The sequence below is a fragment of the Hippoglossus stenolepis genome, chromosome 11, assembly GCF_022539355.2.
Source record: "Hippoglossus stenolepis isolate QCI-W04-F060 chromosome 11, HSTE1.2, whole genome shotgun sequence".
NCBI lineage: Eukaryota > Metazoa > Chordata > Actinopteri > Pleuronectiformes > Pleuronectidae > Hippoglossus > Hippoglossus stenolepis.
In genome coordinates this window covers 17,122,625-17,249,058 of record NC_061493.1, presented here as the reverse complement: position 1 = coordinate 17,249,058, position 126,434 = coordinate 17,122,625, and the positions used below count along the sequence as shown (strand labels likewise).

At 42.2% G+C, this 126,434-nt stretch overlaps 4 protein-coding genes across 5 annotated transcripts; 2 read left to right on the top strand and 2 right to left on the bottom strand.

Moving 5' to 3' along the window:
* Positions 1 to 14,049: 14,049 nt before the first annotated feature.
* mmp16b (matrix metallopeptidase 16b (membrane-inserted)) lies at positions 14,050 to 30,483 on the bottom strand. 2 transcript variants are annotated; one of them, XM_035169254.2, is made up of 11 exons: positions 29,901 to 30,483; positions 28,079 to 28,227; positions 27,707 to 27,721; positions 27,363 to 27,479; positions 25,860 to 26,164; positions 22,126 to 22,287; positions 21,416 to 21,633; positions 21,188 to 21,326; positions 20,001 to 20,151; positions 18,687 to 18,808; positions 14,050 to 18,211 (listed from the first exon to the last, which is right to left on the bottom strand). In XM_035169254.2, the coding sequence occupies exons 1-11, from the start codon at positions 30,027 to 30,029 to the stop codon at positions 17,850 to 17,852; spliced, it is 1,869 nt and encodes a 622-aa protein (XP_035025145.1). In that variant the 5' UTR covers positions 30,030 to 30,483; the 3' UTR covers positions 14,050 to 17,849. The 2 variants fall into 2 exon arrangements, with proteins under 2 accessions (XP_035025145.1, XP_035025146.1); XM_035169255.2 differs by having other exon boundaries at positions 18,693 to 18,808.
* A 6,710-nt stretch (positions 30,484 to 37,193) lies between these two features.
* Positions 37,194 to 79,366, top strand: egfra (epidermal growth factor receptor a (erythroblastic leukemia viral (v-erb-b) oncogene homolog, avian)). The gene is made up of 28 exons (XM_035169272.2): positions 37,194 to 37,466; positions 58,268 to 58,419; positions 59,330 to 59,516; positions 59,628 to 59,759; positions 59,875 to 59,943; positions 60,438 to 60,556; positions 60,949 to 61,090; positions 61,939 to 62,055; positions 62,672 to 62,798; positions 62,892 to 62,965; positions 63,052 to 63,139; positions 63,260 to 63,459; positions 63,628 to 63,760; positions 64,218 to 64,308; positions 65,175 to 65,332; positions 66,371 to 66,409; positions 66,526 to 66,670; positions 66,892 to 67,014; positions 67,927 to 68,025; positions 69,430 to 69,615; positions 70,069 to 70,224; positions 71,300 to 71,375; positions 72,158 to 72,304; positions 72,977 to 73,074; positions 73,164 to 73,331; positions 75,791 to 75,838; positions 75,942 to 76,035; positions 76,900 to 79,366. The coding sequence occupies exons 1-28, from the start codon at positions 37,388 to 37,390 to the stop codon at positions 77,241 to 77,243; spliced, it is 3,591 nt and encodes a 1,196-aa protein (XP_035025163.2). The 5' UTR covers positions 37,194 to 37,387; the 3' UTR covers positions 77,244 to 79,366.
* Positions 79,367 to 81,112: 1,746 nt separating this feature from the next.
* Positions 81,113 to 93,422, top strand: npc1 (Niemann-Pick disease, type C1). The gene is made up of 25 exons (XM_035169271.2): positions 81,113 to 81,257; positions 83,367 to 83,495; positions 83,614 to 83,720; positions 84,066 to 84,211; positions 84,467 to 84,634; positions 84,744 to 84,993; positions 85,140 to 85,222; positions 85,324 to 85,694; positions 85,867 to 86,093; positions 86,457 to 86,557; positions 86,902 to 87,004; positions 87,091 to 87,280; positions 87,484 to 87,666; positions 87,941 to 88,055; positions 88,272 to 88,399; positions 88,615 to 88,749; positions 88,910 to 88,999; positions 89,261 to 89,451; positions 89,635 to 89,750; positions 90,042 to 90,171; positions 90,324 to 90,509; positions 91,072 to 91,303; positions 91,707 to 91,820; positions 92,285 to 92,447; positions 92,544 to 93,422. The coding sequence occupies exons 1-25, from the start codon at positions 81,180 to 81,182 to the stop codon at positions 92,624 to 92,626; spliced, it is 3,819 nt and encodes a 1,272-aa protein (XP_035025162.2). The 5' UTR covers positions 81,113 to 81,179; the 3' UTR covers positions 92,627 to 93,422.
* Positions 93,423 to 98,389: 4,967 nt separating this feature from the next.
* On the bottom strand, positions 98,390 to 119,415 carry cables1 (Cdk5 and Abl enzyme substrate 1). Its single transcript, XM_047342039.1, is given in 11 exon segments — positions 98,390 to 100,188; positions 101,143 to 101,350; positions 101,463 to 101,569; positions 104,835 to 104,938; positions 105,095 to 105,251; positions 105,920 to 106,025; positions 109,511 to 109,588; positions 110,882 to 110,974; positions 111,126 to 111,197; positions 118,616 to 118,986; positions 118,989 to 119,415. Coding segments are annotated over 11 exon segments (1,689 nt in total). The 5' UTR covers positions 119,241 to 119,415; the 3' UTR covers positions 98,390 to 100,047.
* Positions 119,416 to 126,434: the final 7,019 nt, after the last annotated feature.

The window sequence follows — 126,434 nt, the reverse complement described above, 5'->3', positions numbered from 1 at the left end:
TATTGTATTACATAAAGCCCTTTCTCATTGCACATTTTGTACTATATATGACTGTATATATTGTAAGTTGTATTATACAACACCTAATATGTTGCAGATATTGTATTGTATAAGACTGTATGTATTTTATATTGTATTATGTAAGACCTTATATGTTGTATGTATAGTATTGTATAAGACATTATATATTGTATCATGTAAGACTGTACATATTGTGGACATTGTATCGTATAAGACCTTAGACAGTGTAGATATTGTACTATGTAAGACTATATATATGGTGTATATATAATATTGCATACGACCTTATATATTGTATTTATTGTATCATATAAGACCTTATCTTATGATACATCCATGGCTACACTTTATTGTGATGATCTGCCATAGTTAAGTGTTTTTTCTTTCAAAATAAAAGTTTCATTCACACACTCTCATCAAACCACACCCATGACCACACCCACCACCTGGTTGTGTTCAGCCAATCAGATTGTGTCCTGAGAGTAAAAGTCACGATGGCGCCTCCCTGTGGAGAGGAGTGTGTCCCACAGCAGCAGCTGCACCTGACAGACCCTGGATCATGAAGAACTGAGGCCTGGAGCTGAGTCCAACACTTCCTCATCACAGAGCTTCTATGGAGGGAGGATGGTTCACACGTGGAGGAAAAGCTGAACTGAACAGAGCTGAAACATTAGCAGAGATCCTCTGTGGTTTTGTTTTGGAAAGATCTTGAGACACTGTTGTTGATGAATATCATTCAGACTCTTTCTTCTCTCAGTTAATTCAACATTAGATAAACATTCTAGAGCCGTCACAGTTTACATGTTGAGAAAAGAACCACAGAATCCATGAGTCATGTTTTTACATTGAAACATCATTTAATAAATATTGTGTGAGAAGGCCGACAGCCTACTTTCCCTCCTAAATATTTAAAACCCAGTGGAGATTAGAACAACCCGTGTTTGAGAGGGGGTATCTCATGTATCTCACTGTGATGCATTCAGCTTCTCTGGATTTACACTATAAAGATCTAGATTTATATGAAATGAGGAAGTAACGTTTGGAGGGAAACCAGAGGAGGAGAGTCGGGCCTCAAGGCCTCAGCGTTCACACAGTACCAACAATCAGATATAAGATGTATAGACATAAAGTGCCATAGTCAGCAGATTGCACTGTCCACAGTAACTGAGTATTATTTGTTTATTTCTGTTTATTGATTCAGAGTGTGAACATCTTTCTCTACAGTATTTTGTGACGGTTTGCAGCGTTAAAGCAGAGACACGTGTTTCCTGATGTTACCCAGACTGGAAAATGTGATCAACATGATGCTTTAATCCAAGTTTTATTCGGTCAGAGGGTCCGAGACTTCCTAATAGCTACTGGAACTTCTGCCTGATGCTTCTCCCTTAACAGATTTCAGGGGACTTAAAAAAGTGGGTCTATAACAAAATAAAATAAAAATAAAAATTATACAGCAAAAGAAACTAGAGAGAAGTAACAGTTGAAAACAAAGCTTTGTTCCCTTTCACCCACGAGAGCATGGGTGAGTTGAGCCTGATGTTGTGCGATAAGGTCTGTGTTACGGCTCACCCCGAAAGTATTAGATTTGGTTCAGGTCATGGGTCCGTGCACGCCAGTAGTTACTATATATACCTCAGGTCGTTGTGTACCCATTGAAATTAAAACAAGTTATCCAATTATTATGATTTCAGAACAATGACTCATCAAAAAAAATTGTTCCTTTGGCACAACTTGCCCCCAGGTGGCGGTAAAATGATCCTATTGATGGGGTCAATTGATCCATCGATGGGTAAATGGTCCCACCATTAAAAACTGATGTGAAAATGACACAAAATTAAAACAATTTTGAGGTAATTTTCAGCTTTAATGGCATCAATCTAACAAAGACAAACCATTAAAGCAAAACTATATATTTGTTTTTTGTTGTTCAACATGTTCCTCGATTTTAGGGAAGGATTAAACTCTGATATTTGTGTGTTAGCTACAGAACGAATGAATGTGTACTAGTACTTTTGTGTTTACGTACAGCATGTTTGTGGGTATGGCTAAAAGTACTTGGTTAAATATTGTATTTGTGCATTATGTATGTATGTATGTGGATATAAAATGGTAAGTATAAGAACTATTGGACAGAATAGAGTGACAATAGTAATTCATTGTTTGTTATAATTTATATCCTAATATAAATATGTGGTCTATACAGATGAGAGGTTTGAAGAAATAAAGTTTCAGTAAACAAATGGAAAAACAAAACTCGGTCCCAGACGCCTCCGCTGAACCGAAGCGGAATCTGACCCTGTCGGGGTGAGAGACGCTGTGAAATTCCGTGAGCGTCAAGCAAATCCCTTTTCCACGGGTCCACATGACAAACCAGTGGTTTTCAAGCTCTTCCTGTTTGCGCAGAGGTTTGTTTAAAAGCCAACAGCAGCAGCGTCCACTCAGTCCTGTGAGAACTTCCACCTCTGGAGGAAGAGACCAACTTTAATCATGGCCGTGAGGACTCTGCTGGTGGCCTGCGCGCTCTTTTTGGGACTGTGCATCATCACGAGCAGCAAACCAATGGACACAACACACGCCTTCTGCAAGATTGTGTGGTGAGTAGAGAGTTTTCTATCCATGCATGGAGGGAAATATAAGAGATAAGAGATGGATGACATATTTGCTCTTTCTGTTCCTGTAGGCTGCTTGGGCTGCCCTGTGGTGACGTTCACATGGCTGTTGTGACTCAGATTAAAGTCATGGACTCTTACAAGGTGAGAAAGTTGTTCAAATTAATTTTTATATTATTAAATCACTATTGCAGATATTTTTTTTTGGTGCCTGGAATCACTGGTAATGATTTCTGTCTGTTTTTATTCCAGCTCGGCTTCGTGACCCCGACCGTAATCCACGCCAACCACACGTCAGGGGTCGGTCAGGTCGAGCACATTAACTTCACCATGATCCCCACAGCTATGGACCAGGGCTGCCATGTAGAAGTAAGTCCTGTCTAAATCATCGTAATCATCACGGGTCAAAGTTGATTGAATTAAGAGAACATACAAATAAATAATGTAAATGATACTCTTTATGTAAATGAACTTGTTTTTGTTTGGTCGCTGTTCAGGGTTCATCCACATCTGAGTTCTGGTACAGCCTGTTTGACAACGGCACCAATTACTGTAACCTACACAGTGTGATGCAAGGTACGTCTTCACACACTGACCAGATACTATTTTGAAATTAATTAACCTTCATTTTAAGCAAACGTGGCGATATCCCTCCATTTGAAGCCAGAATTCGCTCATAAAAATGTAAATATGTCTGCATGCTCTTTATTCTTACCTCTCGGGTTCCTGTCTACACAGGAAGTGGACTGACCAACGCTCCAGGCTTCGTGGAGTTCACCAACGAATGGCTCTGCCTTGGATTCGGACTTTCAACTTGCAAATGATTGTGAAATCTGTAAATGTGCTTTTTTGTAATATCAAAAATTTCTGTCCTGTGATGAACTGAATTAATTTGCTGGATAAAAGCAGTGTTGGTGTCTATTGGGAGACATAATTCAATTTGATAAGGCCCTTCTAAGGACAGACATTGGGAATTAGCACCTGCTACAAATGCTGTGTATGTATTGCATTTTTTATTTTGGATTATTAGCGTGCAATGCTTTTATCGCCATAAAATATTTAATAGTTAATTGCAGGATATCTGTTGGTTAACAAAAAAAATACCATTGACAGGTTTCATCGTCAAACTAACCTGAACATCGAACCTGTTTAATTATTAAATGTGCTGCAGCTAAAAAAAGACAAACCATAAGAATTTGGCACCAATGACTTTGCTCCTCGAATAAGTGACTCACAGAGACCGTCGTGATTTAAGTTCAAAACATGTTGACGATTAAACTATAAAACTTGCAGACAGGAACAGTTACTGTTTGACTGAATTTTGGACTTTGAACACGACACTCCTCACGCAGACGTCTCTGACGCAGCTTCAACCTCTGAAACTGTCGGGACATTAACACAGAACGGTGCAGCGAGGAGCAGGAAGTGGGATCAGAGCACAAACTGGGCATCAGTGGTCAGGTTGGACTGTTAGAGACCCCTGAGGAAAAACAAAGGGGGGCACCATTTAAATTCTGACACATGAACCTCACTACAAGACACATTTTAAAGACATGTAATGGTAACCTTTCAATGCCACCTTTCAATGCCACCTAATTAACAGTTATTAGCAGTAAATAAACCTTTAATAAATAGTTAACACGCTTCTTATATCTTCTGATATGAAAACTAATATTTATATATATTGGTTTCTTTGTGGATCAGAGTGTTGAACAGGGTTAGGTAATGCCTATTACAAAAGCAGGATGTGTGACCAACTGACCACAAGTTACACTAAATCAATTATCTATGCTGCATTTCCATTGTTGTCCTTCTCCTGCTTCAGCTCCAGAGTCGGCAGGAAGTTGATCAATCTCACGCGTGTATTTCAAAAGCAATCGGTTATAATAAAAGGTAAATAATGACTATTGTGCTCGATATGAATGCATTCAGATCTTTATTTGCTCGTTTTGAAATATCAATCCTGATTTATAGTAACATTTTACATTATGTCAAATCCTTGATAACGGAGGTTGTAATGACGAACCATCACCATTAGTCCTTCCTCTAAGTTTGGAAATCGTTTTTTTCAAACGATTCCCCCCCCCCCCCGCCTCATTCTTCGAGAGCGATTCGAGAGCGATTTACCAATTGTTGTTAATAATCGATAATGACAGAAATGGCATGTGCAATGTCAGTAGACCTGTTTCTAGTCTTTATTTAGTTCAATACACTTCAAATAGCGTTTATCAGCAGTTGTGTATTACATGAACAAAGTCTGAGCATGAATGAGAATATTAAACTACAGGCAGAGACTTCAGCAAACACCAGAAAAGCAATTAAAACAGCAAATTGTACAGTGAACTTTTCACAGACATTCACAGGACTGAAGGCTCGAGTCTGTTGCACCAGTTTGTTGCCAACATCAGCACAAGGCACCGGAAACGCCTGAAGGAAGAGAGCAACTATCACTGCAGGGAGACGACAGAAATCAGCAACAACTGACTTTCTAATAGCGTCTTAAATGAGCTGTTCTGTCTGACCGAGTATCTTTCTGAGCTCCAATTTAAAGACACAAAGAATGATGGACACACCAGTGAGTCTGACCAGAGAGAAATCCTGGGGAACGGATTCAGGCAGCTAATGATCCAATCGGTCCTGTCGAGGAGAAGCGAGGCCGGCAGCAGTGAAGCTGGAGGTGAGAGTGAGCTGGTTACTGGCTCTCGAGGTATTTCTGTATAAGATCTGAACTACTGAGTCAGTAGATACATTTCAAAGGGGAAATCACATCTTCAGGACTTGTCACAAGGGCCAGTGTATAAGGCCGAATAAAAGTGATCAGGTCAAGGATGTGTCTGTCCTCGTGCCGTCAGCCTCGGACGTTAGAGATCGTTCTAAGTTGGCCTCCAGGAGCCACGTGCTGAGTAGCAGGATGTAAACAGAACTACACAGTAACACATGGTGAAATTGCAAGGTTTTATTGATAGTCATTGCAGTGTCTATACGGTATACAGTGTGTATGAGTCTCCTCAAAGTGTTGCTCTCGTGTCTCCCCTCAGGAGCCAAAACACAATCTCCATTTTGCCCCAATAACACCAGTCAAACTAGTAATAACACGAGTCCCCCCCCCATAACCACAGGTCCATCTTACTATAATCATATTGAAATAAGATTTTTAAAGCTTGTTATTCATTACAGGTGACGACTCCGTATCCCAGGCAGGCCCATTCATTGGTCATCTTGATGAAGCCGGGTGCTATGCTGAGTCCACTCGCTAGAATCAAAACACAGATGAAAATTAGGTCCTTCAACAGTCACGTGTAATTTACACAACACAGAGCAGAGTGTATGGAGAGATAAATAGAGCTGCTGGCTCGTGGACTCACCTGACAGGATGTTGTAGAGGTTGCAGTGGTTGGGTCTGTCATCGAGACGGCTGGTGAATCCCAGAGAAGTGGACTGGGCCTGGTAAATAAGCAAGAAGGTCGATAAGTAATTTGGCTTAGTTGAATTATACAAGGGGTGTTATTGACTGCTACTGATGAATTTACTTGCAATTTCCATCATATTTGCTCCTTTACAATTCAGTAAATATGTTTCTGTCAGCTGGACAAGCGTCCCTGTGTGAAGTGTGTATCACTCTAGCGTGCGGCTAGTTTTATTTTCATGTGCTCATCCGATTAAACACAAATGAACTGAGGAACCTGCAGCACATCAGCACCAGACTGAAATAATGAAGGTCATTTTGACTCAGGGGCCCTCGTCCAGATGGTCTCTGGATTAAGGAATGAAGCAGCGTGTGGGTCCTGCTTTATTATATCAACCTGTCAATTGATATTGGGCTTTAATTATTAGCTCATTAGCTCAGACTGGGACATGCAGCGAGACTCGTGTCGCCCTGGAGCTCGGAGGCATTCAAATTTGGCGTTGTGTGTAAATACAAAGACATGATGTTGTGAGTCCACACTGAGTGAAAGCATTAACATATTAGTACCTCATGTTGTTATTGAGTATGTCGTTCTACTACTACTACTACTACTACTACTATTAGTACTTCTACTACATGAATACCTTGCACACTGTCTGCACAATCTTTAATATACAGCACGTATTTTCATATTGTACATATCCTTGTACATTTATATCTTATACATAACTTGTAGTTTTATATATTTAATGTTGTTGTATAGCTTTTCACTCATTGCTCTTGTACTGTAGGTTCCTGTGTTTATCTTTGTCCTTGAACTACAGTACATGCTTCTACTTTTGCTTTGTCTTTCACACTATTTTCACCAAAGCAAATTCCTTGGCAATAAAATCTGATTCTGATTCTACCTATTTTTTTGCAACAAGAGAACTTATCATCTATTTGTAATTATTAATATTCACAACATAATACTTAATTAGGTTTAGTTGCATATCATCTATTGTAAACTCCAGTTTGCTGGCTGGTGGCTGCTGGCTGGTGGCTGGTGGCTGCTGGCTGCTGGCTGGTGGCTGGTGGCTGGTGGCTGGTGGCTGGTGACTGGTGACTGGTGACTGGTGGCTGCTGGCTGCTGGCTGCTGGCTGCTGGCTGCTGGCTGGTGACTGGTGGCTGCTGGCTGCTGGCTGCTGGCTGCTGGCTGCTGGCTGGTGACTGGTGACTGGTGACTGGTGACTGCTGGCTGCTGGCTGCTGGCTGCTGGCTGGTGGTGCTGGCTGGTGACTGGTGACTGGTGACTGGTGACTGCTGGCTGGTGGCTGGTGGCTGGTGGCTGGTGGCTGCTGGCTGGTGGCTGGTGACTGGTGACTGCTGGCTGGTGGCTGGTGGCTGGTGGCTGCTGGCTGGTGGCTGCTGGCTGGTGGCTGGTGGCTGGTGGCTGCTGGCTGCTGGCTGCTGGCTGGTGACTGGTGACTGGTGGCTGGTGGCTGCTGGCTGGTGGCTGGTGGCTGGTGGCTGGTGGCTGCTGGCTGGTGACTGGTGACTGGTGACTGCTGGCTGCTGGCTGCTGGCTGCTGGCTGCTGGCTGGTGGCTGCTGGCTGGTGGCTGGTGGCTGGTGGCTGCTGGCTGGTGGCTGCTGGCTGGTGGCTGCTGGCTGGTGGCTGCTGGCTGGTGACTGGTGACTGGTGGCTGGTGGCTGCTGGCTGGTGGCTGGTGGCTGGTGGCTGGTGGCTGCTGGCTGCTGGCTGGTGGCTGGTGGCTGGTGGCTGCTGGCTGGTGGCTGCTGGCTGGTGGCTGCTGGCTGGTGGCTGGTGACTGGTGGAGGTTTGGTTGAGCGAATGAGTCTCTCACACCCTAATTTATACAAAACAGCCGGGTCGTCATGAGGCCCCACAATGATGCTTGAAATTGATTTGATAAAATCTGTGACTTGTTGGTCTTGTGATGATCATTGTGTGACTCGGCCTCTTGCTGCAGCAGCACTTGGAGGATGATTGTGGCCATTTATTCATATAATGTAAACCTCATTAAAGGGATAGTTCACTCAAAAATGAAAATTCACTCATTATCATATTTACTTTGTGATGCCTAAAGTCAATTTTTGTCCTATTCAAGGCTGAAGTTAGTTTTAAGATTGGATTGTTTCACATCATTAAATTAGTGTCACATAAATAGTAATACAACCTAAATTAATGATTAAATGTACAATAAAAAAAAGCTTTAATAATTATGTACCTCATTTTACATATCAGTTTGTGAATTTGTTTCTCTGCATTTCGTTCCATTTTCAAATACATTTTTAAACTGTACAATTAATTTTCAATTATCTACTTAGCCAAGAAAGACACCATTACTTTTTGCCATGGATCCAGACAAAGGGACAGGTCCAGGAACATTTAGGGCTATTTAAGAACTCACAAACGGGACATGTGTTTCTTTCTTCCTGGACTGATCCACATATCAAAGAGCTCAACAGTCACATGTTTTGTGAATGACTGTCGGGCAGACTCCCATGTTAATGAAGAATTAAGTGATTTCACGGACGTCATTTGTAATTGATATGCTGAGTTTATGCACAAGAGGTGGAGGCCACAGGGCCAAAGGAAACAAAGGAGCTGTGGGTTTGAAAAGAATTGCATTAGTTTGTTGATGTAGTTCTTTGTTTTATTAATTCCCTGTGGTTATCAGCAGCCTCCTCTTTTTCTTTACTTTTAAAGAAGTCATTCATACTTGGTTTTTATCTTTATGAATTAAACAGTATGAAAGAAAGCATGAAAACTGGGAGAAAATCTGAACAAGAAGAGTATATTTAAATGAATATATTCATTTATTATGTAATATATATTTTTTAATCTACCTAATGAATACTGTCCATTTTTAAATGTAAAGATAAATATATGATATATTTTCATTGTAGCCACACATGATCCTTTTGTGTGATGTGGTTCAGCACAAAGTAGTAATAGCAGTAGTCTTTATATATATTTATATAACTTTGAGGTTGAGTAAATTCTACTTTTTAAGATGAAAACACAGTGTGTTGAGGAATTTTTGACTTATATCTGTACAGGAGAATAGTGCCTGTCTAAATTCCACAGATACTCCCTCCTCTCTCTAAGCAGTACCCAAGGTCAGGTTATAGATAAAGGTCCAACCAACAGTACATTGTTGTGTCTATGCTGAGGGACTTTCATATCTAACTCAGATGTGCCAGACAGAGAAACTTCAACTCTCACCAACTTCAACTCTTGTGTGTATTTCATTAGTGGCAAGAAGTTAGGACCCAATGTGATTTAGGAAAGCATACTTTAGACTTAACTATCCAATAGGATGCGAACACCTACATGTAACATAGAGAGTGACAGCAACTCTAGCCATTCATGGATGTGCTCTTAGAATGGGTGATGCAAGTAGAGGGAGATCTACTGGGATGCTGTGGGATCGTTGGTATATTGTTTCACCTACTGGTCTCCTTGATGCATCAAGTCTACATTAAACTCTTCTACATAAGACACCAGCTGCTGCCTGAATTCTCCTTTCACCAGCTTCCAGAAAAGTTCCATAACACAGTGGACACATTTGTGATCAATTATAATCATAACACATTGGCAACATGGTTATTCATGCAGAACTTTGAATGCACACATTTGTATATATATATATGCATACATGTGTACATACACATACTATACATGATTTTGAGTATGTGTGGATATTCATATATTTGTACATAAATGTATATACCTCTTTACAATGTAATATTTTTCACACTATTAGCTTCAGAAAAAGTTTATTTCAAAGATTGTATATAAAGATGGACGACATGACGGCTCCTCATAAGTGACACCAAAACATCTTGATCGCCACCTGGTGGCTGGATGAGACTAACTCAGGATTGGTCTAGCAAGTGTATGGGCGGGACCTCACTACCGCGGCTCCACCCCCATGATCACTACTGTGCAGACTCTGGCTTCAGATGCGCAAAATGAAAAGTTTTCATATCCGTAATATTTTGGTTTCATTTCTGGAAAGTGGGAGGAGGTGGAGATACTTTTAAATACAGTCGATGGTTTATTCACAGGTTTTATTCCATTTTAAGTTCAACATTAATGTAAAACAGATTTGAAATTATTACTTTACTGTTTCATATGATGTAGTATTTTTATCTTCTCGGTAATAACTGAGCTGTGTGAAGAATTTATGTGAGCACACTCCCATAGAACACTTACTGTGCCCTCTACATAACCCTGTGTTATTATTGTATATCAGGAAAGGACACTCGTGCAGTGACAATCTTGTTGAGAATTAGCTTCCTTCACTAGAGGGTTTATTTCCTCACTCAGTTGCAGGATGAGCACACAAGCACACAGACACGTCATCATAGACTTGCAAAGATTTTTATTTGTACTCATGTAGGAAATGGTTTCTACAATATTATTCAATTAGTCCACCATATATATCACTATTTCAACTATCAGAGATAGTCTGACATAAAGGGGAAATCTATGTTTTTAAATCAAATTCATCACAACCAGGCTTTTCTCATGTCATTTCAACATGGACGCTTTTTAGGCCCTGCAGGTGGCGAGTCCGTAGCTCAGGCAGGCCCATTCATTGGTCATCTCCATGAAGCCTGGTGATGAGCTGAGTCCACTCGCTAGAATCCAAACACAGACGGAAATCAGGTCATTCCACATTCATTCTCCCACTCTCTTCATATTAACACTGACTTTTAGAATTTAAGTTAATAAACAGGAAAAATAATATAACAGTGAATATTTGGAATCGTCTTAAAGTTTCTTTTTGCTCACCTGACAGCACGTTGTAGAGGTTGCAGTAGTTGAGGCCGTCATCCAGAAGGCTGCTGAATCCAAGAGAAGTGGACTGGGCCTGGGAAGGAGGTTAAATAAAAAAAATAAATGCACATATACGTACAAACAAGCATTCCACAGTTACGTACCTCTTCATTTGCTCTACATAAAATCATTTAAAACATAGAGAGTTAAGATGTCTTTTAAGAAATATATCATTTTTATCAACGTATATCTTGCCATGTGTGTCAGTCAACTGTTTCTACTGTTTGTCCTCATTTAATAGAAGTCAGTTAAAAGTGGAATGCAGCTGTTACTCACAGTGACACGGCAGCCGCCAGTCATTACAGTGGGAGTGAAGTAGAAGGTTATGCTCTCAGCCTGAAACCCGTCGATGGAGGTGTGGTTGGCTTTGATGGCATGAGGGCTGACGGACACAAGCTAGACAAGAAATGTACAAGTTGCTGGTATATATATATATATATATATATATATATATATACAGTATTTGTTTTTATATTCACATTGGGCATCCGTTGGACAGAGTTAGGAAGATGTGCAGCAAAGGGCCGGGGTCGGACCTGAACCCGTGGCTGCTGCAGGACGACTCAAGCCCCTCTACACGAGCCCCGTAAACTGATATAATCCATTGAAATTCAATCCATCTGAAACCCCATGTAGTCAACAGATCAATATTCAATTACCTCATACTGACAAACGTCGCAGCCGGGCAGAGGGCTCAAAGCTTGAATCTGCTGCACGATCTTGGTGCTGATTTTGGCACAAGGTGACCCAAAGAGCCTGTAGGGGAAGAGAAACGACACAGTTCAGACCCATTCAAGCTTTAAACATGAATTAGAAACATTCAAATCCTCCCGATTCAGAAATCCTCCACTCACCACAATGTTCTGCAGAAGGCGTGGTACACAGAGGGAGCCGGAGAGGCAGGGGCCGCAGCCAAGGAGCCAAACAGTCCTGCAAAGAGAGCAGAGGCCAGCAGCAGAGTCTTCATGGTCATGACTGGAGCAGGTTTCCTTCAGCGGTGCAGAGAGTGGTCTGAGTGGTCTGACTGGTCTGAGTGTTGAGTCCCCCCATGAGCCCATTTATACAAGACACCAGACTCGTCATGAGGGCCAGCGATGAAATTGATTTGGTCAGGGTTATAACTTGGTGGTCTTGTGGTGATTGTCTGACAGCGATGTTATAGAATTGGACAGATATTCACTAAAATCACAATTTGGGTTATTTGCTTTTATATGTGTGTCCAGGAAGGACTCAACATTCCCAGAATAAGAAAGTATAATGAGTGATAACATTTTGTGGAAGTGAAATCTCTTGTCTTTTGTAATAAGTGGCTTTTTTATATTAAAAAGTCAGTTCACCGATAGTAGAGAACTGCAGGGATTCAAGGAGACAGGTTGGAGAGAGGAGATGCAAACATCTCATGAAGGGCAAATTATTACAAATTACAAAAAGAAACAAACAAACAAACAAAGGGAAATATATTGAAAACCTCAATATTTTTCATCACAGTATCTTCTCGTTTTGTTTCCATGTTCATTTCAGTTATTTGTCTTTTTAAAAATGTGGGTGAACAAGCCCTTTAACAGACGTTTGCTCCTCTTCTCTTGAATCTATCACTTTGAACTCAACAAAAGAACAATTAGTCAACTGACTCGTGCATGACCATGAAGAATTACATGCTTTCATGCTCATCCTGTCTTTACCATGTGGTCCCTGTGACCAACAGGCATCATCAGTATCTGCTTACAGATACAGACAAACATGCACATGATGGTACAGAGTATACAGAATGTACATGTTAGAAATATCTTGTGATCCGGAGCAGTCAGTGTGACCACTGCTTCTTCTGTAGAAAAGAAGTACAACTAAACTTTTAAATTTCAATGTTGTGTAGAAGTTAGGGACCGGACCTATGGACTGGCAGATATAGGGATGGTAGTTTGTATTTAAAACAAAAAGCATATCAAGAATATAATATATTTATATATAGTATACATATATATGATGTCATTTTATATGGTATACAGAGAATCACACTGCTCAGCCTCCCTGGGAGTGTGGAATCTAATGGCGTAAGGATGAGAGACGCTATATATTAACTCATGAGCTCAGTAAAAAGCAACTGAGATCCCAGGTTTCTGTTTAAAGTGTGTTTTCTGCTATGAGGTCTGACTGAACAGTGGAGGTGGATCAGATGAGCGGTTGTGGAGACAGACACAGATTTTTTGGACTTATTTATAGGATAAATGAGTCCTACCTGAAATTAAACACGCATCATTTAGAACAGGGAAAATTCCTTCATTTTGACTGCTAATTATGACGCACAACAAATTACATAAATGGACCTTAAACATGCAGTGAAGACTATTTACACTTTGTCTCTGAATGCCTCTACAATCTAACGGAGGATTTCTTTTTCATAGCAGTGTTCCTGAAAAAAGTACGTAAATAATCAGAAAAAACTAATAAAAACTTGTGTGTTGTATATAGAACTTCTCGGTTATGTCTTCATCTAAAGGTATTTTCCTTCTATAGCACTTCTAGATATTTACCATGACCTGCAGGACTGATCCAGTACATAAAGATGCATCACATGTCTCCACTTCCTCCCATTGTTCAAAAAGGAATCTGAAGACAGAGGTGTTCGTTGTTTCAGGCTCAGTCTTATAGGACATAAGGATTTATCTCTAGTTTCCTCAGATAAACATGTGACATTTCTTGTCTTTCTAAACACAACATATTGACCTCAAAGCTTTGCTGTGTAAAATGTAGGTAAAAAGTATCTATTGGCAGAAATTTAACACAAAATAATCCTAGTGATGTTTTCACTAGTGTGTTTCATCTAAATTGTACAAATTGTTGTTTTCTTTACCCTCGAATTGGCGCTTTATATTTAAATACTTTATGCTGCCATGTTTTTTTACAGTAGCCCGGACTGGACAAACACCTTTTGAGTTTATTTTTCATGTTTGGAAGGGGAGGGGGAGGTGAGGGGTATTCAGCTGCAACATGCAACTTCACCACTAGATGTCACTAAATTCTACACACTGAACCTTACATTTTGGGGGTCTTTGTTATTGTGACCCTGCTCGAGGAAATTTGCCTTCCCTCATTCTTTGCTCTATCTCATGCAAACCGAGTGTTTTCAGGGAACATGTGTGTGAGAACATGATACAGGACACTTTCATTATGCACTTGTTTTATTTACAACACACAGCATTTTCTTTATCCATGGATCATGATGGATTAAAAACAAAACTCTCCCAAGCAGACAGTATTACACTCTGTGTTTATGTACATCTCATGTTCACTTCTCAGACACGATGCCTCGCAGTGCACGCGCCACGTGTCCGTGTATAAGATCTCAACTGCAAAATCACTCCTCATTCTTCTGCACCCTTGCCTCTCATGGTGTATCGACCGCGGTCTAATCAGCCCCATCTACTTCCTTTAACGACACTCCAGATTAGCCCTAATGCTTAGCAGCATGAATCAAGGCAAACACAGAAAGCACTGAAGAGTCTGGAGATGAAGGGAGGACGGGGGTCGGAGCATCGAGACATCACACTTACACTTAAGTCCACATTTAAAACGCCGCAAGTGGATTTAAGTATCAAAAGGACCAATGTAAATGTGATTTACCTCTCAGTGATGGAAATAAACATTCACACCAGATGAACTGTTTGTTGAGGCGGTAACAGAAGGAGGAGGATTACTCTGTAGCAGTGAGGGGAAAGAAATCGTTGCATTTCAAACAAACTTTATTGACGGCTTCTTGAGATCTGAAGTGCTGAGCACGGAGGAATAAATACAGCAATAAATACAGTACGGACTCGCCTCGCTGGCCGTCTCTAACTCACACTCGATGGAGCCATGAGACCCCTGGACCATAAACACACAAACCTACATAAGACGTCACACATGACACTGAGCCAAAGGTTTTGTGTTTCCACCGTAGATTACAGCGCTCATGGGTCCGACTGATATGCACAGCATTTCAGCACCTTCCTTTTTAAATGTTTACTTCCCTTTGAGAAACGCCTGAAGATCGAATGGGGGGGGGCAGACGGGAAGCTAGTAATATGTCATGGTTGGTAAAAGATGACAGGCTGGGATCTGTCAGAGCGTCCAGCAGGAACGCTGTCACTTTATTTAACCACAGGGAGAAAGACTGAATAGTACAATAACATCCCAATGATCCGTCAGTGTGACATCTTAGTTTAACAATGACATGCATTGCCTTTTTTTTTTTTTACTTTTTAGCTTTCTTCACCTAATAAATGATGATGAGAGAAAACAACATTGATGACTTCAAACCACTGATTCGGGTTTAGTCCCTTTTTTTTTGATAAAGTAAACATTTAAAAACTCAGATTTCTTCTCTGATATGTTATACGATGGCATCGCCTTAAAGCAACACCATGTAACTTTTTAGTTTTACCTTAAATAGCTGCTTCAAAATGACGTTTGACCTCCTCACAATAGGTAACTTGAGTGGGCAGGTATGATCTCTTGTGAGATTTGTGACTGAGAGTCGCAGCTTAAATTGCCAGAATCGGACCCTGACATTTTAAGAATAATTCCGAACTGTAGATCCGTTAAAAAGACTTAGAATTAATTAAAAACCAGCATTTATCTCCAATAATCAGCAAGGATTTTTTTTTTTAAATATCAAGTAATCTAAACAGAGTTTGGTGTATTTGTTACGGCGGCAGCTCCTCAGGTTCGGCATCATGGGTAATATCCACCATTAACTGGACTTCGCACTTTGTTTTTTCTCTACATGAAAACCACTTACTCACTCCCAACATAAGTTATCACCACATATGGCTGTAGAGGGCGCTGTTGCTCAGTCAAAAGTTACTTAGCGTTGCTTTAATCTCAACGGAAGCTTGCGTCAGATGTCCTGCCGCTGATGTCCGGTGACCATTTTCAAGTAAAAGAGAAACCAAAAAAAACATGGAGCACAGATATAAAACAAATCAAGTCATGAACTCTCACAGACACGTTATCTGGGGGGAAAGAAAACTCTCGTTAAATGTACCGTAGGCAACCAAAGGCAATAACCACACAATAAGTTTCATGGCGATCCAGGCTGTGCGCTGCGTTTATCATAGATTACATGGGGAGGAAAAACAGCTTCTGCTCAGTTTAGCTCCATCTCACCTCAGATATAAAATCTACCATGTTGTCTTTCATTCTTACCTGATAAATTGCTGCGTTAACATATACTGTATGTATGATATATATGCGTAACGTCATATAACATGATATATATGGGTGAAATCAAAAAAAGATTTTGCTAGTTTTGTCTAATATCAGCAATGTTAGAGTAGTTCTATAGATATTTATTAGTAATTCATTAATGTAACATAAGTGTAGTTTTAGTATGGTGGTTATTTGCAATTACAGTGCATAAAATACCCTGGTCCAATTATTGATCATGCCACCAAAACCAGTTTTAGGTTTTTCTTTACACCCAGAATTAATTTTTTTATTAATACTGATTAATTCATCTTATTGTACAGACTTTTTTTCTTTTTTGTCTTTTTTACAATAATTATTTTTGCTTTATAGTTCCTCAAAAACTATAGATATTTGTTCAAACTCGGTGAAAAGATGGAGCAACTGAGCAAAAGCACTGGCTGCTGTTGACTAGATATGCAGAGAGGATTTTCTTCTATTATTCAAAAACAGGAAAAAACATGGGCACGCGTCGTTTTTTTTCTCTCTCTCCTTTTCCTTTCCTCCTCTTCCTCCCTTTGTCCTGTGCGGTGTGAAGAATCATGTAAATTTACAAAACCTTTTGCACGGAAATGGAAAACCAAACAAAATATGGATCGGTGAAGCTGCTTAAGATGCACGGACTGAAACATTGTTTGGAGTATTAGCGTCCAAACGTGGCAGGAAAACAAGGGAAGCAGGATGTTGGCTGTTCAATAACTGACACCAGAGTACAGTACATATATAATGTGGGTAATTAATCTCCCTTTCTAACCTTCGCCGTCTCTCTCACACAGTATTTAACACGGCTTTCAAAAGCAATGGAGCAATCGTGGATCAAAGTGTCCTTAACCACTGGTTGTGAAGTTGCATTACGGACACTGATCAACGCCTTCATTCGCTGATTGCATTCCTGCTGCGTCGCTCGGCTCCCCCGCCACCAGAGAACCGGAGAGAGAAAGAGAAGGGGAGTTTAAGCAATCTGTGATTAAGGCAGTCTCATTAATATTGCAGAGAGGTTTTTGGCCCCTGTTTTGGAGACAGACCGCCACAACAGTCTTGAGTTCCCAGCTCTTACTAACGGCTGCTTCCCATCCCCACAGATTACAGAGCAGACGGGCGGATATGAATAGAAATGGCGAAAAAAGAAAATCGGAGCATGATGCCACAACGTTCGTTCCGTGGAGGAAAAAATATCCCATCAAAAAAACAACATCGAGCAGTAATCCTCTTTGGAAGAAAAGGTCATATTTGGTTTGTGTATCAGTCCTCCACACAATAAATAATCTTTTTACGGGGACCCTAAATTAAAAAAAAAAAAAAGCACAGCTCAGGGCGATTTAATTAAGAAATGGTAAAGTAGAAGCCGATATCTAATTTGTCCACTGAAGTTGGTGCTAGGGGCTTTTTAAGCGACGTGCAGAAACGAGGATAGACAAAGGTCCCACTTACAGGAGCTTTACTCTGTCTCACTTAATTGAGTTCATTCCAAGATACAGAAAAAAGCAGATACATACATATTAGCTGGACATAGGGGATGTGGCTCCCTCACTGTGTTCAGTTGAGTTCTGCTGATCGTTTTGCCTCCTTGCAGCCTGCAGGTTTTTTTTCCATACAAGCAATTTTTAAAATCTGCCAACATGGCAATCCTCACGTACTGCACCCTTTACAGTGCCTCCAATTACAGTACTTAGGGCTTTGAGCAATAACTTGACCTTTATCAGAGCTTCACATCCCTCCCTATGCAACAGTCGGATCCTCAGACCCACTCCTGCATGGAGCGCTTGCAGTACAGTATGTGGCGCTGCGTGCTCTTCCTCCTGAACTGGAAAACGGTGTAGAGGAGGACCATCATGCACAGTGCCAGGACGCAGGGGATGGCGATGGCCACTGCTTTCTCCGTGCCCCCCACGCTGTCCAGTTTGATGACGACGTCCACGTCGCCGCTGTCGTAGTGGCGCTCTTCTGCCGCCGGGGGGCTCCAGTCCCAGTCGGGCTCTGCGGGGAGGCCGTCGCAGCCCATGAAGTCCCTCAGGATGGACCTTGGGTAGGTGGGCTCCACGCGAAGCATCTGGTTGTTGAACTTCCAATACTCCTTCCCCTTGTAAAAGTAGGTGTACCCTGGAGAGAGGGATTATGGGATATGTTTACTTATACACATCTCACAAACAAAGACAGGAAGTGTTTGTTGATGTTTTAACCTCTGATGACTGATACGAACAAAGATTTTTTTATTGTCTTAAACATTTAATCTGGAAAACCAGAGAAATCAACCGGGCAATTACAATAGCAATTGTCAACTTCAAATTTTCCGAGTTAGCCTACATCTTCAAAGCCACATTCGAATTCAACTCGAAACAGCATCATTTATATCACGTTTTCAGCCTAAATGTCCACTGTTGTCCTCCAACTAGTTACTGCTGAAGTTCTTTTTGGGTGAACTATCTATATATAGTTTCACATGCCAAACACAACCTCTGAACTATAAGTATTTGGCAAAGAGCTTTACAAAAGATTGATCTTTTGTAAGTCACGTAATGATATTAACACAATCTCCAGTCTCACTAACTAGTTTTTAAATAAGTCCAGTGCGCACATATACCGTTGGCTTTGTCGACAAAAGCCCCCTGTGGAGAGTCAGGGATGCCCTTCCAGATGGTGATGGGTTTGGGATAACCTAGGTCCATGGTCCTCATATCCTCATTGTACCTCCAGTATCTACAATAGGAGAGACAGGGACAACGCAGCTGTCAAAACAGAGGTTCACATGTTCAACGACCCCTATCAGACAGTTAATGACAGTCAAACATTGGTGCCCTCAAAAATAGAGCCTGGCCGATGTGGAGTTTTGAGGGGACGATGCCGATACCAGTACTAGGGAGTAAACAAATTCTGATACCAATAAAAAACAAATGGCAACGATTCCTAAAATGTTGTTATCAAACCCTTATAAGAAATGTGATTTTATACTTTTTACAATATTTTTAATATTAATGTGATGCAGCAGGAAATGAATATTAAAGCTGCATATCGTCATATTATAGGAGGCAAAATGTCACACTTCGCCTCACACACATACATCTTTGCATAAAACGTCATTTCTTTATGTGAGACAAAAATCCCCTTATTCCACAAAGAGAAATCATCGTGTCCCGCTGGTCGTGATGTGCAGCAGCAGGTTGAGGGATGACAGTATCATGACCTGGCATTTTGTCAGCTTTACCCACAGGGTCCCCTGACCTCTCTGGATATGATTCATCATGACAGCTGAACAAACACGTGAGTCACACTGGCACTCCGTCAAACGTCAGGACTCAAAGACAAACAACAGATTCTCTGATGTGGCTGTTTTGGAACGACTTCGCTTCCAACTGCAGGTGAATGACTGCAACCATGAATAATTCAATACATTCACACACATTCATACAAATACTTGACAGAAAAGGACTTAAAACTCTGAAGTAACATAATCTTCACAACCACTGATTACTAGCATGTAAAGTAATAATCCAAATTAAAATGATGAGCCTGAATATGAATATAATATGTCTCCTTTAAAGAGGTAATCATTGGTTTCAAAGCAACTTGTTTTACGGATCTGCGAGGACGCCAAATTATCCAAGCCGAAATTAAAGTCTAATTATTTTGCATTACAACAGCCCACGAATCACGAAATTGTCCACTACAAACATTGCATCAGTAAACAGGGAAAGAAGGGGAAGGCACCGACAAATATACAATATTATCATATTTACCAAACCAGATTAAAATGTGCAGTGAAATGTCATTTTCTAACCCACATTCAGTTTACTGTGATAAACAAAAGACTTGAATGGTGCTCAAAGTGCTGATTACAGCTCTGCCCCAGTGCTTCACTTCATGACAGCACTAATAATCATTCCACACAGACCTGTCTCCTTTGAAGAAGTAGGTTTTGGCGACGTCCTCCCACCAGACAGCTGTCTCGATGCTCTGAGTGGGCATGCCGCTCCCGAACAGCGAGATGTCCTGAGGGTACGAAGGCTGGAGAGTTGTGTCCTTGAAGACCCAGAAACGGTTTCCTAAAATACACACAGGCAGCGTCAGGAGTCTCTGGGACAAAGACATTATCATAAAGATGACCTCAAAAATGTTTTTTTTTGCAAATGCACTGCCGGCTCCCAGCTCAGTCCAACCTTCTGTGTGGGTTTTTTTTGAATATATTCACATGATTTCAAAGGTCAGATGTATCACCGTGTTTACAAAATACCTTTGCAGCAGGAAATCTATGCCGTGTTATCTATAATACAATAAACAGCCGGATGATGCTCTGAAGGCATCTCCGCCGAGACTTGTTGTTTTTCATTGAAGCTATTGTTGCCTTTAATTCAGTTTGATCACAAGTGCCTGAGGCAGAGTGAGGAGAGCTGCTGTGGTGGTGTCCTCCCAGTAAGTAGCTAGACACACACACACACACACACGTGCACATGCACATGCACGCGCACATGCACGCACAACACACAGTAAAGTCCCCCTGAGTGAATAAATAAAGCATGAGGCACTCTGATCCCACTGGGTGACAGATGTCATGTTAATCTGCCTGATGGACGGATGTCTGTACCAGACGTGTACCCGCTCTGTTATCGTAGGGAAGGAAAAAACAACCTCACAGTCACACAGTCTTTATATCGTTTTGTGAGAAAATATTACTATACGATTAAAGAGCTCACACTTTCTAATGCATTAATATTGTGGTTACACAATAAAGGATTGAATTCTATTTTTTGTGGGTGATTTGGCAGTTAGTATTCTTTGTCATTAAGGATAAGGGGTGAAAGGGTAAAAGTACTTTTTCAATTTTATTTGTAAATTTAATCTGGGAAGATGTTTATATTCAGTGTTTCGTACCAAAATGCATTGTGAGTCGGTTAAATGTGTTAAATGCATTTCATTCCACATATTACAGCCGCGTTTACTTGTTAAAGACTTGTTTGTACTTTCTTGGTGCATTGCTGTGTTTCTTGGTGCTGGCTATGGAACAACGGGATGCTGTAAAACCATTAGCACTACTCGTGGTTAAAAACTCAACATGCAAATAATTTATCTTCTTTTTATTACCTTTAAAAAATACGAATTTCCCTTCACTATTTTCATAGACGGCATCAATTTTGGGAGGCAAGCCTTTCCAGAAGGAGTTGATCTGCATGGGGTAACCAGGGACCACCGAGTTATCGCGAACCCTCCAGAACCATTGGTCCTATTCAAAAGAGGATAAGGAATCATCATCATCATTATCATCATCATCAGCAGCATTATCATCGTCTTATTCTGATAATCTCCTCTTACTTTGAACACAAAAAGCTCCTGTCGCAGGATGGCCAGGGTGTTGAAGCCTCCATCGCAGATGTTGGGTTTGGAGTTGGGGTTGGAGGGCTTGGCCCCTTGTGGGGGGCGGTGGGGTCTGGTGTGGCGGTCATGCTTGCGGGGGTCCGAGGGAGGGTGGAAGCGAGGCGGCGGGGCCGTGGGTGGGGGCCTGGTGGGCTGCGGTGCTCTGTCTGGTGGACCTAAAGAGACAACAACATAACATGTTTCATCCTCCTTCCATTAACTTCGTTCTGTCAGTTCCCGTGGAGATATTAAACCAGTTTACAGTTTTAAATAATGAACATTGTATTCATTTTATTCACTCGCTGTGCTTTTATTTTAATTAATGTGTGAAGTATTAGTATTGGTGTTTGCAGTGTGATAATAAACTTGTAACTTGGGCTCGAAACTTATTTATCACAGATGACTCTTCTGAGCTCTGTTAGCTGACTCATCGTGTTTGGAGAATGAGTATTGGCTGGCCTATTTAACAGATGACAAACGCTTCTTCAATTCAGCCTAATGTCACTGACGCAGCAGCATTTGTAATTGTGATTAAGTTGCTTCAAGGCTTCGGAATATTGGAGCAAGATAATACAGACGTGTTGTTACTGCAGAAAAGAGTTACTTCCACATAATGTCTGATGTACAGACTAAAGACAGATAGTATAAAGTATAGAGTGGACAGTTACCATAGATCTTCTGGATGCCCTGCAGGTCATCTTGAGGTAGTTTGAAGTTCTCTGTGTCCATGTACTGGTAGAAAGGAGCCATGATAGCGGTGGGGTCGTTGGAGTGCTCCAGACCGAGGGCGTGGCCCAGCTCGTGAACCGCAACCAGGAACAGGTCGTTACCTGGAGAGTGGAAGAGGACAAACATGAACAAACATGAGGCGAAGGAGAAGACTATATGTATGATGGAAACAGACGCCTGAATCCCACAATAAGGTACAGAAAATTGCACATTTCTCCAAATTTCTTTTACATTTTCCTGTGGTGCCTCATACTCCATTGAGCTCATGGCTCAATGTGCTGCAGGAATCAGAGCAAGACATGTTAATATAAAACACATGTGGAAGGAGATATGCAGGAAATCAACCTTCTCCCAGGTCTCAAGTGATCACTTGATTAGGCTATGATCCGAAATAAATCAGCAACAATTTCATAATCATTTAGCCATCAAGCAGAACATTCCAAACATGCTCTTACACATGAGAATGAATATCTTTTCTCTGGTTTAAGTCATTGTAAACTGAATAGCTAGTGGTTTGGGACTGTACTTCTTTATTTACTTTATGTGATGCCATCTTTTCAAAGTAAAACCATTAAATATGCTGCTGTCATGTAACTGGTTGATTAATCAACAAAGAAATAAATCATTTCTTGCAGCCCCGTGGTCAGGAGATAATCTGCATTGAGCTGATATGGTGCACTGTAGTATAAGTAAAGATTAGTGAAGGTATTGCCGAGCGTGAGTACTTTTTTTCTCTTTTGCTTTATAAGAGAAGATAAGCCACAGGAGCTGCAGCTCACAGAGATCAGAGGGACAAACCCTCACGTTGCCGCCCACGGCAAACAAACACACAACCATATGACCACATACGTACAGAACACGTACAAATGTTAACCCAGCACAAGCACACACACACAGTGGGTATAGTTCATCTCACATTCAAACACACACACAAATGAAAAAGAGAAAAATGTCATGGGCAGTGTCTGTGGTCAGCACTCAGCTCACAGTGTCAGCCTGATTTAGAGAGAAGTACAGCATTTACATACAGCTTCTGACTGAAGCTGTCCCGAGGAGATTGTTGCCCTTTAAAACATGATATCCACTCCCGCCAGCGGTGCTGCGCCGACCAACCACCGACCATCAGCCAGCAGCCGAAAGGTTGCACCTCCCCCTCCCCCATGTATCTGACACGACCAGCATCTTTCACCTCGCCCAAAGTGTCCCGTAAGGACTCCCAGGAGAGAGGCCGGAGCTGCCATTAACACACATGTCAACATGCAACATTTACAGTTGCACTGCTGTGAAAGTCCATTAAAGGTTGCACCGCCACATAGACGGAGGCAGGAGCTCTTCAGAATCTGCCCCAGCTCTCCACATGGATAAGCATGGGACACTGTGCGAGGAATTTAACTTGTGAGTCTGAGACAAATGACACAGGAGTGTGAGGAGAGAGGAGAGAGGAAGGGGAGCTGATGGGTGGTCAGCATGGTTACCCACAGCAAACTCTCATGGGAGAATAGAATGTAAGTGTATGGCACACACACACACACACACACACACACACACACACACACGCACACAAGCACACACACACAGACACACTGTACAATCGGCAATAAGATGCTCTGTTCTATAGATTCTACACTATGGCTACACACACATCGTATGGCTTATTTCTTCAAAAATTGGCTGCAGTGACAATGATTTTCCTGTGAGCTACATGACACATAACATAACATACAGCCGGATTGTATGTTATGTATCCATAATAACATAATACAATATAACACATAATGCAGGTAACACCACTGACGTAATATCACTATGCATATAATTCATAATAATCTAATCTGACATAACCTACTCTACCCTAATATACCTTCATTTAATACATTCATCTTAACACCACATAATTAAATGACATTATACGAGACATAACAGGATCCATAATAAGCTAACCTAATTAAACATATGACACCAATGATAACATAATATAACACAACATGACATAAACCAACATAACCCCTTATATAATAACATTACATTACATTAGACAACGGTAAACAACATAGCACAATATAATATAACACAGCATAAAATAACACAATAAAACAATATAGCATAACAGAAAACACAGTATAACATAACAGAATACAACACAATATAACATAATATAACACAACATAGGGTGAATTCTGGTCATCCGGGACATCTAAGCTTCAGTCTGTTTATTTCCTGTTCCAACTAAATCTAGTCAACAGGACCTTTACTATAGGTTAGCATGGATATCATGTGACTGACATCACATGACCTCAGGGGCGTAATGTCAATGGGATTGCACGACAAGGTCAGTGACAGGATTCTGACCAGATTAATGTTAAAGGATACAAATCCGTCATAAATAAGACAATGTTTTTTTCAGACATTTCTTAGTTGTCCCACTTTATCAAACCTGATTGATAATGTGGGACAGCCTGCGTTGGGTAATCTGGGTCAGACATTTAAATTCTCTAAATGGGGGAAATATGGATTTTGGGACTTCCTGAGGTAAAAACTAAGAAGAGACCTTTGATAGAATGTTTTACATGAATTTAAAAGTTTCTGTGTTTAGGCTATATGAATAATATAAAAAAAAATGTCATTCATTTTACTGGTCGTTTTTTCAAAATGCCTTTTAAAAATGGGTAATATTGAGCTTGACGTGCATAAACCATGTCTCCTCTGAGTATGATATTTCCATTCTTTCTTCTGGTGTGGATAGATAAGGATTAATCAAAGGCACAACATGTTGATCAAATGTATAAAACAGTTATCGCAATAAGACACAAAATCAAAATTGCTAAAAATTTCCCAGATTACCTGAATTCAACCGAAAGAAAACAACATACCGTAATAACACATATAACAGAAAACAGCATAACATAACAAAACACAACATGCCGCAACATAACATTACACAACACAACAGTAAACAACATAATATGACATAACACAACATAAAAGGAAACAACAAAACATTTCTAGTTCCTGTATCTTCTTTGTTGAATGACGGTGTTTATCTGCTCGATTCATGCAGGCCTCTTTTGAAGCGCAGCACTGAGCTACATCAAATTCACCAAAAACAGAATGGCCACAATCATGTGCCAGCAACCAGTGTCTTAAAATAGCCGGGCTTTCTATCCTGTCATCTGAAGAGCTTATTACACAGAGAGAGAGAAAAAACATTCAAATCCTGACAGATGGGCTGATGCGTCTTTACAGAACATCAAAGACATCTCTGCATTTTTGAGTTTTTTTGCTGAAACACGCTCCTACACTGCACCGTGACACCCTCCTCGTCCCTTTGCCCTCCTGCCCGGCCATCTGTTGGTTTTTATTACATGGTTAACGTCAGTCCATGTCTTGGTTTCTCGATGACGGATCAGATTTTCTGTTTCTTTATTCTTTCCGCACTCTGTCCAAACCCCCGGACTGTTTTAGTTCACTGTCAACATTCAGCATTTAATTATTTTTCTTCTTCCTCGTCTTTTTTTCCTAATCTTTATCTCCTCCTTTACATCTGTGGTTTCCGTCCCTGTTTCCTCGCTCTTTGTCACTTACTTTACACCACCACCATGTTCTCTCTCTCCCGATTCAGGGTTGAAACCAAAGCCTGTATACAACGAGGTCTGCACCCGTTTCTTCCACTTACCATCATGGTTGGGGTTCCCCAGGGTCCAGGGCTCGTCTGAGTCAAAGTGTGTGTCCCCTCCGATGCCTGGGCCGGGGAAATAGGCGTGTGCGAGGAATCCCCCCTCCCCATCGAAGGGCGAGCTGTCACCGTGAAAACCCGAAGCGAAGATGATGGTGATGTCCACGTCACGCCTGCCAGCCTCCAGGGCACTGTATGGAACGGCCTCAAAGCGTAAGGGAGTCACACCCTGCCACACGTCAAACGCCCGCCGTATGGCATCGTGAGTCTCCCGGGCGCCCACCTTTGGCGTGACATTTTTTATGCTGCAGAAAGAAAAAACTGTTAAAAACACTCAAAAATAAAAACGCCTTGCAAGCTGTAGTTTACATAATGTCCTGTAAATGGTGCGGAACATTCAAGTGAGGAGGAAGTAAAATACATACTGCGTCCACCGTGCACTTTGAGATCCCATTAATTTCAAGTGAACATTTTCTAAAATGAGGAGAACAAGTTGCACTTGACACAACTATTTCAAGCCCGGCAGCTTCCGCTGAACTTTCTAACACGGCAGTCGTTATCAGTCGCTGGCAGGCAGAGAGGAATGGGAAATCTTCTCCCTCCCTCTGCACTCATTTTCATGAATAAAGTGCAGTCAGCAGCAGCCCCGGCTCAGCACTGATTGACATTCCATTAGGAAAGGTGGCTCGTCAATTCAAATTCAGGGAGGAAGGAAGGATTTGAATAAATTGACAGTGTTATCGTCTGTTTCTGCTGTAACCTGTCAATTTGCAGCTGTGCCACAGACCCGTTTATCGGTTCTCCTCAGAACCCATTAAAAGCCGCAGCTTAATCAGGCGAGATAAGACGAGAGTTTGAATATTTCTGCTGAGATTACGGACAATTTACACTACACGATTTTCAAGCAATTTCACATTAGTTGGGAGAAAAGCCTTCAATCTTCATGCTGCACAGCTGAAATTGTTTGTTTTGTTCTATGAAAAAAGAAGAATGAATTCAAGGGGCTTGAGAAAAAAGGTTTCATTTTGCCAGCGAGCTATTTATACACCGGAGAATAAACATAGTCACAGCACACATCGGCAGAATTATGTGTTAATCTATGTGTTTCTGGATGTGTGATTGTAACTTTATTTTTGTGTGTGTGTGCCCCCACATATGTGACGTATCTGCGCAGTCTCTATGACAACACAAGGCATGGGATCCCAGGTGTTTAAAGAGGAGAGAGAGGGATACGAGAGAGAGAGAGAGAGAGAGAGAGAGAGAGAGAGAGAGAGAGAGAGAGAGAGAGAGAGAGACAGAGAGAGAGAGAGAGAGAGAGAGAGAGAGAGAGAGAGAGAGAGAGAGAGAGAGAGAGAGAGAGACAGAGAGAGAGAGAGACAGAGAGAGAGAGAGAGAGAGAGAGAGAGCCGAGCTGAGAAAATGAACACTGGCACATCTAAACCCAACAATAAGCGCAGCCAAACTCAATGGTTGCCGTGACAACTGCCTCCACTGTCTTCTCACCTGTAGGTGATGTGTGTACGCTGCCACTTCTGTCCGGTCAGCGCATACCGCCGCGACCGCGACCTCGAAGCACTTTTGAATTTGTCCGGAACTCCACAGCGAGGCTTTTGCATCCAACTTAGGGAAGACGGGAAGAGAAGAGAACTGATGTTTGCTGTGTAAAAGTTGGAGGGTAAACATCATCACGAGACAACAAACAGCACTGAGAGATACTGAGTAGTTCTCTGCCTGACAGGTACCAGATAATCACAGGTGTTGTGCAAAATACTGCTAAACTACCAAGTAGCATCTCATTCATTCCACATCAGACACGCACAGTACAGAGGAGAAACGTGAATTCTCACCTCAGCGTGATATCACTGCATCATCATGAAAAATGAGAAAGAGAATAAGAAGGAGAAGTGTTAGAAACCTTCACCCGAGGTTGTTTCAGGCGAGGTGATGGGGGGTGAAATGAACATCTCTGTTTCTGCTCGTCACTAATTCACTGAAATATTGATGGATATTGCTTCTGCATTTTAGATGAACGAGTGGAGCATTTGCATTAATGTAACATCAGCGGCCTGGTGGAAGTGCATGTGCATCTCAGCTTGTGTTTTGTACATGCACGACCATGGCACGTGTGTGTGTGTGTGTGTGTGTGTGTGTGTGTGTGTGTGTGTGTGTGTGTGTGTGTGTGTGTGTGTGTGTGTGTGTGTGTGTGTGTGTGTACTCACTCCTTGGTTTTCTCATCCAGTGTCCCTGTGACATTGAGACCATAGACACGCTGCATGGCAGCGATGGCTGAGTGCAAGGTTTGTGCCGAGCGCAGGACAGACATTCCCGGTTCTGTGCGGGAAAGGTAGCCATACCTCTGTAGCCATCCCTAGTGGAGGGAAGAAGGGAAAGGATTAGGGCCTTTATACTGTGGCTATTTTAAGACTTTAAAAGGATATAAAAGAAAATCTTCACCTTCTTATTATTAGCTGCAGATATGATCTTGAATCTCCATCATTTTGTGTTTTCATAAGCTTTGGTCCCACATGTAACCATTTCAGTAGATTCTAATAACCGTGCTTAGTGCTGGGTGGCAAACACACACCACAGATCTTCCTCCTCCACAGGGGTACCTTGCTCAAGGGCACCACAACCATAGCTGTGTAATGAGGACAAAGTATTGTTTGTTACTTTGCCTCCCTTCTCCAATAAGTGGTGAATCCAGGGTGGCTGGCAAGATTCCAGCCACAAACCTGCTTCTTTAACCTCTAGTCCTCTGCCAATCCCAGAATGAAAATCAATATGAGTATATGGCAATGCATAATTCATACTGCAGCTCACAAGAGGCTGTGAGGTGTCAAACCATCGCTACAATACTTTTTCATTATTACAAGAACCGAGACAGAGATTCTCTTTGTAGAAATTGCATGTGAATAGTCTGTTGTTTGCTGGAATCATCTATCCTGCAGCGCTCCAGGTTTAAATTAGATTTGCATTTGAATCCCTCCGAGTGACCTTAGTCAGAGTTTGTGTCTTGCGGCTGCCGGTCAGTGGACATGTGCAGGACTCAGGGCCCTGCCTCCTCGTGCCCTCCAAAGCCAGAGTGCAGCTTGGTGCTGAGGCGAGGGGGTGAGACGGAGTGCCGTCCGTGGGTCACTGCCAGCACTCGATCCTGATGCTGAGGGGCCACAAGGTGCCAACGCTTCCGCGCAGCTGTGCACATGCCAAGCAGCTGCCTCCCCATCACACTACTATGAGAGATGCTCCAGCTAATCTGACTAGCTGTCTCCTCTGTCCATCCCTCCCCCCTTCTGCCTCTTCCTCTCTTTCTGCTGAGCTAAACGCCTTGTTTACTCCGTCCTTTTTTCCTCTCTATCGTGTGGGTGTGTGTTTCCTGTTTCTTGTTCAAAGAGAGAGGTAGATTTCTGCGAGCCGGAAAATTAAATAATGATGCATATGTGTGTGTGTGTGTGTGTGTGTCTATGTGTGTTTGGGATTGTCGGCCTCAGCATTTAATTTCGTCAAACTGGTGGGAGGGGAGCCTGTGAGGGTGGATTCAACTAATAAGGTGCACAAAAACAGAAAATCCTATTATGCAACTTGTCTGTGTCAATGCTTAATCTCCTCCAACACTATGATGCTGCCACAGCATGTCAGACTTGATGCTGGCCTGTCACTAAACTATGTCGAGCCACGGCTGCACAATGTTGTATTATACACACCGAGGGTCTATTTTATCCCAAATGTGCAGCTGGATCTCAGCTCAGCTCCTGCACCGCAGTGTAATAACCTCAGATGAGCATCCTTCTGTTCCATCGCACCCTACATATGAGGAATGCTCGTTATTTTCTCGGTGAGCTCGTCCTGATGGGCTCACCGTGTCTCCATGTTGTGCTTTAGGGCGATTGTGCCCACGGATTAGACGTGGAGAGGCCGTGTGTCTGTGTCTGTGTGTGTGCGTGTGTGTGTGTGTTTTTCTCGCTCGGGCAGATGATGTGCAGGAGATGGAGCTCGGTCATTTGTGATGGAGCATGGGAGGGAAGGGAAGGCCATTTATCTTACCTCAACGCTGAAGTGATGATCCTCCTCTCCGGACACGGCGCACGAAATCCAAAGCGAGGAAAGCAAGCAGAATGCTGCCGCGTAAAAGCAATCCGATGGTTTTCTTTTACTGGAGGATACTAAGGTCATAATGACCCGTTTTTCCCGAGTGTTTATGAGGAGAAGCCGCCCGTCTGCTCTTGGCTCTTGTGTCAAACGGAAACCATCGGGCGAGCTGTCAAGGCAGATTCAGACGGAATAAAAAGAGAAGCACCGCGCGTTTTGTTTTTCGCTCCAAAGAAATAAATCCCGACGGCGGCGAGGAAATGTTCCGATGTCAAGCAGAGATAACGCGGCACGTTAGACGCGCTGGCCTCGCCATCCTTATTTACATCAGGGGCTACATCCATCCAGCGGCATCAATGGCCATGTACAGTACCCAGTCTGCGCAACATAGAGGCTCCCTCCCGACTCCACCACGCCTGCGCTTTGATTCCTCTCACAGCGCAGCATCCCGAGCGCCGCCGTGCACCGTGCGCGAGAGATGGAGCAGCGTCGTCCTCCAGAGCTGCTGCCTGTGCACGTTTGACTTTTGCTCTGCAAAGCCCGCGGCTCTGTGGAAATGTGAAGCCGCACATGCACGGTCAGATAGAATGACCTGAAATTCCCAGAATAGTAAACAAAGGCCCGATGGGGCCCCAGATAATGGCCGGATGCAGCCTGCAGTCATGTGCTGATGGAGATATGAGATAATATATGAGAAATAAATGATTAGGTGCAATAAATAAATATAACGTGCACAACAATCACAATCAGGAAACATAGGGATGTGGGACACTTCAGGCAATGATGCTGCACTTTTTGCCTTTTTGTGGCCCACTTGTAAAATAACTCGGAAAAATGTGGCCCAAATATCCCAAAACAAATGTGGGCCTATTGTGGCAAACATGCAGTGCTCTATAGGCAAGGTGTAGCCCACCTTTGGCACCTTTGGCTGACATGTGGTTGTCCTATGGCTTACCTGTGGCCCAGCTCTGGCCAACAGGAGCAGAAGGCCCAAGTACCATCATTCTATTCGGTGTGTGTGGGGCGGATTACTGTGTTTTGATGTTGGTCCAAATCTGGGCCCAAACAATTCTGTTTCTGCACAATCACTAATATCATGATGTGGCATTGTCGCTGTTTGTGTCTCCTGATCTTTTGGTTTTAGGTTAATTAGTGATCTGTTTATTTATTCTATATTTTAAGGTGTCCTTGGACATGTAGAGAGGTGACGTAAAATAAAATGTATTATTCTTATAATTACATCGGTGCATAAGAATGGGATTCATCTAATCATGTCTATGTTGTCCTGTAATATTTCTGTGGCCAACACACACGGCCTGACACCTTCCCAAGACATTTGGAGCTCTCTCATCTCCTCATAGTCCCAGATTCAGGCTGCTGACAACAACATGCCTGGAGGAAACTAAGCCACAAGATGGCGCTGTTTCACTGAGGAGAAGTGGCCGCCAGCTATTTGCTCGCAAGCCCCTGAGGACACAGCAGATCCACCCCACATGCACTAATGAGCTGAGGAATTGATCCGAGTTGGATTTAGTGTGACAGGCAGAAAGGAGCATATGGAGAGAGGTGAAGGTGACGCTCGGCACAGCATCCATAACACACCTCCTCTTTTAATGTTTACATATGGTCGTGGATTCAGGGCAGAGAGGATTGGGTGATTTGTCCTCCGGCGTGTGTCCTCAGGGTGCAGCTGGGTGAAATACATCAGGAATAGATGGTATAGATAAGCGATAAATAACAAAGGGACATTCTCCATCCATCCTTCCATTTTTAAACCATTTATCCGTTCACTGTGAGGAGGCATAAAGGAAACTGTGTGAGGGGTAGTCTCGGTGAGATTTGACTTGTCCAGTGGGTCCTGGGTCCATCCTGTGGTTCTCTGTCAGTGGACAAGCAGCCATCTCTAATGTCTCCTCCAGGGGCAGTGACTCATGAGTCTGAAGCTTAAATCCAAGGCCCCCTGCAGAGAATTCTACATTGTAGCTGATTACATCCATGATTTCATTCAATCAGCCGCTTGTAGGAGAGACATCTGGAATAAATATCATCGGCTAAACTGACAGATTAGTGGTTTTGTAGTTTCTCCTTCTCATCACTGATTTGAATGAAAGCGGGCCCCCCCTTTTAAAGGAAGAGAACAATGGCTCAAGCTTTGGGAATGCAGACTTTCGACCTGGCTGTAGCACAGTCATCACCAAACCACCAGAGGGGAACACCAGTAATCGAAACAACCAAATGACTGCATTGATGAGCCGAAACTTTGCTCTGACAACATCAAGCTGAAGTCTCCTGGTGAAGGATTGAACATAAGAAAAGGTGCGCACTTAAATCTTTGTCCACAGACCAAATAGCTACACCTACTGGACCGACAAAACAGAATCAATAATGTTTCTTTAAAAACCCAGAAACAGTCAAGGAGAGTCAATAGTTCAAAGTAAAAAGAGAACATTTTGAGGCACTTGATTTTCTACTATTTCATATTTCTACTCCACTACAATCCCGATGCTACCTGGCTGATTTGAACCAAGAACCTTCTTGCAGTGAGGTGACAGTGATATCAACACTGTGCTGCTGTTTTTTATTACATTTGATTAAAATGTTCACTCTTTCATTGATGTTTTCTCTTATTAGTTTATTTTGGCTCTTATAAAGAACTCCCTCCCCTTGATGTGCCCAACATAATTGAACATAATTGTTATTGAATGAATGGCAGCAACCTTATACCTTGGAAATGTGAACACACAGAAATCACCCACATTACTCATAACTGTGAGCAAGGTGTTTTTATGTTTTGAAACAGGATGCGACTGGTTGAGGAGTTGAGACAGGGATTCCTATTCAAACAGGTTCATTCATTTACTTTCGAGGTGTTTACTGTGTAACTCATCGGGGCTTCCATGGAGACCACATGCTCCGGCAAGTGAACGTGGATCGGAGCCAAAGACCGAAGGCCTCATCAGGAAACGGCAAAACAGAGAAGTGTGAGACACATGCACACATTTAATCGCTCTCCCAGGGAAGAGAAAACAAAGTGTGCATGTGAAGAATTACAAAACAACAACCAGCTCCTGCATTCAAATATTTGCCGTTATTATTTCAGTTGAGCTTTAGGAAATTTTCCTTTCGTGGGGCAGATGGTGAGATACAGTATAATCTCACTGGCTTCTCTAATTAAACCTAATTAATTGGTACTTGACAGTTTGTTCTGAATGCCTGAGGCTTTTCAACTATACCACTGAAAACAGGATTTACAAAGCTATTAATAAAGCTCTCATGGATTCAGTCACATCTAATCTAGGTCTGATATTATATGCCAGCGACATGGCGGCTCTGACAGCCTAAAATAGTGCAGAGATTCACAGGGAGCAGTGGTGGAACAAAACTGAAGTTAAATACAGAATTTAACTCTATTTAAATTGAACAGAATGTTCAAATACACTTTAGAGTTCAACTACTTAAAATAGTTTCAGCTAGAGGCTTCGTTCGAGCTTTAGCCAATACTCATATCTTTATCTTGATTTTGATTCATCGATGTTTAAGTTGTAGCATTATTTTTTCATTATTATTATTATTATGTTTGTAATGTTTTTATATAACATATAAATATAATAGAAATATACTTTATTTCTATTACATGTTTTTGTCAAAAAACATTGAATCCTCATGTTTGAGAAGCTGCTATATTCGGCCTGTTTTCTTAAATAATTACAATATTTGTAAGTGTATACAAGTGTTTCAGCTCCACTAAACACCTTCACTGGTGTTGTTTTTGGCAAATTCATTCTCGGGGAAAAACCCAACTGGTGTGATGTCTGTTTGGGTGGAAGCAGCAGATGCTGTGCCTTCCAGTCACCGGTTATCCAATATGATCCCATCCCGTTTCCTCTCTGCTATATGGACGCTCCATATGCAGTGCATGACGGGGAGATAATAATGACAGGGCTGATGGTGGGGGTGGGGGTCGGTGCGTGCCGGTGTTGCTCGGTCCATCTGGGCTCTGTCATGCAGATCAGACTTCAGCCCTTCAGGATAACAACTCATCTCCCCTCACGTTCACACAACCTTTACGCCTCACTGAGCCACCTAATAAGACTCCTCGTGCGTCCACTGGTTCATCAAGCGGTCTTAGAAGTTGTGTCTTATATTGCTTGGCTTTACTCGACAGAATGTATACGTCTCAAATATGTGCTGCATTTATGGCAACATACTAATTGGATCCATAATTATTACAGGCAACTGTGGCTCAGGACGTAGAGACAAAAGGTCGGCGGTTCGATCCCAGCCTCCTCCATTCCGTGTGTTGAAGTGTCCTTGGGGAAGACAAGTGAGCATTATATAAATACAGACCATTTACCATCATCTCTGAAGATGAAACGTGTGAGAATGGATGCGTTGTGTATTTTCTTTGCCAGCCAGCAGCTGTCATCTCTCCTCTCGCTCCTTCACACACTTTCTTCCTCCCTCTCTCTCTGCTTCTTTCTTTTCCTTTTCTTATCCTCTCTCTTTTGAATTCCCAGTGGCCCGGCCATTATTCTGTGTTTGTTTAGCGTTTGTGCTTGGCTGACAGACAGCGGCGGTGTAAGGCTCTCTCTGCTAAACGCTCAGAGTCTCAGGACAGCAACGGGTGGTGTTATGAAACCCTGAGGCAACCGGGACATGTCTCTGTTTCACTGTGGAACATTTCATAATGCAGACGTTGGCCAGTGGTGTAGAAATCGGTCGCTGGTGAGAAGCCAGAGCGACTTCTTTCTGTTTCAGCCTTTAATGAGCCTCCATGTGGTTCAGAGTGCGGTAAACTTAGGTTTCAACACATTTCAAACCAACCCCTGAGTGGAATTCAAACACATGACCCTGAGGTGAAGCTGAAATCGGCTTTCCACTGAAATTAAAGCTGCGTCATTTGACCACTCGTGATTCTCTTTATGAGAATTGGACGATTTGAAAGTGGGGAACCTCGCGTCGGAAATAACGTTCTTACTTAATGGGGCTGCATCACTTAACCCCCCTGACGCACTTAAAGGGATAGTACACCCAAAAATAAAAATTAACTCATTATCTACTCCCACTATGCCTTTTGGAGTTTCATGGTTAAACAGCGTTGCAGCCAAATCCAATACAATTGAAGTAACTTGCCACCACAACAGGATTTGGCTGCAGCGCTGTTTACCCCTGAAACTCCAAAAGTGTTTTGTGGACCCAGACACTTCACCCACCACCTCCATCGGCATAGCGGTGAGTAGATAATGAGTGAATTTTCATTTTTGGGTGAACTATCCCTTTAAATAACAGAGGGCGAGTTCCCCAGTGACAGTTGCATCACATCCACAGCACACTGGAACTATCGTGCTGATGTGCTTTCTCATGTGAAATGTTAGCCCCACATTAGGCAATTTCTCCTCAAAGAGAACGCTCATAATTTCGCCCCAACACAATATCCCCTTCCTCCGACAGAACAACCGAAGACGATTTGCTGAGCCATTAAGCCGCGGTAATGAAATAAACACCAGTGTGAAAAATGATTTCTATCACTCCTGTCCCCATAGAGTCTGATCTGTGCACAACAACAAACACATTTAAGCAGCTTGACATCCAATTAGACTCGGCTGAGATCAGAGGCACACTCCGTCAACGGTCTAGACGTATTGTCCATTCAACCCCTGTATGACACTGATACCAGGGTTGTCTTCCATATGCACCCACATCAACATTTAACCAACAGAGAAGACACTAGGTTGTCTCTGCTTTTATTGGGACAAATTCAATGAAACCCTTAAAAAGTTATTTCCACATCTACAAGAGCTCTCATCATTCTCCTCTAGCTCACGGGACACTTACATCAGATTGAGGGTAAAAGAAAGATAATGCTCAAGATTGCTAGGTTTGATCAAATTTGATCTCAGATCATTTGTGATGATTCCGCCCCCAAATTAAACCTTTCAGGGCAGTTTATTCAGGCTGTGGCCAAAGTGACAACTCATCACCAAGCAGAAATGTCATTATTAATAACAATAGTATTGACTTTGTTCCATTTAAGTTTGTCAGGTCCCGGGGTTCTGGGATTGTGCACGTTCACGTATTTGAGTGGCTCACGGGGAGAGCTAAATAGAATGGAGCCATTAAGTTTAAAATGCAGCCAACTTTTCTTGGCAAAAACTATTTTTTAAAGGCAAAAAGAGAAGCATCTGTTAAACCGATTTGATCAAACTTTCTGATTACAGGAAAGGTGTCTTCTTACTCACAAAAATCTGCCTAAAGAATCCAGTATAGATCCAGTAAGTCAGCAGCCAACTTAGAAATACAGTATATCAGTAGTAGAAGTAAACAAAGGAAGTTTAACACATTAGAATCTACCTCCGATTTGTAAAATGTTTGTCATTCTCTGCCTTTAAAGAGGAGAGTAAAGGAGTAAGAATAAAAAATCTTCACATGACATTAATCGTGATAATAATCTGTATTGACTGATATATCTTGCATGTCTTGGTTATTAGGTGTTTCTGCTTTTTTAAACTTCTGTTCCTGTACCTGATGTGTGTCACACAATATCACGCATCTCAGCACGAACAATTAATAAACTTAGTTCTGCATTTCTCTGCAAAACTGAGAGCAACTGGTTTGGGAAACTTTCTAAACTTTACTGTCCAGTTGGCCTAATGCAGGCATTAATAGAAAGTATATGTTTTGTTGGTGTATGACACATTAGAGAATACAGTACAGTATAAGAAGAAACTACATTAACTGTAATAAAATTTGCGAAAGAATACAAAGTACTGTATAGAGACAGGAATTTGAATTGCATAAAAGTTGATGTGTGTGTGGCAATTAAAAGCTTGATATTAAATTCTTAATATAAAGTTTAGGGTGCCTGCTCGGCTCATTGAGTCCCTAATACAAACTTTATTAATTATAACAGTTTCCTGAAAAACATACATTTATACAACAGTGTATATTATGATTTTCCTCCTTTGTTGCTATTGAGCTTCATTATTATTATTATTATTATTAGTAGTAGTAGTACTAGTAGTAATAGTATTAGCAGTAGTAGACTTGGTAATATCTTGTTAATTGTCCAATTTAATACAAACGTGTCTCCTTTGTTGCTATTGAGCTGCAAAATAATAATAATAATTGATATTTTGATTGTTATTATTAATTGTATTATTATTAATACCTATACTATGGTGTTTTGTTCTCCCTCTACCTGTGCGCTGTCCTCCCTCCTGCTGACGTCAGAGCAGCAGCAGTGGGAGCCGGAGCAGCAGCAGATCTCCGAGGAGGAGGAGCAGTCAAAGTTTGACTTTCCCACAGCAGGAGAAAGACTCTTTCACTCAGGAACCGAACGGCACTTGGCGACTGTGAAGTTGTGACAAAGCGGAATATCTCGTGTGGTGGACATGGAGTGACACCGTCTCCGCGGGAGCTCAGAGTACAAGACGAGCCTCACGATGGAAAGCTGTTTGGTGAAGTGGATCCGTCTCACCTCTGTGCTGTGGCTGGGCTGCTGCGCACTGGCGGAAAAGAAAGGTATGTCAGCGAGACATTACAACATGTACGTGGCTGTGGGTCGTAGTTGGGGGAGAAGGCTTTCGCTTTCCTCTTCGAACGCTCACTTTACTTTACAATCACACAAATCTCAGACTGTCTCTCCAATAAAAAAGAAGAAAAAACGCGCAGGGAAACTTGATCCCGGCGCTGGAGGAAAAGTTTCTCACAGTCTCGCTGTGACCTGGTAAAAATGCCACAGAGGCTCCAGCGAAGTTTTACGCACATGACTCACCAGCCATCCACACACAGACGCGGGTTTGAGGGGGTGGGAAATGTTGAATTAGCTAATTGGTGGAATGCGCAAAGACGCATCTGTGCCACATGATGACTCAAGTACGCAACTTTGCACCACGTTGATGATGATGGTGGTGGTGACGATGAAGATGATGCAGGGAGGGAGTGTAGATTGTGCAATTTCTCTCTTCTTTCTCGTGTGTGCGTTTTTATTTCACCCCTCATATCCGTATTTTCGTGCTCTGACCTGTTTGGAGGCAAAAATAGAAGTAAAACTGGGCCAGGCTGTCACCTTCAAACACACTGAAAGTACACGAGTAACTTTTTTCTCATCCTCACAGCCTCACACCACTCACATTAGAGATTAGGTCTTGCAGCTCTTCCCACTGATGTGTTTATTTTTGCCCTGCACTCTGAGCATCCTCTGACATGATGAGATGCTGCACGGTGCATCTGTGCAGCTCTTGCATCTGGTCCTCAGAGGAAATTAGATGAAAATGTGAGGACAGGCCCTTCATTCTTCAGCTTGCACAGATGATAGAGAGCAGAGCGTCTGCAGTGAAAGTATGAAAACAAGCTGCTGAGGACGGTGGAACAGGGAACTTGGATTCTCTGGCTTTTTGCTCGGCCCTGACGTTAAGGTCAAACATCTCTTATTTTAATGTCACAGCGGTGTTTTGACTGTTACTTAAATTTCTCTCTCAGCAGCTGAGATTTCAGGGTCTCTAACTGGACACCTCACTATACAGCCACATTAATATTTGACTATACCCGCAAGGAACACCCTTGCATCCCAGTGGTTAGATTAAGTGTTGTTGTAAGATTAAAAGCTGAAAACCACTTCAACTGTCTCCACATGTACGCTGGAGGGAGTCACACTTCATTCAGGCCAGATGTCGGCAGAGAAAGTGACCACATCTCTTCAGTCCCTAATGAATTTCAACTTCCTCTTCTCATGAATCATTACTGTCAACTCTTGCTCCTCCATATAAGCAGATATGCACAGTGTGTGTGTGTGTGTGTGTGTGTGTTTGTCGCAAGCAGCGCACGAGCAAGTTGCATCTTTCCTGTCCGCTCCGACAAGCCACCGCCAGTGCTGGTTTTCACAGGACCATAACAAATCAAGAGTGTTTGTGAGCCAAAAAAGACAAGAGTCCCTAAATATTTCTGGGCGTCTAAACAAACCAGACGGAGCACAGCAGCGGCAGGTCTCCCACAGTAAATAAGGATTATGGGAATTTTTCTAAGTCCAGAGAATTTTGGAAATGAGCAGCTGTAACGAGAGTTACGGTACGCAGCGCAGTTGTGTTTAATCACTTCATTTTTTGAGGCTGATTCAATTTCCAGCTAAATGCAAGGTTTCGGCCATCTGGTCCGACAGGTTTAGTTGTTGTTGTTGTTCTTTTGTTTTTGGCCAGAGGCTGAGACAGATGTTTCGGTGTGGCACAACGTGTTTTTTAGCTCATATGTGTCCACAAGATGTCAAACTCCAGTAACTTCCCATAATCACAAAACCTCCAATCTTTAAAAAGCCCAAAAAGATTAAATACTAAAGATAAAGACAATCAAAGATAAAATATTTAACCACTGTTTGGTACAATGTCTAAAAATGACTTGAATTGTGTATCTACATTATCCAAAATCCAGAGAAATACCCTATTTAATTCAAGGTAACAAGACAAAAAAACAATACTTGTAAGTGCATCTGCTTTAATTTGGAGAATCAGAGGTGTTATTTTCCTGTCTGGCAGGATAATAAAAGATTACAGACGTGTGCTGTTGCAGGTGCATTTAAATATAGATGTAAGAATAGATTTCTTTTTAAAGGTGTCATCAAAGGAGCGCGTCAGGAGCCGTAATCCAGCGTCTCTTTCCAGTAAAAACAAGATGTCAAAACAAGACAAAATACAGTCTTGTTCTAAACTTGGTGGTAAAGCATTTCTGAGATAATCCAAAGGGGTTTCAAAGGGTTTGATGAGCCTTAAAATGAAGGATAATTTCCTCAGCCCACAAAGGAGCATGTAATCCTTCGACCTATTTTAGAATCTCCAATCCGGGAGATGTGTGGTTTATCAGGGGCGGCCGACTGTTCGATCTAATTCAGCCAAGTCTGTTTGACCTGAAAGTGTTTGTGTTGCTAGGAGCCAAGTGAGAACATCTGCTCAGCTGTTTACACGTGGAAGTGGCAAAAGATTGTCAAGTAGAGAAAACCTCGAAATAGACGGAGACCAGGGATGGAAAAAGATAAATCTTTGTTCCATGTTACAAGAATTTCAACAAAAACGGATCAATGAGCTGGGAAGGATAGAGAGAGAGAGCCTCAGTCACCTTAACAGTCATGCTCACTCTATCACAGACATAACAGATTTCTTATTTTCTATTCAATCACCAATTAACTCCTCACCTCAATAGTGATTTGCCCGATCAGAGCATAACAATTTATAGCCACAGTAGAACAGGAGGTTATGTTTTAACCACCGTCTGTTTGTTTGTATAAGTGAGATAACCTAAAAACTACCTAAGCCATTACCAGGAAACTTGGCAGGAGCACGTGGTGTTGGTCCGGGAAGAACACAGTAAGTTTCGGTGTGGATCCGGATTAGGAGGCAGATCCAGGAATTTTTTTATCACTTTCTTTAACATTGCGAGATACCGGGTGTTTTTTGACTTTTTCCCAGATTTCCCAGGGAATGATTCATGGATCTAGATGAAAAAAATCAGGCATGTTAAGGAAACTGATATCTATGAGTGTGTGAAATTTGGTGCAGCTTTGATTGGATTTAAGGGCCCATCGGAAATCAAAAACATGAGCAAAGGGGGAGAAGTGTAAGCTATTGCATGTCTGGTGAACTATTTCACAGACCTTTTGAGACAGCTATAGAACGGCACTGAGTAGAGCACATATGTCCACCACAGGCCTATCTCATAGTGCTAAAGAAAGTGATAAAACATTTCCTGGATCTGCACCAAAATGTATCACCAGGCAGCGGCTGAAAGAAGTTGGATCCGCACCAAATCGCACACACTCATAAATATCAGTCCCCTAAAAATGCCTGATTTGTTTGAATCATTCCCTGGGAAATTGGTTAAAAGGACAATTGTTAAGAAAATGGATCTGTCCCTGTGTCGGGATCTGCCCCAAACTTTTATTGGTTCTCTCCTGGCCTATTTCCCATTGCTGACAAACCAACACACAATCAAGCAAATGGACAAGGGCGTCAACAGAACCTCTTTGTCGGAGGTAATAGTTGCATATTGGAAATAAACAAGCAGGTGGTCATTACGCCCCGTCAATCAGCCGCCCTCCAGTTGCATTCCTGTCATGGTGACGACATTTGGAAATGAATTTGAGTTTTGATAAGTGCAGCCTCTCCCGCAGGAAGCCCACCTGTCAGTCCTCCGCTCAGCGGCAGCCTGGGAAGGTGCGATGGCTCCTGCGGGAGGCCGACAGGGCTCGCTGAATAATAGAAAAGCTCTTTGTCCTGTCTGCTGGCATGCTCATTTTATTAGCTGTCATCATGTGTGGAGGGATTGTAAATAATGCCCGCCGCTTCGCCCAGCAGCCAACCACAAGCAATAACTGCGCTGATTTATTTCCCAGATGGAAATGCTAAATGGTATCTGAATCAATTGGAATCTGTCTGTGTGACTGGAGTCGTACCAGCGAAGTGATGTTTAAAGTTTTTATTGTATCCTAAAATATTTCTAAACTTTTGCATCTTTAAACATGCAGATCTGAGGTGGACCTGCCTCTTTAACTGGTCCATGAGTTAACCTGTGAAAGATCAAACTAATCTCAGGGACATGTCGACGGCTTAATCCTTAATCCCCAGTGCGACGCTACCCAGCTCACACTGGGCACAGGATAACCCGCTTATATCAATATGCTTTTTTTCAGACTTAATGGTAATCTAAGTTCTGGACAGAATGAGATTAGAAGATAATATAAAGGTGAAGTCCGATTCTATCCTCTCTCAGTTTAAATGTGCTTGCACACCTGCAAAGCCTGAGCTGAATCATGATAACATTTCACTCCTGCAGTGCATTTTCTGTGTTCTGAGTAAGTGCTTTTCCCTCTGTGTTGCGTTGGGATCTAACAAGTCAGCTTCCCTCATCATTCATCTTTTTTTCCCATCACTTTCTGAAAAAAGCCGTGTCTTTTCTTTTCATTAAAGCCCACTCTCCGAGCTCGGATGGACGTCGGTAGTGAAATATTGGTTGTGATCCTGTGTAATCCTAGAATCTCCAGTCTGCGTTTTAGGGTCCTGAGTGGCCCTGGTTCTACCGCTGCTGGTGTCGAGGCTCGCTGGTGCTCTGACGACCTTCCCAGACTTTCATCTGCTGCAGCCATTGTTGCAAATATGGTTTTTCGGGTTTTAGGCCGTGGGAGCCGGAGGATCATTTCTCACCACCCTCCCTCCCAGCTTTGATAAACTGCACCGCGTCTGAGTGGTAGAGAATTTTTTACGGAGCTGCTAGCAAGGTGGAGGATTTTGGTTTCACTCTGGGACAATGGTGCCTCTGTAGCGAGCGAGTTATCTGGCTGCCCTGATACATCTGTAGAGCAACCGAGATCTGTGCCGCGCAGCAGACGCACCCGAGGCTAGACGCGTGTCATCCAGGGAGAAACACAGCAGCGCAGCAGCTTTTGTTCTTCGTCTCACTTTTATGACTCGGAAAACAGCAAATCTATTGTGTGGCCTTAAAAATCAAAAAGCACCGCAGCTCCGTTAGCGTTAATTATGTGTCTGGTTATTCTGCTGAGTCTAAACAAACCATAAACAATCAAATTTGTAGTAGTGTTTTCATGTCTGACATTAATATTTGATGGGTTAAGAAGCGCTGACTGTTGCATGACTGATATTAATTATTAAAAGTCCTTGTTTTGGCCTCCCGCTCAAAGTGAACCAGCGTTTATTGTGTTGCAACTGAAGCAACTCAAATCAGTTGTGTAAGTTTGTATACATCCAGTGAGAACGCAGCATGGAATAAGTGAGTGCATGTGGTTACTCATTGAACTGTGTTGGGTCCTTTTTGTTTGCGCATGGTGACAAAGTCATCCGCTGCGTTTATGGCCTTTCCATGATCCACCGCTCGCGTGTGGAGTCTCCAGTGGAAAGAGACCCAGGAATTCAGTTTGGAAAAAAAGGCCCTCTGATATCTTCCCATCTCATCAGGTGCAGTGTCATGTTCGAGGGGAAAATAGGCCACAGCTCCAGTTGAGTAATTGAGCCTGTGAAAGTATGTCTATCTCTTAAAACTGATCTGACCTGAGGGGGCGTCGGTGTCATAATTTCGTCAGATTTTTGTTGTTTCGCCTTTAGCATAACGTTTTTTTGGGAAAAACATGACCTTGACTGTTAATTCCCACGTTCTCATGGATGCAGAAGATATTGATGGATCATTAGCAGTGTTTATTAGTGCCTTTTATAATGGAGCTATCAACTTGGCCACAGTAAAACAACAAAATGCTTTTTTAAGTTACAAAGAGAGCTACTCAGTTTTTCAGACACTTAATCCACAAGTATTTTAATAAGCAGTTAATTGTCATTTTTAAAAGCAGATTGACACCTTTCATTCATTTAAAAAAAAAAAAAAACACAACAGCAATAACTTTTTCCGATCTCAAGTTTCTCAGATGTAAAGATTTACATCAGTTAAATAAAAACTTTGGGTTCTACGCTGTTATCCTCTGTAAATATATTTTTTATGAGGTATTTAATATAGTGAGCTTAAGAAAAAATCTGGATAAAGTTTATGAAAGTAACTTTGAGGAAACATATTTATGCATCCTCATATTTCATTTGCCAGTGTGTACTTCATTTTTACAGTTTTTGTAGAGAAGTTCAAACTGGACACAGCAGAAATCCAGTGATGGAACAAATGCATGAACTTAGCTTGATTTGTGGGTTCCTCTTTTCATTGGCTGGTGTGCTATTTTTTCCTTTACATTCATGCCAGTTGTAGAAAGTGAAACATTTCTTGCCAGTTAAAATCCCTTCTGAAGAAACCTCATGTTTTTCATTTGTTTGACGAAGCAGTTTTCAAACGTGTCTTGTCAGACTGGAACTGCTGAAACAGTAAGTCGGCTCTAGTAGCGAAGGTAAAGATGGAAAGTGGGCACTGAACATGTCTCGATCCTGGAGGCTTTCAGCTTGCATGAAAACCCTGAATCTAAGACACTGTGAACCCAGCTCGAGAGCATTCAGTCTGAGGCCTTTTTTCCCTTAGACACAAATAGCCGGTTCATTTGTATTCAGGGCTGAGCTGTACGGATCGTCGTGTCATGATGCAAATGTAAAAGATGTCAATGAGATGGACCGAGGTGGTGCACTGATCTAAGGAAAGGGTAGAGAAACAGGAGAGTTAAGGATGGACAAACAAACATCAGAGGGACGGAGTGAGATCTCTGACTTCGGAATCCGTGCCCTCGCTCATTTGTTCATCAAAGAGGCTTCAAGCTGCTTCACGTTAGCGTCCAAGAGTCAGACAAGACAAAAGCCTGTCCGCAGCATCCTGAAGACCTTGTGTAGGCGTGGCATCTTCTCCAATGACCCCCAGGTCATTCTGAGTAGCAGCGCTTCAAACGGGAGGAATCCCCTGCAGGGAGAAGAACAATAGCTTCATCAACAAACGTCCCATCTCAGAATATTTGAGAAGAGGGCGCCGGTCGAAGGGGTGGCGGCTGATCTCTGAAGCTTGCTTCCCTCAGCCTCTTCCTGTGTGGTCCATTGGCCCAGTAAACTCTGTGCCGTGAGTCATTGTTAGTGGTTTGGACCTTGTGGCACATGCAAGTTCATTTGTCCAATTTTTGCAATTGAATTCCTGCATTTGTCAAGAGCTATTGTGATGGAGATCCACAATGTTTAATTTGTAATTCCCCTCTGCAAGGTAAAGAGAGGAGGAAGGAGGGGGCTTCCTGCCTCACATCCTGATTAAAAGGATGTTGGAGTTCTTTAACCTGAAGCTTGAAGCTGTTTGGATTGGCTCCGCTCTCGACTATTGCTTAAAGGTTTGACTTTTTCCAAATGCCAACAATGGAGTGTGTAAGAGGCATTGACATAAAATTGTTCAGCTTGACTTGATATGGATTTACTGCAACTGAGTTTTTGGGTGAATATGATTAAACTGTATTTGTTTTATAATTATTTAGGCCGTTTGAGATAAGCCAGATCAGACTTGTCTTACAGTTTTCATCGCTCGGCTACCTATGAAAAAGTGTTTTCTTTGCCAGTGTTATTATGGCATTACATGCTTCATTCCACGGGTGTGGCAGAGTGGCAGCCAAGGCGGTACATAACTTTCCATTAGGGTATTTATTTAAAAGGCAAGTAGGAAAACAATTGCATAGATTTTGTAATATATGTTAAATGAGTTTTTTTTCCCCAGAGCACTTCAGAAGAATTGAAAAATATGACTTGTTATGACAACAAACTCTTGAGACCATCAGGGGAATGAATGAACTATTGAAATTCAACTTCCCAGCATGCATTGTTTGAGGATGACTCTCCTTTCTGAGGAACGCAGATAAGGACATACTGTCCAAACATGAAAATGCTATCATGACTAATGTGTGACAGTTTTTGATCTGATGTAATGTCATGTAATCCTTTCACTCAAATGTTTCAGTTGAAATAACAACTTGTATTTCTTGGTAAAACGTCCTTTTACAGAGCAGAGTTTCTCACGAGCAATGTAAACATATGCAGCCATGCAGAATCACTTGTTAACTGATACCTGTATGGCCTCCAGGTTATAGTCTAGACCCCCTGTCACATCCTTGCATGAGCCTGGTAGTGACAAGTTGCAGAGTGCAAAGCCTGAAGTTTCTTGGCATACACTGTGCCTGTTGTGGTTCGGTTCCCTGTGCTCCCTAACAGGAGTGTCTGCAACAGAAAAACGTTAATAAGGCTAGAAGTTAGGTAATGTACATGGGGAAAGGGGCAGGGTGCCAAATAAGATAATGGGACAACATACACGACTGAGAAATAAGAAAAAGAGGAAATGCATGAGACAAATGTGTAGACCACACTTGAATGAATGTCTCCTTCCCTGCAGAAACCCCTAAGTCTTTGGACAAAAGGTTCTTTATTTGGGGCTTTGTCGTCTTCTCTGACACAGGCTTATCTGTCCACCCTGACCTGAACGTGCCTTGTAGACATGACTTTACAGCCCTGTGTCAACAGTGGGGAGAAAGGATCCCTGTTCGCTGGAAGTTATAAAGGCTGAGGGGGAACTGAATCTATTAAGTTGTCTTTGAGCTTGATGTTGACTCAGGACAACTGATCCTACATACAAATATCAGAAAAATACCACCATGCATTGAAGTAGTAAAAAGAAACGGTGTAATGAAGTCTGGAGTTTGGTTTGGACTTTGATTTTTGAGCCACAGTTGGGTTTATAGCTTACCAAATAAATCAATGTATGGGAAACCGGTAAAATATTTTCAGTTCTTATGAAACTGTTCCAATCTAATTCCTGCATTAGTTTTTCAGGTTCGGCCACAAATCATGGACCCTGGTTGCTTTATATGAAGTTTTAAGGATCCACAAAGTTATTACATTTCATACTGAAAGGGATGTATCAAATTTTATCTCTTTGTCTATCCAACAACTGTGGAGTCATTTCATTCAAAATACCAACTGTTATCACTAATCACTAATGTTGTGATTCAACATCTGGAACCATGAACCTCTGTAACTTTTGATGTGTTGAGCTGCCAGCAGTACAGAATTATTAGGGGATTACCGAATTCATTAGAATTCATCCTCTGGGCATCATGAATACCTGTTAAACATTCCGATGCTTTCTATCCTAGTAGTTGAGGTATTGTACTGTCATTACCATCCATAGAGCCATGTTGCCAGTGAAGCTAAAATAATCACAAAGGCTTAATCAGTACAATGTACGTTATTGAATTAAATTAACAATGGTGTCAATGATTACCAAGATGCCATTATCAAATCCTTATGACAAAGAAATGTAAGTGAGGCTTGATATTTTTACAATTTAACCATAAACTTTATAAAAAAGAAAACATATACAGTACAACCAAACATGCAGAGCTTTAAAATAATATAGACATTCTTACATGAATCTAAACATGAATGCATATCGTTTCTACATGGTTGATTCAATACAAATATAATGTATCATATCTGCATGTATCTGCAAACAGATATATGAAAGGTTTATATCAGGGAATATTTCAATAAATCCTTCTGGCTCTTGTGGGAGGTGTGTTCCAGCATCAGAAAGCCAACATCACCTATCAGGGAAGAGATGATTGTTCATGATATCGTCATGGCAGCTTGGCTCAGCTACAGAGTTGATCTGTAACTCCCCCAGCACTAAAACACAACACTCAACAAAACGGCCCTCGTGCACTATACCTGCTCTAATTACCTAATAAGTTTCAACAACACCAACGCTTCGTTGAGCTCAGATTTAATTTCCTGGTGGGACTTTGAGCGTAACATCTTCATTACCACATGTTTTCATAATTGAAGCCAGAGGCCTGTAAAAAAAGGGATTCTGTTTGCAATGTTTCCGTCAATAAAAAAAGGCGGAACTGCTTCTCCACTTCTTTCCACTAAACCATTAAGGGAGGCCATCTATTGTGAGCACAGGCCCTATCACAGCCCCATGACACTTAAAGCATCACGGATAAACGATCGATATTTGCTGCTCTCTCCTTTCATTTTCATAACAAACCACTTCAGCTTCATATCCGTGTAGCTCGCAGGAGAAAGGGTTCCCTGGTAGAAATACCCTGGAGTGCATAGTTGAACTAGTGCCAGGCAGTAAGGATTAGCCCTGTGGACCAGCAGTATATCCACTGCGTCAACAACCTCCTCCTGAGCTGATTAAACAGGCAGAGATTATTTTTTAATATGAATCCACTTGTTTCTTTTTTATCCAAGTATTATTGCAATAATCAGGCACCCACACGATTTCCAAGAGATTAAAAATGCTCAAAACCTAATTGTGTTATGAGGTCAAAAGGACATAAAAACAAGCGACTAAATTCGATTTTTTTTTAAAAACCAGTCTAGCAGGAGGTATCTTAAATATTCATGTTGAACTGGCCGCAGAAATTTGTATGTGCTAATACCTCCAAGAAATGAAGCGATCTGAACTGTGCAAGACCTCTGCTGGGTTATAAATGCTTGGCACCTGTTAGTCGATTGAAAAACATCCGAAATGAGATCCAGGATTTGGAGCTGGAAACATCATTCTGCTTTTCATGGTTGTAATGGACAAAACTATCTCACCACAAGGTCCGTTTCAGAGTTTGGGTTGGAGCTTTTGATCGTATCACACAATTTTTCATGGAAGATTTGCTCAGTTGTCATGGAATCATAAATCTTCAAATTTTGTCTGAGCACTTCGAGGCCCCTCATGTCAACGATTGCTCGAAAGGTCAGACTGAAACTTTATTCTCGACCGTGGAAATAGCGGTTGACAAAACAATGATCTATTTAGTAGCTGTTCTGGAGCTTTGAATCATATCACAGAACAGAGTTTTCCCAAATGCCCTTTGAGCACTCGAAGGATTTCTTATCCATTTTGGCTTAAAAGTTGAGACAGAAAGTTTACTTTGGAGGATGTAGTTGGCAAAACATTAGTGGAAGCAGAGGGAGACAGTGTGATGTGATCGTGAGCTCCAGAGCCGCTACAGAAAGGACCCATTGGTGAGACCGTTTCATCCAATGTTGTTTCTAGAATGAACTTTCAATCTGAAAATATTCATTTGGCAATTTGTAATGTGTAATATGAGGCAACTAGAATTTCACTCAGTAGAGTGGAAACCAACACCAAGGCCCAACAGTCCCCTTAAATTACAACAAGTCCTGGTTCCACAGAACGTTTCCCAGGGTTCCAGACCTATTTGTTGCCATATTGGCAAAAGCTACATCTCAATGAAACCACATTTAGATCCACTTGAAACAGATGTGGATCCTCACAAAACGGTACACTTATCGATACCAACACCCTTAACATGTCTGCATTCTTTCATTAAGACTCACGTAATTCTCTTGAGTAATAAATGAAAATGTGGAAAACGCCCTATCCCTCAATGTTTAAGGAAAAACATTTAAATAATTCCTGGATCCATCCCCTGATTCGGGCCCAAACCCAAATTTAATGGTTTCTTCCCTGAGCCATCCCGCCATCCTTCAACCAATTTTCTTCCAGTAGTTTTTAAATAATTAAAATAACAGAAAAACAAACACAGATGAAAGTTAAAGTTGACTCTATTTTCCGTGTTGTGAGACACACACACACTGATTCTGAGCCAGGGTCCTCGTGTTCAGCAGTGCAGCTGATAGCAAGATAAGGCTCTTGTCTGCCAAGTCTGATGCGTTTGATGACTGACGCAAACCAGCAAGGCCCTAGGTCGTGCAAAAGCCCCTCTGTGTCTCCGCAGTGAGGGGGCGGCCTTGAAACAACCACCCTCCGCAGTCATAATGGTCTAAAACAAGCTAACGCATTGTTTTGGCGCTTTGTTAACCATATGTGATGTGCTGTTTTTGTCAGGAACCGGAAAACGCCCCGCACGTTAACAATGGGAGAAATCTGAGCCTCGGGCTTGTGGGAGAGGTGTCTGATGAAAAACTGTCAGTTCTCGCTGTTCACACTACTATGGCGTAGATAGAGTTGTTCTGAAAATACTCTCAAGTTTATAACCGAACACTCTGCGGGGCCTCAAACACTTGGCAGTGGCCCCCTTGATGCATTTCAGGCATTTCAGTTTGATGTGTCATCAGGAAGACGTTGCTGAAGTTTTCTCAGCTTTCCTGTGCAAATTAAATCGGTCATGCTTTTGGCAAGTACAACGCAACATGTAACAAAATACCCCTCCTGAGTGCCGAATATTACAAGAGCTCCTCTGCTGTACAAACTAATTCCCCCCGAGCTGCATTTGTCCCTGACTTTGGGCCTCTGCCAGCGTGGATGAGGAAGAAACTACTCATCAGTGGATTTCAGAGCCTGCTGATTCTGAACGCAGAGGTTGAAATGGTGAGTAAGGGCTGAGCAACAGAGCTTACTAACGCGAACCCTGGGGCTTTTGTAGAATATTCCTTTTATGGGATCCCTCTCTCCGAAGACTTCAGAGTCACTTCAGACCCGACGAAGGCAGGAACAGAGTCGTTGGCAGGCAACGCTGCGAAACAGCGGTCAGACCTTCACAGAAATGAGCCTGTCAGCAATCGGGCTAAAATAAGAAACCCTTAAGCAGAAAGGCGACCTCAAAGAGCATCTATCTCCTTTGTTTGGACGAAGTGAGGAGTGCAGTGACTGAGACTTATCTGTCCTCTCTCTGCTGGGCCCTAACCTGCTGCTCTGTGCTGGGAATGCTTAAACCAACAGGGTGATTCCTGAATCCCAGCTGCTCTCTCCTGCTGGAATGATGTGTCAAATGTGTGAGATTCTTTGCTGGTGGTTGTTGTTTTTCTTGTCTTTTTGCCTCCCTTCTTCCTCTGCTCTTCTTTTCCATGCACGGCTCAGTGGCGATTGTTGGAAAGAGGAGGAGGAGGAGGGGAGGGGTGGGGTGGTGGGGCATTGAACGAGCGAGTTAGCAGCAGTGTGCTCGCCGCCCACTCCCTCTCCCGTCTTCCTCTCAGGCTTCCTGTGGGATTGAAGAGGAGTATGGTTTTAACAGGGAAGGAGATGGAGGAAAGGTGGAGGAGGGGGGTTGTCTTGGCGAGTACGGTCCTCAATGGGGAGAATGTGTGGACGTGAGGAAGTGGGTTGAATGTTGCACGTCATTAGGAATTTAAATGGGTCTCGGGGTAACGGGGGTTGTGTGAGTTTGGGGGTAACACGAGTGGGATTAGTTGAAGCGCTAATGGACTTTCCAACAGGGCGTGTGGGAGAATTGTCTGACTAATGATGAGTGTAGCGTGATGATGTGGGCCATCATGTGAAGCCCCATGTATGTTGGTCACAGCTGGAGAGGAGTGGGAGCGCAGTTTGAAATAACTCCACTGAATCAAAATTGATTTACATCGATCCAATGTGAGGAGCAACACGTAAACGTTAAGGCGTCTTCTGTCGTTTGTGATATTTACATCTCAACAGTGGGTTCAGGAATACATTGACTATTGAGATAAATGATCAGTTTGTTGATGATTCACCGCAGAAGTTAAAACAACAACCAGTGTGACTGCAAATACAAGATCCTCATGTCAGCCAGTAAAATTAATGTTTTTCTAGATGGTTCTCTGAACATTTGCTCACTTATCCCCTTTGGGAGCCAAAAGCAGTGTGACAAACTGTACAAACAACACTGGCATAATGTATATGCCATCATTCTGCTATACGCTGATGATACACACATAGACGGCTTCATTAGGAACAACAAACTAATACAGGGCCTACGTAGCTTTGCTCTCAACATAGAGACAGTTCTTCATTTCATGGGTTCAACAAGAATCTGGTCGGATCTGTTAGCGTGATGTTTGTGGATTTAGCAGGTAAATGTTATTTATTATTATTTACCATAGACTGTACATAAAGATGGACGATGCTTCTCCACTTCCTTGATATCATTTGAAGCCCTGGTCTAATAATGATCGGGGATGAAGCCGCAATACAGAGGTCCCAGTCTCGGCCAGTCAGTCATGACGTTTCACTTTGCTTTTGTAACATCAAAAATATAATCAAACATATTTACTGGAAAAGTTAGCACTTGAACAAACATCGGTGTGATCCTAAATGACAGAAACCATCATAGAAAATGATTTGACATGTGTTCTGACCATTTTAGTTTGGTCCATGTCCCATTAACCAACATGGAGGAGGCAGGGTTTATGACTTATGCTGCTGCCACTGTTGGCCTCACTCTTTGGACAAGTTCATTTTTATATGCAGTCTACGATATTCACACATAGAACTGACTCAGAAAGACATTAGTTCATCGACTCCCTTTTAAGCTCTGTTCTAGTTTCTTTTACTTCCAAGTGTCTGACGCCAGAACAGTAAAATACTTCACTATGTTCACCAGCTGGCAGAAAACTTTCGGTCCACCATTTGATGCTGGGCAGGTCCTGTTCAGTAGGTTTATCACAGCTCCTTCACTGGAAGCAGCTGTCTGTTGCAGCTGGAAACGATGCTGATGAACTGTGGGAGACAACTGCAACGTGAAAAAAGAGCTGAAAGATGCTTTAAAAGTCAATAGAGCTGCAGGAACTTTAGATTTACTGTACCAGCAACTTTCTTTCCAGAGATAATGATCTGCTGCTCTGGATAGTCTAAACACATTATTCGGAAGAGTTTTCATTGGAACTGCTTTCTTCTGTAGAAGTATAGTTCCAATGAAAACTGTTGCCAGTGAGGTCTGTGAATCATATAGAGTCAAAGCTGTTTCTCGTTAGAGACGTTTCCTTAAAATGTTTGTCATTTTTATTAGAATTAACATAAACCAAGAATCTATTCTCTTCAACTTTACTGTGGCCAGTAAAACCATAATGTTCAAAGAGTGAGATACCCTTTTTTTGAAAGGTAAATTGCACAATACATGAAAAACAAAATAGTAGACATCTACATTCATAATCCATATGTTGTGTCTTATGTATGTAAATATACTTTTCTTTCTCTCTTTTCTTTATTTTCATGATGCCATGGTGCTTTCATATTTTTTTATTGGTTAGAGACTGAAAGCAAAAAAAGAAAAATTTGAAAAAACGAATAATATTTATAACAATAATAAAGTAAATTGCTTTAAAAGGACTCTGGTTCCTCGATGTGACATCGTTCTGGATGAATCTTTTCACCTCAGGGTCTCAGAACTGCTGATCCCAGTACTTTGCAGTGTGAGTATACATGCTGTATTCCTGTGTTTGTGCAGAACCTAAATCCACGGTTTCCTCCCACCGAGGTGGAGAGTAAACATTATGATGGGCCCGGCCTCAGGTATCTGGAGTGTCTCACTGACGGGTGGAGAGCACTTTTCAGGGGCCGCGAGTAAACACAAGGCTTTTTGGTCTTTATTTGGTCACTTTGCTCTTAACAGACTAAACTTCACAGACTGAGATCCAACTCGAGTTGGGGGCCGGACTCGCGTCGTCACCGGGGCCGAATGTGACGTGTTCAGCAGGAAGCTTCGGTTTGCTTGCGTTCTACAGCTGGACACTTTAAGGTTTGTCCCCCTTTGTAAGCCTCCAGGGAGACATCGGCCACATTCATACATCAAGTGTGAAGCTTTACACCCCCCCATCCCCGCAGTTTGACCCCGCAGCCGGCCGCTGCATCCACCACCTCAGTCAGTCAAACCGCACAACTCGCCTTCCTTCATCGCGTTTTCTCCCCCCCCACCCCCCACCCCTTTCACTTCCTTTCCATAAGCTCTCTTTCTCCAATAGAACAGGATTTATATCCTCCTCTTGTCCTCCTCCCCTGGAGACGACAATCAGCTACCATCTGGTTCAGCATCGGCGGGGTAGATGCATGAAACTGACCCCGCACAGAGATCAACTTCCTGAGATGTCAGAGGGACCTATGTTGTTGCATTCACTGGGAATAGGGAGGGAAAGTCGTGGAGGGAGGGGGTATCCTCCGGACCCTCTTTTCTTTTTCTCTTTTAAGACCCCAAGATGTTTTCTCTAAGGAATTGATGCATCTCCCACGCAGAGGAAGGGAGCAGGATATCAGGAATTTCTAAGTCTGAACTACAAAGTGTGTTTATGTGAATATAGTACGCCGCCGCAGAGAGCACATACGAGTACTTGTTCTGCTGGTTTTGTCTTTATGTGACATTTGATCCCTCATCTCCTGCTGAATCTCGGCCAGTCAGAAAATATTGGAATAGGAAGTATGAGCTGATTGCACAGAAAGAATACAGGAAGTGAGTATTTTTTTTTTTAACACACTGATAGTGGGCTTTGGCAGATTTATGCTTCCTTGAAATCTGGAGGTCTGGAAATTTGAGTAAGTATAACCCCAAGGAGCCTTATAGTCTAAACCCAGGCCAATAAAAGCTGATAGTGCACCCCCCATCTCTCATCTGCTTCCTCTTGCTGTCTACAGAGACATATGAGGGGGGTTAACCATAATTTACCTCTAAATAAGGGAATTAATCTCGGCATCGATTTGTTATCAGCAGAGGAACACTGCAGATTGTGTTACATAAGAGACTTTGCCGTAATGCTGTTGAGTCGGAGAGAGAAACAAACAAGTCGTGTCAGTTCGCATTGTTACTTCCCTTTAATTATATCTACGATTTCAGGCAACGTAATTATCCGACTCTGGACACAGCGTAATTGAATAGTGGGTCGCGAATGAGAGGAAGCCAACGCGGCATTGCCTTCTCTGTCCGTCTGTGGAGCGATATGAAGCATGATGATTTCAATGTATAGCAGATGGCTCAGCGCACTGAGGGAAACCATTAGATGGGTTTGAGAAGCCATCGTCTCAGTTTGGTTTACAGTCACTGTTTCCTCTCAAAGACGAAGTTTCAGCCAAATATACAAGGAAAGAGAGAGAGAGACCTCCAAACGTGAATTTATGGTAGAATTTGACCTTTTTTCCCTTTGGTTGCTTTTGATACTCGATGTTGTACATTTGATCTCGCCATGTTTAGTCAGTGCGTCCAAAGTGTTTACTGTAAATTTCGTCTGCCGTGACTTTGGTTTTCTACTCTGCTTCACTCGTTCCCTTTTCCTCTGTCAAATTATTTCTCTTCAGTTCCCATGTTCAAAGAAAAAGCTTTTGATTTTACAGTTTGATGCCAACAACAATGTGCAGAATAATACAAATCAGCTTGAATTGCATATATCCAACCCAGTGCATAAAATGCTTCTTTCCTGGGAGAGGCTGTCAGAGCTTGAACCTTCTTAGGCCGTAGTTTGTAATGTTGTTTGATTGGATTTCATTATGTTGTGAGTTTTTCTTGCGGTTTTAACATTTACGTACAAAAAAACAACATAAACACTGAATCGTAATATTTATGTAATCGTTCACTGATTTACATCTTGGAGAGAATTACCAGTCTTCTCTGTCCAGACATGAACTCCTGAAAATGTCCACACTTTATCCAGACCTTGTCTTTTACATATGTATAAAGAGGGAGATTCAGAGCACTTGCTCGAATCCTCCAGACATTCTCCGGAGTTTTTACTGTGGGGGCTGGCAGGACAAACTCTTTTTGAATGTCCGAAGCAACTGACTCTGATATTTTCATTCTCACTCACAGCCCCTACGGATAACTTCAGGAGAACGTCTGAATAAAGCTTCAGAGTATCGTGTAAATTCTCAATGAGGGTGTATTATTATTATTTTTTAAATCTAACAGAACTCTCGCTATATTCTCTTTGTCAGTAAAAACTTTTTATTCTTGTTCTGAACCGCTTTCACGTAGTTGCGCAGATCCAATAGCCTCGAGAAACAAATATCTGCCCACATACACACTTGACTTCCAACGCTAGTCCTCAAGTAAACATCAAAAGAATGATACGCGAGCGAACATAGCAACACGCTCAGATGACTAATGATCGGGTTTATCGAGGCTTTTGTTTGGCTCTGACATGGCTGCCGATCAGCACAGTGCAATCCAAGAAAGCCTTGTTGAACTACTGGTGTTGCGCACACACACACACACACACACACACACAGACACACTAACACAGACACACACACACACAAACCTTCACATACACACACATGCGTGCAGCGCTGAGCCAGTGATGTAACAAACCGGCCACTCCTTGCTGCTGGAGTTATCTCCTGGACATTTAGTGACGACAATTCAGCTGGAGGAAGTGAAGCAATCGGTAATTGGTCTTTGTCACAGTATTACTTGCGTCTCTGCAGGCTCCGCCCTCACATTCAAAGCAAACTGGGAATTGTTTTTATATGTTTGATGAGTAAAACTTGAATCACTCGCCATGGAAAATACAGGGTTGTGGGAAATGTTGCTCACCTGCTGTTGTCTTTCTGTTTAACTCTTTATGACAGATCTAACTCAGACATATGAGACCAGACTTGAATCACTTGGAAAATGATCGTCTAGGAAGGATTGTGACACCATCTGTCAGTTATAACTTGTGTTGACACGGCCTGACTTTGTTTCTTCCTCATGTGTTGCTGCCTAATGAGGAAGTCAGTTTATGGTCACAGGATATCAGGTCATTCCCCACCTGCAACAGACGTGTGATGAAATCAACAACTGGACGACGGGAGTGTTTACCATGGCCGAGCAGCTGTTTGCTTGAGCAATCAAATCGGTTTCTTTTTCTTTCTGCCTTGTGCTTCAGTCAAGTATGAACTTCAGGAAACTTAAAGGTATAGTCACCTGCCTTGTGCAGCCTTTACTGATCATTATAGATATTAACAGAACAAACTAGTAGAGAACGAACCTCAACCAAGGCCAAATAGTCCCCTTAAATTCAACCAAGCTGCACCAAATTGCACACACCCATAGATAACAGTTCCCTAAGATGTTTTTGCAATAAGATCCAGGAATTATTCCCTGGGAAATTGTTGAAAATGACAAAAATGGCCCTATATATTGCCCTTGCATTGTTACAGAAAGTGATAAAAACAACAACCCTGGATCTGCCCCTTGATCCGCATCTGTACCAAGATTATATGGGTTCTTCCCAAATGCATACCGCATCCTACCCACCTAACTTTAGAGGTAATCCTTCCTGTAGTTTTTGCACAATCCTGCAGAGAAACAAACACAGATGGCAATATCACCTCCTTGGTGGAGGTAATAATTCAGACAGGAAACAGGCTCCATCTACACACGTGGGACATATGCACATAGATATACTGTATGTGGTATATCAACAAACCATTTGGTCATAATTAGCATCCCTGTTAGCAAACTGTCATCTGGGATCTCCAAATCAGATTGATTAATAGTCCCAGCTGCGCCGTCATGACAACCGTTTTGTTTATTACAGTTTGGTTTCTCAATCCAAGTAATAATTAGGGGGCTAATTGCATCTCGCATGGCCCCTCTAATTAAAACCGTCAGCTTGCTTTTGCTCGTCCGCTGCTCTGCTGCCCGGGCATTAGGCCGCTGGACTGCAGGGTTCATATCAGGGAGATACCTCAGGGACAAACTAATGAGGAGGAAGAGGAGGGAGGGCGGGAGACAGCTGTTTGTGCCTAATTCTCCCTGATTCGATGCACCCTCGCTGTGTGTTGAACAACAACCTGAGTGAAAATACAAGAGCACGAAACACTGGCCGTTGATACGAGTTTGACTGAGCATGAGAGATGATATCATGAACTTTTCCTTTCCTTCAGTCCTGAGAATCAGAAATCCCTCAGTCACGCTAAAAGAACCGATATGTGCCCGGCGGAGTTGTTGTGAGGTGTGTCCCAGAACTCTGTGCACATGTTTTGGTTTTCAGTCAAGAGCAGACACGTTGAGGTATGTGACCCACGAGACATTACCCCAGAACCGTAATGTCTTCTCAAATAAACAGGGGGATGAATCTCTGTTTTTCTCCAGCTATTACCCAACTTAACCTATAAAGCAAGACTTAAAAGAGATAAATCGTTTATTCCCTTAATTACATTACATGTGTGCGTGTGTGGCTGCGCCAGAGGGGTGTTGAACAGTTGACCCTCTCCTCTCTGCCAGTCAGAACCTGTCTGACCAGCTTGGGACGACTGAATCCTGGAAAACGGCCCGACACGCATTCTTCCCCTTTAAACCTGAATTCATCAAGCAGGCTTTTGTGTCTGCTGCACTTCTCAGTAACGCTGCCTTCCTTACACAAACATTTTGTTGCATAACACCAGATACAGGCCACAGTATCAGCCTACAACTGTACTCCTGTGAATCTCTCTATCAGTGCCTTTATGTCTTTGGAACTGAAAACTAGTGAAAGTGTACGGATCAGCATCGGATTCAAGCCCTCAGTTGTTATTTAATATATGGAGAACTTGATATCGGATGTGCGTAAAACAAAGCTGAATTCACAGAGACGGTTGTTAGTTATGAGTTCCCCTAAGAATCCCAGACACAAATCTCCTGGATATGTGACACACCAAATGCTTTCTCCGAAATGACACGACGCGCCTGGAGATGCTGGTCACAGTGGTTGTTTTTAACTAGCACTGCGCAGCAGTGGAAAAGACTCAGGCCTTTGCCAGTATAAATACGGCCAGCCCGCTCTGAAACACGAGCCAGAACTCGCTTTGTCGCTGAGATTTGACTCCTATTGTAGACGCAGCCGACATCGCTTATTTTCACATGAGAAGCCGGCCAAGTTATGACTGCACGGACCGAATTCACAAACAGACGCACACACGGAGACACACCCGCACACACACACACACCCGCACACACACACACACACACACACACACACACACACACACACACACACGGAAAGTGATAAATTGAGCCAATGTGTTTCATAAGCAGTGGATGTTTCAGGCTGAGAGCACCGTGGAGCTTTGGATTCATACTTTTCTGACACTGCACTGCAATTCCACATGATTTACCTGCAGTGTGCATCATTTGTTTCAAGTATCATTCAAATATGCATGAAAAATTCTTATAATAATATCTTTGTCTGCAGTATGCCAAGGCCTCACCAACCGTTTAAGCCTTCTGGGTTCCAAAGACGACCACTACCTGAGCACGGTGAAGACCTACAGCAACTGCACTGTGATCCTGGAGAATCTGGAGATCACCTACATGGAGGAGCACCGTGACCTGTCCTTCCTCAGGGTAAAGACTCTTAACAGTGAAGGCCAAACTCGCAATAGAGGTTATTTGTTTTTAGTCCTCTCAATCTCTTTGGTGGTCCAGAGTCAGTTTGCCAGACAATCTGAGCCCTGGATCTTTGAAGAGCTCCCGACTGCTCGTATCACCTCAGTTCAGATAATTAAAATCAATGGAGGGCGAGTCCGCAGAGGGACGGATGATTCACGGTGTTTGTAGCCCTCCGGTCGGAGCTTTGCTGTAACGACCTCACAGATGTGAAGAGGGACCACACACACACTGACCCACAAACAGAAATAACACACAGTCAGCAGATATCATGCAGAATGTCCAAGGATGGGGTTTTCTTTTGCGATGGCGGGGAGACATCTTACTCAAAATTTGAATTTGTCATCTTTCTACCTGTGCAGCTGTCGTAATAGCTTTTCTTTTTGGCCTAACTTTTACCTGTGAGGCTGCACACATTCTGATGACCTGTGCTTATTGTTTGGTCAATAATATCAGACATGAGTCTTTCACAGACATATTGATATCGGCTTTTATTCACCAATATACGTTGGTCTCTGAAATTCTTAGTCCCCTTTACCGGTGTCGGCCACAGCCCCAACAGATCGCTATTTGTCGGACTCCAAATCTTTCGTTTTTTGGCTAGTGGGGGGTAAATCCTTTAATTTGCATAATGATTTGTAAAACCATTAATAGTTTCAACATACTGTGTCAAGTTTTTTACAGATATTCATTAATGCAGGCAATAATATTCACGTTGGCTCAGTTTTTAATTGTTAGCTACAGAAGCAAATGATTATCTCACTTCTAAAACTAAATATTTAGCCTTTTATTTAAAAAGGTATTCAGTGGTCTCAGCAGCAGAGCACATTTTCTACCTCTACGACAAACAGCTTTTTTTCTTCCGCAGTCGATTGAAGAAGTGGGCGGCTACGTCCTGATCGCCCTCAACACAGCCTCCAGGATTCCTCTGGAGAACCTGCGCATCATTCGAGGTCATTCCCTCGATTTGGGAGAGTTTGCCCTTTCCGTTTTCGCCAATTATCACATACCTACCGCTGAGGCCACCAAAGAGGTTCTTCTGAACAGCCTGACGGGTCAGTCCAATTCTCTGTTTTCAGATTTAATGTCAAATGATTTAACTACAATTATACAAATTCGAATAATATATTATATTATATATTTATCAACTTTACATTATTCTGCAGAAATTCTCAAAGGAGGCGTAAAGATTGAGGGCCCGCAGCTTTGCCACATGGAGACGATACAGTGGTACGATATCGTCAATGCTGACAACAAATCCCGGATGGAGCTCCAGGTGGCCAGCAAAAATCGACTTTGTGAGTAACACACTTACTCTGCAAAATACAAAGTCGTCAGGTTTAATTCATCATGTGTGAGTAAAGAATATGATATAACCATTTTACTGTGTTTTACCTGTGTTTTTTTTTACAGGCAAACCATGTGACTCAAGCTGCTTTAATGGTTCATGCTGGGCAGCCGGTCCTCAAAACTGCCAGACATGTAAGCACCATCCGCGTTTTCATTTTCCCTTTTTGACCTTTTTGTCATTCATTTTTTCAAGTATTCAGTAGATACGTAGTACGACAAGAGTATTAGGGCCCAAAGAAATCCAAGATTTGGAGAATCTAGTCGTAATAATACCAGAAAAACGTTTTACAAGAATAAAGTCATGAAGTTATGAGAATAAAGTTGTAATATTACAAGAAAAAAATCATGATATAACCAGAATAAAGTTAAAATCTCAGTAAAAGCAGTCTGCCATATTGCAAGATAGTTCCAATACTCTCTGTTTGCAGTCATATTACTCAGTCAGCTCTTTACTGTATACCAACAACACAAAGTGGAAACTACTACTAAATATTCTCCATAGTTTCTACCATAACATCAACATACCAATGGTTTTATTTACAGCCTTCAAACTAAAGAAAAGTTTTTAAAAGAATGATGTGCTGCTGCCGGTCGCTCCGCTGACTTTGTCCTGTTCTCGTCTCCAGTTACAAAGCTGAACTGTGCACAGCAGTGCTCTCAGAGATGCAAAGGACCTTCACCGAGCGACTGCTGTAATGAGCATTGTGCCGCGGGCTGCACAGGACCACGGCCCACCAACTGTCTGGTGAGAGAAAGACGTTTTCTTATGTGGGACAGGAGTGAAGATACAATCAAAGAGCTGGGGAGCAGACGAGCTGGAACAACAAAATAAACCGAACGTCTCGTATCCCTGCGTTAAAATTTGGCTGAGAGGCCTCCGACTAAACAAACCCCTCACTCGGCAGCATCTGTTTTTATGATCAGAAGTATTATTATTGTTTTCCGTACCAATGAGACAAATAAGTGGCGATACAATCTCTCATCTGGCAGCGCCTGGAGTATCAGCGTCTGCTCTCCCTCTTCTCCGAGCAGCTCTGAGGATTAGTCCAAGGCCGTGATGGAGGAATGCAGTGTTATCATTAGTGTGGGGCTCTGTTTTGATCCCTGTGTACTGGATGACTGTTGTTTGTGCTGCAGGCCTGTCGGGACTTCCAGGATGACGGGGTGTGTAAGGACTCCTGCCCGGGCCTCATGCGCTACGACCCCAACCTGCACCAGCTGGTACCCAACCCCCTCGGGAAGTACAACTTCGGGGCCACATGTGTCAAGAGCTGCCCACGTAAGCAAACTAAGACAAACTTCGTATTTGTGTTCGTATTTGTGTTCTTCATATTGATATTCATGTTCCTGTTCCTCTTTATATTCATATTCATGTTTGTGTTCTTCTTCTTCTTCTTTTTTGTTGTTGTTGTTGTTGTTGTTGTTGTTCTTCTTCTTCTTCTTCTTCTTCTTCTTCTTCTTCTTCTTCTTCTTCTTCTTCTTCTTCTTCTTCTTCTTCTTCTTAATATTCATATTCTTATTACTGTTCTTATTTTTGTTCTTGTTCTTATTCTTATTCTTATTCTTATTCTTGTTCTTATTTATATTCCTATTCTTTTTCTTGCTAGGAATCTTATTCTTGTACTTATTCTTTATTCCTATTCTTATTTTTAGTCCTAGTTGTGTTTTGTTTGTGTGTTATTCCTATTTGTATCTAGTCCTCTGATATATATATTACCATGTGTAAAAACATGCAGTGTAACTGTTGCTGTCAAATCAAATATAGTAAAACTAGTCGGCCTCAATATGAAAAGAGATCATACACGAGTACGAGCAGAGTCACATTGTGTTTTGTTCAGTGTCCAGGTTGTCCTTCAGCTTTGTTAGACATTCATTGGTCACAGTGCACAGTTCCAGTTTAATCATAAACTGTATGAACAAGGAAAGAAAATGATTGAGTTTCAGGGCGTGTTAATGCAAGAACTGTTCTCTCTTAGTTTAACTTTTACATATCCGCCGCTGTATTACTCAGCCCATGCTTTAGAGCCTGCACATTATCATCCCCTATGGTGATGATGGTGGTCTCATATAGGTTATTAATGCCGAATAAAATGTTGAGATGTGCTTGTATTTCTGCAATAATTCCAGATAACTACATTGTGACGGATCATGGAGCCTGTGTGCGGACGTGCAGTGGGAACACATATGAGGTGGATGAGGGTGGAGTGAGGAAGTGCGCCAATTGCGATGGACTGTGTCCAAAAGGTAGGAGGTTAAGATGTCTCCCTGAGCAATCTGGGAACTTTTTCTGACTCAAACGCACAACCACGCAGTCCACAGAGGAGGAATGTGACTGAATACATGCACTTGAGTCACCTGCTTTAGTTGCAGCACATAAACCATCTAATCAAGTTATAAAACAATCAGAGATAAACTGTCGAATTGTACATTAACTTGCACCTTTACCAACTAAAACATGCTAATGCTTATATTAGAATACCACTAATAGTGAACTAAAGGGTCTCAACTGTGGGACTCCATGGAGGCTGTGACACAACATTTAGAATAGATACAAAAAAACATATACATAAATAAATAAGTGTAAAAAAAATGTATTTCAACATTTATAATATTTTGATAATTGTAACTGTTTATTGCTGTTAGCTACTGTCTATATCAAATAAAGTGCATTATCTGCAGATTAGAGCAGTGTCTCAATTCAGCGGCTGCGTCCTCCAACGGCCGCATAGATGGCGAGATTAGACGTGACCTGAGGTTTTGCCAGTAGCTTCTCCCCAGGGATTTAAATGTACAGATAGTTTGTTACCATTCTGAGCCTGAGACTTTTTGTTCCGCTGTTTGTTTTCCTACTGGTTTGTAGTTTGTAACGGACTTGGAGCCGGAGACCTGACTCACACCCTGTCCATCAACGCCACCAACATCGACTCCTTTAAAAACTGCACGAAAATCAATGGGAACATTGCGATCATCTACACATCGATTCATGGGTAGGTCCTGGACATGGCTGTGTTTATCAACTTCTGTAGATCACTGTGAACGTTTTTTTAACAACATAAAAATGTATTTTCTTATTTTTTTAGGGATGCATATACCAAAACACCAAAGATGGACCCTGCCCAGCTTGATGTGTTTAAGACAGTTAAAGAAATTACCGGTAAGACTGTGAAAACCTGAGTAATGCATGACACACTAAATAAACAAGTAATAGTTTCATGATTAACAAACCATGTGTTGCTTCAGGATCTTTGTGGATTCAGACGTGGCCAAAGAACATGACCTCACTCAGTCCTTTTGAGAATCTGGAGATCATTCGAGGACGAACTAAGCCGTATGTTCCTTATTAAGACCCCCCCCCCATAGATTCACTACCGCTGGATCACGAGGAATAAGTTTGTTTTTCAAGAGTTGACTATTATTCAAATTAAATCTGTCTCTTTTCCTGTGGTAGTGGCGTCCGCAGCCTGGTTATTATTCAGCTCGATATCGACCACCTGGGCCTTCGCTCCCTCAAAGAAATCAGCGATGGAGACGTGTACATCATTAAGAACAAGAACCTGTGCTACACCAATAAAAGCCACTGGGAGGGGCTCTTCAGATCAAAAAGGCAAAGTGCCAACGTGGGGGAAAATGCTGACGTTGCCACATGTGGTAAATTTGAATATTAATTTTTCAACGCTGAATCTAGTCAGATGCTTTGATTGTTTTTGCCGTGCAAAATGTGGACATTGCAGTCCACCAGCCAGATGAAATGAACCGAGTCAAATTGGTTGAGCGTGCAGCCGAGATCTCCTCTTGAGATTGTGTGTTTGTATTCAGCGCTGAAGAACAACACCTGTGACAGGAAGTGCACCGCGGAGGGCTGCTGGGGTCCGGGCCCGGACATGTGCCTCGCCTGCCGTGACTACAGCCGCGACGGGAGCTGTGTCAGCTCCTGCAACATCCTCGAGGGGTAAGAGGGGGAGGGGGGTAACTTTTGATTTCTTAAATGCAGCATTTCTTGTTTTGGACCGAACAGAGGCTGAGCATCAGACGTGTGTGTTCTGCAGATAACTCCTTCAAAGTCTATATTCTCACCACGAGCATTTCCAGACGATGACATTAGACAAGTTTGGGGATTTGTTACTGAAAGTGACGCTAAGACTAAATATGATCCAAGGTATTTTGGGAGTTAAAGCTGCAGCAGATATAAAACAAACACTGCAGCTGGAATAGCACGTTCACTCACATCTGTTTATCTTTGCCGATCTCTGTCAAACATTGAATCTCGACATGCTTACAATTTAACTTCTGCCCTGAAAAGAGGGATCAAGAATTTAACTTCATGTGTTGCTGTTTGAAAGGAGGCGCGCCGGCGGCGAGAGTCTGTCAGCTTTGTGATTGTTTTTTTTTGTTGTTTTTTTTTGCAGAGAGCGGAGGGAGGTGGTCGTGAATAGAACCTGCATGGAGTGTCACGGCGAGTGTCAACGCATGAACGGGACGACAACCTGCAGCGCACCTGTATGTGTTTCCCCCAAGTTATTGTCTAAAAAAAGAAACAAAACCTTATAAAAGTCTCATAAAAACGTCTTTGAGCTTGTTTTAGTGTCCGTCGCTCAGCATGAAATCACTTCTCCATCAACAGCAGCCTTAATAGACCATAATGCAACGCAGCCACAAGACATGTTGAGATCTGACGAAGGGGTGTGGCTGCGCGAGCTTCTTTTACATGCTCATAATCCCATCGTTGATTGAAAACAAGCAAGCTCAGACCCTGTTTTGGGTTTTGTTGAAACGGAAAAGGATCAAATGTAGAACTAAACCTGCAGATGAAGAGGTTTGAGTTTGTTTGTTTTTAAACAATATTTTAATAGATTTTTGGCACAGACAGAAAACACAATCATACTTACAATAACAAAGACGAATGGCGTCCCACCCCAAGCACAAAACGTTCAGAGAAAATGAAATAAAACAAAAAGAAATCCACAAAAAATCGAATTCTTCAATAAGTGACAACAGAAAATTATAGAAAAATGTATAAGAGGCTTGGTACTTTTTTATAGAGGCTGTTGTCTTATTTTTACAGTTTCACTCACTTGCCAGGAGTTTCATATTGTGTCCCACATTTCACTAAAGGTCCGTCCGACTACGAAGGTCGAGGAGGTTTTAGTTTGAGAAAGTATCAAAATCCAGCATTTGATCATAACAGAGGAAGGAGTTGTTTTGTACTGTTTCATGATCGGGTGTTTGTGTTTTTCATCGCCTTAACATTTGCATCTTCATGAGGAAGAGTTATGAAACTTTCTGAGAAATGATATTTACTACTCCCCTTAATAGACTTTTAAACATCATGAGTCTTTCTCTTTTTCTTTTTTTTTTGCTTTCAGGGTTCTGGAAATTGTACGAAGTGTGCCAACTTCCAAGACGGCCTGTTCTGTGTGTCTCGCTGTCTCCAAGGCGTGCCAGGGGAGGACGAAGCGCTGGTGTGGAAATACTCCAACGAGATGAAAGTGTGCAAGCTGTGTCACAAGAACTGCACTCAGGGGTAAAAACATTGTTCCGCCCACCTGACAACTGGCATTAAACAGTTTCCCTGTGTTACAGAAAGTTGCATGTTGAGAAAAAGAAAAAAGAACCTGGGTCTGCCTCGTTCATCCTGACAACAGAGCTCCATAGATAACATCTCTATTAGAGAGAGATGCACCACCTCACCGCCTGAAACTTTTTAGCAACAGTCTGATAGGCTACAGTTTGGAGAAGTAGTTATATTCATTATTAAGTGTTGCTTTGGTGTCAAATAAGTTTGCTATATGAGGTTCAGGTTTGTTATTTTGTGAAGATCTAGCAAACTCCCTGTCCCAGTCTATGATTATTCCTTATTTCATATTTTACTTCCACTAAGAAGGTTTTCATCTCAGTTTGTTTGTCTCTACTGGACGGATTGCCACGAAACTTGATGGAACAATGTGCTGTGGCTCAGGGAAGAACCCATTCAATGTTGGTGCAAATCCAGGAATTTGTGATCACTTTATTTAACATTTGAATTAGGGAGTTTTTTGACTCTACCAAGTGTCATTCTGATTTAAAATTTTTAAATGTGATGTGGTCTGATCATCATAAATTCAATACGCAGTTTTCTTTAGAAATGTAGAAATATAATTATTTTTTCCATTTACAACAAATCAAATTATTTCTGCCTCATTCTCATAAGCAGACCGTGTTTTAGTAGGTTTCTCTGTAGAATTGATCTTTTTCTGCATTAGAGAACAGAACAATAGTAACTTTCACTGTAATGAAATGGTCTACGGGTTAATACCATGATTTTAATCTGTTACTCTCTGGTGAAACTTTTGCAACCGTCTTGTGCAAGTCGAGTATTTTTACTATTTATTTCAGTCATGTCAACTCTCAAGATAATTCAGTGAACTTTGATGCTTTTACTGGTGGAAATCCTCCTTCGTGCACAAACAAGTGTTAACATTGCATTTCCCTCAGTAGACTTGTGATAAGTTGGTGAACTTTTAGTGCGAGGACACAGTAACGTTATAATTACATCCGATTCTTTGCTCTGATTTGTTTACAGGTGCATTGGGCCTGGTCCTGAAGGCTGCCAGACCAAGAGGTGAGTGATCCTCTGCTGTTTGAGGATGCACATGCTTTGCACAAGTTGTTTCCCTTGTTGATTCAATTCACAAATGTTAAATCAGATCTTAAATCGGCCTCCTCCTCTCCTTTCAGAGCCTCTGGTCTCTCCATGATCGCAGCCGGTGTAGTCGGCGGGATGCTGGCTGTTCTGATCGCAGGCCTGTCCGTCTTCGTGCTGCTCCGCCGACGCCACATCAAGAGGAAGAGGACCACGCGCAGGCTGCTCCAAGAGAGACAGGTATGATGGTCACCGTGCTCTCAGGAGGACGTCAATATATTGAGAGAGGTGTCAGGATCACAGAGACGCTGAATGCTGAGATCGCAATTTTTTACTCGTCTGGTTTTATTCATCAATATTTGATTAGATTTTTGTTTGTAGCTTGAAATATTGATTTGCTCCAGTGGATTGGTGAACAATCACTTGCGCTGTGTAAGACACTCAGTTCCTTGTTTCTCCAGCTGGTTGAGCCTCTGACTCCGAGCGGAGAGGCACCGAACCAGGCGCTGCTGCGGATCCTGAAAGAGCCGGAGTTCAAGAAAATCAAAGTGCTGGGGTCCGGGGCGTTTGGCACAGTTTATAAGGTAATAACAGGCCTCAGGTTTGTGTTTCAAAACACATTGTTGTTAAAATTCCTCTGCAGTGAGAACACAATGTGCTAAGTCTACGAAAACCAACCCCTTATCACGGTGTTTTTATTTCATCTACATCTGTTGTCAATTTCTTAATCAAAATACACATTTTTAACTGTTCAGAATACATGAGTGACTTCATTCTCACTGTCAGAGCTCTCTCTCCCTCCCGCTATGGACTTAATGAATTCATTAATCACAACTTCACAATTGCAATCACAGTGTTGTGAGAAAAATAAAAAGATTCTAGCATCTCTACACAAACATGTCTCACAGTGTCATTGTTGGGACACATGGAGAAAAATAAGTGGTTTCTATAAGCTTAAGTTAATTTTAGGTTAAGGTTTGGATACATATCTAGAGAGAGAATGTAAGTCAACACAGTTCTTACATAAAGAACAAGAGAGAGAGTGTGTGTGTGTGTGTGTGTGTGTGTGTGTGTGTGTGTGTGTGTGTGTGTGTGTGTGTGTGTGTGTGTGTGTGTGTGTGTGTGTGTGTGTGTGTGTGTGGTGTGTGTGTGTGTGTGTGTATGCGCGCGCACTTGTATTTCTGTCCTTGAGAGGACCTCTCAAGCTTTTAGACCTTGAGGGAGATTGTTTTTCAACGTGTTATTTAAGGTTTAAGAAATGTTTTTACAGTTGGAATCAGGTTGAAGTTATGCTGAGAGTTTTTTGTACTTCAAATCTGTATTTGGGTGCAGTACGTGATGTACCAGGGCCCTCACAAGCAAAGCATGTGCTGACACTATATGGATGTGAACTTGTGTAATTATATTGTATTTAACTATTATTTGTACATGTGCAACTTGTGATCACTTCATGGTGTGAGTAACGCTTGTGAAATAACGAATCTGTGTTGCTACAGGGCCTGTGGGTTCCGGAGGGCGAGGACGTGAAGATCCCAGTGGCCATCAAGGTTTTAAGAGAGGCCACATCACCGAAAGCAAACAAAGAAATCTTAGACGTAGGTTCACTGTTATATGTGGTCCTTTTTGAGTCAGAACTACAACGGGGATTCATTTAAAATGTTATTTCCCAAACTGATTCAGTGAACTGTGCTCTGCTGGTGGGAAAAGACAGGATATATATATATATATATAAGTGCTTCTCACAACATTTAGGATTGACAAGTTCCTCAATGTGCTGCACAGAGTGAGTGACAATTATTGCCTGCCTGTGATTTATAACACATGCAGCTGATTTGAAACTAATGACCCCCTTGTTTTCCTTGTAATGGAGAACGTGTCCTTTTTCTGCACGGTGACCGTTAATATGGCTGCTGGAAATGGGATTAATTCCTCGGAAGTCAACGTGTGGGTGTTGCTGTGTAATCCAAGCCCGGGCTGTTTTCTGGAAGGGAGACGCTGCCCTGAAGCTGTACTGAGAAATCAGCCTGTTTAAACTGCATGATACAAAGAGTTGAAAGTGCAGCTCAGATCCTGTGATTTTGTTTTTTTCTTGTGGTCGTGTTGCTCCGTCACTCTGACTCTTTTTGCTCCAGCAAGCAGGTTATGTTTTTTTTTTCGCCCCTGTCCATTTGCTGGTTGGCTGGTCTGTTTCTAAAAGACCACGCAATAAAACTACTGACCTCCACTGAAACAAGGATGTGGAATGGGTCAGGGAATTTTGCTGCAGATCCGAATTAGGATCCTGGAAAATGTTATTTTAAAAATAACGGTGCAAGCACTTTTTCACTGATTTCCCCGGGGAATTAATCATGGATCTTGATGATGAAATCAAACATATTTACAGGACTGATTTCTATGAGTGTGAGCAATTTGGTGCAGCTTGATTGAATTAAGGGGACTGTTGGGCCTTGGGCGGAGGTATGTGCTCCACTGTCAGAATTACAGAGCTCTGAGCAATCAACTGGTTATTTCCTGAATAATCTTGCTACAAAGATGTATAAAATATTTGGGATCCAGTCAGTGCACTCAACAGTAAATAAACCTATCTATCTAATCTGTTTACCTCCTTGTAAGAAGCCAGTTGTGTGGCTTATCCCTCGGTTTCCACTCTGAGCTGAGACGTGTTAAATATGCTTGGCAGGTATGCCTGTTGCTAAGAGACTTATTTCCACATACGTTGTGAGCTGCCATTTTCCAGGATAAATATGGATACTTCAACTAATAATTGAACAGGCTGTGAAACATTTTATTCAAACAGAGATATTTCTTTTTTGTCTTTGCACCATTAATATGAAATTCAGTATTTTTCTTCAGCCCATGCACTAGACAAGATATAGAAAGTAAGACCAAAAAAAAACAGAGTAATCCAATATGAATTTATCTCATTATTCTAAGACTTGTATTGTGGATTGTGTCACCTGACAAAAACGATTGATTGTGTGTCCCCATGCACGCTGCAGGAGGCGTATGTGATGGCCAGTGTGGATCACCCCCACGTGTGTCGTCTGCTCGGCATCTGCCTCACGTCCACGGTGCAGCTCGTCACCCAGCTGATGCCCTTCGGCTGCCTGCTGGACTACGTCAAAGAGAACAAGGACAACATCGGCTCCCAGCACCTGCTCAACTGGTGTGTGCAGATAGCCAAGGTACGAGCGGCGTCGAGTTACATGGGAGGGTCTGTTCGGCAGCTTCAGTGTCTACGGGGGTTGTTGTTGTGTTAAGTGATGATGTAATTGGGAGGCAGAGCAGTTGGATTGTTTGTCTTTGTTGTGCATGTTGAATAATACAGATTATACCTTGTATGTGTAGGTTTTTTAAAATAGTGTCACATGATAAAAACAAAAGAAACTGAGCATTTCTGCAATGCATGTTATGTTTTTGTATTAACATCAGCTCCACTGCACACAGTCACATATACTGGGCTGGTGAGTGAAGTCAGGTGATGGTGACAAGCTTATCTTGGCAGATCTCAGCGGTTGGATCCTTTATCGCGTTTGATCAAGCGATATATATTTGCACGTTCTGACACATTAGTCGGCTTGTGAAAGGGGCACGACTCTTATGTAACAAACCGCACTTCATCGTTTGTTTGACAAAAGGGTATGAACTACCTGGAGGAGCGCCACTTGGTGCACCGCGACTTGGCAGCCAGGAACGTTCTGGTGAAGACTCCTCAGCACGTCAAGATCACAGACTTCGGTCTGGCTAAGCTCCTCGATGCAGATGAGAAGGAGTACCATGCAGACGGTGGAAAGGTTGGTACCACCATATTAAGAGTTAAAGCTGTGCCGCACACACCAAATTTCATTTTGTTGTCCCAAATATCCCCAACCTGACATAATTTGTTTTTTGCATTTATATTTAGTCTGTTAGTGCTAACTTGACGGATGTTTTCCTGTAGTGGAGTGAATTTGTTCCACATCATGAAAGATTGCATTTGTAGTTTTTCTCTAGATTTTTATCTCGTGTCAATAAACAGACTGAAATGATGGAATCAGATAAGTTCCTTCACTTATCAGCATTTCCTTCTGCAACTGAAAACAAACATTTTCTCACAGAAAACTTATATATAACTTATATTTCCCTTGTAACTGGAGGTGAGTGTTCTACCCAACAATGGTCCCCACAAGATATTCACACCCATTTTCTTAAGCTTAACTCCAAAACCCCAATAGTATAAAATATAAAAATGTAAAATATCAGGTTTCTGATATTATTGTTTTTTTAATAACTTGGACCCATAAGGTGATAGTGTTCAGTTTCCACCCAGACGTTTTATTACCTGCAGAGGGACAGATGTTGAGGTCAGTTCTTTGCAATTCATCTGGGCAAAGCTGGACTCGAACAAACACATCTGCAGCTGCTGAGATTTCCCCCTCGTCCATTCTAGTTATTAAATGCTTTGCTGCTCTGAAACATGGTGTTAATTAAATATTACAGGACAGTCCCTCCAGACGGGGATTAGGCCGTGTCTTCGCCTAATACAAAATTTAGTGGAGCCAGCCATTTGAAAAAAACATCTTTTTGTGCGAGACCAGACTTAATCCTCGTGCAGGAAATCGTTTTTTTTTTGTGTGTGACGCAGTCTGTGTGATGACAGTGCCCTGCTTCTCGTCTCCTGTGAACTGCAAACTCAAGAAAGTAGAAAAGAAATTGACTAAGCATGTTAGATAAACTTTTTTTAAGCAACACTGCCTAACTTTCTGACCTTAGAATTCACTGACTTGCAAAAGGGAGAAACGTCTGTTCTTCACTCTGTAAAATTGAATTAAAAATATAGTTTATGTTGGTTTTCTGCACTTTTTGACTTTTTAAACTCTCATTTCACAGGTCCCGATAAAATGGATGGCCCTTGAATCTATCCTGAACAGGACGTACACGCACCAGAGTGATGTATGGAGCTTCGGTAAGCTTTGCCTTTATGTTTTCAATACATCCACAGCCTCTAACTCAGCATGAACCCTGCTCACCGTGTCCCACATCGAGCCTGAATCCTTGTGTAACGTTGGATATGTAAAACAGCTGGGCCTCTGTACTCCTGAGTGATGGCGACAGTCTCGCAGGAGAAATATTTATTCCTCGCTAAATAAAGTGTTTTAACAGCAAGTGAGACACGGAGAGGACAGTGGTTATGGGAAAGGATGTTGTTGTTGGATCTAATAAGGCTTGTCAATATTTTCGAAAGGAGAGAATATCTTGTTAGCATCTGCGATTTTAGCACGCAGGTAGAACACGCCCACACACCAGCAGTCCCAGATGGACAATATCACGTCAGAAGAGATTGTTACCTCCACCCACATAAACAGTTTCACAAACTGTATGCACACATGCCTACACACACACACACACACACCAAACCAAACACAGCACAGCTCGCTTCAGCAGGCCGGCCTCCAAATCCTCTTTTCTCGAGGTTTTGATCGTGCCTTCCGCTCAGTATGGCGAAAGCATCAACTGACCCTGGCAGCTTCCTTTCCTCCTTTTCCCTTTCTTCAGTTCCTCCTGCGATGATGAGAAGCATCCTGCAAACTCCCACTTCTCGCAGGAAGAGCCAATTTGTCAACATAAAAGTTTCTGAGAAGGCTCACATTCTGCCCCTCTCACTTCTTCTCTGTTATGGGGAGGAAAACGAGGTTGAACAGCAGCTCATCAGACGGACGTGTTGCTAACTCTTCCCTCTGTCTGTAGGTGTGACAGTTTGGGAGCTGATGACATTCGGGACCAAACCGTATGACGGGATTCCAGCCTGTGAAATAGCTGCAGTCCTGGAGAAAGGGGAGCGACTGCCCCAACCCCCGATCTGCACCATCGACGTCTACATGATCATGGTGAAATGTAAGCTCAGTGGGAAACCTCCCAAAACAAATCTATGTTCCTGGTCACGGTGACCCTATAGGAGAGAAAGTGTTTATAGACTGAAACTGCACTGGTTGGTGGAGGCGTACAACCGCAGGGTCTTGTTGTACAGTTAATGTGCAATGAATATTTCTATATATGAGCATCTGTACACTTACTAGTGTGGATAGCAGTAACATATTAGTCATATACAATCAGCGTATTATTAGTCAACCATTTGATTGGTGTTTAACATCAAATTAATCAGCAGTTATTACGATCCCAAAAAAAATTACTGGCAAAAACGTCAAACAAACGTAATAGTCCCATCTTTGCAAATGTCTGACATTAAAGAAAATATATTTGACTGTTGATCGGGTAAAAAAAAAGACATTTCATGATGACATCACTTTAGATTCAACAGTTTTATAATTACATTTTTCTCCCACTGCTTTTTAATGTTTAATAGACTAAAGAATAAATTAATAAAAACAATCGCAGCCCTACTTTTCTGTTTTTTAAAAACGTATTAAACCTACACAAGCAGTTCTGTGTTTGTTTTGTTTTATTAGTTCCACTACAGTTTCTGCCTTTATCCTCACAAAGACTTTTAAAGTTTAATTTTATTAAGTCAACTTATCTTCCTTCCTTCCTGCTGATGTGTGTGTACAGGTTGGATGATTGATGCCGACAGCCGACCTCGCTTCCGGGAACTAATAGCCGAGTTTACGAAGATGGCTCGGGATCCCTCACGGTATCTTGTCATTCAGGTATAATTTTACTTAAAAGGCCTGCAACTGAATTTCTGTAACTCATGAGATATATAAAGCTGAAGACTTGAATTCTTGGCCTATTCCAGGGGGATGACCGCATGCACCTACCGAGTCCGTCAGACACCAGGTTGTACCGCAGCCTGATCAGCGGGGAGGACATGGAGGACGCTGTGGATGCAGACGAATACCTGGTGCCGCAACACGGCTTCTTCAGCAGCCCGAGCAAGTTCAACAGGCCGCTGCTCCACTCCGCAGTAAGTGACATGAAAGAGGTCGGGTGTGTCTGTCCCCTCGGCTTCTCTGTCTCAAGTGACATTTGTGGTACCAGGCCACGGCTTTTGGCAAAAGCTGAAAGACAGAAAGGAATCCTGGCATTAAAATGGAGGGAGTACTTTTCTGCTTTGTGGTCAGGCATTCAAAACAAGAAAAGTCTACTCCCTGTGAGTGAACAGCTTCCTCAAGGTGGCGTAGCTTTGCTGCAAATACATCTTAGTGTACAATGATTATCACAAGATATGTTGTATGATTGTCCACCTAAAGTTTTATTAACAATGATGCTGACCCTGTCTAATAGTTGGCTGCGGAATCAACTCGAAGGTGCTAGCTACAGCTGTATGAGAGAACGCAAATATCCGAGTCAGTTGCGCTCGACCTTTTCCAGAACTTTTCCTGCCCTGAAAATGTCGGAGCGAGCCCCTGTGAAAAAAAAACGGCAGGAAAATTCACAGTGAGCGAGTTGGCGTTTTGATGGTGCTTCTAACCTCGGATGGAAAATTGGAAAAAAACTAAAAGAATACAAATATCTCAGGATGTAATAAAGGAGCCTTACACGTAGAAGATGCGGACGATAAACAGTTTCGATAAACAAAAACACGATTTCCACCGCAGACTTTACACGCCATGTCCTGTCTCCTCCCCCTCACCTAAATGTTCAGGAAATGTTCCTGTTGATGTGAACGCTTCTGACCCAGAGAATCTCCTGCTGAGTTCTTCATATGTGAAGGACAAACTCTGGAAAATGTCCCGACCCAATCTGACCTTTTTCAGAGTTCATGTCTGAAAACGGCCTATGACGACAATAAAAGAGAAGAAAAACTAAATGAAATAACAGAAAGTATTCAGTACTTGCACATGAACAAAAGACCCACTATATATATATATATTATAAAATACTATAGTACAATTAGTTACGTTTAAACTGTAGCAGCTGCCGACCAGGTTCACCACATGTGCCTCTAATCATAAAGATCCAGAGTAGGAATATTGTCACGGTATTTATGCTGTGAACTTTAAGCCGCTGCAGAGTTGAGTGAACAAAGGTGAACGGGTGCATGAGGTGAGGCTCAGGTACCTTGACTACACACACACACGTGCCAGATTCAATCACACTGACGTCGTCTATATAAACAGGGAGAGAGGAAAACCATGTGTTCTGGAGGCAGGGCCAAAATTTTCCCCCTGAAAGAAAGCAGCATTAATTGATTCAGAATTAGCAGCAGACCCCTCAGCAGCGCACACTTCACCCAACATGCCGTCAACTGAAAATTTCATTGTGCTATTTTAACCTTGTTCTGGGAAATGGGATTTCTGCATAAATCATTACCCTCTGAGTCAGAATGGAAACAAACGCAGAGTCAGATTCTTTTTTTCTTTTTTTCTTTTATTCGTAGCAATCAGCTTTAACAAACAGCTGTTAAAGTGAACGTGAGCGATCACACAGTAAAGGAGAGTGAGGACGGTTGAGTTCATTTTCCTAACATGAGAATGGCCGCTCGTACCTGGCCCCCGAACCCCTCTCACCCCACTTGCCCCCGTTGTGTTTAACTTTCACCACGGGGACCACTCCTCCTCTTCCTGACCCCCTGCCCACTCGTCCTCATCATCGGCCGCGCTCCCACGTTTCCTCCCAGGTGCCCTTTGATTGATGAGAGCTGGAGACGGTGAACTCCTCTACCTCAGGTTCAGTGAAGGCCAATGCGTAGGCCTGGCTCTCGTACCTGGGACTGTTGCCGGGCCTCGAACAGCCTGGTCAACCTTTCAAGTTTAATTACCTTTGCAGGCAAACTTTTGTGAAATCTTTCTCAGCACAAGCCTGCTTTTGTAATATCACTGTTGGGGCATGGCCCGCCAAGGGTCGGGTATTATTTTTCCGTCGCTCCTTCAGCGTGTTTAATTTCCTTTTCTTGTTGAAAGTAATTGCATTGCCACGGCTGTCACTCCGCTCGCTTTCTTCGCTCGGTTCCCCCGGTTTTAAACGCCGCTCACAGCCCTCCGTCTCAAAAGTCTGACGGACACAGCAAAGCTTGTCAGTTTGCCTGAATGAATATGAATCTGCTGCTCTCTACGTTTTGTTTTGATCCTCATCAGCTTGTGCCGAGATGACAGCTACGGTTCCTCGGGCGCCATAAAAAAGAAAACGTTACTATCCCCATTCAAAGGAAACTTATTGTCTCCTGAGAGGCGTTAAAATAAATCTCAATTACCAGAAGAATTACGCACATGTCAAACCAGCTATAAATAAAAGAAAGATGACAAAAATCGTCGGAAACTGAGCACAGCGCTGTGCATTGCTCTGAAGATGCCTGTTTGATAATATGTAACCCTCCCTTCTCTTAATGTCTCCTGTATTGATGTATCCTCCTGTATCAATCGAACAGTGCTGTGCATTCACATCAAGAAACACTGACCAAAGTTTGAATTTTCCCCTTTGCAGAGCCTCAACAGCAGCATTGGAACGTGCAACAGCAGAACCGGTTTACTGGTGAGTGAAAATCCTTTAACTTGCACTTAAATAAACATTCTGTGAACTTTATTTTGAATAACTTGTGTTGTTTTGCTCTAACACCCTCTGTCCTTTGTCACAGAACGGGTTCCCGAGCAGGGACGGAAGCTTGGTTCTCCGGTACATCCCCGACCCCACAGACAAATTTTTAGACGACGCCTTCCTGCCGGCGCCAGGTGAGCATACTCCGACTTCCAACAGCCCCCGGTGGCTTTTTCTTTTTAAATGTCACTCCAGTAAATACCAGTCAAACTCCTCTATGGTCTCTGAGTGTGATTCAGAGAGGAATGGAGACATCTAGTGGACAAGAAGCATACTGCTGTACTTATTCTCACTGCTTTCACAACACTGTTGGTACAGATGCAGGATTTCAAATAAGCAGTGGCGACACTAGGGCTGCGCTCATGACCATCAGAACGTCAAATACACGTTACAATTATCAGTGTATAATAAACTTTATTAGGCTTTTAAGGAGCAAACAGGAGACTCCAGACTCCCATGTGTGAAAGTAGTTTGTTTCATTCATCAATAAGATGCAATACACACATTTAAGAAAATAACAAGAAAAGGGAAATAAAAATATATTAGGTACAATATACTACATTTTAGTTCATTTCTTCAGGTTGATAATTTTTTCAAGAATGTTACTCATAAACCCAACGTATTAAATCAGCCAACTGTAAAACCTACAAGTTACAACACCAGTGAATGCATCACTCGAGTAAAGTTGAATTTTTTATTATACTGTCCCTGCTCACCACTGCAGCACCACAGGATGAGTTTGACTTAAATAAAGCAAACAAAACAAAACAGGTTGTGTCTGGAACCTTGGAAATCGATCCACAAACTTGGAGCTTAGTGAAATGATTATGAGTCATGTAATGATATGTAGAAAATGTAAATGTAAAACTTGGAGTCCCCTGGTGGCATAGAGGCGACATCTTGTCTTCATTCAACATCTCTATCCCTCATTATCATCATTATGGGCCAGTATGTTTTACAGATAACCCACATATTCACTCGGCCAACCTTTCTTACAGACTACATGAACCAGAACGGAGTCTCGGATGTGATGAATCCCATCTACAAGCACCCGGGTCCACCTCGCACACTCCTCCCCACCATCTCCTCAGACGACACGGAGACAGAGTACCTGAACTGCTATAAGAACGGCGACAGCGGGCACGAGTACCTCAACGACCTTGCGCCCCGCGCCATCCTCCCGATCACCTCCAACGGGACGGCCCACTGCATTCAGAAATACCACCCCCAGAACAGCATAGACAACCCTGACTACCAACAGGATTTCAACCCCTTCTTCAAGAGCCACGCCAACGGACACATCCCGGCAGCGGAGAACGCAGAGTACCTGGGTCCAGACTGACCACGTAACGGATAAAAATACAAGACACTTTCCTTTCTTTCCTGAAATGTCTGGGCTGGAGAAACACACCTGAGTGGTACCATCAACTATCATATATGTTGTATCCTGTCCCATGAAGTCAGGTGACACTGTGCAGCTTTCCATGTTGTTTGCATGCTGTCGTAACTGTCTTATAAAACCTGTCTCATTCCAAAGAGCTTTTTCCTCACAAATCAAACGATAAGTGATTTTTACTCGGTGAAAGCTGGACGAGAGCCGAAGCACACGTGACTCAGTTGACCTGAGTTTGTGGAGCAGATGCGCTCCGTCCCAATGTGTCGTCAGAAAGTGAAAACCTCTTCCCAATGTCTCAGAAGTGAAAAATGCTGCATGTGATCCCAATGTGTCGGTGGAGGATGTAACTGCCTGAATTTCTTTGGGAGGCAGAAGGACAGAAACTGGCAGCTCAGCCCAAAACACAACTTAAGGTACATGCGTCACAGAATCACAATCATCAAAGGAGTATTGATGAGTTCGAATAGAAAGGGTTGACGCACACACACACAGTGGGGCGCTCGGTCGATACTGATGTGAAGCCTTTGACTGGTGGGGCCCTCGGGGGCCTGAGGACACTCCTCCTGGAGGATCAGTCAACGAGGAGGCAAGATGTCGCAACGTATAGAAATTATTGTTTAGCGGGAATACTGGTGAATGATATCATTGAAACATGTTAACCTTTCTGCTCTAAGACAGTTCTGTGTGTGTGTGAGATTGATTTTGTTGCCTCTTAGGTTAGGGTTAACTTGGGGTTAGAACACAACACTTGGACACGCGCAGACCGTGAATGTTAATAAGACTTAAAAAGTCCCTCATTGAAACCTTAATCAATTGGTTAAAATCCCATCATAGAAGGATGAAATAAATAAAATAAGGGATGATTTAAAAGAGCATAGATACAGGTGGTGAAGCTTATAAACATTCTCCAGACCTCTCCTATGGCTGTTAATTTAAAAAAGGTGGGACATGTTAATATGAAGATTTGTCATAAATAATGATTAATAATAAATAACAGCAATGATAAGTGGTTAAAATTCATTAAGTTAAGGGATAAGGTTTTGGTGAGGCTGTCAACAATGAATGGAAGTCAATGCAAACTGCAAACGAACTGTCTGTGTGTTCCTGTGTGCCCGGATGTGTGTTACCACAGCAACTATGTAGAGAATGTGATGGTAAATATGGCGAATGTGATTGTGGTCATATTCAGGCGGGTCTGTTTCGTAAGTGTAGCGCTCTTGAGTGAAGCGTATTTGTGTGGACCCGCAAAGTTCGCTAAACTCTGGGCTGTGTAGGAGTGTGGAGTATTCCTCTGCTCACACAGGAAACTCTTTTTCCTGCCCTGTTACTGATCATTTCCTTCCAATAGTTTATTTTTAACACTCCTGACTTAAGGAGGTTGTCAAGTTTTTACACTCGACTCGACGAACCATAAACTTAAAAAACGGGGGGGGGAAACTCCAGTAGCTCCAGATGTGTTCCCATAGAGGTTTTATTTGTGTGTGTGTGTGTGTGTGTGTGTGTGCGTGTGTTTCCACTTGTTTGAAATGCTGGTTGAACTGTCTTAGAGTCACGTGAGCAGCTTGTTTGAATTTTTAACTAACTGTCATTACTAGTGGTATTTCCTTGTAAACACGATGTATTTTAGTGACTGTTTGAATGACTCTGTGTCTTATTAGAAACTCAGGATGTTTCTGATGTTTTGGTCTAAAGTATCATTCCCAGGAGACTTTTCCTTCTCTGTGTTTTTCTTTTTGTTTAGACTGTTGAGACCGTCTCTGTGAACCTGCCCCTCAAGCTTTAAAGTCTTGTTGTCTTGCAAGAGCTTTAACTTTGCGAATATCATTCCTAGTTTTAAAGGAATCTCCTCTTGTAGCAGCCTGTAGACCTACTTTTACAGATTTTACACAGGTACATGTACAGAAAACAGTGGATATTGCTGTAATATACCCCCTTAAAAATTCACCTATAATTTATACTATCAGTACACCATTTTGTCACATCATACATGAATATGCACTTGTTCCTGAATTGTAATTATTTCATTCAGAAGTGAATATGAATAAATCTTTTTTTTCTATGGAAACACATCTTGTTTGTTTGCTTTGTCTTTTCCTCACAGCTGAAACAAGTGATGAGAAGTAAAGAGATGGAGGAAGAAGGAAGAAGAGCCCAATGATCCAATCATTTACTCAGTCTTTCTTTCTTTAATCTTGATGTTTTCAGCACTTCAAGTAACAGTTTGATGAATAAGCAGATAATCAGCAGATTGACGTGTGAATCCTCTCTGATCCTTCAGTTTGTTTGTCAACCAGTGACGAGCAGATGTAGTAAAACAGCAATAGTTAATGAAAACTGATCAAAGTAACTTTTATAATGCCGATTATAGTGTTTAACTCCTAATTCCTGTTGATGTCTGTCTGAGGGGAAGAAATAGTTTCCTAAACGTAACAAAACTCATTTTTAAGAGGACGCGAGTTTAAATAAAATAGGTACGATTTTATTAACTTAGTTTGTTGTTTGAAATTGATTAAATTTATGTTAGGATCAGAATTTGGGAGTTTAAAAGTCACAGATTGGGGTTATTTTACACTGTTGTAGAAATGTTTTAATAATAGTTTTCACAACAAATTGTTATATTTTACTATAAGGTTATATATGATTTGTTTAAGGATTAAAAGCCGTAACTTTAAGCTTAAATACTTTTGAGTTCAAATGTAAAAAATGTAGTTTAAAACCATATTTATTTCATATCATAAATACAAATATTTGTGGCTTAATCAGTACTGAAAGTTGGGAAGGTTTAAAAGAAAGAACTGACACTGAAACACTCGGCTGATCTGATTGATCAGAGCTGAATGTGCTTTGATCAGATTTGACTGATTGATAGTTTCCTTAAACTTTATATAGAGAAACAGATGATTAACGGTGACAGAGAACAGGAGGACGTCTTCACAAGAAAACGCCGACAACAACAAAAAAGATGCATTGATTGTTTATCACGTCCATGTTTGAAGAGGAGGCTGTTTCATTGTGCTGGCTCATTTCATTCTAATGAATGAAATGAGTAGTAAAGGGATTTGTGGCTGTTGTTTTGCCAGTGTTACTATGACATGAATACAATTTGATTTAAGAGTGAGGAAAGTAATAAGAAATAAGCAACTTCATTTTGATAAAGTAGAATCAAATCCTGAAACCATCGAAGAAAGTCTGAAATATTTCAATGCAGTGTAATATAAAAGGACTTGTGTCCTATGCCATTTTAAAAAGGAATTAAAACAGCAACAAAGAAAAAATGTTGGATTGGATTTGGTATATGCTTAATATTAAAGACTCTCAGGAGGATCAGAAATAAAATAAACAAGATGATACCTTACATTTTATAACTAAAATTAATGTTACCGGTCAGCTTTGGGACAGAAGCTTTGTCCCATTAGGGGCCAATGGGCGGAATCAAAAATCTATCCAGGCTTTTCACCCCACAAAGTCTGATATAAGTTTGTACTTCTTCTCATTCCTTTTGGAATATTATGCTAAATCATGAAGTTTTTAGTTAAATAATATGTATTTCTTTTCACTAGTATAATTTCAGTTTTTTTAATTTACATGTTCGAAATAAAAATAATAAATAATAAATAAACGTATAAAGATATTATCATGATAAAAGTTATCTGGGAGAAGCTGGTTAATATAATACGTTTTCAGGGACTTCTTAAATGTACACAAAGCGTTTCCTGGTGTCAGGTCTAGATGCAGTGTACCGGGGACGACGCTGGGTGGCAGCACCGAGGGAACAATTTGTCTCCAACGCCGACGAACCATCCGCAGAAGAAGAGAGCATCCACAACATATGTGAAACTCCGGCTCAGCTGTCACTCGGACTCGAACCCTTTCGCCGGCGGCATGTGGCTCCCATACAGCAGACGCACTCTGTGTCTCCTCGTCTTCACTGTCCTCCTGTCGCAGGAATGTCTACGATGGGTGAGTGAGACTCTTAACGTCCCTGTTCTCGTGACTCAAACGTGACTCGGCGCGCGCGGCTCGGTTTTTGGCTAATGTTGTGTTGTTGCGCGAGGCGGCTAACAAAGCTGTTAGCGACTCCCACTGTTTACATCCAGCTTTAAATACCAGTGTGAGCCGCTAACTGGCTTTTAACAGCGGCTCGGACCAAAGTGCCTGCGGTGCTTTGCTGTGTGGATACTGGACTAACCTCGCAGCACGGACACACACAACTAGCTTTGGTTTTCACATGAGGAAACAGACGCAAAGTAAAACAAAGTGCACGTCGAAGCAGTGTGTTTTCCATCTGATGTGCTGATCGTCACCTTTTCTAAATCTGCTTGCAACTGGAAGCTGACGTTAGTTCTGCAACGTTAGCAAGTTGTTGAGCAGACGTTCCAATGGAGGGTTGAAGATCTTCTCTTCCTGTCCCCCTTTTTACGACCATGTAATGCTAATGTAAAGGTGTGGAACTCACTCTGAGTTTGAGGTTTTTAACTCAGTGAAGTTATTGTGACAAAACGAAGGAGGCTTGACTGAGTAAACATCTGTATTAAAGGACAGAAAAGTAACGTAATAACATTAATTATGATGTTATTGGTATAGCACGTTTCAAAACAGCAAATCAAAACAAGGAAACCCCAACCTCGTTGACAAGAAGCAGATTAATACAATGTCATTTCAAATTTAGAGATCCAAAATCAAAAAGAAAAGTAAGGAAGCAAAAAAACAACAACCCCCAAACAATAAAGAAAAAGACATAAAAGTCAGTTTTTAGGGACCTAATTACTTAAATAGTAATAAAACAAATACATTACAAGAGAAAGGACAACTAAATCATTTGGGTGTGTTTTATAATATTGCTGATCACAAGATTAAAGCAATTATGGGCATTCAGTTGTTATATAAATAGATTTGATTTAATCATATGAAGTTGGTAGAACATTATTTAATCACAGACTGTCCTCTCACCCTCTTTCATTGTATTCATGAGGTAATCAGGTCAGTCCACTGAAATGCATGAAACTGCTTTAAAACTATGCTGCAGCATCTCCCCGGGATCTGATTAATCATTACAGTTTCGAGATAAGAAACCCTGGTGAAAACAACATGAATGTGGGATGAGTTGAAATGTAGAATGTTTTTGGAGATTGTTCTTTAGGGATTTACCAGAAAGATTTGTTCGTTGCCAGGTTATTTTGTCGGGGGTTGGGGGTCGTGCATCAGGTTTCAAACAAACCTTGCAGGTTTCTGGATCTCAATCTAAGTAAACAAGTCTCTTGTCTCCAGTTGAGTGACTTTGAACAAATAGTTGGTGGATTTAGAGAATCCTGCTGAAGAAATAATGACATTTGAATGCTGCCCCTGAACTCAGTCACACAAGGCACAAGTAGGACATGGTGTGACACTGGGCTTATTCATAGAACAGTTTGGGGAGTAAGTGAGTTAACTTCCCTAAGTCACCCCTCCCCAACAAAGAGCATGTGAGAGCTCTGATGCTGAATAGACACTTAAACGGAAAACCTGAACTGCCTCTGTAAAAATAGTGATTAAATCCATTAAGCATTTACGGTAAAGGTATGTTTTTGTATTTTATGGAATATATCCGAATGGAGCATTAATAACAAATTTCACAATAAAAAGAACCGACACAATAACAAAATAGTCAAGATAACAGAGTGATGATATAAGACCTAACTGAAGGCTTCTCTGTCAAGCGCTGGAATGTAAAGGATTACTTTTGCAGAAGTGACATTTTATTTTCTGACATTCAAAGTACAAGACACTTGAAACACAGGAAAGGAAACATTACTCGAGGTTTAACCATGCGAACATAAAACCTTAAGGTAAAAGGGAACAGCTTCAACCTAACATAGTTATGGTCCTCTAAACAGTCACATGCTCCACTGTGTTTTGACTACCTATCTTTAATTTGTTGGTAAGACCTTGTCTTTCTAAAGAGGCTGGTCTCTTTTGGAAAAACCTGCAGAAATTCTTCTTCAACAGGAAGAAAACTAACATTGTAAAATGAATTTGCTCTTTGAACACACCACAGAAATGATCATTGTGTTTTTCTTGTCCCATCGTCAGGTTGAGGCACAGCACTGTGTCTGGTATGGGGAGTGTGGGGAGTCCCAACTGGTGCACGAAAAAAAGTACAACTGTAACTACACTGGTCCTCCCATCCCTCTACAGCCTGAGGGGTTTGAGCTTCTCACGGTATGTTTCTAAATGCTTTTTATTGAAGTTTGTTGCTGAAACCAATGTTTTTGTAACATACTCCTGCTCCCCAGTGGTAAAAAAAAAAAAAAGTCAATCCTTCTATGTTTGCGTGCAGGAACTTTGTCCTGGATATGACTATGAAAATCGAAGCCTCTGCTGTAATGTGGACCAGTTGCGCACTCTCAAAGGGAGTCTCCAGCTGCCCCTGCAGTTCCTGTCTCGGTACGAACTACGGTTATAACATTAACTATCGAAGCACATGACACGCTTTATAAACACAAGGAGTGAGCAATCTACATGTTTAACACTGCTCAAATCTTACTACACAGTCTTAAGTCTTAGTTTTGCATGTGCTTAAATCATGGGTTAGAGAGAGACTGTGTTATGCTTTGCAGAGGTTGGCATGTTGATATCTAATCTTTTATTTTTTTTCCCACATTTTTTTATTACCTTGTTTGCAGCTGTGTTACACTTTTAAATTTTAACTTTTATGTGGATGTTGTGCAACAGTTGGTGTCTCTTTTAAAAAAAAAACCTGGTTCTGACGCTCGCTGCCTCTGTGCGTAGGTGTCCTGCCTGTTTCTTCAACCTGATGAACCTCTTCTGTGAGCTGACATGCAGCCCCCACCAAAGTCAGTTCATGAATGCCTCTGAGATCAACGGCACCAGTGTAACGGAAGTGCAGTATTACGTTGGACAAAGATTTGCTAGCGGTGAGTTCACATCCAGGAGTGGTTCATTTTTTTTCAGTGCTTCCCAGATAAATCTAGAGAAATTGTAAGTAAATATAGCCACATTGGGCTTGCATGTCAAAATATGCAGATGAAACTTCATTGACCCCCCCATTAACATGAAGTCATGCTCTCAGTTGTGCAATTCTGTGGGTAACTCGTGGTCATAGTTACTGCTATTGTCATCAAATAACAAAGAGGATGCTCAGTTGAAATAATTAAACAGAACTTTTCCAGCCATGTATAATGCCTGTAAGGACGTCCAGGCACCATCCACCAACGTGAAGGCCATATCAATAGTGTGTGGCAAAGATGCAAAAGACTGTAACGCTACTAACTGGATCCAGTTCATGTTTGATATCAACAATGGACAGTCTCCCTTCCCTATCATCCCAATATTCTCAGGTAAATCCTTTTTGTTGTAATTTTTCACATTTCATCACATGCCCGTTGCAGAAAATATTTTATTCAACAACCGTCTACTAGTCAATCATCCTGTGTTGCTCTGCTTCAGATGTCCCGGTGTCTGGTTACACTCCCATGAACAACAAGACATACGCCTGCACCGAGGGCTTGGAGGACGGCTCTGGTCCTTGCTCCTGTCAGGACTGCACCAACGCCTGTGGGCCCCGACCCGTACCTCCCCCTCTCCCCCCACCCTGGACAATCTTTGGTATCGATGCTATGACCGTCATCATGTGGATCTCATACGTGGCCTTCCTGCTGATCTTTTTCGGAGCTGTACTGATTGCGTGGTGTTACAGGTAAGGGACTTCTTGCTTGTGGTGTGTTCTGCTGGGAATTGTATCACATGGTGAATCTGCAGCCACTCACCCAACAGGACAATAATATATTGGTTTTGTTGCTGGCATTTGAAGTTAATACCTAGTTTGTTGGTTTGTGTTAACAGGAAAAGGAGGATCATGTCCGAGTATGGCCCCATACTGGACAGCAATAACCCGCTGTCTCTCAACAGTGATAATCCTGACCAAGGTGAGAATTTTTTCCACCTGGCATCTATACGTCTTATTTCTTAGGTGTAATAACTGTCATTGTTGCACAGCCGAAACCAAATCCAGGTCTTCTCTCCTTAGTCAATGCATCATGTTGTGAAAGTCTCGGCGAACGCTTCGAGAATGCACTGCGCGTCTTCTTCTGCTCCTGGGGTTCCTTCTGCGTGCGACATCCCTCTGTGGTCATACTGGGGAGCCTGATAGTCGTGGTCGCCTCCTCTGGTGGGCTGGTCTACATGCGCATCACCACCGACCCCGTTGATCTGTGGTCGGCTCCCACCAGCCAGGCTCGTCAAGAGAAGGACTACTTTGACAAACACTTCGGCCCCTTCTTCAGAACTGTACAGCTCATTATAACCACTCCAATCAATGACACTACCGTCTACTCCCCATACCCTGCCGGATCGGACGTCCCATTCAAAGCCATACTGGATAAAGACATCCTGCACCAGGTGGGTTAACATAATTATTCATTTTGATCAGTTTGCTGTCATAAGAGCCCACATGTGTTGCTACTCTCACCAGATAAGAAATATGCGGAGCTACTGCATTTGTGAAACCATGACTTATTTGTGTTGTTCTCTTTTTTTCTATTTTCATTTGTTTCTAACCGTGAACAACCAGGTGCTGGATTTGCAGCTTGACATCGAAGCCATTGTGGCCCCATACAAGGATCAAACCGTCACCCTGAAGGACATCTGCTTGGCCCCTCTGGCCCCCTACAATGACAACTGTACCATCCTGAGTGTCCTCAACTTCTTCCAGAACAGCCACGCTGTGTTGGACCACACGAAGGGAGATGAATTCTTTGTCTGGGCTGACTATCACAGTCACTTCCTCTACTGTGTCAGGTGATTTTATTCTTTTTTAAATTTCCCTTTTCAAAATGTACCAATAGGTTGTTTCAAATTCTTCAATTTCCTTTGGTTCCCAGCAAAGATCTGTTGAATGACAAATTGTTGCAGTAAAACAAGAAACCACATCTGTGTCTAAATTAACACCTGCAGTTCACGAGAATCTATTTGCTTCAGATATGGAACATTTTTATGCTTTTTCTTAAAATTGCTATGATAGAAAGTGTCTCCTTTTTTAAAGAAAAAAAAGGCACATCACTAGTTCCTCATTAGTTGTCATGTGGTGTTTCTTTGTTTATGTGACATTTGAGTGAGTTTCTTTCAAACCTTTAACTTTGTCTGCTTCTCTTTTTTGTGCAGTGCACCAGCATCCCTTAACGACACCACCGCCCTCCACGACCCTTGTTTGGGCACGTTTGGGGGCCCCATCTTCCCATGGCTCGCCCTCGGGGGTTACGATGGTGAGCTGGATTAACACCTGTTGATGTAAAGAGAAATAGGAAGTAGTGTTGGATCTCTATTTACAAAACTTGACTGCAATAATGTTTACTACGTGATATATACAATACGTTTACTTTGGTGCAGCAGTCAGATTACAACTGTGTTGTCGTATAAAAGATAATACAGATAAATAAAATTCACAACCAGAGGCGGCTAAGATTTTTCCAGTGAATTCTGCCTGTGCTGTGACCGTCTCTCTGTCAAAATGAATGTTCTGCTGCAACTGCCATTTCAACTGAGGATTTCCTAAGCGATTGCCTCACTTTTACACTTAATGAATCTTTTTTTTTTTGTCTTTTGTCAGAGACCAACTACAACAATGCCACCGCTCTAGTGATCACCTTTCCACTCAACAACTACCTGAACGACTCAGTCAGGCTGGACAAAGCTCTGGCGTGGGAGAAAGAGTAAGAACAAAAAAAAAAATCTGTTACTAATATCACTGTTAGTTTTATTTCATTTAAATCACCGTGATCGTTTGTGTGCATTTCAGATTCATCAAGTTCATGAAGAACTTCACAAACCCCAACCTGACCATAGCGTTCAGTGCAGAGAGGAGTATTGAGGATGAGATTAACAGAGAGAGCAACAGTGACATCAGCACCATCGTGATCAGCTACGCTATTATGTTCATCTACATCTCCCTGGCCCTGGGTCACATCCAAAGCTGCAGGAGAGTGATGGTAAGAGACCAAGCCCTGACTCAGTGTTGCTACTATAATCCATTCCTGGAATAGTTTAGCTCTTGCAGTGTCGCTCTTCTTTCCTCCCTGTGACGTAATACAAAACCGGCACAGCACGCTTGACAACTACCTGCATTTGAATGTAAAAGGGAACATCTGAGGGACAGCACATGACTCATCCTCTATTTGTTTGTTCTGCACAGGTGGACTCAAAGATTTCTTTGGGTATAGCTGGTATCCTGATTGTGCTCAGCTCTGTGTCCTCCTCACTGGGGATCTTCAGCTATGCTGGTATCCCTCTCACCCTCATTGTAATTGAGGTCATTCCCTTCCTGGTGCTGGCTGTCGGAGTGGACAACATCTTTATTATAGTGCAGACGTACCAGGTAAAGTTTCCTTCCCCTCAGTCAATTAAACTATCATATCATTCATTCATTCATTCATTTTTTATTTATTTCGAAGTGAAAAAAAATAAAAGAATATTATTTACAAGCAGTGATGAGAAATCTACATATTCAAAAAGGAGTGAGAAGAAGTACAAACTTAATTTTGCACTTATTTGTCATCTGGTTTAATGCTTTAATGTACTATACATCTTAATTATCAGTTATATATTTGTTAAACCTGCAACACGTGATTTCTGTTTGTATTTCTGCACAGAGAGATGAGCGGATGCCACACGAGGAGCTTCACCAGCAGATCGGTCGTATCCTTGGTGACGTTGCCCCGAGCATGCTCCTCTCCTCGTTCTCTGAGACGGTGGCCTTCTCCCTGGGTAAGTTGGATCATGTATTAAATTGACTCCTCTAAATATTCACAGAAAATAAATGTGAATTAATCTTTAAACGTGTATTTAGAATGATTGTGGTTCACCTTAAATTAAGAAAATGGGTTCTAATGGAAAGTATTGATACAGTTGCCTTTTAATCAAATGCCGTGATTTCTGGTTGGTCACATGCTGATGAGATTGTTGTCTCTTCTTCTCGTGCAGGAGCCTTGACGAACATGCCTGCAGTGAGGACTTTCTCTCTGTTTGCTGGCCTGGCTGTTTTTATTGATTTCCTGTTGCAGATCAGTTGCTTTGTCAGCTTGCTCGGCTTGGACGCAGAACGACAGGAGGTGAGTGTGAGGGAAAACTGTTGTGACATATTAACGATGATACTGGGGGGGGTATTAAATGGTCATGTGGCAGGGTTTCTCTACAGATTTAACAGCCCCAATTTAACTATTGGGCCTCAGTGACACACAGTTGACGACTCGCTGTTCATGAGTCACTCTTAAAATTCGTCACAGTCAAAGTTCCACTCACCAGTTTTGTCTCTTCTGTCTAAAAGGGGAACCGACTTGACATCATCTGCTGCGTGAAGCTGCCAGAAGGTCAGGAAACAAAGACGGATGGTTTCCTCTTCCGCTTTTTCAAGAAAGTCTATGCCCCATTCATCCTCAAAGAGTGGGTGCGACCAATCATAGTAAGTACCTCAGTGAGACTTGGCCAGTAATGCACAGCTCCTCCTGTTGTGTATTACTCTAACTTGTTGATAGATTGAGTTGGAATCATATTTTTCATTTAGTAGAATATTGTTTTTTGTCTGTATATGATGATCATGCTGTTCATCTTTTCTTCTTTAGGTGGCAGTGTTTGTTGGAGTACTCTCCTTCAGTATTGCTGTCATGAACAAAGTGGAGATTGGACTGGACCAGAAATTATCCATGCCTGATGTAAGTCTTTGCAGTTTATGTCAAAGTTCATGGATTTCTAGTGGTCACAACTTGAACCTTTTTACAGACAGAATAACACGTTTATATATTATTTTAATATTTGTTGCAACATTTAGTCTGTGATTTAGTTTATACTGCTCCTGTCAGTCATCAGGAAGCAAAATCAATTGCATATCTTGTGGTGTAATTATTTAAATTCCTATAACATGACATTTATGCAACAATCGTCAAATCTGATGTTTTGTTTGTCTCTCCATCCAGGACTCGTACGTGCTGGACTACTTTAAGAACATGAGCGAGTATCTCCACACTGGCGCTCCAGTGTACTTTGTGGTGGAGGATGGTGTGAACTACAGTAGCCTGGAGGGTCAGAATGTTGTATGTGGTGGAGTGGGCTGCAACAACGACTCTCTGGTCCAGCAGGTCTACTCTGCCTCACTCATCAGCAACTAGTGAGTCTGAGCTGTAAAAAAAATCTTGAACAAAAAACATTAGCTACATGAAGTGTCTAGAAACCTGTTTCTAAAAAAATTATTTAAATTACACTATCTTAGAAACTTGTGAGTTCAAATGGTAATGAAAGGTCGAAAGTTAATTTACTCTAATCTACGATCTCTTCAATTTTCACATTCCAGCACAACCATAGCCCTCACACCGTCCTCCTGGTTGGACGACTACTTCGACTGGGTGAAGCCTCAGTCCACTTGCTGTCGTTACATCAACGCCACCGGGGCTTTCTGCAATGCTTCAGGTACTTTTTTTATCCAGTGTCAACGTGCTATGAATGATACCTGTGTCAAATGTTCAACATAAAGTGCAGTGAAACAGATGTTAGTGCAAATTCTTTTAGTATCATGTATTGCAGTTTTCTACAAAGTAAAATCCCGGTATAGCGGTTATATGTTTCAGCTTGTAATACAGACTTTCGAATATATTTCTTATTTCATTTGTTTATTCATTTTTTACATTTATGGTTTTGGTGTATATTTGTCAAATACCTGGTTGAATTGAGAGGATGAAAACACTTACCACTGTTTTCCAGTGGTAAACTCATCGTGTGTTCACTGTCGGCCCATGACTCCGAGTGGAAAGCAGAGGCCAGAAGGTGAAGACTTCATGAAGTTTCTACCCATGTTCCTGTCGGACAATCCCAACGTCAAGTGTGGAAAAGGGTAATTTAATATCTCTGTCAACATTTGAGGTTTCTATTGAAAACACATGACACACAGACACAATGGTATAACTTAAAAATGTTTCCTTTGGTTTAAAAAGTTCTTTTTACAGTTAAGCAATTCTCAATCTCGATCTATTACTGCTCCTCCAGCGGCCACGCAGCCTACGGCACAGCGGTGGACCTGTATCCCAATGACGCAGGCGTGGGAGCCACTTACTTTATGACTTTCCACACCATCCTGAAGGAATCCCCAGACTTCATAAATGGTTTGAAAATGGCCCGAAATCTGGCTCATAACATCAGTCAGTCCATGAACCACAAAGTGTTTGCCTACAGGTAAGTCCTCTTGCTCTTCTCATGGATCTTTGTTCAATATGCTGTATGTTATGATTCCTAATCTGTAATTCTGTGTTTTTGAATTTTCTGTGTATGATTTTCCAAGCTGAGATAGTGAAGTTGTGTTTGTTTAGGACTCAAGGTTCAAGGGCATCAGAGAGGAGAAGTAGGTCCTAGATAAGCAGGCAGCAAAGAAAACATTGTAAATGGCAACGAAGCTGATGTTTGACCCAAAGCACTGACTGAACCTCCCTGGCCACTTTATCCGATATAACAGAAAAGTCTTGTATTGGAGGCTAAAGCCAGTTTTCCACAAAAAAGTGGAAAACTGGCTTTCGACCTCAAAAAGATACAAAACTAGATTTACTGTGTATTTACAATAAATGGTAATAGTTGTCACTGCTGATATTTATCTCAATTATTAAATATCAACCAACAAGAGGAAACAAAGGAAGTGATAGTGTAGCCTTGTCATAACGTTTTCTGTGAATGTAAAAAAGCCACTGGACAATGTTAGTTCTCTTAACTTCTTTTTTCACTTCGTGTTTTTCCTCCTCTACAGCATCTTCTACGTTTTTTACGAGCAGTACCTCACCATAGCGTACGACACGGCTCTGAACTTGAGCGTGTCGCTGGCGGCCATATTTGTGGTGACGGCGATTTTGTTGGGCTTCGAGCTGTGGTCAGCGGTGGTCGTCTGCATCACCATCGCCATGATCCTGGTCAACATGTTCGGCGTCATGTGGCTGTGGGGCATCAGCCTCAACGCTGTCTCCCTGGTGAACCTGGTCATGGTGAGTGGAATGAAAAAGACTGGTGGAACACCTCAATAATATCCAAGCCACCTTAAAAATAAATCTTGCTATCAAGGTTTAAGGAAAGCAATAAATACTTTAGAAAACATATTGTAAATTGAATAGGACAAGATAAGAAAGGAAGAAAGAAATGTAACATTTCTCTCAGTCTTTTGGTATTTTGTCCTCGTGATGTTATTCTCTCTGGCTCTCGCCTTGTTTAACCTCAGGGACTTTGATCGAGAAATTTCCCCATGTCCCTAAATACCAGGAATTACAATATGTTCTAAAGAAACCGGAGCCGAGAACAGTTTTTCTTTAATCTCACCCATAAATATTCAGCATAATGCAGCAAACATTTCCATGTTTCTGATGTTGAGTTGTTCCCTGTCCTCTGCTTCAGACCTGTGGTATCTCGGTGGAGTTCTGCAGTCACATCGTGCGAGCGTTTTCCATCAGCGTGAAGAAGAACCGAGTGGAGCGGGCTGAGGAGGCTCTGGCTCACATGGGCAGTTCTGTAAGTCTCTTTTTCAATCTTTTTCACACCTAGTGTGGCTCTCAGTTCAGCGTACACCTCAGTCCACTTAAAATCAATCAAGTTGCACTAAATGAACACACTCATACTCATCAGTTCCCTAAATATGCCAGATTTTTTCATTAAGATCCATGACTTATTTCCTAGGAAATTGGTGTAGAAATATAAAAACTTTGCAACGTTAAAAAAAGTGAGGAAAAACTCCTGGATCTGCCCATTTGTCTGGATTCATGTCGAGGTGGCTTCTCGCTTGTGCCATGTCCCATGTTTCTGCCAATTAAAATGCATTCATTGTAATCCTGCTGACAAACTAATCAACTAATGGGGACAAAAACACGACCCCTTTGGCGAAGCTTGAAAATATTTGCAGTTTTATATATTTGAAAATTTTCTACATTTCATATTTCTTGACCATGGCATAATATGACACTGTTCCCTCTTTGCAGGTATTCAGTGGAATCACGCTCACAAAGTTTGGAGGTATCATAATCCTGGGGCTGTCCAAGTCGCAGATCTTCAAGGTTTTCTACTTCAGGATGTACCTGGCCATAGTTCTGCTGGGGGCCACACACGGCCTCATCTTCCTCCCCGTGCTGCTCAGCTATATCGGTCAGTATAGTTTAGTATCGTCACACATTTAGAGTGAAACATACAAGCTTGGAGCGCAGATCTAATGAGTGTTTTTGGTTCCGACTCCATTCACAGGTCCGTCGGTGAACAAAGCAAAGGTGTTTGCTGCTAACAAGCGCAACGCCGGCACAGAAAGGGAGCGGCTCCTCAACTACTAGGAGGCCGCGGACAATGAACAATGCCCTGACTATTTGTCTGGTAGGGACTGTGTGGGTGTGAGCGCGAGGCAGTTTCTGTGACTACTGACACACTCATCGTCATTGCCACTACTATGCACGTATTTCACTCAGGAATACACTTGGGAATGCCAGAGGCCTTGTTGGGCTGCACACTCGTATCGACTTCTGCAGCAGACTTCAGACCCCCGACATTCCGCACACTACAGGACAAGCCCGACCTCGGTATTTGAAGCGTGAGCAGCGTGCCGCGGGACAGATTTCAACACTTTGACTGTGTGGACGTAAGAGAGACACCACCCCCGCCACCATTTTAAAGACAAACCCTCAGTCAGATTCTATGAGCTATTTTGATAAGGGAAAACGTAAAAGGGTAAAACTGATCAGTTTGTTTTTTTCATGTGTTTTTGTTTTTTTTAAATATATGCCAGAAACAAATATATATAAATAGATCTGACTTTTTTTTTTTGTTTTTTTTACTTTTTTAGAACTGTTTGATATTATGAATCTTTTATTTACTGTAACACAGCCCTCACCGGAGCTAACCAATAACAATAGCAATATCATAAGTCCTCCATAATACCTGACATCAACATGAATCCTATTTAGAGCTGTGTCGGCAAACTGCATCATAAAGACGTACGGCTCATTTTCACCTAGCAATAATATTTTTCCTGTGCACCTAAGGAATCTGGGATTAGCTTGTAAGTACTGAGACAGTCATGTTTTTACGCGAGTACACTGGATTTGAAATTAAAAGTGTCTTTTAGCTTTACAATTTGGCTTTTATTCTATTTGTTCACATCTATGTGGCCCTTTTTTTTTTTCTTTTTTTTTTACCTATGGGAGCGTAGGTATTCGAATGGCACTCACTGGAGCGCATTGCTCTGCCAAGGCCACACACTCGTAGATATCAGTCCTCTGAATGTGCCTGATTTCTTTTTATTATTATTCCCTCAGAAATTGGTGAAAATGATCCATCTCACAATGTTATGAAAGTGAAAGAAATTCCCTGATCCGCACCAAAATTGAACGGGTTCTTCTCTGACCACGTCCTTCCACCAAGTTTTCTTGGAAATCAGTTTGGTTGATTTTGTGTAATCTTGCGTACAATCCAACCAACTAACAAACAAACGGACAGCGTTGAAAACATAACCTCTTTGACGAAGGTAACAAAAGTATATATAAACACCCTCAAAGCTTAAACTTCACGGTCACGGTTTCATTTCACATTCAGTTTGCCCACAAAGTCGTAACAGGAAGTATGTTGCTCCTGTCGTGTCTTTTATTCTTGCATCGATTACCTCTTGCGCCACATTTCATTTCAGTGATAGCTGATGTATCTTAATCGTCTTTTTGAGGTTGTTAGTCCAACACCCCCGAGTCAAGATGCATGTTCATGCCAGATGTCAAGGGTGCAATAAATAATGCTAATAATGGTTTTACATTGAAGTGTAACTGTGAGACTTTCCAGTTTCTGAAATACAGCTGTAGCTGGAGAGATCAAACTTTCCATTAAACTGTAAATAACATGCACGGGACTGATTGAGATTTCTGGTCATCTAGAGCATGTTTTACTGAATGCTGAGTAGATAAAGACTAGAGACGAGACATTTAAGTTAATAATGATATTAATTTTTATTTGTTAACCACTGTGTAACTGGGAACTGGAAAAATGAAATGTTGGATTTTCAATGAGTTTTCAAGTTGTTGTTTTTTAACTCAACACCCCACAACCTACGCTTCAACATGTCTGAGGTATTGGTTAATGCAACTGATCATTCATTGTGCCTTAATCACAGTTGTGTGCTCCTACTAATTTAATTTGAACAGGACTGAGACATTACAGGAAGAGGATGTTATCGTTTTAACCAAAGTGTTTAAAAATCTTTTAAGGAACCAAATTCCTTGTTTTTAAGACATTTTTTTTCCCTTCATGATGCAGTTGAAGATTTATGGAATGTAAGAATGAAATGTGTCAAAGAAAAATGTTCATGAGCAACCGACTGAGGAAGACTTGTGCTTAATAACGGTTCTGTGTTTTGAAATGGAAAGATAATCTCTGATGACGAAAAACTGAACCAAGATCTGGGATATTTAAGGTTTTTAACAATTTCCCAATATATTCTCTATGAAATAATTTCTTGTCTCAAAGTGTTGTTTCTATACTAATGTTTGAGCACATGTACATTTGATTTAACATTATATTGTCCTTTTCTTTTTTTAAGAAGAACTTAACAGTTTCTCTTGCATCTTATCCTTGAGGTTCTATACGAAGAAAAAGTACAGTAATTTACTTTTAATAGGAATAACCCTTTTGGCACCTTGAGCATGAGCCATCTGTTGAGATTGTTCAGACCGACCACAGTGTGGCGTCCTCCGTTCACAAAGCTCTGACTGCATCCTGCATCCAATGTAGATGTTGAGTGACCTAATTTCTATGTCTTGAAGATAAGCAGCCGTGCCGTGCTTTTACTTTGTCAGTTTTTCCAAATTGCAGAGTCCAACCGAGCATAATGGAGCCGGTTGTTCTGCTTCTAAATTGGCGTCATTTGGATATTTACACTACAACTTCAGAGGCCGTCAGTCACTCACATCCCATCTGAGAGTAACTGCCAAACCCGGAGCTGCGTGTGCTTCCTCACAGTGTGTGTTGTTGTGACTGTGCGTCCAGCCCTGTTGTCTCCAGCTCATGACTTATTTATCCGCTGCCCTGCGAGAGCCGGGGACTGTTCTTTGAATCGAGCTGAGAGATTAAAATATTAATTTCCTCTGCAGGGGAGAGCGTTGCGAGCGCATGATTATGTAAGATGTGCAAAGCTCACCTCTCTCCACCAGACACTGACCTGCCCCTGTCCTCTGACACATACATACTGTACAGAAAGGCTCATTGTAGTTCAGGAGGGGGGTGAGAAACATTTTTTGGGAAAATATTCTCACAAATGGAAGAGAATCAAGTTAATTTTGGCTGAAAGCAATCAGAGTGTAACACAGAAATGCCCCAATTCCAAAACTATACAATTATTTATATGAGCACACAAAAACACATGCTCAGTTTAGCCTCAGACATTCATCTGATAGTTCTCCTAATACCATACACACTCAATGCTGGTTTCATTAAGGTAAAAAAAAAGTATATTGTCTAATCTTGGGATAATTCTATAATTAAATAGGTTTTTTTGTATAATTGCCTCTGTTGGGCCAGATGAATGTTTATTAGTCTCTCAGCAGTAATCTGTTAACTAATACAGCTCAGGAGCTCTAATTACAACCATCGTGTTGAATTTAATAGTTATGTGGTGGATGTACAAAAGAGGGCACGTGTAGAATTAGTTACAGGAGTGTGATTTCGCTTCTGTTAAATATAGGAACATGGACCACAGTTGAAATGTATTTAGAACACATCATAACCCAAACTTCCCCAAAAAGGCTCTGATGGTGTTTATTACATTTTCATTATGAGTGCAAGAGACAGCCATGCTTTCTAGTACAGGTTTCAAAACTTGTTTTTCAGTATAAAATATACCACGTAGTTTATCCAGACCTAGTCCTATCTGTGCCGTCTACCCTCTCCGTGTGTTTTCCTCCCACAGATTTCCTCGAACTCACACCAGGGCCTCCACCGCTCCAACTTAAAACGAAAAGTGTGGATCTGCTTGATCCATCAATAAATAAGTGTAAGAAGCATTTAATGTCCCCCCCGCGTCACTGGTTTTCTGTTACACTGGTCTCGGTTGTCTCTGAAATAGACTCTTGGGGTGGAACAAAAGGGATTAGGTAGCGTTGTCAAACATGAGGAGAGGATCAGATTTTCAGGTCGACCCGCAGAGCTCTCCCCGTCCCAGTTTGGGATAACAACACAACGGTACAGTCACTGAAGAGAGACGCTCACATTGTTCCCATCAGTTTGTATACAACAAAAACTCAGCTTCATAAACTCTAAATTAAGGATATCAAATTAATTCCCACACTGTCATTTCTGCAGCTTTTTAACCACAAGCCCCAGCGGCCACACTTCCTTGTTTACAAACTACTGTAAATGACGGGAAAGCCCTGAGTCACAGCATCATGACAGGAAAAGGGGAAAAATGCCGTTTCAGCCAAATGTTATTTTAAAGGGAAGGGCAATAGACTGCAGCTTGCCCCAAACGATGGTACACATATTTTCACAATGAGGGTCACTTATGTGTGAGCAGGGCTCAGGAAGGCCTGTCAATAGGCCCCTTTATCAGCCCGAGGGGGGAATTAGGCCGTCAATGGAGGGGACTAAGCCACGTATGCCATGTGTCCACGCTCGGGCCTGCTCTGTTTGTTTTGATGGCAGCACGAGACTGGCGTGACCGGCGTGACTGCGGGCCTTGTTTACGTTGGATGTGTGTCAGGCGGGGAGAGTTCCCCCCCCCCCCCCTCCATGAGAAACAGACCTCTGAGATTGCATCAGAGCCACAGGTGCAGTCCGCTTCCAGTCAAGGCCGCTGCAGTCTCATGTGCTGACCTGATCAGGCCTGACAGTCTGGAAACATGAGTTATGAGGTGTGTTTGATAAAGGGGGCTCCAAATAAGAAGGGATACACGTTAAAATCCTGTCTTGACAAAGTCATGTCTGGTTTAAGTATCAATGTGTCAACATAAGCTTCAGACATTGAGCAGAAATCATAAAAAACTGTAGCTCACATTGCAGATTCAATATGGAGCATGTAGTGACAGATACATGAACAGAACCACTGCTAAGAGAAAAGTTTGGACCAGTCAATGAATTTAGGATTTGACAAAAGTACAGATTAACTCAATTTCTTGCAGAGCTCTGCTGATAATCTTGTTATGTGTCATGTGGGTTCAAGTCCCATGATTCATTTTTTTTTGTGTCTTTAATGCTGTAAATTCATAAATGAGATATATCAAAGCATCAAATATGATCCCAGATTAGTAATTTATCACATAGCAATAGGATAATTAGAATTGTCAAGATGCTGAAGAGCTACATGAGTTAGATTTAGCTACTATGTTGTTTTTTAGAAAATGTGCGATGGTTTGAATTACCTTAAAAACACACGTCTGCCACTCTTGCATTTTTCATAGATGGATTCCTGTGTGTTTCTGTCGATTCTATTGTTTTTTAGTTTTTAGGTAACATCTCATTGGCTACGAGGCCACAGCCATGGGTTGATAACTATATTGTTATCGCAGTGCATTTAGTAATCTGTCCAATAACTGTTTGAAACATTTAACTAGAAACCACAAATGTCAACTGTCGAATAAAAATGGACGACATGACTTCTCCCCTAAAGTGAAGCCAAAGTGTCCCGATCGCCACCTGGTGGCTGACTGCAGTATAGGTTGTAAATCCCACCTCCTCTTGGTTAGTTGATAGGAAACGGACCAAACTAAAAACATATCAAATCACACTTTAAATTGTTTTTTTTAGTTCTTATCAAACAAACAAGGGTTTGTTTTTCCATTGTTTGGTTTTGATTAGTTATTTGAAGCTATAAAAACAGCGTGAAATATTATGATTGACAGCTGTGTAGACTCCGCCTACAAATGTGCAAGATGGCAGCGCCCATATCCGGGATATTTTGGCTTAACTACTGGAAAGTGGGAGAAAGTTGAGAGACACCATCTTTATTCACATTCTATGACGTTAACCTGATGGTGGCGCTAGAGGAAAAGACAGGGGAACCTCCTCAAAGTCCTTAGGCTGCAGATTCACATCACATTCAGGAACAAGGAAACCCCAGTCTTATCTTTGATTGAACAAGCAAAGCAGTTTATTTACAAACATACACAGGTAGTGAGTGTCACCCGTGAGTGTTTCCTCACAGAGTCAGAGTGCATCTTACAGCGAAATCTTTGGGCTTGCAATCAGAAAGAAGCTCGGTATTTTTTTTTCACCTTAAATCAGCACACATGCGTTCGTCTTTACAAAATTTGGTTTTGTGATCATTTCAGCTCAAATACCTTCATATATCAGCAGTAAATACCAGTCGGTCGACTGTATGTTCCTGATCTGGTGGCTGCTCAATACTCTGTGGTTTTGTGTGAGAAGATTTCAAGGTAATAAAAAAGCAATCAAGTTGAGATACATGCCAAGTAAATGGAATAATACTTATTTAAATTGGTCATATTGGCACAATTTCCCCCTAAATTTCAGTGTTTATTTTCCTAAACAACAATCATTATTTCAAAGTTCTATCTAAATGTTTGATCCTTTTCAAGGTCTCGTTTAGATTTGTCTCCTCCTCGGAGGTCAGGCAAAGAGCAGTGTCCCTAAAGCCTGGAGCTACTCTGTGTCTTGCTCAAGGACACTTCAGCAGGATTACCGGCACAGGGTCTTAACCCACATCCACGAGGTTAAGGACATTCTCTCTCCACACGAGAGCGCCCTGCTGCCAATCCTCGTCACTGGTTGATGGCTGCGTTTGCACTCGGGAACAACTCGTCAGAACGACCGTCTTGACCCCAGTATAGCACCGTAAACGTGCTAACGATACACTCTAACATAGAGCACGGGAAATTCAACACTGATCAAAGTGGGTCTGGTCTCTGTGAGTCCGTGGCAAGCGTCTGACTGGTAGAAAATGAGTGGAAAAGAGGAGAAGTCCCATCTCAACAATCATGCGGATACTTGTGGCTTAAGAAATATTGAATACAACACAAGATGGAGAAACAGATCAAAGGAGGAATGACACGTGTGGTGCTGGAGAACTATTTTTCAAGGTTAGTTCCCGAGCTCATTAAAAGTCTGAAAAAATAACATGTCCCCGTTGGGCCTATGACTCGCAGTTTTCAAAAAAGTGCACTTTTAAGACGATGACTTGCAAAAAACAATCTCTGAGGAATAACAGTCCAGCCAAAACCAGCCACTTACAAGGCTTTTGTTTAGGTTTTATGCAGCTCAGGAGGCAACCGATCCTACCAAAGTCTACAAGAAGGAGATAAATGACGAGAGATGATTAAAAAAAAAAAAATAACTACAATCATTGGTTGCTTTAACTGTGGAGAAAAATTCAAGATTCAAATGAAAAACAGCTCTCTTAAGCAACAAGAGAAGTCTAAAATACACAAAGTGAAGATGAAGAGATGTCAAACTAGAAAAACAGCTCGTTTGCAGACGATTAAACTCTTTCTTTCACAAGTCCATGTAGTGATTATGAATGTAGAAGTCGATAAATGGAAAAAAGTCTCTTTAAAAATGTGTGTCCCTTTGGCTGATTCCAGGTCTCTGAGATGAAGGAGAGTGTTGTCAAAGCGAGGACCTGCCGCAGTTGAGTGACAACCTTGAAGTGGCGCCTTGAAGCTTTCAAGACGAGGAGGAGGAGGAGGAGGAGGAAGGTGAGAGGATGGATACCGAGGGATGTGGATCAGGAGAACATGGTGGTCATCCTCCTGATGGGTCACCAATGCTAGGTGGTCTGCAGCAGGCGTCTGTAGTGGGGCATGACCTCGTTTTCGGGCAGGTGCAGGTTGAACTCCAGTGCCACCAGGACAGGGAACTCGAAGGCGATCAGCTCTCGGCGGTTCACCCGGAACCTCTCCTCCAGTTTCTGCCAAAAATAATAATTGAGGATGAAGATTAAACAACAGATACATGTCGTGCTGCATTCCTTACTGCTTCTCTCGGACTGATAACCGCACCTACTTATTTTGAACCAGCATTTAGAGGCCTGGCCCAGCTCTGCCATGGACACAATGACAGAGCTGAACACATTTATTTCCTTATGCAGATAAGAGGGGTTCAAAGAGGCTCTTAATTTTACATCATAATATCATTATTATTATAACAACATCCTTAACTTTAGAAAATAGTTAATTGTTGGTCAGATCTATTAAAGCTGTTAAGATGCATCTTCTCATTCCCCATCAGCAGAGACCTTAGCGACCGAGGGCCCTCAGACAATCAGTGTTAGCGGTGAAGCCTCAAGGTCACACGGTCATTTGGTTTCACAGGGATTGCAACAGAAGTCGTGTAAAACGTGAGGTTGTGTTTTAGGGCTTGCAAAGAATCTTTACACGAATGTAGGTGATGTGGTTCAATATAGAATATCCAGACTAGGACGTAAGGGATATTTCCACGTGGGTTTATGAGTTATGAGGCTTCAGATTTGAGGCGGCATGCCACAGGTTTATTTGTTAACATTTGTGTTGCTCCTCTCTTTTTCTCTTAGATGCGTCAAGCTTCAACAAACAGATCTCCAGAGGTTGCTTCCTTCAGGTCAGGAGATTTCCTTCACATGCCTCAAAGTGCTGTCCAGCCATGCAAATAGTTTTGGTTTTACGGTTTATTTCGAGATGTCTGCGGCTGCTGCCAGATAAAGTGGAATTTTGTTTTTGATGCTCGCAGCACAGAAAAATCAATTTTGAACAAAGAAACTTCACCATGGAAAGTGTTCACTACGTTTAACCTGTTGACTCTTTAAGAGGACACAAGCCTTCATAACAAACAAACTCACAGAGGCATAAAGTCTTGAGAATTGGAAATGTTTGGGTTAGAAACTTACGTCTATCAAGTGCTTGACTTCATGTTTCTTAAGATCACCACCGATCTTCGCCGCCAGAAGGACACAAGCTCCGGCACAGAGTTTACGGTTCTGCTTGTTTAGTTTGCCTTGAAGAACGAGTTTTTCAAAGTAGACGAAAGCCATGGCCACCGTGGGTTCCTCGTAACCACACTCATCCTGAGCCAGCTTCCGTATCTCCCTTTTCAAGCTGCACAGGGTGAAAAAAAGAGAGAAGGAGGAAGGCGGAAGGAGAAAGGTGTAAATGAAGAGGAGGGAAACTGTGAAATCGTCTTTATTAACACACTTTCTGTCCGTTTTACCTCCTTATCTTGCTGAGCGTGAGCCTAATGTGGGGGAATTTCTCCTTGAAGGTTTCGTTCATGTCCTTCTTGAGGTCAGACGGTTTGACGTATTCGATGACCGTCGTCTGGAAAGGAAAACCAGAGGCGGTGTCAGAGTGACCACACTTTCAGCACCGAGCAAGGCCACTGGATCCTCGCACGCTAGTGTTGGATTCCACTGTCTCACAATGAGGCGCACTGAGCACTGGTGTTACCCATGTCACGTAAAGGACCAGGTGATATTCAGTCAACAAATTCCATGAAAAGACCACAACAGGTATTTCCTGTGTATCCAGCAACTTTTTTTAATGGGGTTAGCAGACGGTGAGAAAGAAACAGATGCTCACCAGTCTTTCCCTTTAAAAACCTAGAGGACATGTAAAATACTGAATTGCGTACAGAGCTTTCCATGCCTTCGTCACGCTCCTCTTAAACAATCCTCCGAGCTTGTTACAGCACGCTCTGAGGTGGGTGAGTCACATCAAGATGGTTTAACAAGGGTCTGAGAGTCTGGGTTTGGAAACATAATCCCAGTAGAGCAAAGTGCAATTCTAGTTCCTGGTTAAAGATGAGGTAAAAGGGATCTTTGCTGCTTGCTGCAGAGATAATTCTTCCGAGTAATAAAGATAATATTGCATTGCACCAAAATAATTCCTTAAATCTCGAAGACAGACAATGTACAAACGTCCAGATTAGCCAAAATAAGAACAAACAAAAACACGACTATCTACTTTATATTTACATTGGGAGCAAGTCCTCTCTACAGAGGCTGCCATGTTTTTACAGTAGCCCAGACTGGACAAACTAAACAGCTTTTGAGTTTTTATGACAACTGAAGGCGACCACAGGTTCTCTTTTGGAATGGGAGGGTGAGGTGAGGGGTATTCAGCTGCAACATGCAACTTCAACTTCAGGTGTCACTTAATTCTTCACACTGAACCTTTAACATTTGACCCCTATTTTTACTATTTTGTTATTTAAAATCGGAATTGATAAGAACCACAGTCAATAACTATATAATCAGAATCTATAAAACTCAAATGTTACCCAACTCTAGGTATCGGCCAAAATGGCGATGGGAGACACACTAGACAGGACCATGACTAAGCAGCATCATGATGATAAATGATGTAACAGAAGTAAGACTGTTATCACCTATAACACAGACATAAACAGAGCGTGAGGCCTGGATACGTTACACTGTAGTTTGACTAACTGGGAGTTGTGATAGAGTATGTGTTCTGTTGTGCTGGGATGGGATGTGGTCGTTTGTTGTGGTTGGTGGACTGCATTTCTAAGATAACGTTAACTGGAGCTGCACATTGTCGATGCTGCAGCGGAGCGAAAGAAGCATCGAGGCAAATCACTCGGAAGAGAGCACTGACCCCACATCCTTTTGATTTTTTTCGGAAAAGAAAAGTCATATAATGTCTAATATGGCGCCACATTAAATGATATATATATCGGCTTAAAAATATATTCTTAGTACCTTTAACTTTGACCCACCACAGGATTACTACCAACGCTTTGGCCAAATTCTCTAAACCAATTTATTTTCTCTTCCTGTTTTCTTTCTTTCTTGTTTTCAGCCTCACACATGTACACACACACTGGCCTATCACACTATTACACTAGCACATTGAAACACACACACACACACACACACACACACACACACACACATCGACACGCACACACCCATTTTTTTTATCTCCACCCAGCTCACACATAATCCTTAACCTGCTGAGCGACTGTTACAACTCTGCAGCTGAAGTGTAGAAATCGTCTCGCACTTTTGAACTTTTGTTTTGTTAGTGATGTCGAAAACGTACTCAAAGTTCACCACAAAAAATAATATAATCTTTGATGGTTCCAGTTTCACAAAAGGGGACGATTTGCTCTTTTCTTTCAAGCTTTCAATGATTGGAAATGTAGAATCTTTGAGTTTTGGACTATTGATCAGACGAAACGAGCAATCTGAAGAGATTACTGTGGACTGAGGGATATTAAACTGCGCAGGGTCCGAAATGAACTTTGTGAATCACTTGCCGAGATGTGTGGTCGTACCAATACAGTGCTGTTTGCTGCAGTATTTCACTCAGATTAATATATAATAGTATTTCAAATTTTTATTAAACATACATAACATACATATTTACACTTTCTGCGTTCTTGTTCATGAAAGACTTGAGTTGTACAATCAATTGGATTATACTTTACTCTAGTGTCCACTAAGCATAAGCAATGTAATAAGGACACACTGCAGTGGTTCTAAAAATATAAGGATGGCTCTCTGTATGCAGGCAGCGTATGGAATGTGAATAATAGCAACTTCGCTGAACGCCGTGCTACTGCTCATGAAGCGTGAAGGAGAACGAATGCTTATCGATGGTCAGCTCCGAGTAGAGAACATTAAAAAAGGCTCACGTCTGTCAGCTATGATCATGTCCTACACTAACTTATGTCAAAACATTTCATTATTCCATGTTTTCAGCACGAGGATAATGATTCACAAATGTGCACGCCACCAAACATGCTTTTTTACCACCTATAAAATAATTTGAGTGTTTTCCCTTTGCTTCATAATCCCATCCATGGTCTTTTCCTCAATGGCACGATGAGGATGAAAACAAAAAACCACTATCTCCTGCTTGAATCTGAAAGTTCAGTTAAAGTCGTTGAGGTGTTCAACCCCTGAAATGCTGAGAATGTACTGGTTCCAGTCATGCAGCAAACACAATAGCCATTGTTGTGAGATGCTGGATTTTGTAATTTTAGGAAGAGAGGGGGGGGTGGAGCATAGCCTGGCCTTGACTGAACATTCAACCAAGTCAGTCCTTGTTGTGCATTCTGCCAGGCTGCGTAACCAAAACAGAGCAAAGAATGAGGTGGGAGTCTGGTCAGGTTTTTTTTGTTTTTTTAAACCCGCTCGTCCAACAACAATAAAACATCCGTTCTTGCTCGAAAAGTGAGAGTGATTAGTGCGGAGACGTGAACACTACAGGGGCTGTTTTAACAGCTACTGCCCTCTACGTGAGAATAATGGATGTATATGCTTTCAGGCCGCAGAAGGTGGGAGAGAGTCTGGAGCCAATGACCTTCCTGATTAAAACCGTCTGTAACATCCTCCTTGCTGCCTTTCAAAAACAGCTGATAAAATTCAGGAGGACTTTTTAGAGCCAAACAAATCTTCCTGGTTATTGTTCTGGGTTTTTCGTGGGAAAACTGAGCACAAAAGGTCCAAAGCGCCAAAAATTACTATTTTCAAAAAAGCATTAATGATGAGATACTGCAGGAAATTTCAATAAAACATTTCAAAACGTGTTAGACACAGCTGGAGAACTTTCTCACCATGTACGAGGGGAAGATGAGGACTCGCTTGTGTTTTCCACAAGGCCACTGGGGGTCATCCAGCAGATTGGGGTCGTACTCACGAAATTCAGCCAAATCATTCCCTGCCGTGAGCACAAACACAGCAACAGAGGTCGAGCCACAAGTTAACATTTGACCCATTTCTTTTCCAATGCACGTACATTGGATAATGAAAAGAAACAACAACTGGTGGATGAGGAGTAATTAATAACACAAGTATTTGCTGGCGGGCGACTAACCTGTGTCTATGCTGCTCTGGTTGCTGTTGGCTCGGCCCAAGCTGAGGCTGCGGTGGCTGGCGTTACGAGACTGAGAGAAGGAAGAGGTGGAGTCGATGGTGTTTCTTCGACCACCCAGCGCATTGGTGGGATACAGGAACTGGGTGTAGGATACAGTCTGCGGACACAGGCACATACGGTAATGTGTGTTTCAGCCTTAAAAAAAACACTGTTCAAGCTGTGAGATTATGTTTTGCAGGAAATAGTCTCCCAGCGTATCAGCACATTAAGGTGTCCAGATCTTGCCCGAATGGAATGCAGTTGTCATTAATTGCTGTGTCCAAAATCACCCTCTCACTTACTCACTGCTCCTTACGTCACTATATATAATAGTGAGCTCATCGGGAAGAGAAAAAAATGCTTTCAGACTCTATGTAATGACGTCGTTGTCGCATTATCACGTACGACAACAACAACAACAATGTTTTTATATACATTTCATCAATTATCCAAACAGTTGCAAATGAGCAGTAATGTTCAAAAGTTAAAAACTGGCCATTTTCAGCCATTCCATAAGACTATGCATTTTTCTAGCAGTTATATGTTTTATTTAACTTTATAAAAACAGTTTTTTCAATAAAAAAGCAAAAGTCTCCTTGTTTAAGGAAATACTTCTTCACATGTTAGAGCTAACATTGTCATAGCAACATCCAGCTCTACTCACTAAAGACCATCATCAATCTTAAAATTTTCCATGGACAAGATTTCTTGGGTTATATAAAGACATTATAGGACACGCTAACTAAATGAACTTTTCACAAGTGCATTCTTCTGCTGAGGTCTCACCTTTCCATCTGCTCCTAACTCCACCCCCTCCAGTCCAATCACCATCTCCTTGGCACTGACACTTCCTGACGGGTGCCGCTGACGCCCTCCTTCCAGCTTTACATCCCTGATGATGAGCACATGACACCACGATTCGTTTTTCATGATACAAACAATACTGTGCCTCGTTCAATCCCTGTCTCCTGTCTTGTGGGGGGGGGGGGGACCTGTTCTATCTCACCTCCGCATCTCTAACTCACAGATTTAGGGGAGTGTATCGATCTGCGCCTATCAGCTGGCCTAGTTTCTGTAATGGTCCGTGGGCGCATCTCAGGGCAATCAGAGATAAAGGGACCCCTTGGGAGGAAGGATGGGCGAAGAGAATAGTTTTCTAACTCAGCTGCAGCTTCACCAGTGCCTGGAAAGTCATTCTACTGTGGGAGATTTGCAGGTCCGATCGGCTGAAGTAAAAAAACAGGCAGCTGGAGAGTAAATCAGTCGCCATTGAATGAAATACTTTGGCACGGGCTAAATATTTCTGCTGCTAAAATGATACAACTGAATGGGGCAATCACATGCAAATTAAACTGTGTGCCCGTAAACTCGTAATTAATTGGCATAAGGAAACTACAGAGGAAAATATGCTAATGAAAGGAAACAGTAGTTACTGCTATGAATTAACGTCACTGGATGATTTGAGGTCGGTGCTAATGAAGGCTAATGCAGAGCGTGTGTTAACTGAGAGAGATGATTACACTCACTCTGCCTGACTGGATGACGTAATGCAAAAAGCTGTGGACGAGTTTTTCCCACGTGATTTAAGACTTGAGATTAAAAGATCACTGGAAAATTTAAATACTGTAAAGTCCAAATATTCGCCTGTACATGTTAAATATTAACTCCAGCCTTATTTTAGCTCATAATTTGTATATTGTGAGTTCATTTTAGAGGCGATCAGCTGCAGCACTGTCTTGTTTTTCTACCCTCCCAAGCTCGGCCTTGCTTCCTGTTTAAAGTGGTACACTGACGAATAGAAAGAAATGACACAGCGGGTCCTCACATGACTCTCCCAGTGTTTCGATGACATGTGGGGCCAGTCTGTTATAATGGAAACAGTGTTATCGGGCAGACAGGCACGTAAGGACAAAATGTTGACAGATGCATCATAGACACACGGATATCCCCAGGCAGCAGACATCTTGCAGCAACAGGGAAGATTACACTAAAAAAAAAAAAGAGGGAAACACAAGAGACAGAAAAGCTTTCTAGGGAGAAGAGCTTTGCTGTGAAGCTTCAGTCTGCTGAGGATGAGGAGGAATGAAAGGAAATCATAGAGAAAGCTGATATTGCTCAGTGACATGCATGAGTAGGAATCACTGGCTTTAAGCCTCTGGAAGTTAGTCGTGTTATAATATTTGTGCTCATTATATCCAAATGTTTCTAAATCTATCAATCGATGGACAAAGAATAAATACTGACATGACCGAAGGGATCTTGAGCCCTGCTCCTACTTGGGCTTTTAGTGTTGAGTTGACTGATTTGTAGTAATCTTACCCCAGTCTTGCTTAAGCTTCACCCATTAAACTAAAAGTTGGCGTCACTAGGTTAAACGTCATTATTCCCAATGAGGAAATCTACCCTTTGCATTTGACCCATCTAACCTTTTATCCAACTGCGACTGAGCTGCACTGCCAGGAGCATTACCTAACATGCATGTCTTTAAGGGTCAGAAACACGTGTGGTTCATGCCAATATAAGAAGAACATGCAGACGTCCACTCGGGAAAGTTACGGCTAAACCAAGAGTAGTTTGAACGCAAGATCATCGGGCATCTCCCCGTAAACACAAGCGTCCGGTTTACGCAGCCGTTAAGTCAGCGCTATTTGACATTTTGGGGGAAAAAATGTATGGTAAGATCCAAACCACTTTCATGTCAGTCTGCTAAATGTGAAGGTACCACCGGGGAGTCATTTGGCAACGCTTAGCATTAAGTAAGAAAACTGGGGGAAACAGCTCTGTCCAAAGGTTCAACTTTCACCTTGTTTGTTTTCAGGATGGAGGCGTGATAATTACAAGTTGTTGTTTTAAGTGTGGAACTATTATTTCAGCCAGGACCAGTAACTTCCTGATGTGAGATCATCATCTTGGAAGAAGTTACTGTGCCCGCCCAAGAATTATCCCCCATCATTACCCAAGCTGCAGCTGTTCCTCCCTTGAGTCTATTCTTAATGCTACGCTAAGCTAATCATCTCCTGGTTGTAATATTTAACAGACATATAAGAGTGGTTGTTTTTTGGGAGCAGTCTGCTGTGTGAAATTGGGCATTATTTTTTAAAGGGACAGGAGTTAAAGACAAAAGAAAGGAGATTAAAAAAGAGGAAAACAACATGCAATCAGTCCAGACAATAAAGAAAAGTAGTTTTTGCAGTTATTACACTTGACTTGACTGAGACAACTCACTGTAAACTCTCAATGAGCAGCAATGAGCTGTCAAATGCACGAAAGTGCTGGGGGTTTATTTACCCTTGACCTTGCACTGATTGGCTGGCTTAGGAAATTCCACAAACTGATTGAGCCTTTTATGTTCTTCACTAAGCCCCGGTGTGAAGCTTTTTCTTCTCTGCGCATTGTGTCCTCTGGTGTTTATCTGTCCCTTTTCTCTTTCACTTCCTCCAAAACACACCGGCTCATGTGACTGGGCGCGGAGTGCGATGCCCATACCAGAGATTCCCCCCACGCAGGACAGGTGGGTTCCCATTACATGGACCTTTGTTTTGCTTCAAAAAGGGAAAAAAAACATCTAGAGGTAAGATGAGTCCTGTTCCAATTCAACTCGGAGCCCAGACATGGAATAATCCAAAATGGTTAAAGCAACGACTGGGACACACAACAGATGTTCCAGTCGAGCAGCATTGTTGATGATTAGACCACAATTAATTTGGGCATTAGAATATTCTAGAGACAGCAGGAACCTCATTGAGGTGAATCTTAGGCTGCATCCATACTACTACGTCTTTTGTTTGGCATTTTCAAACTAAAACAATCTCTGTCTTTGTATCAATTTAAATCAATGTCCATTCTAACACGCCTGAAAACGCATATCACATAACCACTCACGCACACTGGGCATGCCATTGATTATCCATGTTACGTTCTACACTAATAGCGATTTTAGTGCCACTGAAATTCCAGAGCAGTGTGGACATCAGGTGTTCCTGAAGCAGAGTTGATGTGTTTTCAAATTAAAACGTGGTAGTATGGATGTAGCCTTAAATGCTACGCAGCAAAGCCAGCGACAGACAAAAATGAGTTGACTTGAACGAAAAGAATGAGTGCCCCAAAAGCCACCAGAGCCGATATGTGAAAACAGCAACACAAGCAACAAGCATTAGGCAACAATGTGTTCAACCTTTATACCACATTGCCAAATGGTTCTTTAATGTTTTTTTAAACCTTAAGGTAAAAATGCATCCACCAAAACCAACCCTTAGTGATGTATGCACCAGTCAGAGGAGAGTTTATCCAAAGTAAGAGAGGGATGGGAAAACAAAGACAGAGAGGGAGCACAGGCTGGAGGAGGTTTTAAGGTTCGGCATGCTGTCGGATACATACCCTGCTTGGCTACAATCACGATAGGGCAGGACAGAAAATACACTATAGAGGGATCTTCTGCCACTGATAAGGACTATCCTATAAAAACAAAAACAAGCTAATCAATCAGTCTATCTAAAAAAGATCCACAGGTTAAAGTTGGAAAAAAAAAAAAAAGTGTGCAGTAAACACTTGGAATGAATGAGGAGAGTGAACTGAGAATTCAGTTTTCAGAGTGTGTGTTGTTGTGTAGTGCTGTAGAGTGTAGTCTGTGGTTTGGGAGAAACGATGATGCATTTTTGCTGCGATGTCTTAATCTTGGAAAACTTCAGTTCAAACTTGAGTCATCTTTTTCAACTAAACTGGCTTCTACTTGTGTACCAACAGGATCCAATCAGAACGGTTTCCCAGTGACCAGATATCCAGCTGGAAAGAAAGTTTTTGACTCTAACATTACGAACGACCTCGAAATTACTTCTTTTAATATCCGCGATATTAGACACATGATGAATGTCAGCTCTCGGCCAAAAGCCACATAGGGACACAAGCGGCACGTGAGTCACAGAAAGCGAATTGCTCTGGCATCAGTTAATCAATGAGCAAGTTATTAATGCTGTGAAAGACTCAGCTCAGCTTTATCCCACATCTGATCTGGAAATGAGAGAAAACCACGTAACCTATTTACTCATCTCATCAAAATGGTAAACTGATTCAATCCAGAGGTACTTGACTACAAAGTGAGATCTGCTTCTCCGTGTCAATCAAATAACTGAAAATAATGAATTCACAACTATTTGAATTTATTCAATATATTCTAAAAGCAATTCAGCTGAGAGAGGATTATTTACTCAAAAAAAAAGCACAGAATTCTGCGAAGTGAAAGACCGAGAGAAACACTAACTCGATTACCTTTCAAAGCCAAAGAATGTGACAGTGAAAATGATGAAAATCACCAGAGCGTTATTACTCAGAAACACACTCTGCTGGTCTGCTGGCCGACATTTAACAACCGTCTCCTCTCAGGGTCCTTTATGCACACTTAGCAAAACACCAACACCACTGAGCCAAAGGTTGTCTGTGTTTAGGGATTTGTGCTCTGGATACATGCTTGTGTGTGCGTGTGATTGAGAATTTCATAGATGAGGGATATTACAAGTGATTCAAAAAATTTCAACTGTGAGGAAATAAAGATAGAAATGTATAATTCTGTACAGACACGATTCTGAATCAGTTACATGTTCTTAATAAGTGAGGACAACATGCTGGCCTGCTCGCCTCCATGTGGCCTGTAATGTGAGAAACATCCAAACTGCAGTTCATTGACTGGGGCAGTCTGCCATTATCCACTGAGGACTTGTATTGACTAAGGGACGGGGCTGTTTGCCTTCATACCTTCCATTGCGCATATCATGTTGCCTCATGTTCTTTATGAAGTGGACTTTCTTGAAGCTCTTTGGTCGAGGGGAACCAGATAGGGTTCGGCATCTGAAAACGTAAAAACAAACACACATCATCAGTATCTCGGGGCGAAAAACAGACAGAGAAACTGTGCCAGTTGGATACATTACACCGAGCAGTCTCAGTTTGGACAGACAAGACATATGGTAGGGGACAATGTGAACGTGCAGTTTACTACCTGCGTAGAGGAGCATTCTCCTCAATGTCTTCTAGTGTTTCAAGCGAAGAGCGCTGAGAGATTAGTCTTCGTCTAAGGAGACACACAGAGGGGAAGTTTGAAGTTAGGGGGGGAAATGAAGAAATGTATCACACCAGAATCTCACAGGACCAACTGTCATCAGGCAAAATAACTTTTAAATGAACCAACTCTGGAAAAAATTATCATAATATTCCGTTTTGTGCATATTTTTCAAGAACAAATTGTACCGCAAAGCAATTTGAGGGAAAGACACAACACTGATCAATGTCTGCTCCACGGTTATACAAAAATGTAGAAGGTTGGCATCCAAAAGATCTTATTTTCCACACAAACTGAGGTCAGTTAAGCTTTTAGAATAAACCAAGGTATCACCTCACTATAACTTTACACAACTGAGAAACTGAAATGAGTCAAGGCCACTTATTACCCAGTAATAAACAATTAGTCAGTAATGAGGAGGCCTAAAGTGATAGTTCACCGAAAAATTTAAATCCACTCTTTATCCACTCATCACTAGGCCGATGGGGGATGGGGGGGTGCCTTGGCTAAACACTGTTTACCCCTGAAAGAGGTTTGTGGACTCAAACACTTCACCCACCCCTCCATCATCATAGTGGTGAGTAGATAATGAGTGAATTTTCATTTTTCAGTGAACTATCCCTTTAAGTTTTGTTTGGAAATGTTTGTTCAATATGACACCTGAGTTTCCATATGACATTTAAAAAATAAATCGGTTTAGGGTTAGGTGAATGTTTGATGAGTTTTTCAAATTGAATAAAATGTGCCAAACTGTTCGCTACCTCATGCTACTTATAAGTGACTTGTTGATACCTTGGTTTAAAAACATGTTTAACCAAAATATATCAAAGTGTTCTTTGCAGTGAAGTAAACATCTGAGAAAGGAAAATATTTCATTTTTTTGCTGCTTGATCAACTATTTCTGTCATTGCTCAAAAAGCAATGATCTTTGATACCAGGCCTGGAACAAAGTGTGGTGACTAGGAAGGTCAAACAATGGAGGTAAATCATCACCTGTTTCTCTAAGCTCTGTGGTTGATTTACAAAAAAAAAGTCAAGTTATGATGTCCATCGATAGACACCACCGTGCGCCGGTGTGGTCAACGATCGCTCCTCGGTCCAGTGTAGATCACAGAGAATTCCCCTGGATCTGAGCTGCTTACAGGATAACGAGCTGGCTCCATAAGCACTTTGTGTAACACATTTAGTCACAGATGGCCTTTATTTCACACTTAACACTCAACAGGCTAATTCTGCTGGACCGCTTTGATATGATTGGCTGCCAGTGTCAGCAACAAACCCGCGTGTGATAGAAAGTGTGTGTGTGTGAAGTAAGCCTGAGCTGTTCCAAAATTAGGTGGTAATTCCATATTTAGCACCACAATAACAGCATAATCCACCTCATTAGTCTGCCTTGCAAAGTGGACACAATAAAAGTAGTGGAAGTTAAAATATTAGTTGTGAAATAAGAAAAACACGACACACAAAAGGCTCTATCTGTCACCAAGTGCTCAACAGCAGCTGTCTTACGGCTCTGCTACGCCAAGTCAGAGCAAAAACAAGCGACTGTTCACACCGCCCTGAATCATGTTGCACCATTTAATTATTTTCACAAATCAAAATGTGTTGTAATGCCGTAGAGGCTGCAGCATAAAGACAAGCAGATGACACTTAAACCCGACCCCCACCCGTCTCCACTGAGCATCTCGGGCCAAAGGGAGAGACAGCGGAGCGCGGCTGGTTAATAAGTGACAGAGCATGAGGACAGATTAACAAAAGATGACTCCGTCCTTGAGGATCTCCCGGGGTTTAAACCAACACGAGCTGAGTGAACTCTGTATACTGGAAGAGATGGGGTGAGATAAGTGTTTACATGAGGAGTCAGACTGCTGAAGCAGACGAGAAGCCGAGGGCCATTATTCCGGCTGACCCTCCATGCTGTATATTAGGACCCGGGTGATCATAAACTGGAGGGAAGAACATCAAGCTCCGCTAAAGGGCACGAATGGTCAAATTCAGACAATAGCGTGCAGCTGGCGTCAGCACTGTCTGTGCTGCCGTGAGCTCAAAGGCTGATAATTAAGGGGCCTGACCTCTGCCTGAAGGTCACAGGAGCGGGATCATTATTGTCAGTCTTACATCATCCTCCTCCAGTGACAAACCCGAGAGATGGATCGGCTGGTTTAGGGTGACTGCACGACATCGAAGAAAACAAGGCTTCTAATTTGCTCTGATGGTTGAACCACTTCATTTTGGTTTCCTGCAGTTGTCAGATGCGTCACTATTATGATGTTGGTTGATAGCAGTTGTTGATATAATGTGAGGATTGTAATTCCCCGGTGTTTTTCTTGCAGAGCTGCAGCAGAGGAACACAAAGGTTGAATTTCAAACTAAAAAGCCTGTAACTTTGGAAGCTGCTTCATTTCAATCTCATATGTGTAAATGAATACACACAAACAGAATGAGAACTGAATTGAGTAAAATCCAAACCTATCCGGTTACTCTGTAAACAGTGTTTTACTGGATCATCACTTTGTCCCGAGAACTAAAATATTGTTACCACCTGTCCAGCCGTCTCCATTCTGTCCTTTTTCCAGTCGGACTCTCAGTGAATCGTTACATTCCTTTAAAAAAATCATTCACCACTTGGCCGAAGGGCATGTTTCCACTTCGTGAGGACGCATGTGAACGGAGCTTGAGAGAACTTTGATCGGTGAATCCAGCTGAACAGCAGCAGCAGCAGGATGTGTTTTTCATGCAAAAGATGTTTTCCGAGCCTGGTACAAACCATGGAAACAATAACTCAGGCCCCGGCCACTCATTCACAAAACAGGCGACTGATACCAACTAGAGTGAGAACAACCAGTTTCTACAAGTTTGGCTCCGTCAGAAGCTTCAAAAGAAGCCTCAGTATGAATCAGTGGCAAAGAAGCAACAATAATCTCTCTGTGTCTTTGATACAAATACTGCATTAAGTCAATTTTAATGCGTTTTACATACGTGACACTAATACAGCATTAAGCTACTTCTACTGCAACCATCATACCATCCTCTGTGAATTTGAAATGTTTCAAAAAAAGACATTTATAATCCTGCCCAATGGGGCCATGTAATAAAGCTTTAAAACTCAGGTGGACTATTTAGATGTGGAGATTAAACCGCCTCACACATACACGTGTTGGCAGCTTACCACAGGACGCACGCTTCCGTTTTACCAGAGAGTCGCAGAACGGAAATAAATGAAATGTCCTGGGGTTTTTTCACACAAACAAAAACCAGGCAGATGAGAAATGTGATTATACTGATTAAATTATAAAATCTCAGTGTCAGAGCTTTCCAGCCGCTCTGATCCTCGAACACACCAGGAGGGAAAGTGGGTTGTATCCGCAGATTAAAAAAATTAATTGACGAAAGTTAAAGAAACAGAAACAAAACTAGACGTAACCACCTGAGGTGAACGAATGCTGACCATTGCTGAGGTACTATGGTGACCTTTGGTTTTTGGACTTGCTCGTGTGCGTTGCTTTAACGCTGGACTTTAGGCAACGACAATCCGTGTCATGCTCTGGACACACAACATTGCCGGCTTTCGTGCTAACGTGTCATGCTAGCTATCAATGCGAGAAGTACACGGCAGATAAAATCAATTATACGAACACACTCCAGGTTCAGCTTCTACCTCCTCTTTTGCATTAACGCGATTTGATTGGCTGGTGCTTCCATCGCCGCATGAAAAAGTCAACTTCAAGACCAACGTGGCAACAGACCCACAATGCAATTCGGCAACACACGACGTCACCCCACTCAAAGTAAATGAGCAGCGTCACAGTTAAAGCTTCCAATGCATTAGTGTGAGTCCAGCTTGACGCTCACAGTGGCTTTTCTGTGCATTTGTTGACAGCTCAGACATAGAGAGACTCTGTGAAGGAAAATAAAGCCTCCTCTTACAGGCCTGTGATTATGCCAACCATGACCTCAGCGAACAACAATCGGCATCTCCTCCAGGGGTACGTGATCCAATCACACAAGAACTCCACAGAAGCAGAATAGTGTTGCATGCTGCTTGTTTTCCAGCCGTGGTTTCTGCTGCCTCATGCTGAAGAAAATCTTCTACAAATACTATGATGTACATGATTCTGCAGTTTTCTTGTCCATGTGTTGGTGGAGGATGAACTGAAAATAGCTCTGGGCCTCAGGGAGACAAAGCCAGATGGTAGGAGGTATGTTATATTTAAGGGACTGTTCTTGGCGTGCTGATTCATGATGGATGAAAGCTGAGGCCGATGTGCACCAAAATTCCCTAGCCCCGCCCCCATCCCTCCAACACGTTTGGTGGAAATCGGTTTGGTAGTTTTTGTGTAATCCTGCTAACAAATAAACAGACAAACATGAACCTCTTTGGTAGAGGAAAAAAAAAAGTATTGCTGCAGTATGGGAGCACAAACTCAGGGATTGCCTTGCTATAGGCATTACCGAAAATTTCCAAACAATCATGATGGATGAAAGCTGAGGTGGGGAAGGAAAGCTGAACATTTTCCTGCACTGGACTCTGATTAGGATGTGGTCTAAAGCAGTTCTGGCCTCTCACAGTCTGTTCTGGCGGCACATCAGAGGCTCCTCGACTTCCTGAATGGGAGCGAGACTGAAGTCCAAAAAGTCTGAGGGGAGAGTGTGTCTCTTATGCCCCTGAGAGAGGAAGTGGAGGACAGAAAACACAGAGCTGGGAGCCAGGCTGCTTCTCAGAGAGCCTGGGCATCCTGCCTCTCCCAGCCAGGGACCTCTGGACACGTTTCCACCAGCTGCCCTCGGAAAACAAACCAGGCACTGTGCAGAGCGTTTGTCTGTCCACGCCAGTGGAATATGGCGGCGCTCTATCAACAGGTTGCTTACTTCTCAACATTAGAATTCATTTTTTTGTGGTCGACCTACAAAAGACATTCCAAACGGCACAGTCAGGGTTTGACAACATTATACTGTTCTTACTACAGAACTGCGAAGTAGAAACAGCTGAGCACTGAACCTCAATACTGCTTTAGTTCTGAAGTGAAATGTGTCCATAGCACAAAGTACTGAAAACTGTCAGGTACTAAAACTGACCATTAATACTTGTACTTGTGTATTTTAGATTTTGATCTGAACTAGAATGGCACTAGGGGGCATACCTCTACCAAGGCCGAAGATTACAACATGTGGTTGACATGAGGACATGAACACCATGTTAATTATAATTTAATACATTTTATTCTTCTTGATTCTGATTTTTATTGGTTGATATTTAATAGGTTCTTCCCCATCCCTCCACTAAGTTTTATGGAAATCAGTTAAGAAGTTTTTTGCGTAATTGTTCTAAAAAATAAACCAACAAGGGTGAAAAAATAACCTCTTTGGCGTAAAACAGTATTGCTGCAGTATGGGTTCCCAAACTCAGGTATTGCAATTGGTATCATTGAAAAAGCTAAAATTGTGTGGTGGAAATGAAGCGTGTCCACTTTTAGATGCAATTCATTGTCATCCCTGACCTTGGAACCACGAGTAGATGGAACAATTCAACCAACAGGTCCATTCAGTATTTGATCTTCAGGTTTCTACTATATCACACAGGTTTTCCTCGGCACATCAGCTTTGCACGGCTGTTAATGAAACTGCAGCTATAGTTTTTTTCAGAGTAACAGACTCCTCATCCGTGTTAGATCAAAAGTTCAAAGCTGCTTCTGGTCAACTGCTGTTTCCAGTGTCAGGAATGAGAAGAATTTAACTTTAATACAACAACAAGAACAGGAAGTGCTCACAACAATGAAAACTTTAACATTTATATTTGTGTAATATGGTAGTAGGAATTATATTATGGGCCTGTGTGTATCAATTAATCTCTATTTATCCCTGAAGCTGCAGTTAAAGACGCACTGCGCAGTACTGCATTGTGTTTTGTTTTGTTCCTTCCCTCTACTGTAAATAGTCTGTCATTTAAATATGATTAATGGATCCTTGGGTGTTATGCAACGTCTTCAATGCACCTCTTTCCCTATTTAAAAAAAGAAAAAGTTCAGATTAAGACATTCGGAAGCTGTTTGTTCAGCAGTGCAATTTCCAGGAGGTCAGGAAGGGGAACTAGATGCTTACGGAGTCGTTTCACCACGAAGCAGAGTTTCCTGAGACGTCTGGCAGAGTCACCAGAGGGAGGAGAGGATTTTGGGGTGAGCGAGGGGCTCTGAATGGGTCGGCACAGGAGAGGGGATTTGACAGCAGGTTCTGACAGTGAGAGAACCATGAGACGAATGCTACTGACAGCTGTCCCGCTGCGAGGCGAGACCCTCCAACCTCTCCTCGTGACATCCGAAGGGAAGTGGACAAAGAGGGCAGCGCGTCCCTGTTGTATGTGCATTTGAACAGGGGGGTGTAGAGTTACAGGATGTTTATGTTACGCAGAGGAGAAGAGGGAGGTGGCAGGTGCGTGCCAGCTTTAGGAATGACATCCACTAAAAATAATTTTTGAGGTGCAGTAAAATTGGCAGTGGAGCATGAGAACATGTGAGCAAGAAACACAGAGAGAAGCAGATGAGGTGTGCTGCTGTGTTTCCTCTCCTGGGGAACTGGGTTACAGCTCCACAGCTGTTGGACCTGTGATCACACACAAAGTATCCCTGCACACCAGTAAGTCATGAGGCTGCAACCATCTGCGTGAAGTCAGTACACACACACACACACACACACACACACACACACACACACAGCTGAACTTTCTCCTCCTGCTGTGTATTGTTGCTGTGTCCAGGCAGAATGCCACGCTTGGAAATCGATAAGTACCTTTTCAAAATAAAAAAACAACAGCTGCCTGGAAGAAATCTGAAAGAAAACGGTTCAGTTCATTCATTCAAACATTCGTTCATTCATTCATTTATTTATTCATTCAGGGCCACCGTGTTTTTGTGGGGGAAAACACAATCACAAGCACTGAACCCAGTAGAAGATCCAAATGCAATGTGCAAATTAAGTCTTGAACTAACTGAATTAAGTGATTAATAAGCAATGCATCTGCTTAGTTGTGCAATGCACTAGTAACTACTGGTTTACTAAACTATAATAGAATTAATAATTAGGCTGCTGTGATGTTATGGCTGCAGCAGAATAATAATTAAACACAGTAGGAGGTGTGTCAGTGGAATCATTTTTGTATTAATGCGTGTGAAGCACAAACAAATGAAACCCTGACGCTTGTTTGCAGGACTTTACATGAAGTAGACTCACTGCTCATGTGCATGCTCACAGTGCCACACTCATGAAATCCCTGGGGTGGATGGGGGCGGGGGGGGCACAACTACGTGTCTGTTTGTTTGCAATGAAAACATCCGTCTAACAGCAGAGTCCTGCAGCCAAAGCTGAATCTCTAACATGCTCCTACCAGCAGCCACACTGTAATTACATGTTCCCCAAACACCAGGCAGTGGAGTTACCTCGACCTCTGGAGCTCTATGGCAGAGTTGGCTATCTGTCCGCCCTCCAGGCAGTAGTTCTGGGAGGACTGTCTGGAGTAGGAGGCAGGCAGGATTCCCTGAGTGTACGTCTGCAGCCTCCCCCTGGCCGAGGCTGGGACGGCGGAGAAGGGCGAGCTGAACGCCGAGGAGGAGGGCAGGAAAGCGTCGCCATCCCCGTCCGCCGCCGTGGCAGCTGCGGGACCCGTCCCGAAGCAGGTCCGGCTGCCGGAGAGGAGAGCCTGGTTTGCGAAGGCGAGCGCCTGGGCGGCTGTGGTCGCCGCCGCGGCAGCAGCAGCCGCAGCAGCCGCAGCGGCGGCGGCGGCGGCTCCAGCTCCGGGGCAGCGGCACCAGCGGCTGCTGCTGCCGCCCCGTACGCAGAGCGCTCCGGGGAAACCAGGCTGTGTCTAGTCCTCGGCTCCAGCGAGCTCTCCTCGTCGCTGTGGTTGTCTGCATCGTCCTGCACGGGTCGACCGTCCAGGGAGATGTTGCTGAGAAAGGACAGCGCCGCTTGCCTCCTCCGCGGGTCGATGCGTTTCCGCGTATGCTCGATGCTGGGGTGCTTCATCTGGAGCGTGGATGTGTTGCTGCTCGTGGCCGCCGCCATGGTCCGCTTCCAGCGATCCTCGTGCCCGCAGCAGCAGCAGCAGCAGCGGTCTTACCTGGATGACATGGATGCTGTGGGAATCGTGCTTGTGTTGCTGAATGGCCCAGTGGCCTGTCTTTTAAGTACATGCGTTAAACTGGGTGAAAACAGGGAGGTCACGTGTGTGCAGTATTGTGGCAGCACAGGGAAAATTTGGACCAATGGGCTGTGAGGAATACGTGTGTGTTTTTTTTTATTTTTTATACCTTTTCCTGGCCGCTGGAGCTTCCCCCTGCATGTGTGACTGTGCAGGACCACGTTACATAAAGCAGCCCCTGCGTCTGTGAAACCATCAATCTGCACAACCGACACTTTTTATTCTGCTGCCATCGGTTTGCATTATTCAACAAGATGAAGTGAAAAAACTTCCAGAGCAGCTTCCTGCATCACACATGTCACTGACCGAGGAGCTGCGTCCTCGATCCGCCCAGGGCCGCAGTTATATGCGCCATCATGATGTATGGCCGCGCAACAGAATTGGGGCCCGTCTCTGTTTGTCTTGAGAAAATAGATCAATATCTGGATCACACGAGTCAGCGTTTCTTGCAGCAATTGCGCCATCTGTCTGCGTGACATGCATCGCGTCTGCTGCTCTTGGCCCACATCCCAATGACGCGTGCCATCTAGTGGTTTTTGGGTGGCGTGACCAGCACAGGAGAGGCAGAACTGGCAGGGGGAATCAGACTCCATTAACTTGAAGTACTTTACACGCTTATCCAAGTATTGTGAGAGGGGTGCTGTCCAGTCCTTCAATTAATGACCTTAAAAGTGATGTGGAAAAATGGACCCAGAAAGTTACAGGACAAACCAAAGGTGTTTGTGTCCCCTACTCCTTCCTCTCACGTCCTGAAATAAATGATGTGATGTTAAACACTCCCAGGGTTTAAGTGTTAGGAGGCCTTCAGGGGAACAAATGGGGCCTCAGCCGACCCTGTGTCGACCCCTTCTATGTATCCTGTTGTTTCCAAGTTCCCATCAAGTACAGTGGAAAAAACCTTGGGCAGTTTCAAAGTGGGCCCAGGAAATAGAATGAAATAAAAAGAATCTAAGCAGAACTCTGCAAGACTGGGAACATGATTAGCTGAAAATGCTGAAGCAGCCGGACATTATGATTCACCACTGAAATGACTATGACCTTACAGATAATGAATCTATCTATCTATCTATCTATCTATCTATCTATCTATCTATCTATCTATCTATCTATCTATCTATCTATCCATCCATCCATCCATTCATCCATCTATGCATCCATCCATCCACCCTCTATACCACTTGTCCTGGGTTGCAGGTTGGAGCCAATCCCAGCTGACATTGGTTGAGATCTGGTGCAACGCCCTTGATAGGTTGCCAACGTGACACAGTGCTGACATGCAGAGATAATGAATCATTCATGCTCACAGTCTCATATGAACCTAACCTGCATGTCTCTGGACTGTGGGAGGAGACCAAGGAGCTCAGTACTGGAGAAAACACACCCTGACACAGGGCGAGCATGCAAACTCCACACAAGACCCTGGCCGGCCATCAAATTTGAGCCCAGAACCTTCTTGACCATGAGGCAACAGTGCAAACCACTGCCTTAGTTCAACTATGTAGGATTTAATGTCAGTAACCAAGAATGCTCTTCTCCCTCAAAACCACTGATGTATTAAAAATTGCGATGACACTCCTGATTTTAAGCAAAATAATGTGGATATTGTTACTACCAAAGGAACACATTAGTTTGCAGCCATGTTCGGCACAGGCCTGTTCCAGTGCATGGTTTTCACACCTTCGGCCAGAGAACAGAGAACTAATCAATAATCAATGCAGAATCTGAATAAGGTGAAAAATGGCAGTGTGGCAGCTCAACAGCTACACTGAGCTAATGCAGTGTTCCTCCTCTTGTCTCTAACGTCCAAGCTAGCAGATTAGCAAGAGTCTCAGAAACACTTTCAGTTGAAGTTTTAACTGTAACTAGGGCTACGTTGTAGCACTAATGGGCCCGAAAACACGCATTTTGAAGCCTGTTGCGGTTAGTGGAGAGAGCGATCAATGACCAAGCGCATGTCTCCGCGTTGCATGCGTTTTGCGCACTGCGGCAAGGACAAACGCTTCACTTCCTGCGTCCGTCACGCGATCACGCTATCAATTGCACATCACACTGTGAAAATTTTATGTAAATCGAATGATAGTTGTAAAACAAAGCTTACTTCCTGTTGCCAGACTAATAGATCTGTTCAAGTAGGGGCTCTGATGTAGCGTGAGCAATTTTGTGTCAATTGGACAATGTTACAACAACTTAATTATCACACTGATCAGTAGGTGGCGCTATGACCCTGCACTAATATTAATATATGGAGCGTCCGTCTGTCTGTCCGTATTTGTTTATTATATATACGGACAGACAGACGGACGAAAATCCGTCCGTCTGTCTGGTTTTTTTTGGACGGACAGACGGACGCTCCATATATTAATATTAGTGCAGGTCCGTCCAAAAAAAAATTGACAGACGTCACGTAAAGTCACGTCACGTAAAGTAAAGTAACGTAACGTAATGTAACGTAACGTAACGTAACGTAAAGTAACATAACGTAACGTAAAGTAACATAAAGTAACATAACGTAACGTAAAGTTGCGTAAAGTTACGTTACGTAACATAACGTAACTAAAACTACAAAAGTAACTAAAGGTACAAAAGTAACTAAAACTACAAAAGTAACTAAAAAGTTACTTTTGATAGAATTTTCTTTACAATATAAAACTGTATCAGAACTATCATATATAAATGATAAAAAGGAATATCTCATCCACCTGGCCACAAAATCATTAGTCCAGAGCGAAGTTTTAAAAAGTGGAAAGTATAGAATATGTTAAAGTTGTCAAAATTTAATTATCTTTATGCATAGAAAGAAAATAGGCACATGACTTTGCTTTGCAGAAACTGCCAACGACATAACATTAACTTACCACTAGAGTTCCCTGTTGGACCTTGAATCTGCACTATGCTGAGGGTCTGTGTTTCACAAAGAGCACATAGGACCTGGTGTTTATTAAGCCCCAGGGCGGATGTACATCATAATATCACGGCTAAGTGTATAAAAGCCTTGAAACCCCTATCGTGCATTATATCTGTAACACTATTAACACTGATCCAGACAGAATGATTGATGATATTGACTCTTCCACGTTTTTAATCACTCATCCTCTAAGGTTACTGATATAGACACCCCATTAATTTTCATCTGCAGACTTTTATATAGTAGTAGCATATTGATTTGAATTTACTTTTGCTCCCAAAATAGGCCTGAACAAAATGCTATTCTTTCAGTTGTGTCTTTATTGTAGAGGGAACATTCAAAACCAGAATTATACAATATATCTACATGTAACATTTAGTGTTGGGTGACGCAGATCTCTGCTCTGATGCCTTTCTGCCTGGGTAACAATAAAGTGTAGGAACTGCAGGTTCTCTGGCCCCAGTTAATCTGAGCGTCCCATCAGCCCCCGCCGCGCCGCAGCAAAGACTCCTGGCCTTGGTGAGAAACACTGAGCTTCCTGTGTTTGTGTTAAGTTTCCTACTCATGAAGTACTTCAGCACCTCATTGTGAGGCTCCGTGCACATGACTCTGCTACTACGCTCACAATGATTAAAGACAAACATCATAAATTATCCCAGAGCGGCCACAACTTTATTGTAATCGGCTAATGGATGCAGCATTGTAGCTGTGGTCTCACTTGTAATGAAAGGAGAAGTTTGAAAAATGGGATTAAGGTGAGAGGAGAGAACAAGGAAGGAAGAGGGCAAAGATCAGATCCAACAATAGGGAAATAAAACGTAGCCATCCAGGTATTTATTATTCTCTTTGAGTCCTGGAATTTAGCACTTACTAAGAAAAACTCCCCCATCAGTGACGGACAGTAATGTTTTGGATAATCCTAACGCCTGGGAAAAGTTTCACCCTTTTGTTTTTTTTCCCTTTTTCTTTTACCAATAGCATTTTGAGACATTGCAGGGTGAGGCAATTAAAATGCCTTGCAAGCTATTTCAGGGGTGTTAATGTCGCTGCCTGCTTTAGTTGGTGCTGCTGAGACACTCTTTACCATGCAGACGTCACACACACACACACACACACACACACACACACACAGCATCACCTATAAAATGCCTCTGCACCTGCTCCCCCACCCCACACACACACACACACACAAACACATTGTACAGTGGACGATGATCTAGCAGAGACTTCAGACTTACTCTTATCTACCTCGAGGATAATGAGATGGAAATGTTATCATATGATTTTTGACACTGAATTCTCCCCTGTTTCCCTGGTGCAGAATCAAATCTATCAACATTAGCAGCTGTGGTCAGATTAGGTGTGTGTTGATGAAGGATTAAGATAAGGAGGAGTGTGTGAGGCCGGCGGCTCAGCTCTCCACGCGGGGACGGCTCGTCTTAATGGGACCGTGGGTCTTATCAGAGGAATCTAAAGAGCTCCCTGAAGTTCACCTCGGTTTAAGCGCAGGCTTTCACATGACATTTAGATAGCCCGCTGATGTACTCGGTGGTGAGCCCCCAACTCACTTTCACAACAGTGAGGATCATGGGAAATAACGTTAGTGACTCAGAGATGGAGAAAGAGCAGAGTGTTTTCACTTGATCAGAGAGATGATGAGTCAACGGTCCAATCTCTGAGGAACATCAGGAGGAATTTATCTGCACTGCATTTACAAGCAAATACACCTGCTTTCTCAAATACTTTAGAAGGGAAGAAACAAAGTACAAATACTTTGTTAACTGAAGTAGATCTTTCAGTCATCTTTAATTGAGTATTAAGTTTTTGTGTTTCTTTCACTCACGAAATTTCACACAAATATCTGTACTTTCTACTAAATCTAAATTATATATACATAAAAGCGCATGTGTCAGTGACAAGAAGTTGGTGATGAAGCAGAGCAACAACACATTCCCCACCTTTGGCCTTATATAAATTAAGAATACTTCATTCAATACATTGTACATATTTCCTCCAATTCTTCAGCTCACAAATCTTTTCTTGCTTTAACCCTTGTTTGTTTATGGTATATGATTTTTTCTTTTATTCGAAGTATGAGTGGTTCAAGTTGAGGAGCCTTCAAACTATATCAATGTGACATGAGTCTCAGTTTTCTTTGCACAGATACAGCCGGCAGATACATGATAAACGTTCTCCAGTAGCAAAGTAAATATACTTTGTTACATCACACCATGGCTTTCTTGCTCAGAGATACCACTCTCCTGTCTGTCCATTAAATATGTAGCTGGAGCCAGCAGCATGTTAGCTTAGCATGGCACAAAGACAGGAAACAGGGGCGGAAAGCTAGACTGGCCCAAAGATAACAAAATTAACCAGCACGCTAATTAAGACGCCGTATCTCGTTTGTTTAATCTCCACAAAAAGTGTAAAAAATGACACGGTGGGGTTTTACAGGGGTGAACATTTCTTAGAGGTCTGGCGTGGAGACTTTTTTATTCACCCAATAATGCTGCACAATTCCTTTAGAGCTGCACTGAGTGAAGAATCTGTGTTTGTGTGTCAAAAACCTCGCTACCGCCTCTTGCCTGTTTGTGCCTGACACAGACAGACATGCTTATCCTGGCTGAGTGTTAGTGCTCCGTGGTCAAGAGGGCAGGGCTGGTTGTGGTGGAGTACACTGCCAGAGGAGGAGGAGGATGAGGAGGAGGAGGAGGAGGAGGGAGGGGACAGGAGGCGTGGAGAGGTGATGGGGGTCTGCGGTTGTGACCCGGGATTGATGACTCCGTCGCAGGTCGCGGAGAAGGAGCCCACCCGTGTGCCGCAGCCCCCCAACATCAAACATGCCGTATTACGTTGATATATGGAGATGGGCCGGGCAGCACTTTCAACTGATGCAGGCCAGGTCCACCAGAGGATTTATCTCCTCACAAGATTAAAGGGGGCCAAGGCGTCTGCTAAACAAAGGCTAAATCTGGGGGTCAGCCCAGGTCCCGCACTAACAGATTTACACTGAGATGACCTTCACAGCGTAGTCAGACCCAGAAGAAGAAGAAGAAGAAGAAGAAGAAGAAGAAGAAGAAGAAGAAGAAGAAGAAGAAGAAGAAGAAGAAGAAGAAGAAGAAGAAGAAGAAGAAGAAGACATCTCCAGGTCTGAGATGTCTGTGTTAAATCGCACAGTTTAGTGAAAACACAATCGCTGACACTCACATCACGATTGTCCACCACTGATTCATAAAGAATCCATTTATGTGATTTTGTGTTAGATACGAACACATTAGCACATAGTTTCTGTGCGACTGTGAGGCAGGCAGGGTTAAAGTGATTCAAAACCTCCTTTATATTTCTGACATGTTCCTGGCATCCCTCAGGATTCCACAGTAATGACGGCATCACATTAGGTCAGTTATTTTTTCATATTTATTAAGCTGGGAACTTAAGTGAAACTTGTACATGAAAATTTCAGCCGCTTTTCTTCCTTTTTCACAAATTTGTGTCACATCCAGTGACTTGTTCCTGTTGCTTTGACCTTTGCTCCCCCTCCTATTAGTCACTTTGTAATGTTTTCAGTGCAGGAATGTGGGACTGTTTCACTGCTGTAAGATGCTTTGGATAATTAACATCTAATGCAGCATGAACATTAATGTCTCATATTTCTTCCTCATCTTTCCCTTCTCCACCAGCTAGTCTGCAGTTAAACGCAGACACGAAAAACAATTTAACACATTTTTTTTGGTGCACGAATTTCCTACTTTTGTTTTCCTTGTCGACTGCTCTGCTCCTTCTGAGAGTATTAGTCAGTGTTTTCGGTAACATACTTTGCTGTTTTCATTCTGTCTCGCAATGAAAACACTCATTTATATTCATTTGGAATTGAGTGGGTGAGAGACAAAGTGGACTGGTAGCGAGATACGATCAGGCGCTGCTCTGCGACCGGGACCAAGTGGAGGTTTCAAACGAGCTTTAAAAAACGTTAAAAAATCAGGGCAACACACGTTTGCAGGAATGCACTTTGCACATATTTTGCAGCTCATTTCACATGGGAATATTTGCTCCACTTATAAAATCAGGGGTGGAGAGTGTTGGGTGATGTTCGTGGAGGACTGAGAAAAGGATTTTATTTGAATTCTTCTTTTCTTATAAAGCAGTCAATCCA

Coding starts and splice junctions, on each gene's coding strand:
- mmp16b (XM_035169254.2), bottom strand. CDS start 30,029: ATGACCTTAGTATCCTCCAGTAAAAGAAAACCATCGGATTGCTTTTAC. Junction 21,634..22,125: donor GGGCATCCAGAAGATCTATG/GTAACTGTCCAC, acceptor TTGTCTCTTTAG/GTCCACCAGACAGAGCACCG. Junction 18,809..20,000: donor TACTTCTTCAAAGGAGACAG/GTCTGTGTGGAA, acceptor CTCCTATTGTAG/ATACTGGAGGTACAATGAGG.
- egfra (XM_035169272.2), top strand. CDS start 37,388: ATGGAAAGCTGTTTGGTGAAGTGGATCCGTCTCACCTCTGTGCTGTGG. Junction 60,557..60,948: donor CACGGCCCACCAACTGTCTG/GTGAGAGAAAGA, acceptor TTTGTGCTGCAG/GCCTGTCGGGACTTCCAGGA. Junction 65,333..66,370: donor CACAAGAACTGCACTCAGGG/GTAAAAACATTG, acceptor ATTTGTTTACAG/GTGCATTGGGCCTGGTCCTG.
- npc1 (XM_035169271.2), top strand. CDS start 81,180: ATGTGGCTCCCATACAGCAGACGCACTCTGTGTCTCCTCGTCTTCACT. Junction 84,635..84,743: donor TATCATCCCAATATTCTCAG/GTAAATCCTTTT, acceptor GCTCTGCTTCAG/ATGTCCCGGTGTCTGGTTAC. Junction 87,667..87,940: donor TTATAGTGCAGACGTACCAG/GTAAAGTTTCCT, acceptor ATTTCTGCACAG/AGAGATGAGCGGATGCCACA.